The sequence below is a fragment of the Pleurodeles waltl genome, chromosome 8, assembly GCF_031143425.1.
Source record: "Pleurodeles waltl isolate 20211129_DDA chromosome 8, aPleWal1.hap1.20221129, whole genome shotgun sequence".
NCBI classification, from domain to species: domain Eukaryota; kingdom Metazoa; phylum Chordata; class Amphibia; order Caudata; family Salamandridae; genus Pleurodeles; species Pleurodeles waltl.
The window spans coordinates 993,178,877-993,323,055 of NC_090447.1; positions in this window are offsets into that span (position 1 = coordinate 993,178,877).

Genomic DNA, 144,179 nt, shown 5'->3' on the forward strand with positions numbered 1-144,179 from the left:
GGGATAGTGTGTGGCTAAATGTTGTCCTTCAATATTTGCAGGTGACTCTGGTTACCCCAACCTATCATGGCTGCTGACCCAAGTGAGGAATGCCAGGAAAAGGGCAGAAGAATGTTATAATGAGGCACATGGGTGAACCAGAAGGATAATTCAAAGGACCTTTGGCCTCCTGAAGGCCAGGTTCTGGTGCCTCCATCTAACAGGTGGATCGCTGTGCTACTCACCAAAGAAGGTCTTCCAGATAGTGATGACATGCTGCATGTTGCATAACCTGGCCCTCAGATGCCATGTCCCAATCCCTGCAGGAGGAGGCTGGAGATGCCAGTGTGCCAGCAGTGGATTCTGTGGACAGTGAGGATGAGGAGGCAGAGGATGAGGACAACAGAACATCTGTGATCCGACAATACTTCCAATGACAAAAAGGTAGGACAGTGTTACTTCATATTTCAATGACAGTTTTTTGAATTTGTGTGGCAATGGCCTGCTGATATTTCCCACTTCTATGCCCACTTACTGTTCCCTATGGCAATTCATTTTGCAGATGTTGGTGACCTCACATTTACTCCTGGTGTGATCACTGCATCCAGCTACAGGTCATTCATCTATGCTCATTTTCTGTGCAGTTTAGTTGCAATGCTTGTACCTGTTTCAATATATACATATTTGATATACATGACATACTCCAAAGGTGTTTATTGAGGTGCTAAAATATGGAAGGGCAAGTGTAATGGGATGGGGTGATGGTTGAGGAAAGTCCAGGGTATTGTTCCAGTCTGTTTGTGTCACAGTTGCATTGTCCAAGGGGACATAGGAAGGGGAGCAATGGCAGTTCAAGGTGGGCAGGGTGACAGGGTAGGACACAAGGGTGACAATCAGGAGAGTATCATTTCCTAGCTGGGGTCTTGGCAAGATCTCCCGCTTCTGTCTGGATCTCAGGGAACGTTTGCAGGGTGGTTGACCTTCTGCAGGGCAAGGGGTGCTGGTGGCCTGTGAGTCCTGTGGCGGAACCTCCTGGCCACTAGCAGCAGCAGAAGTGGAAGGCTGTTCAGATGTCTGGCTAGTGGCAGGGGCCCGCTGGTGGGAGACTGCCCCCCTCATAATATTGGCCATGTCTGCCAGCACCCCTGCTATGGAGATCAGGGTGTTGATAATGGCCTGCAAGTCCTCCCTGATCCCCAGGTACTGTCCCTCCTGCAGCCGCCTGTTCTCCTGCACATTGTCCAGGATCTGGCCCATCATGTCCTGGGAATGTTGGTAGGCTCCCAGGATCTCTGCAAGTGCCTCCTGGAGTGTTGGTTCCCTGGGTCTATCCTCCCCCTGGCGCACAGCACTCCTCCCAGTTTCCCTGTTGGCCTGTGCCTCTGTCCCCTGAACCGTGTGCCCACTGCCACTGACCCCAGGTTCCTGATTGTCTTGGGTAAGAGGTGTGGCCTAGGGTCCCTGTAGAGGTGGACACACTGCTGATTGATGTGTCCTGGGGACAGAGTTGTGGGTACGCTGGGTTGGTGCTGTGCTGGTGTTTCCTGATGGGGAGGCTCTGTGGTGGTGTGTGACTGGGCTTGGATAACCGGCTGTCCAGTGGTCCCTGATGGTCCAGGTAGGTCATCCAGATCCTGAAGACCAGAGTTGCTGTCATTACTGTGGGCCTCTTCAGTTGGGGGACTGGATAGTGCTGGCACCTCCTCTCCGCTGACATTGGCTGGGGTACCTGTGAGGATGTAAATGATATGTTATGGTTTCTGTGTCTGACATATTGTGCACCCGTGGCTTGCCCTCTTTAGTTGGATTTGCCCTGGCAACTTTCTCTGTTGTACGTTGGTGTATGGTGGAATAGTTAATTCTCTATAGTGTGCATGCTTTAGTGATGAGTGTCCCTGCAGGGCTGTGAGTAGTTTCCATGCATTGGTAGAGCATGCAGGGCTTGGCTTTGGGATGAGTGAGATGTGATGGTGTTTGTGTGGGAAGTGGTGGAGTGATGGGAGTGAGGGTGAGGGTGGTGGTATGTGATGGCATGCAGGTAGGGGGGTAGTAGTAGTAGAGAGTTGACTTACCAGTGTCCAGTCCTCCTTCGACTCCGGCCAGTCCTTCTGGATGCAATATTGCCAAGACTTGCTCCTCCCATGCTGTTAGTTGTTGGGGAGGAGGTGGGGGTACACTGCCAGCCCTCTGGATAGCAAGCTGGTGTCTTGCTGCAATGGAACGTACCTTCCCCCGTAGGTCGTTCCACGTCTTCCTGATGTCACCCCTAGTTTTTGGGTGCTGTCCCACGGAGTTGATGCTGTTCACGATTCCCCGCCATAGCTCCATCTTCCTAGCTATCGATATCTGCTGCACCTGTGCTCCAAATAGCTGTGGCTCTACCCTGATAATTTCCTCCACCATGACCCTTAGCTCCTCCTCTGTGAAACCGGGGTGTCTTTGTGGTGCCATGGGTGTTGTGTGAGGGTGTGTTGTGTAATGTGTTGGGGTGTGTGATGTAGGGTGCGTGAGTGTTGTATAGGTGTGAATAGTGTGTGGCTCTAGTTGTGTCACTGGTCTTGATGTCTCTCTGCTGGCAATGGTTTGAAATGGTAAAGGGTTGTGGGTAATGTGGGTGTGTGTTTTATAGTGGTGTGGGTGTATGGGTGTGGATGTGTCTGGGTCTCAGGTGTATGTTGTTTGAATTGTCCAATGTGGAGTTGTTTTGTTTGTGTGTATCCATTTTGAGCGCAAAGGTATGTACCACCAATGGTTTACTGCCGTTGAATGTCCGCCGTGGTGATTCATGGGTCATAATGTGATGGGCGTTGTTCTGTTGGCGTAATGGTGTGGGTTTTGATACTGCCACTTTATCACTGACCTTTGGTCTGGCAGGTTTGTGTATGTGGCAGAATACTGACAGATTGGTGTGTGTGTGTCATAATATGGTGAATGGATATCTGCTGCAGTGGCGGTAAGTTGGCGGCAGTCAGCATGGCGGTAAGTGGGATTTGCTGCCAATGTCATAATGAGGGCCTTAGTGTGGTCGATCTTCCGGGTATAAAACAATTCTGGTTAGAGTGCACAAGGTATGTCATATGTTTATACAATAGGCCCACCAGAACTTTGCTCAGGATCTTGTAATCAGACCCAAACATGGACAATGGGCAATAGGAGGAAAGCTCAATGAGGCCTTTCCCCAGCTTAGGCACTGAAACTAACAGGGATTTGCGTAAAGATTGTGGGAGGTGGCCTTCCGCGTGCGCTACTTGGTACTGCTCTAGGAGCTGAGGGGCTAGGTGGTGCTTATAGACTTTATAAAGTTCTATAGTGATCTGTCCAAACCTGTGTCTTATTGGTTACTGCGCCAAATATGGCCCACCTGATCTACTGCAGTGTGAGTGGTGGATTAAGCTCATCTCTCTCCAATGGCATAAGAATTGGGAGGCCCACTGATGGAAGAAAATCATTTATGTCACCCTGCCATTTCACAAAGTGGGGTTCGTAAGGGGTCTTGTAGTGCGTAGTGCCTGCCTGGTGTAGGGCAACAACTGCTGGAAAGACCCTAATCAATGTGATTGGTGTGGATGGGTCTGCGCTAAGCAACAGCCATGCCAATAAACATCCTGATTTACCCCCTCTGCATGCATTTTAGTTTGATACACCCGAAAGTCTAGACAGCGCAACTGTTCTATTAACTGTGAATGCCTGCCCCACGCTGCTGTCAGTACTTCATGTGTTGCATGGTTGGCTCCAGCCGCTGCTTTCAGCACCAGTAGGGATGCCTCGATGTGGGGTACCACTACCGTCACCCGGATACAGTTCCCGTAAGTACAACTTTCACTGCCTCCCAGTCTATAAGCTTGGATGTGGGTGTGCCCCAATTATCGAATAGACATTGTGACACTGTGTCCTCAGTTGCTCCTTGGAAGCCTGGTCCTCTAGCAAGGCGGGCTGCAACTGCCAGGTGGGGACTGGAGGCCCTGGTGCACCCTAATCTAGCTGGACCTGCAAGGGATTATGGTAGGAGAAGGTCTTCCCTAAGTATTCCACTCCTGTTGTTACTAGTCTTTTGGCTGGGTCACAGAGTATTCGGTCTAGCCTGATGTGCACATCATGTGGGGGAGAGTAGCAGGAGAACTCTGCAGCGTCCGGGTCAGAGATCACCAACAGTCTAGTAAGGATCAATGCCGTAGCCACTGTGAGAGGTGATCAGCAGCCAAAACCACCAAGGAGTTTGAAAGTGGCGGTACAACTGTGGGTCAATCACACAATTAAAGTAAATTATCCAAGGAATGTGGGGCCATTTAGATAACACAGTGAATAGACAGAAAAGAAAGCTGGTTGAGCTGCGCTAGGGTTGTAAATGCTGCCCTGTAAGCTGGCCTTCTACCAGTGTACATCAGCCCTTAGAGTCAATATCCATCACCAGGAGTTAGAAGGGAACTCCTGTCCTAATCAAGATTAGAGTCCCGCAGGTGAAGCCTGAATATGTGTTACATTAACATTGCCCTCTCCAATGCCTTTGCAGGCGGGTGTCCTCCTTGCCTGTGACATGCATCTCTTATAACAGAGCTATCTGTGTGCCCCTCTTTCTAAGGTATTATTGTACTGCAAGCCTCTTACACACAGTGCCCACACGCCAGACATTCCATGTTATTATTTTAAGTTTTGCTATCGCAGCATTAGAGTGGAAGCTAAGCCCTTGTAGCGCACTGCAACATTGCTGCCATACTACATTTGCACACACAAGCTTGATGCCATCCTTCCTGGAAAGAAATACATTAGTGCATCACATGACTTAACGAGCTGTAAAAACAAAACCACCAACTTCCTACCCAAGGCGATCCATGTACATGTACTCACCCAAACCAGTGAAAGACTGCCCCGTGGGCACCAATATCACACTGGAGTGAGGTGAGGGAGTAGTCAGCCTGGTTCACGGTTCACGGAGATGCAGGTGGCGACCTCCGTTACACCCATAATGTATCTGCTGTTGTCAGGGCCTGGGCCTGTTCCTCTCGGGCCTGCTCTGGCATGGGCGCTCCCTGAATCCCAGTGTCCCGGATCCTACGCACCTCATGCTGCATGTGACATGAATTCTGAACCTCTTGATGAAAACAATTTATCAATGGCGGTGCAGAGGTGTCATAGTGATTTTGCTCTGCCCAGTCCCAAGCATCCATTGGTTATGTGAAAAAGTAGCTTTTATTCCTAGCCATAACTTTGAGCTTCATCGGAAAGAGAAACGAGTCGCAAAGATCGACCTGTTGCAGCTTGCATTTTCCTCCTAGAAAGGAGGCCCTACAGTGCTTTACCAATATGGTATAGTCGGGTAAAATGAATACTCTGTGGTTATCATGATGTAGAGGTCTGGCCATCCTAGCTGCTTGTAGTAGGGTTTCTCTGTAGTTCATTACACAGGTCTAGGAGGGGCCCCCACTGTGCAGGAATGGAGTGGACCTGCTCTAGAAGAAAATGCTCAGACAGCTGGCCGAATGCTACTGTCTGCAATGGCCAAGTTTTAAAGAACTGTACAGGGTTAGCACCGTCCCCCCCTTCTGAGAAGCCCACTAAACAAAGGTTCTATCAGTGCTAGTGCCCTTCTGTGTCGTCTGCTCTGGCTTCTAGGTCCTGAACCTTGGTGGTAAGAGAACATATCTGTCCCTCTAGCTGTTTTACCAATGGACAGATCTCCTTACTCTCATGCTTGGTACACGTGACACGATCTGCCAATTTCCACTGGTCAGCATGCAGTAAGTCTAATTCAGTCGTTACAGCCTCAACTTAAGCACTCACATCTTGCTTTGTCTTAAAGTATTTTATCCAATTTGAGATCTGCGTTGGACTCTGACGCAGACAGAAGGCAGTCCTGCTCCTAACAATTCACAATGTCTCTGCTCTGCAGCGCCAGCAGCGCAGACGCTGCTTCACTTCTGAATCCCATTCTTAAAGACTTTACAAATTTACTGAGTCTTCCTATGGAGAGCCCACTTTTGCAGTTTGGGCAATTAAGTAGCAAGCAATGTTGCTGGAACCGCCAAGCCCCCAACTTCCATGCAGTCTGTGCAGTGGGGTGGCACTAGCAATCTTGTATTTGGGAGGGGTCTGTAGTTTAAGGAAGGCCCTGTCTCTGTGTAAGTCCCTGGTCCAGTGTACGTTGCTCAGAGTACCCTCCTGTCTGTCAGTAGGCACCACAGGACTCCCCTCACCCCAACTTCAGCACAGCAGGGGGGCACAAGCAGTCCCCAGGTTGCCTCTGTAGGTCGGAGCTTACCCCATGGGCCTGGAGGGAAGGGGTATACAATACTCACCCCTTGTCCAGTCCCTTGTCAGTGTTTTGAAACTGGGTCAGTGTGGGGAGGGGAGTCTCCCGTACCGGTTGGGCCAGTGGATGACAGCCTCAGCCTCACCCTCTCTCCACAACCACACTTTCCATCCGCTATGGTATTTATGGGGGCCAGTGCAGGCAGCCATATAGGGGAGATGAGGCCGCAAGTGCCCTTACTGGTGGACTTGCAAGATCTCCACTCTGCTTCCCCAGCGCTGGAAAGCCGCATGTCGCAGTCTGTGTCTCCCACTCTGGACTCTTTAATGGGCGCAGGCACTGTGAGGTGTAAGTTAACAGGCAGCCCTGCTGTGCAACAAGAGCGCCCCAGTTGCTTGGAGGTCTACTCTGGTCACCCCACAGGTGACCTCGCCAGGGATGGCTGAAGACTCCTCCCTGTGCCTCAGACCACGTGACACGCTACACAGGCCAGCAGAGGCCTAGGCCAGCTGGCGGCACCTCTGCTCCTCAAGACTCCACAATAAACAATTCCAAATGGAGCCACGTCAACTCGGCACACCAAGAGAGCCGTGGTGCGGGCTTTACAGGCGGTGATGATGGTGGGTTACAACAGATCTTGGGTCTCCAGGTGGAGCGATCCTAGAATCCAACCATCATCCTGCCCTGGATGGCCATGACCCCTCCTCACACCCCCTAACAGAAAACCATTGTTTGATTGTCTGAGGTGTTCCATCGAAATATTGTTTCAAAACATTTTGTTTCACACAAATATTATGTCAACAATATCATGGACAGAACATACAAGGTAAGAATATATTTTTGTGCGACTTTATATTGTTTTTTAATATATATATTTGTTTTAATTATTGTGTTTTACTATTTTTCGTTTTGTAATTTAATTTTAAGTGTGTATGTTTTTTGGTATAGTTTATCTTTTACTTGGCAATATATCTAAAGAATGTATTTTTACTTTATTTGAATATTTTTATATTTATCATTTTGGGTTTGCAGGGGGTTAGGGTTGGACTGTTTATATTTTTTTAAATGTTTACAAATCTTTTAGATTTTTTTGATTTGTTAATTCAGTTATAATTATGTGCATTATTTTAATTGTAAATTATTTTATGAATAATTTTAAATACAATTGCAATTTGTAATATTTTATCTTGTGCATCCTTTCAATATTAAATGTTACTACTTTTAGGTATTTATTTTTATGATTTGGGGGTATAGTAGGTTTCACTTTTCAATTCTACACCACTTTGCATACAGTAGCTTATTTGGAGTGGGGCTAGCAAATCTTACCTTTCTCTGCTCTTACTTACGATGGAGTTGGTATAGTAAATCTGACGCATCCAGAGTCCAACTCGTTCTCCCTGCTGTTGATCAAGTTTGATCATGAATATTAAATGTGACCCATCCAAAGTCCAACACTTTCCCTACAGTTTCTTAAATTGGAGTGTAATAGTACACTAGCAGGGCTTTGGCGATATGTAGTTTATTTTACTACCTCTAGCTGAATATTCCAGGCAACTCCATTAAAATGCCTATATTCTCCCACACCGTATAATGCAAGTCGGTATTATTCATTGAGACCTGGTAAAGTACAACACCTTGCTCTAGGTTCTGGAAAGCTCCAAGTTTGCAATTACCTAAAACTTTGCTTATATTTTACAATCACCAAATCAGTGCTCCATGTGTAAATAATAGATACTTGCCCTGACAGCTATGTACTCGTCTCAGTTGTTAGGCTGACCTTTCTCAGAACCTGAAGTATTCACAGTGGCAGTCCTTTCCGGGGAGACACAAATGAAATGTAAAGGAGAGGGAGGGGAAGGGAAATCATTTTCAGATGAGAGGTACACTCTTTGGACAAACAGCACAGGGATGCCATGGGAGGTACACATTTGGTGAATAAATCATCTGAGACCTAATTGAAGAGCTACAGCCAGTGCTAGGCTGATGCACATTATACAGCCAGGCAAACTCCACTTATGTCCAGGGCCTGTGTTCAGTACACCTGTTTGATTCTGGAAACGACCATTCCTCACTAATTGTGGCTGGTGGCGTCTCAAAAACTGCTTTATAAAGAGCTTTCAATGTGCAATTTTTCATGATTGCAAACTTTCCATATGTCATATGCTGCATAGGTGGCACACAAATGATGATTCTCCTCACCCAAGACCACATCTGCTTGAATGACTGATAATTTGCAAATAAATGATAATTTGTAAAGCACAAGATTACCCCAAGATGTTTCCTCTCATCGGTAAAGAACCTTGTATCAGTAGAACAATATCATGTGTGATGTATCACAGAGTTTTACCCATTCTGTGAGTGTGGAAAATGTGTTACTACATATAGTCCTAAATTCTGAAGAAAAAAAACTGAATTGGACTGTTTTGGATTTTGTAGCAGGGATGGGGAGCTATTAAGAGACAAGGGAAGTCAGCTATGTGCTTTTGGAGTGAGGTCATCAAATAATCTACTTCCCATCCTAGAATGTGTAATCCTTGGTACATAAAGCATAAGAGAGGAGGAGAGAGAAGAATTCTGGTAGGATGATACCAAACGAAAACCTTCTTGATAAATATGAGACTGGTTAGATATAGAATACAGTAGCAGAGGCAAAGAGATTTAAAAATGCAACACTTTTTAATGGAAAGAAAATGGATTGAAACCAAATGAGGAGAGATGAGAGAATGTTCCTTTTAACCCAGTATAGAGTAGGCAGCAGCATCTTGAATAATCTGTGGGGTATTTAGAAGGTGCTTGGCCAAACCTAGAAAAGATCTATTGTAGTCAAGGTGGGACACGATAACTACCTGGACTTCGGTTTTCTAAAATTCTAGGAAAGATTAAAAAAATTTTTTTTTTAAAGTAAGAGGTAGATACCAGTTTAGAAATATGATTTTAAAAGGATGGGTGGGATCAAAAATCATCCCCAGGTCACAGGCAGCAGAAAATGGTGTGGTGGTATGGTGTAACTCAACGAGCCACCAGTTGGAATTCCAAACAGGCAGCAAGGGGGTGATGAGAGCCTCAGTCTTGGATGATCTAAGGTGCATATTGATGGTGCTCATTGAAGGAATGGAATGTCTTTGTAAAGTCACAAAACAAAGTCTGAGTTAATATATAAGAGAGGCTAAAAGGAGCCACCTAAGAATTTAATAAAATGGCACTCGAAGACGAGCCCTGAAGATCACCGCTTGTATTGAACTGTACAAAAACCTACCACGAGGTTCTAAGTAGCACTCAGTGTGGTCAAGACACTCTTATAGGCATGGATGAGACGAGCACCACTAGTAAGACTTAAGAATAAATATGGTATAAGAGGACTGTGATGATTTAAAATTATTGAAGGTAGAAGAGAGACCTCCACCATTAAATATTTTAGAAGAATGTTGTCTGCCGAGTGGCTAATTTGTCATGTTGGATATAATCCTGTAAAAAGGAAGCAAACCATAATAATTTTCAGAGAGCCTTAGTAAATGGTAGGATATCTATTCTGTCAAATGCAGCCAGAAAATGCAATAATAATATCATTGTCTCCATCTGCTAACACATACAATCCAAAAAGGATCCTCCCTGACTTGTGGAAATGTGATCTCCGTATTATGCCTAAATTCAGACAAAATGAAGTAAAGACAGCAGTCAGTGTATATAGTACTGAGGTACATTGTCACTGTGTTTTCAGTAATAACACAATATGCCCAAATTGGTGAATGTTCTTTAAAAGAGCAATATTTGTATGTGAATTTCAAAACAAGTGAAATTTGCCAGATTTGTGGTTAATATGCTGTCGTGCATGGGGGGGGGGGCGCAAAGGCAAAAGCACTGTCAGTGTCTGGGCAATAAATTTAAGTAAATGCTAAATACAATAATGTAATCCCTGACAGCGCACTTTAAAACAATTTAGCCAGCAGGGAATGCTATGTGCTGTGTCTGTCTGCAGGGTTTCTCTGCCACTGTAGTGGACAGGTGCAACACACAAGCTTCCCTGCTAGGAATAGGGCCAGCCAGTGTAAATAACATAGGGCCAGATGTATCAAAAAACCAAATTGCATTTCCTAAATAGCGAATTTTAAGAAATCGCTATTTAAGAAATGCAAAATGGTATGTATGATATTTGAGATTCGGTAATAGCGATTTCTTAAAATTCGCATATGCTATTACCGAATCGCAAATAGAGAATCCAACTCCATTTGCACCTATGGGCCTGCTGTGAATGGTTTTGCATTTCCTAAATTGCGAATTCCAGTTAGGAATTTGCAATTTAGGAAATGCAAATCCCAGGGTGCTGGGGGCCTAAGGCCCCCTCTGCTGCACCCCAAAAATATTTTTACGGACATGTGAAGCACACACATGCCTCAGGGGCATGTGTGCGCTACATGTCAATTTTAAAAATGCATTTAAAATGCATTTTTAAAATTTGCACATGGTTACCACCAAACTTTTGTTGGTTGTAATTGCATTTCCTAAATGCCCAATTCGCATTTAGGAAATGCTTGATACATGTGCTTAAGAAATCGCAAATAAGGATTCCTTATTTGCGATTTCCTATTTAGAGAATCGTAATTTGCGATTCTCTAAATGGGGTCGCAATTTTAAGGAATCGCTATTTTAGCGATTCCTTAAAATTGCACTGCGAATGCCTTTCATACATTCTGAAAGGCATTTTTGCATTCGCAAACGGACGAATTTAGCAACTTGCACCGTTTGCGAATTCAAAATCGCTTGATACATCTGGCCCATAGTTACCAAGAAGGTGATATTGCATTGTCTGAGCCACTGACAATGCTGGACTGCACAAGAATTTGACGACATACGTTTGCTAATAAAATGTTAACGTAACATTATAGTTAAGTCTATTTAATCGTAATGTATTGAACTAAAGAAACACTGAATTTAAACAGTTATAGTTATTTTAAGTGACTATGCCTCGTGTCCCCACCAGGCACAGTGTTGTCATGAATAATATCAGTTCAGTTGTCATCAGTAATTTCATCAATGATGTCACAGAACATACCATGATTTCTGTAATAGGTGAGGTCATAATCAGTGTATGGAGAGGGTGCAAGTTATAGTCACTTGTCATAGCTATACAGGGAGTGCAGAATTATTAGGCAAGTTGTATTTTTGAGGATTAATTTTATTATTGAACAACAACCATGTTCTCAATGAACCCAAAAAACTCATTAATATCAAAGCTGAATATTTTTGGAAGTAGTTTTTAGTTTGTTTTTAGTTTTAGCTATGTTAGGGGGATATCTGTGTGTGCAGGTGACTATTACTGTGCATAATTATTAGGCAACTTAACAAAAAAATATATATACCCATTTCAATTATTTATTATTACCAGTGAAACCAATATAACATCTCAACATTCACAAATATACATTTCTGACATTCAAAAACAAAACAAAAACAAATCAGTGACCAATATAGCCACCTTTCTTTGCAAGGACACTCAAAAGCCTGCCATCCATGGATTCTGTCAGTGTTTTGATCTGTTCACCATCAACATTGCGTGCAGCAGCAACCACAGCCTCCCAGACACTGTTCAGAGAGGTGTACTGTTTTCCCTCCTTGTAAATCTCACATTTGATGATGGACCACAGGTTCTCAATGGGGTTCAGATCAGGTGAACAAGGAGGCCATGTCATTAGATTTCCTTCTTTTATACCCTTTCTTGCCAGCCACGCTGTGGAGTACTTGGACGCGTGTGATGGAGCATTGTCCTGCATGAAAACCATGTTTTTCTTGAAGGATGCAGACTTCTTCCTGTACCGCTGCTTGAAGAAGGTGTCTTCCAGGAACTGGCAGTAGGACTGGGAGTTGAGCTTGACTCCATCCTCAACCCGAAAAGGCCCCACAAGCTCATCTTTGATGATACCAGCCCAAACCAGTACTCCACCTCCACCTTGCTGGCGTCTGAGTCGGACTGGAGCTCTCTGCCTTTTACCAATCCAGCCACGGGCCCATCCATCTGGCCCATCAAGACTCACTCTCATTTCATCAGTCCATAAAACCTTAGAAAAATCAGTCTTGAGATATTTCTTGGCCCAGTCTTGACGTTTCAGCTTGTGTGTCTTGTTCAGTGGTGGTCGTCTTTCAGCCTTTCTTACCTTGGCCATGTCTCTGAGTATTGCACACCTTGTGCTTTTGGGCACTCCAGTGATGTTGCAGCTCTGAAATATGGCCAAACTGGTGGCAAGTGGCATCGTGGCAGCTGCACGCTTGACTTTTCTCAGTTCATGGGCAGTTATTTTGCGCCTTGGTTTTTCCACACGCTTCTTGCGACCCTGTTGACTATTTTGAATGAAACGCTTGATTGTTCGATGATCACGCTTCAGAAGCTTTGCAATTTTAAGAGTGCTGCATCCCTCTGCAAGATATCTCACTATTTTTGACTTTTCTGAGCCTGTCAAGTCCTTCTTTTGACCCATTTTGCCAAAGGAAAGGAAGTTGCCTAATAATTATGCACACCTGATATAGGGTGTTGATGTCATTAGACCACACCCCTTCTCATTACAGAGATGCACATCACCTAATATGCTTAATTGGTAGTAGGCTTTCGAGCCTATACAGCTTGGAGTAAGACAACATGCATAAACAGGATGATGTGGTCAAAATACTCATTTGCCTAATAATTCTGCACTCCCTGTAATTGTTGAACTCAGTGTTTGTTAGTTTAAATCATTAGGTGTAGACTGACATGTTTACCTATTTATAAAATTACTTTAGACTTTGCTTTATGAGTGAATTTCTGGGGTTATTTTAATGCAAAATAAGATATCATTACCAAACCTATCAATTTGTTGTGGTTTTTTTTTAACACAAAGCAATTTTTTCTTACCATATGTGAAGCCAACTCCCTGAAGGTAGCCAACCCCTCCATCGCGCATGGCCTTCACCTGCTCAGGGCAAACCACTAATGACACTGACGCCCGCACCTATTTTTTTGAAAAAAAATCCTGATCCTGTCAGAGGGCCTGATTATGATCTCAGCGGCATTGTCACCAAGACTGCCAATACAGAGGTGGTGATCCTTTCTTCAGCAGAGAAAAATATAAAAGTGTTTCACCCTCGTAGGTGCAGCTAGTGCTGGAAGTGTTCCAGGCATTTCTTTCTTTCTGAAAAGACCGGCATGGCTTCAGCTTCTCTAATTACAGGCACCTGATTAGTCTCTTTAAATACCAGTCTGCCCCAGTGGGCCTCTCAAGTGAGTAACAGTGCATGCTGGTTGTGGTGGTCCTGCAATTTTTTCATTTTGCCCCAAGTGGGTTGCTGGAGCCAAAACGAAATAATGAACCAAAGTGCAAAACCTTTGTAGGCGAATCCAAAGGAAAATTGTCAGATTTGCTGTGAATATCCCAACCTGATTGCTCTTATGTGACAATCCATTTTTAGTCACACAGACCTGCTACGATGTGCAGTGGTGCTGCTTTCCCGGCTGGACAGGCCGGTTAATTATCAAAAACGAAGTTGTCCTCATGTGAAAGCGCACTCCCAACAGGTTATATAAACGGGCACAAAAAAGCAAAGCCAGCAACTCACAGTGAATTCTTTAAACAGTTTCATTATTCCAGGCCTTAGGTGATAAAATCATCTCTGGACACGTGTTTCTAGGTCAATCCTTTCTTCAGCAGAGAAAAATATAAAAGTGTTTCACCCTCCTAGGTGCAGCTAGTGCTGGAAGTGTTCCAGGCATTTCTTTCTTTCTGAAAAGACCGGCATGGCTTCAGCTTCTCTAATTACAGGCACCTGATTAGTCTCTTTAAATACCAGTCTGCCCCAGTGGGCCTCTCAAGTGAGTAACAGTGCATGCTGGTTGTGGTGGTCCTGCAATTTTTTCATTTTGCCCCAAGTGGGTTGCTGGAGCCAAAACGAAATAATGAACCAAAGTGCAAAACCTTTGTAGGCGAATCCAAAGGAAAATTGTCAGATTTGCTGTGAATATCCCAACCTGATTGCTCTTATGTGACAATCCATTTTTAGTCACACAGACCTGCTACGATGTGCAGTGGTGCTGCTTTCCCGGCTGGACAGGCCGGTTAATTATCAAAAACGAAGTTGTCATCATGTGAAAGCGCACTCCCAACAGGTTATATAAACGGGCACAAAAAAGCAAAGCCAGCAACTCACAGTGAATTCTTTAAACAGTTTCATTATTCCAGGCCTTAGGTGATAAAATCATCTCTGGACATGTGTTTCTAGGTCAATCCTTTCTTCAGCAGAGAAAAATATAAAAGTGTTTCACCCTCGTAGGTGCAGCTAGTGCTGAAAGTGTTCCAGGCATTTCTTTCTTTCTGAAAAGATCGGCATGGCTTCAGCTTGTCTAATTACAGGCACCTGATTAGTCTCTTTAAATACCAGTCTGCCCCAGTGGGCCTTTCAAGTGAGTAACAGCGCATGCTGGTTGCGGTGGTCCTGCAATTTTTTCATTTTGCCCCAAGTGGGTTGCTGGAGCCAAAACGAAATAATGAACCAAAGTGCAAAACCTTTGTAGGCGAATCCAAAGGAAAATTGTCAGATTTGCTGTGAATATCCCAACCTGATTGCTCTTATGTGACAATCCATTTTTAGTCACACAGACCTGCTACGATGTGCAGTGGTGCTACTTTCCCGGCTGGACAGGCCGGTTAATTATCAAAAACGATGTTGTCCTCATGTGAAAGCGCACTCCCAACAGGTTATATAAACGGGCAAAAAAAGCAAAGCCAGCAATTCACAGTGAATTCTTTACACAGTTTCATTATTCCAGGCCTTAGGTGATAAAATCATCTCTGGACACGTGTTTCTAGGTCAATCCTTTCTTTAGCAGAGAAAAATATAACGTGGTTGGTTGGTACATTAAACAATTATGGGAAATAGTCATGTATTTGGGAATATGTAAAACTCATGTAGCACTCTTTTGCATGCTTCTACATGCCTTTGTGAATTTGAGCCCAAAACACCTAAAAGAGGAATGAGATGTTAATATTCATTGAATATTCATACACAATCGGTACAAACAAACAAAAAATTGCACCCTCTGTGCATGTTTACTAATAGAGAGTTGGGAATTTTGGGGCCTTCCCCAATCTATGGCCAGAAATATGTCATTTTACTTATGAACTAATGCACATACGCTTACCCGTGTTACTTTGTTACTCGAGTTGTTTATTGAAAGTTCCAATTCTTAACCCCACCTAGATAAGGCAAGTCACAAGGGCATAAGGCCCCTGCAGACCCCATGGTCTGGGGAGAGGGGTGGCACACACACCCATACTGGAGGGGGCCGCCTGAGCCCCTGCTGATGTGAGTGTGGGGGGCCATTTCAGCATACCTTGCACGGAGGCTCCCTCAAGATTTGTTACTTCAATGGCAGGACACTGTTCTCCTGAAGTGTCTGATCCTAATCAACGCATGCTACCTTTCAAGGACTCTCTGCTACTTGGTCAGTGTAAAAGCTGAGCCAGCATTCGCACAAAGCAGTGGAAGAATGTCTACCCTGTTGAGAAAGCAGCTAGGTTACTTCTGAAGCAGAGGGATGTTTGAGACATGTGAGTGGAGGACTGAAAATGCTGGGGGTTGAATGAAGAGTATAGAGGTTAATGGCAGACACGCTAGTTGTAATTCGATGAAGTAGACACACAGAGGGGGTCATTATGAAAACGGCAGTAAACACCGCCGTGTTCATGCTGGTGGTCTTTCCATAGACCGCCAGCCCCCTTGAGGCCCCGCCGGCCGCATTACGAACATTCTGCTGGACCGATGGGAGGGCGGCGGGCAGAAACATCCTGGCCGAGCAGAATGCAGGGCCGGGACATTGCAGACTGCTCCACATGGAGCCGTCGTCAATGCCTGAGTGCGGCGGGTGCTCCAGCAACCGTCGTGCAGATCGCTGCCCGTAAATTGGGCAGTGACCTGGGTGACAGGCACTGCACGGGGGCCCCTGCACCCCTTCCGCCAGCCTTTCCCTGGTGGGGAAACCCGCCAGGGATAGGCTGGGGGAAACAGGGTACATTATCCGGAGGGCAGCGCTGCTTGCAGCACTGCCCTGTTGAATAATGTAATCCGCCATTGTCAGGATGCCTGTTGGCGACAGCCTGGCGGTGGCGGAGGGCTGCCACAGTTTATTATGTGTTTATTATGTGTTTATTATATGGCGGTTCAGACCACTAAGACAGTGGTGGTCTATTCCGCCGCCACTGGCATGGCAGTCTGAACCGCCGGGTTGGTAATGAGCCCCAGAGTTTGCCGTCATGTCCCCCATAACAAGCCAAAAGGAATGTAGCAGTTTAAAAAAAATGATGCAGACACATTGTTAAGCTGCAATCCCACAACCAAAAGGCTAGGCATTCATCATTTCACACAAAAATGGCTCTGCATCTATTTTCGCTTGAGCAGATGATCTAGAAAACCCATTATGTGTCAGCTACAGTTAAGAAATACCCAGATTCATACAGCTGTCTCTTTCCTCAGGTAGCGACACTCTTCTTTCCTTGAAAATTAATCTACCTTTGCTCAGCTTGTGGGGCTGCCCAGTCTAATTTCTTTCACATTTTTTAAAATCATTTTATACTACGTACATCAAGAAAAATAAAACATACAACAGCCCATGCCATGGGAGGATGGAATTTGTGCCGTAATCAGAACATTATAGTGAAAGGACTATACATACAATGACACAATTATTGCAGAAAGTGGAGCATGTCAAGAACATTCTAATCCAAATAGAAACAACAGTGAGGCAAAAAAAGACATACACCTTCCCGGAACACACATTATGCCATGGAGCAGGAGGCTGCACAGGTGTTCTATGGTGCTAGGGTGGAGTGATTAAAGTTCTGATTTGTCAAGCTCTTGTTCACTTTGCTGAAAGTAGGTACGAAATGGTTACCAAAGTCCTTCAGGCTGGATGAGGGCAGCAACAGTGAAGCATAGATTTCACTAGTGTTATCACAGGAGGTGAGGCTCTCAAGCCACCCAGCTACAGTCGGGCATCACCTTAGTATAGAGCTATTTCACGCCTTGTAAGTAGTAGCGCTAGTGTTGTGAACCTGCGGAACCCCTTCCGGACGGCTTGCACATAATCTAACAGAGTGAGAAAAATGGGTCAGGTGTAAAAGTAATTCCTACCATTTAGGAGAGCTGAGAGAAAATAGCCATCCAATAATCCCCAATGTGGGTACATGTCCATGTAAGACATGCAAGATCAGAGTCACTGGCCTGGCATTTAGGGCATGCAGAGTACCTTGTTGTGTCTATCTTGGCTAAGGAACAGGGAGTGGTGTATGTTACCTGAGGAATTTAAAGTGTATCAGTTTGTGTCTGTGATTGGGTAGATGAGTTTGGTTTGGTGACAGCAACAATACCAGATTTTGACCGTAAAAGGGCGTTGTAATTCATTTTCCCAAAAGTCCTGGATACGACCATCCCTGGCTGGTAGCAGAGCCAGTTAAACATGAAAGAGTTTAAAAACAGGATATCCATCATCCGCATCCTTGATCAGTATGGTCAATGGAGTGAGCTCTTCAGGTGCGAGTGGGTAAGTGGGGATCTGAGCGCGCAATGGACTATGAACGCATTGCATTACAAAATTGTCCATTGGAGTCGTTGCAGGAAAGCACATGTCTTCAGAATGATAAAGAGCCTGACCATCCGGGAAAAGGTCCCTGAACTTATGTAATGCATGCTTCCCCAGTGTGTTTTTAACAAGGGTACAGGGGGTAACTATTACCTGAAAGAGGTAGTGATGGAGAATATAAATGGTCTCCACTCATTAGTTGAAGAAGTTTCTGCCAAGCCCATCAGGTGGTAGAGATAGTTCGAATATCTGTAGGATCCAAGGGAATTCTCTCGGGAAAAAGAGAGCACAAAGGGACCCTGCCAGCCTGGTCATGTTCGGCTCTGTCATATGGAAGGCATGCGTCCCTGTGATAAGAGTAATGCGCATATTGACATTGAGCTACTAGGTAATAAAGTCAGAGATGTGGTACCCCAAACTCACCATGCTCCTAGGGGAGGACTCTAGCGTCTGATCCTACTTGTGGTCTATGTCCTGCCCAGACTAACCTCAGGAGTAGGCTATGAAGCATGGTGAAAAAAAGCATTGTGAGAGGGATAGGGATATTTAGGAAGAGATATAGAAAATGGGGAGGACTGCCATTTTAATAATGGCTATATGGTCAGCTATGGTTCGCGGCATGTAAATCCACTCCTCAATCTGTGTTGTCAATCGGTCGATCCCCAGCCCATAGTTCAGCCGAAGGATCTGTTCTTCATCATGGTGTACGTGAATGCCCAAAGATTTGATCGCATCTTCGCACCATTTTTTTTTATAACAGACTTTCTTCGATTTTATCAACAAAAGAAAACAGAACCTTGCATGAATTTTCTTCACCCATCAATTCCATCTCTCAGAACAATCCTATAGCATTGCCACAACCAGTAGCCTGTGTTCTCCATGCGCAGCAAATTGCTCATCCCCACTTCCCCCAATGCACCCTAGAGAATCTGCCCCAGCCATTTCCCCCATACTTGATTATGTTTTCGGGGGCAACCCCTGGCCGTCCCCTCCTGCTGAGCACACCAGTCAACACTTCAATGCATTGTGTAATGGTAGGTGGAATGGATGCTTTTCAGTGAGCCGCAATGTCTCTCTCAGCAACTATGAGGGCCGTTCCCAAACATGTTTTATCAGCTCTTGTGCCTTCCGTAACCTCCAACACCCCCAACAGGATCACAATGAGGCAAAGGGGTACCTCCCATCCTAGAACCCCTTGTAAGTTCAGCCATCACAGTCGACCAGTACCTCTGAATTGAGATACAAGTCCACACCATGTGATAGAAGTCAGCCGGGGTCCGGCCACAGCTGGGGCAGTCAGGGGTCGAGCATAGACCAGCATGGTGAAGCCGCTGCAGGGAAAGGTATGTTGCATGGAGGTTGTAGAGCTGGATTAGTCACAGATGTGAAGAGGTTGTAAGTGTTCTTGGGGCAATCAAGGAATCTTGCAAGTCGTCTTCTTCGAGGGGTCCCACCCATTTTTCCCATTGAAGTCTAAGAACGATTAGGTCTCCCTGGGTGTTAAGGACAAGTGTTCTGCAAATTTAAGATATTTTCCCTTTCCCCGTGCCCCATTTGGAGCTTGACCTCGAGGGGATTAACTTTTGGTATTTGGGTGTTTCTGAGCACTTGGGTGCTGTGGGAGTGATGCAATTGCAGATATTTATAAAACTGCATGTTTTTGAATGCATATTCAAGCTGTATTTTCTGAAATGATTTCATGCATGTATCCGAACAGACATCTCCCAGCCGTGACATGCCAATGATATCCCATTGTGAAAAGCCTCACAGCTGTGGTGTATCATGGAGTCAGGTGCCATGCCAGAGAGGGGTTTGTTGTGTGAGTTTGTTCAACCATCGAGTGTGGTGCATAGCTACTTTCCAGGCCAGTAGTGGCAGCTTGGTGATAGGGGCAATATCTTGAGGCATCGGGGAGCCATAAAGCATAGATAGGATTCGAGGAAAGCCCATGAGGGACAATTCTAAAATGTAGGCAGGTCGTCCCATCCACCATTGAACCAGTCATGGATCACTAGGAGGTGGGATGCCAGGCAGACCTCCTTTGTATGCTGGCAAGTCTTAAGCGCCAGCCGGAGCGTGCCCCCTTCCAAAGGAAGAAGATCAAGTATCTATCTTGGAGACAACCAGCTCTGTGGTATGACGGTTGGTGTGTTCTGAAATACATAAAGAAACTGCAGCAAGACCATCATTTTAAACAGCGCCACCCGGCCCAGTATGTTTAAAGGTAAGGCTTGCCATTTAGCAAGGTCTTATTTGGTCTTCCTTACCAGGGGCTACAGATTAGGGTTCCATGTTAGTTCCAGAAGCACACACACTCATACATCCAGGTAATTTACGCTAAGCGACGGATAGGAATGTAGCTCTGCCAAGCAAAGCAGTCCTGTGAGGGGGCTAGTGGCACCAGCACTGACTTAGAAGGGTTCAGTATGAGCCCTGAGGCCTTCCCAAAACAGTGAATGAGATGCAGGTAACGGGGCCCAGTTAGAGCGGGTTAAGCCAAATAGAGGAGACCATCGTGCACTTATAAGGCAATACGATCTCTCCCGTCTCTCCAGTCAAAACCATGAATCAAAGGATTGGTACAAATCAGATATGCCAGGGGTTCGACCCATCTGATGGGAAAGGGGTCAGAGAGGACTCAATTAATCTTCATTATTGCTGTGAGGCAAGAATGAAGGACCCAAACTAATCCACAAAAACGGGGTCTTAGCCCAGCACAGACCAGCTTCGACCCAAGATAACCCCAATCCACTGTATCAAATGCCTTTTTGAAATCAAGAAATAGTAGTGCTAAATTAGCCGGAAGGCGGAGTCCATCGGCTAGGGTCACATGGAGGCATCAGATACAGTGGCTCATGCTTCACCGTGGACTAAAACGGAGAGGACATGCCTCAGTCTAGATGCCAATATGGTGGCAAATATTTTGATCTCGCAATTGAAAAGAGATATGGTCCAATAAGCCTCACACAACACAGAGGGAGGCTGAGTCTTCAGGAGCACCAGAATTGTCGCTTTGTCTAGGTCAGATGGAATGGTGCCTTTAAGCTCTACCTCTTTATAAAGAGCTAGCAATTCGGAGACTTAATTGTCCTGAAATGTGGCATAGTATTCTTTTAGCAGGCCATCTGGTCCAGGGGTTTTCCCGAAGCTACCTCAGCAAGAGCGTGGCAATTTTGTTATCTGTAATGGGCTCATCCAACAGTCGGGACTCGGAGAAAGAGACGCAGGGAAGGGACAGTTCCTCAACAAACCGCTGAGAGTGGTCTGGGTCATGGTGAGGTGCTGCAGTGTAGAGTTTACTGTAATAGTGAGAAAAGTTTGCACTATTTCAGTTAGTGAATGTACTTTGTTACCCGCATCATCTATGAGTTCCGGTATGATCCTTGATGCTTGGTGGTGGGAGACATACCAGTATAACAGTTTACCATTTTTGTCTCCCAAACCATATATGTTTGCTTGTGTAGCTCTCCATATGTGTTTGGCTGCCTCAAGAGAGAGCCAACATATCTCCTCCCGTATCAAACCCTATGCTCACTCCGTGCTCACCCCCTGGCCCCTCACAACAGTGGTCTACTTCCGAAGATCCCAGGCCTCCAACTGGGTAATTTGTAGCAAACTGGGTTTTTCCCGCTCTCGTAAATGGGCCCTAGCAAAGCCATGCAGCGTCGCCTGGCTCACTGCTCAAATAGTGCCCGCAGAGGAGGCCCCGCCCGCATTTTCCTTAAAATATTTTTTGAGCTCCCTATTCAGGGCATGGACATAGGGTTTATCTTGCAGATACCATACATTAAGGGCCAGATGTAGCAAAGGGTTTTTCCCATTCTATGTCAATGGGAAAATGTGTTCGTACATATGGCCCTAAGACACCACATTGGGTGAGTGCCATCTAGGAGATCTGAGATGGAGCAAGATAGGTGCATGATCCAAGATGCCTCTTCGTAAGATTTGGATTTGGGTAACGCAGCAGCAGTTGTGGTCAGGCATGGGTATCAAGTCCATATGCAAATGAGTATGATGGGCTACAGAAGTATGAGTGAATTGTCGTTGTGTAGGATGCCATATCTGCCAAACATCACTCAGGCCTAGTGAAGCGACTTAGTCCATCAAATGACAGGCGTTTGTACGTCTGGATGCAGAGGGAGGGCCTGAGGTATCAGGTTCGGGAATCAGAACTGTATTAAAGTCGCCCCCTATCAGTGTCAGCCCCTGTGGGAGGACAGATCTTGAAGAAAAGTATGAATCACCAATGGTGGGGCATACACACTAACTAGATTAAAGATGCAACCCTTATGTATGCCAGTAAGGGTCAGGAAGCGGCCCGAGGGTTGCCAACTTCACAAGAGACTACCATTGGGAAGGATCTATGGAGCACTATGGCTACGCCCCTCGAGCCTCTGGTGTAACCCGCATAATATACCCAAACAAAATCCTTACAGGCCAAAAAAGAACAGTGGCTGCCTAAAAGATGGGTCTCTTGTAGTAGTAGTACATCAGGGGAGTAACAGTAAGCAAAAGTGAAGACTGTTGTTCATTTTATTCTGTCTAGCAGACCATTAACATTCCATGAGAGGGTGTGTATAGGTGCCATGGTTTGGGATGAGCATGGCAATCGCAAAAGTGGAGAAGGGACAAGGTGGAACAAACAACACAGCAAACAGTAAAGCATTACGGATTCCCATCCCCCCAACTCCCACCCCTCCCCATACTTCCCTCTCAGAAGCATCTGTCGCCCCCCTCCACTAACAAAAACATCAAGAACAGAAATGGAGAGAGAAGATTTACAAACTCAACACGAGAAGAGTAGTGTGGCGGTGGCAGTGGTGAACCCCTCCTTCTAGAGGATAGTGATAGCCATCGGTATAACAGTATGTCTCTCCCCTATATGTACCATTGATCATGTGTTCCCCTTCAAGGGTTGCGACCAGTTAATGACATGGTGGGACTACGAGAGAGGTCAGAGTCATGAGGTGAGACATGGAAGTGTCACTGAAGGCTCTTCTTCTAATCCAGCAATCAGCTGTGGCATCGGTGTTGGCAAATGGTCTTCACACGCCTAGTGGGACCTGAAGCAAGAATCCGCTGCAGGTCTCCGGCGTCACAGCCTCAATCAGGTCCTACGGCACTGAGCCTTGGATCTTGCTCCTGCAGCAGAAAGGTTGGGGCCATCTGACAGTTGTGTGCGGCCATCCGATGGGCGCCGAAGGGGGCATTTCTCTGTGAGCCATTGCCACGCCACCTCTGCAGAGTCAAAGAAGTGTGTTTTATTTGCATAGAGCACTCGCAGCCTAGCCGGGAAAAGGAGGCAGCATTGAAGGCCCATAACCCTCAGTTTCTGTTTGACGTCAGCATATGAACTCTTTTTCTGCTGGACTTCACGTGCATAGTCTAGGAAGATAAACACCTTGGCGTCATTGTAGCGAAGGTCTGGGTGTGTTTGAGCCTCTCAGAGAACCGCATCTCTATCACGAAAGTTTAGGATAGGTGCTATTAGCTGTCTGGGAGGAGCGCCAGGTGGTGGTTTTGGCGTCAGAGCATGGTGGGAGCGCACAACAGTGAACGAGGAGGAAAGGAGGTCAGCTGGCATCCACTCCTTAATTCAGGTTTCTAGGAAGTCCGCTGTTTTTTGCAGTTCTATTCCTTCTGGCACACCCATCACTCATATGTTCTTGCGCGGGGACCTATTCTCTGCATCTTCAGCGCGGTGATAGAATTCTGTTGTGTGTGTGAGCAGCTTCGCCATTTGTGCCTTAAGGATCACCACCTCATCTTTCACCATGGAGAGCCTGGATTCTGCCTCAGTGATGCGTGCTGCAGCATTGCACAAATCTTGTCTAAGGAGGGCAACATCTTCGTGGACCACACTGATTTTTGTTCCTACTGCTGATTGAGATGTGTGAAAGGCTTAAAGAATAGTCTCTAGGTCATTAGTTTTAGTTTGTGTCTTCTCCACTACGGTTCCCCCCAAAGTGGCAGTGGTGGGGCCAGCAAATGTTTGGTCCATGAGGCCTTGTGCCGACGTGGAGCTCACCGATTTATCTTTCCTCATGGCGCTTGGTTTCTCCTACGAGGACTCGGCCCGCCCTCCACTACAGCACTACAGCACGAATAGTCGGCACGTTCAACATGTGGTGGAGTGATCTTTCAGGTCAACGGGTCCCTGGAGAACCGAAATGCTGCCTGTCCTCTAGGGCAAGGAAGACCACTGGTCAGGGGAAATTAAGGTTACCAGCACAAGCCCAACACCATATCTCTGGTGCCTAGCTCATGTGGCAACACAAGGCCATGCTCAGCCCCTGAGAGGCCGTTCCAAAGGAGAGTGTTTATTGCAGTGGCTCTTCTTGGTGTGTACAGTGTTGTGGTACAAGACCTCCAGAGGAGGTCTACACCCCAGGCCAGTCCCCCTCCCCCTGACTCTGGGCCAGGTGGCCCCATACCCTCACCAGTGGTGGGGGGGCCAAGGCAATGGTGTGGGCTCTATTCCTGCCGACACCATCCCCCACATCTGGGCAGAAGAAGCTCAAGAGAGGTGTGTGCTCTGAACAATCAAAGTATTCCTGGAGGGCCCAAGTGCCCACATCACATCTAGTCTCAAGGCGATGAGGCAGGGCCCCCATTGTCATACCAAGAGTTGTTCTTCGGGTTGATCGTCGACCCCAACACTTTGGTCCCAAGAAGCAATGAATGGAAAGGGCCTTGCAATCCACCCGAGACCCAGAAGGCCCTGCTGCAAAAGTTCCAGGGAGGCAGTGCAGGGAATGCCCAGGTCCCGCTGGGAAGTGGTGTCTACACTCAGATCACCCACAAGGCCAGGGCCGCCACAGATTGTCTTGAAGTGCTCTAGGCAAGTGGGACAGCACGCCAGTTCCAAGTCTCTCCCGGGAAGTCAGGGACGGCAATATCAGTTGTCCCCCGTAGGAGCTTGCCGGCGACTGCACTCGCCACCTCCCCACTCCCGATCTGACCAAGGGAGCAGGAGTTGCTGGCCACTCTTTTGTCCACTGGCTGCGGGCGGACGCCGATAGGGCCCCTCCTCCCCGCTCCTTCGGGGGCTCAGTCCTCCCCCAGATCACCGCTCTTCACCTCTGAGGTCCCCTGCAGCCCTGATGACCACAGTACATGAGGGCCGCCATACTGCTTCAGCCACTTGGTACTTTGCCTCTGCCCCACCTAAGTCCATTCTGATGTGGGCGGATAACAGGGAAGACTCCGGAGCTGGTTTGAGGGCACTGCACCAGAATCAATGGCATGGCTTTGGGATTGATGACGGAGGTATCCAGGAGCACTCTTACAGTGCGACCGCCATCTTGGCATTCCTGGTCACGCCACCTCCACACAGTTTTAAAGGATAGTCACACTCTACCGGTGTCGTAGCATCGGTTAGCGGAACAATTCAGATTCCTTCCAATTTAATTGAACACCAGAAAATCATCCAAATCCTAAAATCTCACTAACAATGAGGGCTAGGTTAACCGCAGGTTGATATACAAACAACAAAACGTTCTCTGCATATAAAGAGAGGAGCAGGGGGCCGGTTTTAAACTCTAAGCCTCGATGGAGGTGTTTTTTTTGGTAAATGATGAGCCAGTGGGTCCATGGCCATAATAAACAATACTGGAGACAGTGGGCATCTCTGTCTCGCCCTCCTTGCTATTGGTAAGGGAGCAGTGAGTGAACCATTGGCTTGAATTTGAGCCGTCGGTTGTGACTTAAGAACTATAATAAGAGAGCACCCTGGGCAAGCTTAATTTCTGATGTTTAGCTAGCAAAAAAGGCCACTCCACTGAATCACAGGCCTTCTGTGTGTCGAGAAGCATAACTGCCACAGGAATTTCAGGAGTAATTCTATTAGGGACTGCGAATAAAGTATGCACAATTAGCGATTTTGAATGGTGAGGAACGAATCTCGACTGCAAAGGCGAGATAATAGTTTCTAGCAAGAGGGAAAGCCAGGTTGCAAGTATTTTGGCTAGAATCTTCTTATCAAAATTTAACAATGAAAGTGGTCTATAGGTTTGACAGTGCAGTGGATCCTTACTGGGTTTCACTATGAGTGTGATCACTGCCTCATGGAGGGTGGGGGGTGAGCTACTGGTAACGCGTCCCTCTATGTCAATTTATACACATTAGGACTCGTTTTAGGCCGATGAATCTTTTGACCCAGTGGTGAGACTCCGTAGAACAAGATAACTGATCAATATGTCAAGCAATATATCGATAATATCATCAACATATAACACCTTAGACATTGATTAGACTGTCGGCGCAACCATGACCTTTTAGTCATGAATAACCACACCTTTTGAGAGTTTTGTGAATTTTATTCCCTATACATATGTTGGCGTCAGTCAAGGTGAACGCCTAATCTAACCACTAATTAGCATTAACATGTTGGGCTTCATGCAAAATAATTTAGAACACCAATTTAGAAACATCTAACTAAGGTCTTTATCCAAAAATACAACAATTGTTACCTAGAAAGGAAAAGCATGTAGACGAATTACAATAGCAATTGTCATAATTACCCTCCTCGGAATGAGTCAGCGTACAGGATCAGTCTTCGTCTTCAGGACATCAGTTAGATCGCCGTCAATCTATTTCGTCTAAGGGACAGGGGACACTTCCCTCATAAGGAGGAAAAGTGTAATGGGGCAGTCTATGGATGAGGATGGTTTTAAGTCTCAAATCACCAATCAGAGTGACAGAGTTTCTGGATGCAATCGATATCATTCCCTACCTAGTTCTCTCGAGTCTTCTGTGTCATGGGTTTTTATTCCTTTTTCGCAATACCTTCCCCCAAAATTCTATTGGATAGTCGCTACACCCCACTATCTTTAACCTATCAAATTATACATTAAGTAATGCAATTGTCACTCCACGATAATTTATAACACTTTGATTGGTCTTCCTAATTGATGTCTTCGTAGGTGGCACATCCGGGGTTACTTCATTTTCTGGCACGTTCTTCGGGTCAAAAGTTCTCTTTTCCATGGTCGAATGTCCTTGGATGTTTCAACTAATGTTGCAAAAACGTATAAAACTTATACTAAACAACTAGCATGCGAGTGAGAAAGATCCTCACTTGCAACATGAAACAAAGAAAAGAACACATGCTGGGTCATGGCCTTTTGCGAATCAGCACACTGGGGAAACAGAAAAATATGCTTTAATATGAGAGCTACACAGCTAAGTTTTCAGCTCATGCTAACTTAAGACTTATGGATTCTAATAAATGCAATCTTCGTAAAGGTTAACATATTCAATTAATCATAATGCAAGCAATTATTTCTTAAAGTCGACATTAGTATACGTGTACAATAATGACTTCACTCTTATAAGTATGTTTAGAATACATTCAAATGAATAATATTTTATGATTATTAATGCAGTATTGTTAAGTATAAGCATTTCACATCTAAAATAGATAATATTTAGATTACGCTCTCTCAATACCAACATCAAGTGACTCAGCCTACATGGCCAGTAGATGGGGCACGAGAAGATGTTTGTAGGCTTTGTAAAAAACACCCAAGAGACCATACAGCCTAAGATTCTTGGACCCGTGTAGGGAGTCAATGACATTAATCACCTCTTCTTCATAAATTGGCTCACTACAGAGCTGTTGTTGCCGCCCGGAGAGCCAGACCATAGCTATCTTCGATAGGTAAGCTGCCACTTCTTCAACCTCCCCCAAATGGCGAGTGGTATATAAACTAGTATAGTACAGTGAGAGTTCCGGAAGTACTACATAATTATCTGTTGCTCGTGTCCCGTTTTCAAGTAGGAGCTTGGGGCTATAGCCATTGCTCCTCTTTGGGCAGAGCAGTCGTGCCAGCATGCGCCCTGGACGTTCGCCCTCACAATAGCGCCTCTGGCATATTTCCCCAGATAGGTCACCTCTCGGTCAGCCAGGTCGCAAAATTCGTCCATCAGGGATGCACAGCGCAAGAGTTTTTTTTTTTTTTTTTAACTTTATTGGTATTTTCATGAAATCACATTATTCTGCCAGGAGCACGGTTTCTGGATGTATAGTACAAATACATGTGCATACACTGCAACTGGATTACAAACAGTATTATACAGTAATCGTTGTTCTGCCGGGTATGATGCTGGTAATTGCCCTATATACAGCATGTCTGCTTTTCATTGCGTGGTTTAGTAGCCTTTGCCCCTCTTCAGTCACTAGGAGTTTGCTGACGTCAATGCTCGTACCATTTATACTAGAAATGCACAGCGCAAGAGTTGTGGTCCATATAGTGCTGCGCATCTGCCTAATCAAGGTCTCACAGGGCTGCTTCAACCCACGAGAGAGCACTCCGTATGGTCTGCAGAATACTGGCATGTTTGGATATATATAGCCTTAAAGTCCTCGCATAGGATGGCCTGTATTTTCACCAATCCAACATTAAGGTCAAAGAATTCAGCTATGGCTGTAAGGAGCTCCTTGCGAAAGACCTCATGATGGAGAGTGTAATGATGTAACATGGCTCCATGCCAGAACACTGGGCATGGAAACAGCTTGTTCTGAGGTTCTGTCATGCAGGGTTCTCTGCATGACAGTTGATATGCTGGCTGTTGGTTGAGGCTGTAATAAATACCTCCTACCATATATCTTCATCTGGTGTGGATTCACTTTATTACACTGGCGACGCTTGGGTGGAGAAAGGAACACAGAGGAAGGGACAGCCTCAACAACAACAAAGAAGGAAGAGCTTGGATTATTTAAGAGAAAAACTGAGATAACTTACAGAGACGTGCTGGGAGAGGATCGAGCATCTTGCAGCATGTTCTAGCGGAGAAAAGAGTGAAATTGTGGTTGTAGGGGCTTTGTGGAACGCTGTTTGAGCATTTACTGAGGATCAAAGTGGTCTCTGTATGCTTCACGACGTCAGAAGGTCAGTGAGCAATTGGAAAAGGACTGAAAGCTGTGGGAATTGTTGGCGGCCATCTTGAGTGTGGTGGAAGGAGAAAAACAAGCCAGATTGACTGAAGAAAATAGACTGGATGTTTGGTTGCGGCCATTTTGAGTGAGGAAAACGATCCGAGATTGCTCAAAGAGAAAGCAAGCCCAACTGCCTGAAGAAAACGGACCAAATGTTTCGTGGCGGCCATCTTAGATGAGGAAGAAGGAATTTTTTATTTAAAAAAAAAATATATTTTTACAGCGCAATTGTTGGAGGACATCGAAGAAGAACATCGACGGTCTATTGGAAGTTGAAACTTAGACGGAGACTGGATAAGGTTCACTATATTGGTTTGTGGTCACGGGAATATACATTTCTTTGGAAACTTTATTGCACTTGTGGAATACAAGTATTGGGCGTTGTAAAATGAATTAAACTGAAAAGGTCGTCTCTGCGGTGACAAACACACCTGAAGACCCGTGTTTGATATAGCGGCATCGTGCTCGGACATACAGTGACTGGCACACCTTTTGGACTTTAAGTACTTTTAGCAACTAGTAGGGTTTGGAATATATTGTGGGGAAGAAGTGTTTTACACCTCTTGTGAGTATGCAGAATGTTACGGCGCCGCCGTTTTTCTTGTCAGATCCAGGAGAACCGGTTATTAAGTGGAAGAAATGGAAAAAGATTTTTGAGAATTATGCCAGGGTGTGTGGTACGAATTTGAGTGGTGAAAGGAAGCAGGCACTTTTGTTACATTGTTTAGGGGGTGAAGGACAGGAGGTGTTGGAAAATCTACCTCCATTGTCGCAAGCTGATCAGAGGGGGTTGAATGAATATGAAATATGTGCAAGACAACTAGATTTACATTACTTGCCAAAGATTAGTACTATTATGGAAAGGTACCATTTTGGTTTGCGGGAGCAAGGGAAAGAGGAGAGTGTTGAAGAATATATTACGGCTTTACGGAAGTTGGCTTCAAGTTGTAAATTTGGGGCGTTGGTAGAAGAAAGGATTAGAGATCAGTTTGTGCTGAGGTGTTGCAGTGATAAAGTGAGGGAAGAACTCTGGCTAAAGGACGAGCCACCGTTGGATGAGGTTGTTAGTATTGCAAAAAGGGTAGAGCATATGTTAAAGTGTGTTGGAGAACTAAGTAAAGCACATAAAGAAGACAAGGTCAGTGTAAAAGCACAAGAAGTGGAGTGTCAAGTCATACAAAAAGATGAGAAGAAAAAAAAGTATGAGGGTGTCCGTGAGAAAGGTGTTGTAATAGAAAATAGCGCAGGAAAGACACAGGGGAATAGAAGGTTTGCAACACCTTTTCAAGGAAATTGCTACAGATGTGGAAGATTTGGACACATGGCTAATGCAAGTGAGTGTCCTGCTAATAGGATTACTTGTAATGTTTGCGGAAAAAGAGGGTAGAAAGAACTACACAAAATCACGGGAAGACTCCTTTTGAACTGCTCAGGGGAAGGTCTCCAAATACTTGTTTGTGTCCTGGCTGGATGGTTGCTGGGAAGGGTTTGAAAAACAATGGTATTGGGGAATGGAGAGACAAAGAAGTGTCTCTGCAAAGCAAAAGGAAGATTTATGTTGATAAAAGGAATAATGCGAAAGTTACAAATTTTGAGGTTGGAGATAAAGTAAAGGTCAAAGCTCCTGTTGGGTGTCAAAATTGGTCAAAATATACCTCTCCAAAAACTATCATTAAGCTGTTTAAAAATGCTGTCAAGACGGATGATGGTCGCATCTGGAATCATAGTCATGTAGCACATTTTGGGGGGTGTGGTGTGGCCGACAGGAGAGAGGATACTTCTTATCGTTTTCCCTCTGACATTGATTTAAGGTCTGATAATACTTGTAGGAGTGTCAGAACACGCAGGTTTCCTTTACATTTGCGTGATTTTGTGTAGTTCTTTCTACCCTCTTTTTCTTTCTGTTCAAATGTGTTTTTTGTTCTCATGTTATTTCTGTTCTAATGTAAAGAGGAAGAAGTGTAATGATGTAACATGGCTCCATGCCAGAACACTGGGCATGGAACCAGCTTGTTCTGAGGTTCTGTCATGCAGGGTTCTCTGCATGACAGTTGATATGCTGGCTGTTGGTTGAGGCTGTAATAAATACCTCCTACCATATATCTTCATCTGGTGTGGATTCACTTTATTACAGAGAGCATTACAGGGGAATCGACAGCTTTGCTCCACGCCTCCCCCAAAGGGGATAACTAACACAACCTGAACCGGAGCATGATCTGAAACGGTGTGTGGAGGACAGGTCATGTTGCTCAGCCCGGGTAGGGCCGTCATTGATAGCAGCCAGTAATGCGTGCGGGACCAGGTATTGTGTAGTGCAGAGTAAAACGTGTGCCTAGGATTCTCCGTATGGCGATAGCACCTAGCATCTCAGAGAGAGTGGGTAGTGCAAATGTCCCGTACAATGCAAAGCGACCTTGGTTTGCTGCTGTGCACCACAGAAGTGGAGTCTAGAAGAGGGTTTACGTACATATTTAAGTTGCCACCTAGTATAATGTGATTTACATCAGCCCACTTAACCACTGATTGCAGTTCCTGGAAAAAATCTGCAGCATCAAAATTCGGGGTGTAAACATTAGGTAACAAAATGTTGTGCCCTGCAAAAAGTCCTGTGACTGCTGCATGCCTGACTCCCTTATCTGTGTAACTGACTCTAGGGGTAAAGTGAACTGACCGGTGTATCAATATGCAGGTCCCTGTGAATATGTGCTATAGGTGTAAAAGTACCGATGTGGGCCCCAGGATGAAGCAAATGTTTGTGGCGTACCTGGGGAAATGTGTCTCCTGCTAAAAAGCTATCTTATCGCCAGGCAAGATATTGCAATACCGCCTTCCCCTTTTGGGGGTTATCGCCCATGAGTGGGAGCTCGAACCGAGCATTATGTGGCATGTTTGCACTATTGCATCATGTGGCATGTTTGCACAGTGCAGCAATGTACTAATGATCATCAAACTGCCAGTATGGTAGGTTATTCCACCTATACAAACATACAACCATATTTAACCCCCCAAAATGTTCCCATCCTCCACCCTTCACCCACACCAGGCTCAGAGATACCCAGTGAATTCCCATAATTCAATGTAACAAAATTTCCCCGAGCTCTACTGAGAATGGAGCAGCACGGTGTTCACCATAGTGCTGCAGCATCTTGCCCTCTAATTGAACTGGAGAAAGACATTAAGAAATCAAGAATAAAGCCAGTCATTTCTGCGAACGTGTGGAACGATCAATAACATTGCAACCTAGTTGAAATAGTTTTTGCATTATTTCTGTCTAGTCATCGAGGACACCTGTGATTAGTAAGTTCTGTGAGATCTAAAAGCCAATCAGTCTGTTGGAAATAGATCTGAGCTGTTTGTAGTGAGCATGCCCAGCGGTGATGTATCTGGTGGGTTCAGCGAGCCGACGATTGATCTTTGGCTTATTGTTTGCAAAAGTAAGTGCATCCTTGTGAGTATCAAAGAATTGTGCCTTGCCATTGACCTCAACACGCAGGAGAGCCAGGTACAGCATACCATGCTTCAGACCAAGTCTCCTGAATGCTGCTTTAGCATTAGAGTATTTGCAGCACGCCTCTCGGACCATGAAGGTGAAATCAGGAAAAAAGGAAAGGTTGGAGCCCTGATATTGTACCAGGCTTCACAGACCCAGGAGCGATGAGCACGTTCCACCAAAAAGATAGTAGTAAAGTGTTCGCGGTTGAGCAACTCCATCAGGAGCCTTTACACACATTGGTCCATCCTGCCGATTGCTGTGGATTCTGCAATGGCAACTATGCACCTCGAAGTCTTCATTTTGTTGTTCTAGCTTGTCAAGCCATTTTGCCATCTTGACCCCGCTGCCTTCCAGTGTGGAAAGATGTGCCTCAGCACCATCTAGGTGGGTCTGATGCCAGTCCAGTCATTCTCCCATGTCATAAGGGCATGCCGAAAGGGCATCAAAACGCACATCCATGATGCGAAATCCAGATTGTATATCTGCCATGATGGCCTCAGTGGTGGCATGACACTCAGGAGCCAGTGGCCCCACTGCATTCTCCGTCATTTCCATAGGGATCTGAGATCTAGCTGGGTCCTTTGTGTGTTCAAATGGCAGTTTCTGCTGCTTTTGGTCTGTGCATCCCATGCTGTGCTGTGCAAGAAAGAGTGTGTGGTGGTGTAGACTGATGTGCAGCGGTGGTTTCGACGGTGACCGTGTAGACTAGCATTAGAAGAAGTTGTAGGCAGGGGTTATTGGTGGTGGGTTAGTGTAGAAGGCCAAGCAAGTAGGCAGTATGTGCAGGTTCAGTCCGGGCAAAGAGGGTTGACAGTCACTTGCAGTAGTGAGGGCAATCTGTTGAGACCCGCAGGGATAAGCAGTCTTAGTCAATCATGGGGTCTTTATGGATCTGCAAGCAGCGGGTGTATCCCAGTCACAGTGCCAACGTGAGTAGTGAATACTGGTAGTGGAGGTCCACACGAGAGGGGCAAAGCAAGAAGATTGGTGCATGTAAAAAAGTCAATCACCAGTACGTAACATGGCGACTCTAATGGAAGGTTCAAATGGCTGGCTGCGCCATCCCCTAGGACTCAGCAGAGGGACTGGCAGTAACACGGGCTGCCGACAGCACACCCAAGACAGGCCCTCCGCCCGATGCCCAGCCAAGGATAGCAGCTCCAGTCTGCGCCAGGTGAGGGGAAGATGGGTTGATGGATCCTGTCAGCAGCCCATCTCACCACACCCCAAGGCCAGCGCATTCTGAGAATCAAGGCCTGTGGCTCAAAACAGCCACCGACGTCACCAGCGCGGCCCACTAAACCCACATCAGCAGTGCCATCCCTCTGTGCCCCATGGGGCATCCTGCGCCCAGCCGATCCGCTTACCTGCATGGTCTAGTGGTGGGAAGGAGTAGCACAGGTCAGGGTTGCGTAGCCCGTGAACCCGGCAGGGCTTGGTATCCCGATGCCTCAGACTCATCTGGAGTCCCTGTCACAGCGGGGCCTCTGAGGCTTGGGCAACCCAGTCGCCATGTGAGGTAGGTCTATGTCCCCATTTCTGCTCCGGGCACCAGACTTGGCCAGATTATTCAGCCTGCTGCTATACGTGAGTCACTTTATCGCCGATGGCTACAGATGCATTATGTCTGCCATTTATTCAAAATGTTGGGGAATCGGAGGCCGGAGCTTCATCGCCAAGCAGCCATTTTGGACGCAGGCATGGCTACACCTCCTGCCAGATCTCATTTGATGTGATGTGATGTGATCAGTGAGCTTTTGCAGGTGAGTAGGGTTTGACTGTATTGTGAGGGTTTACTGCTGCACGCAGATTCACATGCAGATGCACAGTTCTGAATCAGAACTGTTCCCATTAAAAAGGGTGGTGCAATTAATCAGTCCGTCTCGCTGTCTTCTAAGAGTTATGGGTGGCCATTACTGGCCAATGACGAGCAGTATTAATGAATTTGGGATTTTGTAAATTTGAGAGAAAAGCAAACACTCTCTATTCAATATTATTTAGAGCTGAATTTATAAAGACAGAGGAAATCTCTATCACAAACAAAGTAATAGAATCCATCCCACATGGGCCTATTATCTAAAATATATTAAGGCCACACTGAGTCATGAAAGGGCAGAACACAAACACTTCCTCGTTCAGTTCAGAGAGGAAATATAAAACGTTTTCGTCGATTATCCACCACACACATCCTCTCCTATTTCAACATTACCGTTGAGAATAAGGGAACAAGTTGACTCTGTGTGCAGTAAACAAAATAGGTTGCGGCCACAATTTTGCAACTCTCCTCGAATCATCGTACAATAAACACAAGGCGTTTACTAAGTAAAACACTTCTCATTAAAAGTAAAACAAAGATTAGACACCAACGTTCAGAGAATAACTGAAAAGTATTTAAAAACCTCTTAATCGACACACGCTTTCTTGTTTCCCTCTGAGCTTATTAAGAAGTGCATAATTTATAAAATAATAACAATAATCATAATCATCATAATACATTCATTAATAAGTGTTGTACCCAACATTTTTTAAAGAAGGTCGCAGCCAACTTGCACCACAGCTGCAGACTACTTTTCACCAGAGACATTGCCTCCACCTCTATTGTCTACCCCTTCTTCGTTTTCTATCCCCTCTATCCAGGGCAGGCCTTAGGGCAGTGCGACTGGTGCGGCCACACTGGGCGGTGACCTGCAGGTGGGGCACTCACCTTAGAGGGGGCGCTATGTTGGTCCAGCTTTCAGACAGCAATAAAAATGGCAAGATAACTCTTGTGAGTAATGTTCCTGCTAGAGAGAGAGAGATGGGGTTTTGCTAGTGACAGTTTTGACTGCCATAAAGTAACACAGAGGGTTAGTATGCCTGCTGCCAATAACAGATCTGTATTCAATGTGATAGCTGAGTGGGTTAGTTAAACAAGCCTTTACCAGTACTTTAAAACTAAACTAAAAATTAAATGTATGTGAGAGAAAGGCTACGGTGAAACGAGGGGCATATGGTGGTATTGAGGGAATCCGAGGTGGAGTTCATGGGGGAGGGGGAGCCCACCAAAAAAAGAATGCTGAACCAGGTGCCACCAGAGCTAAAGCCATCCCTGTCTCTATCTTTACTGTACGGATTATCCTCTCTCCTCTCCCTGGTCTGCCACCTCTTTTCCCGACTTCTAATTTATCTACTATCCTGCATTTTTTATGCTTTAATAATGAATGCCTGTGTAAAAATTGATTCAAAATGGCCAAGAATTCTTTAGAAACTAGCTTTAAACATTTAAAAAAACACATGTACCTACATTTCTAAAACAAAAACATTCTTAGAGCTCTTAATGCACAGAGCTCCCTGCAATTATTGCCAAACCGTGAGCATGACCATACTGTTCACGGGGGTGGAATAATGCAACTTACCATGGCAAGTATTTCATCCAATAAAAGCGACAGCTTTAGCACCTGGCAATTTCAAGGGAGAGCAACACTTCCCCAGGTGTCCCACTCATTTAATATATAGACAAGTAAACCCTCTCAGAGATGAAGGCCCCGGTTTAGGCTCAATAATCTTAGATTTTGGTGCTGGGCTTGCAGATTTTTTAAGATGTCTCCTTACTGTTTTGGGTTGCCCTTGGCTAGACACACCACTGCAGCTCAATGAGTGGAGGGAAGCCGAATCTGACATTAATTCTGTGTTTCCTTTCTGTGTCGGCATGTTTGATGTGGCAATAGCAGCAGGACCTCAGGGAAAAGCGAGTGAGACCAGTCTCTGTATTCACGGGGCAATAGATTGAGAATGCCATGGGCTCAGGGTTTGTCTGACTTCCAAATCTTGTGTGACCTGCTGACACTTCCTGAGTCCCACCCATGCAGTTTGCCATGCTTGCTGTGCGCAGCCGGAGTGGCTGAGGCTGTGTCACTACTTTCTGCTATTGGTCTGTCTGAAACATGGCTCAGTTCCTACAGTAGCAGGGCCTGACTCCACTACTGCATCCATCGCCGCACTGCACCATCTCCAGTTTCTGGGCATTGCTCAGCCCGCAGCACAGCCACAGTACTAGGGGACCCTTCATTTGCAGGGAAAGCAAAAGGCACGGGAAGGGGACCCACAGGACAGACTGGCACAGTACTAACTGTGCAACCTAGGAAGGAGGACTGCTGACCAATGCCATTGGCATTGCACAGTGAAAATCACTGTGCGTGCAACCCTACTGAGCATGACCCAACTGCCTTTGCTAAGCAGCACCCTAATCTGTCAATCAATCAATCAATCAATCACTAGTTTTATAATTTGATAAAGCACATGGCCACCCCAATAGTGTTTCCCAGTGCTAAAGCTGAAACAATATGGTGAAAGCACTTAAAACAGTAGGGTCTTCAGCAGCCTACAAAACCCCAGGAAATACATATATTGTTGCAGCTTCAAAGGCAGAGAATTCCATAAAGTGGGGCCAGGTAAGGAGAAGGATCTACCATTTGACCTGAGATGTTTCACAAGTAGAATAAAAGCAAGATGACAACTACTGAAATGCATGGTGCAATTTGGTACTTTAGGGTGCAACAGTTAGCTCAAATATCTAGTGCCACACCCTCGTGCTTTAAACTGAATATGATTGACAATTGACAGCCAATGCAACATATGTAATGAACAGTGGCTGAAGTAAAGGTCGAGGCACGAAAGAGTAAGTGGGCAGCTGCATTTTGCACAATCCGAAGACTTTTTACTGACTTTTTAGTATCCCCAAAGTACAAGACATTACCATAGTCAAGCCTGGAGATGATCACTGTAAAATGATTCTTTGAGCAGAAACTGGAAGATGCCATTGAATGTTCTGTAAACATCTGAGGAAACTGAAACAGCCAGCAACAGATTTGTTGATGTGGTGGTCCATATTGAGCTCTGCATCATTCAGAAGCCAGGTTCTTAACCACATAGCATGGAGAAGGCACTGGTCCTAAATCTTTTGGCCGCCACAGCAGGCCCCATAGTTGAGGTTGACTGCCAACCTCCAATACCTCTGTTTTCCTACTTTTCAATTTGAGGTAGTTGTTTTTTAACCAAACTGCTTCCTCCACAAGACAGAGACTTAGATTAGTAAGCTTTGAAACGTCCGGCGTCTGTAGGGATTCAAAAATGTGACCATCATGGGCATAAGAGAAAAAGTTCAGGCCATGAGCCTTCACAATGCCAGCTAAAAGTTGAACATAGATATTGAACAACGGTGGGCTCAAGGGCGAGCCTGGAAGTAATAATCATGCAGGAAGGAACTAAACCAGACCCCTGCCCTCACCATGTCTTCAACAAAGCCAGCCAAATCATCGCTCCCCAGTTCCGGACCATCATCAACAGCTCCTTCGAGACCACCATCTTCCCAGAGAGCTGAAAACATGCCGAAGTCAACGCCCTGCTCAAAAAGCCCAAAGCCGACCCGAAGACCTCAAAAACTCCGACCTATCTCCCTACTCCCATTCCCTGCGAAGGTCATCGAGAAGATAGTCAACAACCAACTATCCCGCTTCTTGGAGGACAACAGCCTACTTGACGTCTCCCAGTCCTGATTCCGCAAGAACCACAGCACTGAGACCGTCCTTATCTCCTGCACCGACAACATCAGGAGCAGGCTCGACAGAGGGGAAACCTTTGCCCTCATCCTCCTTGACCTTTCCACAACCTCCGACACCGTCTGTCACCACACCCTTCGCACACACCTCTCCGACACCGGAATTCGCCACAGAGCCCTGGATTGGCTCACTTCCTTCCTCTCTGGAAGAACCCAGAGAGTCCGCCTCACCCCGTTCCTGTCCAAGGCCACCAAGACCATCTGTGGAGTTCCCCAGGGATCCTGACTCAGCCCCACCCTCTTCAATTTCTACATGGCTCCGCTCGCCAACATAGTCCGATCCCACGGCCTCAACATCGTCTCCTACGCAAACAACACTCAGCTCATCCTCTCTCTTACGAAGGACCCTGCAACCGCTAAGAACAACCTCCACACCGGACTTCACGCCATCACCAACTGGATGAAAAAAAGCCGCCTCAACCTGAACTCGGAGAAGACCAAGATCATCTTCAGCCCCAACAGATCAGCATTGGACGACTCCTGGTGGCCTGCACCCTGGGGTCGTCTCCAAAGCCCACCACCCACGCATGCAACCTCGGCTTCATACTGGACTCTTCAATCTCCATGACCCAGCAAGTCAACGCCATTACATCCTCATGCTACAACACCCTTCGCATGCCCCGCAAGATCTTCAGATGGATCCCCGTGGAAACCAGAAGAATGGTCACCCACGCTCTCGTCAGTAGCAGACTGGACTACGGCAATGCCCTCTAAGCAGGAACAATGGCCAAGCTCCAAAAGAAACTCCAGCACATCCACAACGCCTCAGCACGACTCATCCTCAACCTCCCTCACCACAAACACATCTCAGCCCACCTCAGAGACCTCCACTGGCTCCCCGTCAACAAAAGGATTGTCTTCAAGCTCCTGATCCACGCTCACAAAGCTCTCCACGATGCCGGACTGGCCTACCTCAACAAGCGTCTCAACTTCCACATCCCTACACGCCAGCTCCACTCTGCCAACCTCACCCTCACAATAGTCCCCCGCATTAACCGTACCACATCCGGTGGCAGATCCTTCTCCCACCTTGCCACCAAAACCTGGAACTCCCTCCCCGTCAACCTACTTCTGACCCAGGACCTCCTGATCTTCAGGAAGCACCTCAAGACCTGGCTCTTCGAAGCAGTAACACTCCCCCAGCAACCTCTGCAAGCGCCTTGAGACCCTTCCAGGTGAGTAGCGCGCTTAACAAATCACTGAATGATTGATTGATTACATGTACTAAATGTACTACAGCCCCCAGTAATGCTGTTTTGGAACTGAATCCAAAGAGAAAGCCTGACTGAGAATCATTTAGTAGACCATGTCCTCATGTCCTCCAAAAACACAGATAAGTGAATGTTAATATGTTTTTCTAAAATATTTGCAAAACTAGGCAGAAGGGATATGGGGCAATAATTGGCCTAATCTATGGTGTCCAAAACAGACTTTTTAAAACCAGGGACAGACCATGGCATTCCACACTATGGGGACTATGCCTACCAACAAAGAGGTATTTAGCAGATGAAACAAGTAAGGAGCAAGATATGAATCCATCTTACAGATGATGGTGGGTAAAGAGGATTACACTGAGAAACTGACAATGGATATAAGCAGATTCATTAGAAAAGATTTGTACACTTTGAGGCTGCCACATCAATGCCTCGGTATGACAGTCAAATGACATTTAAAGTTTTAAAGCAGAAGCACTGCAGTCCACAGGACTAGCAAAAAGAATACCAGTCCCCAAAACTGGAGTGTCATTTTATTTGGTACTCAGGTGACACAGTGTGCCAGCCCATATTTACAAGGCCACGCAAAGCCACCCTGTATGGCTTATCATTGCCTTGTAAATATGGACCCCATTCATGCATAACACTGTGTGAAAAAGTAATTCCCTGAGGTGTTGCTTGGGGTGTTCCCATGCAACACCCATTGAACCCAAAGGAATCTGAAACACACTGCCAGATTTACAAGTCTGGGAATGCATCAGATTCCTAAATCACCCCAGGGGTCGCGTAAGAATGCCTCAACAGAGAGAAATATCTTTATTTCTCCCTGTTTCTTTCCTCTTTCTATGTGTGCTGCATTCTGAGACACACATAGAAACTGGAAAACATCTCTTGTGATTGTTTTGTGCAGTAAGGTGTCCCTTTGTGCACAAAAGCAATTATCGCCACAACACAGGCACCCTTGCATTGCATTGGCGCATGGCATCAATATGTGTGCCAGCTCAGAGGAGGAGTACAGAAATTAGCCATATCTTGCAGATATGGTGCATTTCTACCCTTTCCCGGTTTCACAGGGCGGCACAGCAAGGCACCGTCCTGCGCCACGGGTTCGTAAATGTGGCCCTTAGTGCCTTTTGGGCCGATCAGTAACCACAGACATAAATTAAGCACTGTTTAAAAGTACCAGAACATCCATACGTACCGTTGATTAGCGCCAACGTTTTTCCTGCACTCTAGACAAATGCTGTCCAGTTTCTTATTATCATGTACATCTTTACAGGACTGGCATGGTTTTAAAATTAAATGCAATGGTAGATGTCACAAGCTTTAATACATCAACAACTGACGAGATTAAGCGTTCCTCTTTAACAGCAGATTGTTGTTCTTAGTGTTAATTCTACATTAATAGTAATGTATTTCAGAAAAATGCATCCCTTGGAAGTTCTACTCTTTTATGTGAGTAACATCTGCGCAGTGTCAAATATATTCCATATTGTGTTCCTTCATGAGTTGCAGGGCCGCCAATGACAAAAATGTTTCTATATTCAGTGCGAATCAGCAAAGGGTTACTGTGCTGCCACACTGTGTTGGTTTGGTCTTCACAGCAGGATGTCCTGTGTCCCCTCACAGAGCATCACTCGTAAGAATTAGTTGGCTGGACATTTAATTGAACTATTCATGAACCAGAACCTAATACTTTAGTCAGTATATCAAAACAAACTGCGAAGCCAGACAGCTTTCCGTTTCTTTATCACTGTTAAGTAGTGCGCCTTTACACATGGATGTCAATTCACCAAGATGCCAAGGGTAGCAGAAGAGACACCACACACCATTTGGCCTTTACTTTCGCTCAAACACACATTCTTACAAATACATATATATTCACACATACACGCTCTCTCTCACATAAACACACTCTCACCCACAGACATGCACACAGCATGCATTTAAAAGCATTTTTTACTTACCTAAGCTGCCATATCGAATCATATTCCAGCTAACTGTACTCCATTTTTCATTACAGTGATAGTGAATATTATCATAATATTCACTATTATTATAATAAAAAATACAGGAAACAAGGAAAGTGAGGCCCCAATCGACGTCCATAAGGAGGAGCTACCCCTGTGTTCCCAGAACTGATTATGCCACCTCTGAGGTCAGGGGTTGCAAAGGCAGTGCCAAGGGTCACAAGGTACAAGCCATGGTCGCAGCTCCATGCTTTTACAGTTACACATTTCACGTCACTGTTACATTCAGTAGCACTGCAGGGTCACATGCAGATTAACAATATTTTAAATTCAGTTTTAGTTGTTGGAAATGGAGCTTGCTATCTGCAGGATCATCCCAAACTTTTTGCCTTCTTCCTCCTCTTTCTTTGCTGAGTTCTTTTTTTTTGGCTTTAGGACTCTGAACACTTTACCACTGCTAACCAGTGCTAAAGTGCTTGTGCTCGCTCTTTAAATCATGATTAGATTAGCATATACCCTATTGGCTTATTTACTGTATGTATAAGTCGCTAGCGAAGTGCACTACATGTGCCCAAGGTTTGAAAAATTAAAAATCGACTAGTGAGCGTCGAGCGCTGATTGCGCCATCCACTTAACAGCCCTTTAAACATATCCTAGACTTGCGATTGCAGAGCCTCTGTGTGCAGTTTTGAACTACCATTTCAACCTGGCAAAGTAAACCTTTTGCCAGGTCCAAACCTTCCTTTTTTGTCTATATTTTTATTCTCATTATTATCTGAAATAGTACATACTGCACGTACCGGTTATAACAAGTCATGGCAATATTAGTGTGTTGGTCAGGTTGGTCCAATTTTCATATACATTAAGTTTCTCATTTTGTATTGGTATGATAGCATCCCACGTCAATATAAGCTACGGCATCATGCAGTTAAACAGATGAAAGAAAAATTACAATAGTAACTAATGATGTCACTAACCTTGCTTGTTCCCCCTCACCCACCTTACATCCCATTGTTTTCAGAAGAAATAAACACAAAAGCGGTCAAGCAGCAAATTACAGTACCACTTTGAGAACAACATCAAGGATCATGACAGGGGTTTGATAGAGCAGTCCGTACTAATAATTTTACCTGTTTTGGACGCTCTTTAGGCCGATGAATCTTTTGACTTAGTGGGAACTCTCTGCACTATTATATCGATCAGTCGCATCAAATCAATAATCAATAACGAACATAAGCAACACCTTGAACAACATAACACTTAACAATTAATCCAGAATACATTTCAGCGAACCCTGACCTTTCAGCCAGGAAGAACCACACCAGTTTATTGCAAAGTTAGTTAATTTATTTCCCTATATTAACAAAGCTAGCACAATATAAATGTGTCTCAACACCAAATGATAAACATATATGAACATTAATAGTTGTCCATAACGTCGAAACAAATGTAATCTATGTAGCATTTGAATCACAAGACATTCGATAATGGCAATGCAAAGCACTAATACGATAATCTGTAATGAACTAATGGCATACATTTAGTCAGCATAACAAGATCTCAAATTGCATCGTGCGACATATGGAATCCTCGTCTAACCTCAAATTAGCATCGACATGTGGGACTTCATGCAAAACAATTTAGCAACATTAATTTAGAAAACTCCTAGCTAGGGCTCTTACCAAAATCAGCAGTTGGTTACCTAAAAGAAACACAATGCAATTTTACAATTTCCTTCCATATTTACCAATTATGATCAGCATACAAGGAAGTCTTCGTCTCACAGGTACCGTTCTTCGGTCATCATGGGTACCGTTTCGACCGGCATGGGATTGGGCAAAGGGGCAAGGGTGAACGGGGCAATTGCCTCAAGGCGGCAAGGTAAGACTAATACTTCATGCAAAGGGATCAAATCAAAGTTACAGTCTCTAGGGCAAGAATCATTTAAAGTCTCTTTCTCTCGATTAGAGAAAGAATCAAAATCTCTTTCAAAATGGCGTCGCAGCAAAGTGGGCCATAATAGCTACGAAGTCAAAATGGCGTAGTGTCCGATGATAGAGAGCAAAGATCTCTATGGCAATCATAGCGCATAATGGCTACCTTCTTCTCGTCTAACCTCATTTTTATAGACAACAGTTCAAGTCCAGTAGGGTCTCCATTGGTGGGTTCATAGGTTAGCTTCAAATTGACCAATCAAACACGACAGTTCTCAAGCTTTTACTTAAGCATACATTATCCTTGGAGATGGGTACGCAAGTTGCAACATTGTTGTCCAATTAGCTTACTCTCAGAGCCTCCATTGTCCGCACCTGCAAGTCGGCCTTGAATTTAAGAGAAAATATGCCAGGCTGGCACGAAACTTTAAGATAAGCATGTGAACAGGTTCTGTGGAAAAGTACAGCTTCAAGCAAAAATACACGTTTAATAGCACAGTGGAAAAATACGAGCATCTAAACCGTGAGACCAGGCAACTAGGCCAAAGCCTCTGCTAAAGTAATGCTAAGCTAAAACATTTCAAACAAGCAAATCGTAGCACACGTTTATGATTATGTTGGATTAGTGCAATTCTAATTCACCACGTTATATAAAGCACGCGTATAAATGATGGCCAACTACTCTGAGGGCACATTTTGTCCCCGTACAATCTTTATTAATTCGGTTAAAGTCACACATGATTATTTCAGCACTACGTTTAAGCGTTAATAAATCAAAACCTTCATTTTCCGCTTCATCAATCCCTCCTCTGATGACTACTAGTCATCACACCAAACCATGCCCACAAATTTTATTCCATTAAAATTCTGTCAGTTCCCTCTTCCTTTTAATTCCCCTAGTTTGCGCTTTGTATTCTTCTGCCATTCTTTTCATAATTTTCTCTTCTTTTCTTCTTTTGATTCTTTCCATTATCATTATTATTCCCCTTTTTATTCCCCAAATTCCAAATACACAAATTATTACTATTAATATTCCTTCTATTATTTTCAATAATATTCCATTCCAAATTCCCCCAATCCAATGTCCCACTGAAGCTATTCCCTTTCCGACCTTCTCCCACACTCCAGGTTCTTTCAGTTCTTTCAAATCTGCACTCTCTTTTGTTAGGTTAGCAAGCATAGTTTTAATCTTCACACTATTATCAGGTATATAGGTACAGCAGTGACGTGCACCAATCATTTTGCAAACGCCTCCATCCTTTGCTAAAAGAATGTCTAAAGCAAGCCTATTTTGAAGAGTCATAGCTCTTTCCGCTGCAAGCTCAGCATCTATCAGGATTATAGCACCTGAAAACTTTGTCAGCATGTTATCCACTATAGTAGACAACTTCCGTATCTTGATGGAATTCAACACAACTCCCAATGAAGGAATCATGGCTCCAAATATATCACCTACCACAGCAGCTGCGGTCTCTCTTTTCTGGATATTATGAGATCCAGATGTCTTTTGAATCATCGATACGTCATCCAGCTGATAAACCTTTGGGAACACTATACCCAAATAACATCTCCCCCACCATCCCTTGGGAAGACGATAATAAGCATTATGCCCACAAATGTAATATACACCTGGAATGACAGGGTCAAGTCCGTTCATCATGAATGTCCATTTGGCCTTAAAAATAAACGTATGTCTACACTCACTCGCTCCTACAAAAATATTGTCATAATATGATTCACCTCGATATATACAAAATTTCCCTACATGCCAAGCGTCTAAAGCTATTTTCCCTTGTGTCTTTATAGCAGAAAAATCATAATTATCTACTGAAGTCCTCTTATGCAGTTCCTTTTCTAATTTCGCCTTCATTTGAGCCCTCCTATCATCTGTGCGATCTAAAAAACTTATTTCTACAGCAGAGACTGAGCAAGTAAGGTTTTCCCTATGAGCATGAGCCGTTTCAAAAGGTTGCATTGGCTCGAAAAAGTCCCTCATAATTTTGTAATCCCAATATCTTGCAGTTTCGCTTAGCTGCGCTATTATAGGAACATAAGCAAAGGTAACATCATAATTCGAGTAAAAATACTGTATGTTAGTTTGACCATAAAATCTAGACATTACTATACTACACGTGATCCCATATGTAAGAGGCATGTGGTGATAAGTCACCCCTTCCTTTACTGATGTCGGTATCTGTGTACACACATAACAATCCTTCGCATCCATAGTCTCAACATACTCTGTTAGCAAGCGATAGAAAACGTTATACAAAAGCTCTTTCTTATCATGCAAGAGTCTCTCATCCATTGCTAGTCTTTTCAATGGGGTTAGTTCAGTGACAGTAACAGGAGCAATAGTAGAAGCAGTAATAGTCTCATTCTCACCCTTTCCATGCATCCCAAATACAATTGCCATTATTATTATCACACATGTAATTACCAAGCCTATACACACATATTTACAAAATTTCTTTCTATTGTTTGGCGTCATGATCTGTATAGAATCAGAGAGCTAGAAGCACCTACAAATGAAACTATTTAGCAATTCAGTTACAAAGCTGAACAAGCGCAATGTTCACACCGTCTTCTTCAAAAGGCCAGTCACTTATCGGTTAGCAGCATTTGTCTCAATTCGGCAATAACTCAGTCTTTATCAATTTAGCAAGTCTCATCCGGTTTAACAATGTCTCAGCTGGTTGTTTCTTTCACGTTATATTGTAGCAAGCAATATCATTTACTCTTTCAATCGACAGAGTCTATGAAACTTTTCTTTTCTATTGGTATCTCTTCTTCTTCTTCGTTCTCAATGCTTAGAGATACAAATTCGTCAGTCCAATCATCATTGACTGCATATGCCCATTCAGGACCGGAATACCTCCTGTTCGGTATCCTTTTCCTTTTCAATTTAGCTTCCCTCTTCGATTCTGCTTCGCTGGTACTTTCCTCTTTTGTCAAGTCTTTTTCTTCACTTGACGATTGATCCACAGCAGTCACTTCTTTTCTTTTCTCTTTCACTTTCGGCCTTCCTCCTTCGTTCAAACCTTCTTTACCCTTTTCTTTTACTGGTGAGATACTTAATCTCCTTTTTGCACCGTGTCCGTTTGATGGACCTGCTGTCTTTTCTGTGGAAGCTTGGACTTTTTCGTTCTGTCCTGCCTCGTTCCCTCCTTCTGGGGAATCAATCACGTTCTCTTTTTCTTTTTCTGTATCGTCTGCTTCTGGGAAAGCCCTCCTCTGATCAGGCTCTCCTGCTTTTTCACCTTTTTCGAGCCCTTCGTCACCGTTACTTTCTTCAGGCTCTGTATCACTTTCAGCTGCTTCAGGTTCTTTGTCACCTTCAGCTGCTTCAGGCTTTTTGCTACCCTCAGCTGCTTCAGGCTCTTTGTCACCTGCAGCTTCTTCGTCGCTGTCTGAACTTTCTCCTTGGTCTTCCCCAAGTGAGTCAGACTCTTCGCCCTCCAATAATATTTCCTTCTCTCCTACTTCTGCTTGTTCGCTTTCAGTTCGCTTCTGTTCTTTCTCAGCACTCAGCACTGTTTTATCAGGCACTGGTACTTTCAGCGCTTCAACTTCCTCATCTGTGGGACACAACACCTTCTTTGTGTGACTGGCGTGAATCCAGTTGGGAACCCCCGCACATTTCACAGCGGTAGTTGTCGTCAGGATCACTTGGAAAGGGCCTTTCCAACGGGGTTCCAGACACGATTTTCTCACGTGCTTCTTTACCACGACCCAGTCACCTGCTTTCAGTGCGTGTCCTGGACTTTGGATCGGTGGCAAGGTGGTCGCTTCCACCTGGTGAGAGAAAGAGCGAACCACGTCAGCCAGTCCTTTGCAGTAGTCTAACACCATATCATCTGTAATATTCAAAAGCATGTTTGCGGGAACTGCAGGAAGTCTCATAGCCCTGCCCATGAGAATTTCATGCGGAGACAATCCAGTTTTTCTATCAGGAGTGTTTCTCATTGACATTAGCACTAAGGGCAATGCGTCAGGCCATTTCAAATTTGTCGATGCACATATTTTTGCCATTCTCGATTTCAGCGTACCATTCATCTGCTCCACCAGTCCTTATGCTTCAGGGCGATAGCTACAGTGCAGCTTTTGCTCAATGTTCAGCGCTTCGCAAAGTAACTTCATTACCTCGTTATTGAAGTCACTTCCCCTATCTGATTCTAAAGAGATCGGGAATCCGAAACGTGGTATTAACTCCCTCAACAATAGCTTGGCAACTGTAAGGCTGTCATTTCTCCGTGTAGGGTATGCCTCAATCCAGTGACTAAAAATGCACACAATCACCAACACATATTTCAGACCCCCATGCACAGGCATCTCAATGAAGTCCATCTGCATTCGGCTAAAAGGACCGCTTGCCCTACCAATGTGACTCGCGCTCACAACTGTTCCCTTTCCTGGGTTCATCTGCTGGCAAGTGACACATCGATGGCAAACTGCTTCTGCAGCTTGGCGAAATCTGGGGTTAAACCAATCAGTTTTGAACAATCTTATCATGGCATCTCTCCCTAGGTGAGCCTGCCCATGATAGAACCGCGCAAGCTGTGATAAGAGACTATTTGGCAAAACAATTTTTCCCTCATGTGAAACCCATAACTCGTCTTGTCTCTTTATACACTGTGATTTGACCCATGAATCTCTTTCATCCTCCCCGACATTATTCTGTAGTGCTTTCAGTTCCTCTATTGTATCTACAACCTTCAAGGCAAATGCTTCAGCTGGTTCGAGTTCTGGTTCATTTATCGTATTCCAATCATCCCTTAGTAATATACAGTTCAAGGCACAAAATCTTGCGACTTGATCTGCATATGCATTTCCCAGAGACACATAGTCCTGTCCTTTCGTGTGAGCACTGCACTTTACCACTGCAACTTCAGCTGGCACTTGAATGGCATGTAACAATTCCCTTATTCTCTCCCCGTTCTTTACTGGAGATCCTGAAGAGGTCAGGAAACCTCTCTGTGACCATAGTTGTCCAAAGTCATGCACAATCCCAAATCCGTATTGACTATCAGTGTAAATGGTGACCTTCATCAATGCAGATAGTTGACATGCTCTGGTAAGGGCTACAAGTTCAGCTACTTGTGCAGAATAGACTCCTTGAAGCCATCCCGCTTCCAAGACACCTGTCACAGTACATACAGCATATCCTGCTTTCAAAATCCCCATCCCATCTCTTAGACATGAACCATCAACAAAAAGAATTTGGTCATTTACATCAAGCTTGGTATCCTTGATGTCCGGTCGGGGTTTTGTGCAAAATTCAGTCACCTGAAGGCAGTCATGCTCGACGTCTTCAGCGTTCTCAATTTCAGCATTTTCTCCAGGAAGCAAGGTAGCTGGATTCAACGTAGTGCACCTTTTCAGCTGCACATTCGGTGAGCCCAGAATTATCGTTTCATACCTTGTGAGTCTTGCTCCAGTCATGTGTTGTGTTCGGGAGCGGGTCAAAAGTATCTCGACTGAGTGAGGGACCATGACTGTTACTGGGTGTCCCATCACTATTCCTTCACTCTGAGTGAGGCTGATACCAACTGCTGCTACGGCGCGCAAACACCCTGGGAGTGCTGCTGCAACCGGATCCAAAGTAGCTGAAAAATAAGCTACTGGTCTGTTTACGCCACCATGGGCTTGAGTCAAGACAGACAAAGAACATGCATCACGTTCATGACAAAAAAGTGTGAAAGGCTTCGTGTAGTCAGGCATACCTAAAGCTGGAGCCCTGCACATGCATTCCTTCAGTTCAACAAAAGCATCCATCTCGTCTCCTTTCAGCTCAATTTCATCCAAGGCATCCTTTTGGGTCAATTTCAGTAGGGGCTTCGCTAGAGACGAAAAGTTGGGGATCCACTGGCGACAATATCCCACCATTCCCAAAAACTTCCTCACCTCCTTCCTTGTCTTTGGTGGACTCATCTGAAGTATGCTTGTGACTCTTTCCTTCATTATTCTCCGTGACCCTTTCTCTATATGGTGACCCAAATATTTCACTTTCTTCTGACAGAACTGTAATTTGGAAGGAGACACCTTATGTCCATTCCTTCCCAAATGGTTCAACAGAGCAATGGTATCGGCTGTGCAGCCACTTTCTGTCTTTGATGCAATCAGTAAGTCATCAATGTACTGTACTAGAGTTGACTCGAATGGCAGTTCTAATGCTTCCAGATCTTTCTTTAGAATCTGATTGAAGATTGACGGTGACTCAGAAAACCCTTGAGGAATTCGACACCAACTGTACACCCTGTCTAAGAATTTGAAACAAAAGAGGAATTGGCTGTCCTCATGAAGAGGCACAGAAAAGAATGCTTGTGACAAATCGATGACTGAGAACCATTCAGCATCGCAAGGGACTTGAAACATTATCACGGCTGGATTCGGTACTACTAGCAGCACTTTATTATGATGTCATTTATTTTCCTCAAATCCTGCACGAGTCGGACTTTCCCACTTGGCTTTATTAGTCCCATTATTGGTGAATTACATGGACTGCTTAGCACTTCTTTCAGTACCCCCTGCTTTACGAATTCGTCAATGAGTTGGGCAACTTTCATGAGGGTGCCTTGTGGCATGTGGTATTGTGGGGTCTGGGGAAAGATCGCATTGGGCTTTACCATCACTTTTACTGGTTCCACTCCTTTCATCAATCCCACCTCTTTCCCTGTCATGTCCCACACTTCCTTTCCGACTGTTTCCCGTAATTCTGCTGGGATATCTTCTTCAGTTATCATCGGGAAGAGACAAATCAGAGGATACTCTTCGTCGACTGTCTCCATTTTATCCCCCTCTACACTGTCCTCTTCTTCCCCATCATTGCTCGTTTCAATTGTTATTCCTTCATTTGAACACATTATCGAACAACCCAATTTACACAATAGGTCTCTCCCTAACAGTGCTATCGGGCTTGAGTCACACACCACAAACTGATGTACCCCTTGGTAGTTACCGATGCTGACTGGAACCGGATCTGTTATCGGGTTCGTCAGATGCCTGTTTGCTACTCCCACCACTTGAACTGTCCTCCCTGAGAGAGGCAAATTTGGAACTTCACTGCTCTTAACTGTTGAACGTGTGGCTCCCGTGTCAACCAAGAATGAGACACGATGACCCATTACTCTTCCCTCTACGTACGGACCCCTTTGATCGACTTCCAAGGATGCCGCAAGCACACAATCTCCTTCTTCTCCCGAACTCTCACTTTCCCATACGTTGTTTATTCCACTCTCACTGTGTAAGGGGAACTGTTGTACTGTGCCATTTGTACTCATTACCTGACCCGTTACCTGTGGAGGAACCATCACTTGCTGCTGACTCATTGGTGCCAAGGGTATTTGCATTTGCTGATTAGGTACCATAGGTAACTGCTGTTGCATCGGCTGCATCTGCGTCATCTGCACACGGGGCATCTGCATCTGCTGCGGCTGCGTAGGTTGTAATCCCTGCAATTGATTTATGGTCTGAAAATGTGGGTTTGGACCTCTCATTTTCGGTCCCCTCATTGTCTGAAATGCATTGACATCATTGTTTTGCTGACCAACACCTGCACCTGCACCTGCACCTTCCTGTACCACCATCGGGCACTCGCGTTTCCAATGACCGACGATCCCGCACACGTGACACGGCATCACCTTCTTCATTGCCTGCACACCCGTCACAACAGTGTTCAAATCCGGACCAATATTCACAAAACCTCCTCTGCCTCTGCCTCTGGCCTGTGGCTGAAACGCCATGTTTCCCTGCAACTGCAACTGCGGTTGTGGTACCTGCTGCGGGAACCCTTGCATCCCTTGCAATCCTTGCAGACCTTGCAACCCTTGGAGACCTGTTTGAGCTGCCTTAAGCTGCATCATCATCACCTTCTCTTTCAGCCTTTTCTGTTTTACCTCAATTTCGTCGCTACAGTACTTCGCATAAGTCAATACTTCATCAATCGGTTTCGACTGCCAACAAATCAAATGCGACTTTATCATTTGGCTTATCTCTGGCCTCAGCCCTTCCACAAATCTGAAAACAAAATGGAGCATGTCCTTAGCCTCTATTGTTTCCGTGCCACTGTAGTTCTTGAACGCCTTCAACAACCTCTCATAGTAATTATGAATCGATTCTTTAGTCTCTTGGGCAGTTCGGTCAATCTTCTGCCAATCCACATTCTTCGCGGGTACCTTCGTTTTCAAATGCTCAATCACCTTATAGTACAAGCTCATCACCATAGGTGATGGTGCGCCCGTTTCCCTGTGTCTCTCCGGTTCACTGGTCGGCCAACCTACAGCTCTTTTGCAATCCTCCCACAAATCTGCCGGGACCACAATCTCAAACAGAGTGTTCAGGTCTTCCCAGAGACATTTTGCAAGCTTCACAAACCTATCAGTCTGTTGGTACCATTCAATTGGTTTCTCTCTCAGTTTGGGAAAATCGTCCGTAAAGGACTGAATGTCGCTTCTGTGCCATGGTACATGTACTAATTTTCCTCCAGCTGTTTCCCTCATTGGTAACATTGTTACTGTATCACCACTCTGCGGTCTTTTCTCATTGTGCTCTGTAGCACTGTCCCTCCTCTTGTCCTTCCTCTTTACCCATCTGCTTTCCCATTTGTCTAGGCACCTCCACACTTGTGCACTCTGTAGCAATTCTCTAAGGTGGGTCTTCATGCCTGCTGACCTCATGTGTTCAAAATCTGTGGTCCCAAAATCTAACCTGTAGCTCCTGCTCAAGTGTTTCGTCTTGTCTATGTCAACCCCGTTTCTGTCAGCTGCTTCCTGCAAGCTCTTATGTACCTTGTTCACTTCCTTCGTAATCCTGGGACATAGATACCTCAGCTCTTCTTCCGTGTAGGACTCTAACCTGTTCACACCCATTGTCCCTTCCACCAATTCTTGTGCTTCCATGTTCAACCTGACCCTATTCATGTAGTCTTCTCCTTTTCCATTAGCTGGACTTTGTGTGGAATTCAGACTGTTGAACCACTGGGTCAACTGTTGCGCATTCACCCCCATCAAGGTGGCGTTTACATCAACTGCCATCGATGGCTGTGGCAGCTTTTCAGTGTTCGACGTGAGAGGTATTATCAGTGGGGGGCTCGACCTCACCAGTGTTGACTGAGCACATACGGGACTAAACTCCATCAAGGACCCAGACCCAGTTGGCTGAGCCGGTATCGGAGTTATCCCTGGAATGTTGTCCCATTCTGCAGCATTGATCCCTGACTGTTCAGACCTGAATTAGGCTGACTATACAGAGGTACCACTGGACCTACAGTAATCGGTAACGATATCGCATCTGGGTTCTGTCCATTCCCCATGTTCTGAGGCATGTTCATTCCCACACCATGGGACATCATTGCCGGCATGCCCACCTGGCTTCCTGCCATTTGAACGTGTGCGTTTCCTCCCTGCATCTGCTTTTGAGGCATCAAAAACTGAGTTGATTCAGCTTGTGTCATTGTTGGGTTGTAACCATTCTGTACTCCTCTTACTGTTGGATCTAGAATCATTCCTGCACTGTTGTCACTGTTGTAGTACCCTGGCATCTGCGGCTGATAATTTTCTGCTGGTTTCAACACGGGCACATCTGGATATATTCTCCTAACTTGCGGTATCTGCGGGGTGAGCAATAAACTCGGGTCCTTAGATCCCGATGACGCTCCTGGACTCTGTGTTTCACTGTTCTGTACCGGTGCCGGAGGGGCAGAACTGGTACTTGGACCTTGTCCATTCTCTGCATAAGGCGGTGGACGGTCGTTCAGCAATTGCATTATTAACTCCTCATCCTCTAACTCCTCTTCTCTTCTCAACTTTTCCTCGTCCTCTCTATCCTTAGAACACTTTCTGTCTGTCTTACAGGTAGCTTTCTTACCTGTCTCTTCTCCTTCCTTAGTAATTGCGGGGAACAATTTTATCCCCTGCAATACATCTGACCTCCACACCTTCTGTGCATTATCCCACCTAGCATCCGCTAGTGTCTTTTCTACCTTCCTCATTCTGGTCTCGAACTTCTTTTGCTGTTGCTGTCTGGCCATCAGTTCCCAAATTGCAAGAGCCTCAAACTGTGCTGGCCTTGGAGGCACCTTCATGTCGTACATCGTGAATCTCAGATTCTCTAAAATCTTTATATTGAATGTCCCGTATATCGGAAACGCTACGCTCCCATGTTTCTCTGTCAACTTGTGCCATTGCTTTAGCCAAAGGCACGGAGCTACCCCCTTTTCTTCCATTACAATGTAAGCTGGTGTACCCTCAGGCGGCGTCTCCTCTCCTACGTTCGCTTTAATGTAAGATTCCCCCTTCATTGCGCTCCTAAATGCTTTAAAGAATTTCATTTTTCTCGTCTTCTATTTAACCAAGTTTATAACCAATATTTGACTTCAATTCCACAAAACTTTAATCAATAGGTAACTTTAATTGAATCAATAGGTGACTTTTATTCCCGGAATACTCTTCACCTGCCTTTCCCCTTCCAATTGAGTCCCACGGACTGCGTCCAATCCGTGCGCGACCCTTCTCTTCAACCAACCTATCCCAGCGCGGCTCTTAGTGACGTCACACTCACACACACTGCGGCTGACAAAGCCTCGCGGCTAGTCCTCCTTCACTCACCTCTCTTCGTAACAACTTCTTGCATAAATTGCGAGCTACCAAAAAAAAAAAAAAAACAGATCTGTCGGTTTACTACAGGAAGGGTAACACAGTTGCTTTAGGACCTTAGGGACTTTTCACCAACCGTGGCCACTATTCGATCTCTTTCACCAGCCTCGGCCGCTATTCGGTCTTTCTCGGTCCCCACATTCGCAAGCAAATCTGACCCGCAGACCTACTCTCAACTTGTCAATGATCTGTTCTAGTGCACTTAGAATCTTGTCAAAGCCCGAAGTCGAAGTTTCTTTCACTCCTTAACACACGTACCCGACTTGTTGACCACGCCCGATCAACCTACTAAACCGCCCAGACCACAACATGGATCAACATACTCCGGAGTTTCTTGACCTCGCAGGGCCCGTCTCAACAACAACAACCACGTGGACCTTTTTATGCACAAAGCGCCAGACGCACATGAAGTTCGACGACTTCCCTACTCTCACACTCGGAGCCGCACCTCCGATATCTCTATGAAGTTCGACGACTTCTCTACTTCTACACTCGGAGTCACACCTCCGCTACCCTTAAAAAGAAAACCCTTGCAACCTTTTCACACACCCTGCGGCAATAAGCTGTGCAAGCGCAAAACCCTAACTTCACTCATACCATCACTAGTACCGCCAACGCTGTTTCCACACCTCCGTTCTCTCCATCCGCAAGCTCCGAGATCCCGGGAAAGTCGCGGTGGACCTAGCCCATCATCATCTTGTCAATCCGTTCTACCCAAGAAAATCTAATTCAACTTTTCAAATGGGGTCTCAAAATGCGTAACCGTTAATTCGACACCATGTACTTTAATAGTACAGGGTCCCAAAAGACGAAACCGTCCTCTGCTACCATCTACTGATAGAGCAGTCCGTACTAATAATTTTACCTGTTTTGGACGCTCTTTAGGCCGATGAATCTTTTGACTTAGTGGGAACTCTCTGCACTATTATATCGATCAGTCGCATCAAATCAATAATCAATAACGAACATAAGCAACACCTTGAACAACATAACACTTAACAATTAATCCAGAATACATTTCAGCGAACCCTGACCTTTCAGCCAGGAAGAACCACACCAGTTTATTGCAAAGTTAGTTAATTTATTTCCCTATATTAACAAAGCTAGCACAATATAAATGTGTCTCAACACCAAATGATAAACATATATGAACATTAATAGTTGTCCATAACGTCGAAACAAATGTAATCTATGTAGCATTTGAATCACAAGACATTCGATAATGGCAATGCAAAGCACTAATACGATAATCTGTAATGAACTAATGGCATACATTTAGTCAGCATAACAAGATCTCAAATTGCATCGTGCGACATATGGAATCCTCGTCTAACCTCAAATTAGCATCGACATGTGGGACTTCATGCAAAACAATTTAGCAACATTAATTTAGAAAACTCCTAGCTAGGGCTCTTACCAAAATCAGCAGTTGGTTACCTAAAAGAAACACAATGCAATTTTACAATTTCCTTCCATATTTACCAATTATGATCAGCATACAAGGAAGTCTTCGTCTCACAGGTACCGTTCTTCGGTCATCATGGGTACCGTTTCGACCGGCATGGGATTGGGCAAAGGGGCAAGGGTGAACGGGGCAATTGCCTCAAGGCGGCAAGGTAAGACTAATACTTCATGCAAAGGGATCAAATCAAAGTTACAGTCTCTAGGGCAAGAATCATTTAAAGTCTCTTTCTCTCGATTAGAGAAAGAATCAAAATCTCTTTCAAAATGGCGTCGCAGCAAAGTGGGCCATAATAGCTACGAAGTCAAAATGGCGTAGTGTCCGATGATAGAGAGCAAAGATCTCTATGGCAATCATAGCGCATAATGGCTACCTTCTTCTCGTCTAACCTCATTTTTATAGACAACAGTTCAAGTCCAGTAGGGTCTCCATTGGTGGGTTCATAGGTTAGCTTCAAATTGACCAATCAAACACGACAGTTCTCAAGCTTTTACTTAAGCATACATTATCCTTGGAGATGGGTACGCAAGTTGCAACATTGTTGTCCAATTAGCTTACTCTCAGAGCCTCCATTGTCCGCACCTGCAAGTCGGCCTTGAATTTAAGAGAAAATATGCCAGGCTGGCACGAAACTTTAAGATAAGCATGTGAACAGGTTCTGTGGAAAAGTACAGCTTCAAGCAAAAATACACGTTTAATAGCACAGTGGAAAAATACGAGCATCTAAACCGTGAGACCAGGCAACTAGGCCAAAGCCTCTGCTAAAGTAATGCTAAGCTAAAACATTTCAAACAAGCAAATCGTAGCACACGTTTATGATTATGTCGGATTAGTGCAATTCTAATTCACCACGTTATATAAAGCACGCGTATAAATGATGGCAAACTACTCTGAGGGCACATTTTGTCCCCGTACAATCTTTATTAATTCGGTTAAAGTCACACATGATTATTTCAGCACTACGTTTAAGCGTTAATAAATCAAAACCTTCATTTTCCGCTTCATCAGGTTCAATATGTGCAGAAGGGGTAACTATCACATTCAGTTTTATTAGGTAGTCATTCCACTATTCCATAAGACTACATTTACTATCTATCCCTGGCACAAGGGTCGGCCCGCACTGCCAGCTCTGCAGACGCCCAACAGATTACGTCTTTCTGCCAGGTAGCAATCAAGGGCACATGTGCCAATTTCCATGACATAGCAATACGTTGTTGTGCCAGTACAAGTGCTAGTCCTTGAAACCCCATAAGATTTTTTGTTTTTTTGTCACAACCCCAGAGTGAAGAAGACTTAACATAGGGTCATGTGGCAAAATGGAGGCAGTGATATCAGATATGCAAGATGTTACATGCTGCCAAAACTCCTATAATACTGGGCAAAACCATGCCATGTGAAGGTAGGCTGCATCTGCCTGTTGACATCGGGGGCATGATGTTTTGGCTTCCGGGTAAAGTTTGGCAAGCCTGCCTCTAGAGAGGTATGTGTGGTGTAAGTAGTTAAACAGTATAAGCCGGAATCGGGTGTTTCGTGTAGCAGTTCTGATAGAACCCAGACATCTCCACCACACATCGTCTTGTGTATCTGCTGATAGTTTTGTTTCCCACCACCCTTTGAGAATCTGAAATCCAGATCCTACAGAATCATCTCGTTAGGCTCCATAGCTAAGTGAAATAGGCCTCATTGGCCCTGTCAGTGCTATTAACAACTCCAAAGGGGCAGCTACCTTCACCGGTTCCTGATCCAGATTCCATAGCATCCCTGCTACCACATGGAGCTCAGACTGTAGCAGAAACTGACCTATATCCAATAAACCCCATTCCGTCAGATCCTCAAAGGTACAGAGCCCACTACTATGTCCTCCCAGATCTTATATCCGCCATAGTTCGGGTATCCACTTGATAAATCTCTCTCAATTGTCTACTTTGTGGTGGTGCCCAAATGGGAATCTTGGGACCATATGGTATTGTTCCCCTACCATGAGGTATATATTTCCGCCAACACCATGTTTCTATCCTCAATAAAGCACTGTGGATAGTACGATGAGGGGATAGTCCAAGAGCCACTGCAATAGTGAAATAACCTATAAATCAACCCTGAACAGCTGTCTCTCAGGAGCTAAAGGGTCTCTGTGCCATCTGAGGGGTCATTGAAGATGAACTGCAGAGTACTACTATTCAAAATTAGGAGCACCTAATCCCCCATTCTCTAAAGTGGCATATAGGAGGTCCACTTTCACCCTGTGTCTCTTGGCAGCCCAAACCAGTAATGCAAGCATGCGCTGTAAGTGTATAACAAAATTACTTCTTTATTATTACCGGCAGTGCCTTAAAAAAATATAAATTTTCGAATTATAAACATCTTAGCAATGAATACTCTCCCCACAGGAGCTAGGGGGAGTTTTGTTCGAAAAGGAAGTGAGTGGCAAATTGCTGTCAGGGCTTTTCCCAAATTCTCTTCTATCAGGTCCTGTTTGGAGTGGTATATCTGGATTCCCAGGTATTTAAAGGTGTCATATTTCCACTGTAAAGGGATGTTCTCATGTGGATGATGGATGGGAGTCGGCATCTGTATTAAAGGAAAGAGACAAGATTTTTTCCAATTAATCCAAAGCCCAGATACGCGACTAAAAGCGTCTAACTCTAACATAACTTCCAGCAAAATTGCAGGATCAGCCCGCAGATAGATTAGGGTGTCATCGGCATACATCAAAGCATTGGGATGGTCCCACATGGGGTTACTCCAATCACCTATTTTCTCCCATAAAATGCAGGCCAGTGGCTCTACGGCCAGGGTGAACATCAAGGGCCAAAAAGGGCAACCCTGCCTAATTCCCCGTTGACAAAGCTGTCTGAAATTATATTACCGGTTCACACTCTAGCCACTGGGCACTTGTAAAGGACTCAAACCCATCTACAAAATTCGGGGTCTATACCCAGTTTCACTAACACTGCGTGTAGATATCTCCATCCCTGCGTGTCAAAATCTGATGAGGCCACCCATGCCTGCTGCTTCGTATGAAGTGCCCATTTCATGACTCTAAATAACTGGTGAATGTTTAGAAACGTTTCCCTACCCAGAATGAATCCATTCTGATCCGAATAGATAACTGAATGAATCATTGGGGTCAGCCTGTGTGCCAATATCTTACTCAGCACCTTACAATTAAGGTTAAGCAGCAAAAGGGGCGGTAGGAGGATACCTGCCGGGCTTTGAGAGAACTGTTATTAGGGCTTCCCGCATGCTGTCTGGTAACTTGCCCCACATCTTGGCTTTGTTGTATATGTCCAACAGTCGTTGAGCAAGTGGGACCTGGAATGAGGAATAAAACTCTATAGGGAGTCCATCATTACTGGGAGCTTTTCCCCTTAGCTCTCTGTGTGATCACTAATTTGACCTCCTCGAGTGTCAGGGGAGTGTCCAAGTCTTACTGTAATAATGGAGTAAGAGGGGGCATAATAGGAGACTCTAGGGGCTCCTGATAAAGAGTCCTGCAATAGATTTCGAGTTCCCTGTTAATGGCCAGTTGAGGGCTTACTATGGTCCTTGTAGGTATGCAAATTGCACCAATGATATTCTGAGGGTGATCTGACTGCAACAGCCAGGCCAGTAAGCTACTGGCCTTGTCTCACAGATCATGTTGCCGTTTAGTGTATTATTTATAATCAAATATGGCTAAATGACGGAAGACTGCCCTGCGTTGGGACCGAATATTTTCCAAATTCCTGAGCCGAGCCCGTTCCCTTACCCAATCATGTTCAGCAGAACCCAGTTGAGTCTCTTTGTCAAGTAATTCCAGTTGAAGGGTTTGCCTAATGCCATACAGGTTCCTCGCACCACTACTTTGGATGCCTCCCATTGAATCCCTTGTTTTGTGTCAGCACTTGCATTCTCTGCAAAATATCTGTCAATTTGTTCACCCGCATGAGTTTGGAAAGCAGAGTCAGTCAGGGACAGTGGTTGAAGCCGCCAAGCAGGGATTGCTGGGTCTGGTATACTCCATTGAAAGGTCACTAATAATGGGCGGTGGTGGATAATGTCCTGGCTAAATACTCCACCCTCTTACAATTGGACAGTAGTGTGCCACTGCCATATAGAAGGTCTATTCTCATGTGGAGGGCATGTATGAGAGACTAATAGGAGTATTCCTGCTCTAGCAGGTATTGGATGTGTCAAACCTCAGTGACCTGCATATTTAAAGTCCATTGGGGTAATTGTTCACTGTTAACGAGGGATAATCCTCCTGTGAGTAGGGATGAGGGCCTATCTAATGCCAGATCTGGGACACAATTAAAGTCCCCACCACAGAAGGAGTGGGAGAGCGGGGACTGAAGTAGAGCTAGTGTCAGCGAACTAAAGACTAGAGGTTGTCCCACATTTGGCCCATATCACACCACAAAAGTAGGGGTTCCCCATCTAGTGTGCCTTCTTCTATAATATATAGGCCCGCTAGATCCACTAACGTATGCTCAAGAACAAAGGGCACCCCTGGGGCCACCCATAGCAAAGCCTCTCTAGCATAAGCTGAATAGATGGTGCCTATCACTGTGCCATACCAGGGCTCGCTTAACCTAGCGAGTTCACCCGCTGTTAAATGTGTCTCCTGGAGACATGCAAACTGGACGTGGTGTCTCCATAAGTATGAGTGGATTCTATGCTGTTTGCTATAACTTCCCATACCCCTTACATTCCACGTCATTATAGTATATTCCTTGAAGCCATATGGATTGTATGTGGTGTATAACACCCACTGCTAGAAGGAGTATGGGGATGGTATACATCTTTTAAACAAGTAAAAGAATAAAACATTATTAAGAAACCCCAACAAACTCCACATCCAGGCTGTACCCTTGATCTGTCACAGCCAGATAATGCCATTAACGATTTAGCAACTTCTACAAAGTCTATCCGGTATAAGGGGTGTTCCAAGTGGACACTAGCAACTCCCGCAGTTCAGAGTCCCCCGTCACCATATCAGTGCAAGAATCAAACCTCATAGTGAAAATATAATCCGTAAACATCTACCCCTACTCCCCACGACCCCCAGATCGTCAAGCAGACATAATAAAATAGGGAACAGATAGAGGAGGACCGTCTATAGTACTCAAGTTGACTAAAAAAAGTCTGCAGTCATGGAAGTGATCTCCGGGCCACCCCTTAGTTCATCCGGGAGTAGAACAATCACTGTGTTATCTCTCTGAGGCCCACCATCATTGTCAGAACCATTACCCTCCAGGCTCAATAGTGACGATTGTTCCACTGCTGCCAGAACCTTTGCCCTACCAAGCGCCACTTCTGCTTTTGTAGGTATGCTGCAGGGGCCCCCAGTGTTTTTGGTGGGGCACTGACAGACTCACTGAGTCTCCCGCCCTCTGTCATTTGATGATGGTGGTAGTCATTGATTGTCCACTTTCCTTTCCAGCCAGGACCATGCTTCTTTAGGTGTTGCAAAGAACAGCGTCTGATTGCCAACAATAAATCTTAATTGTGCTTGGAATAACAGAGCATATTTGATATCCAGAGAGCAAAGGTGCTGTTTCACTGCCCTAGGCTGCCCCAAGGGCAGGTGGCAATGTATTTAAAAGTTGGCCATGTACAGTTTTGCATGTCCTGGTGGAGAAAAGCTCTTAGATTCATTTTTTACCACTGCAAGGCCTATCCCCCCCATAACATTGGAATTGCCTCATTACACTTAATAAGCGTTATTTCCAAATGGGGAGAAATAACCCCTCTACATTTGGTGTCTCTGGAATCACTCCTAACTTATGGTGAGGTTCGATTTTAAATCGCAATAAAAAAAAAAAAACACTTTTAGAAAGTTGCCATTTTCATACTTCAGCCATTTGTTGCCTTCTGCCAGTCTCCATTAACATGGCTGGGATGGTTTACTGGTGGGCTTTGTGTATTCGCCCTAGACAGCCAGACACAATGGGTGCTTAGGTGTGACACGATGGGCCATTCTGGCAGCATGGGACAGAGCCTCACTCACACTAGAATAGGTTGTGCCCTGTCCACACAGAAAGGGGTGCATACCCCACTGTGTTGAATGTGAAGCCAGGGCAGGAAGGGCAGGACATCTGTGCACTTTAAAGACATGTCATTAAAGTTTCCTCTACATCAAAGGCACCACTGGGCATAAGAACTGGACCTCAGACGCCACTGCTTCAGTAAACTTCTGGACCTGAGGTTATTCTGCCAGGAAGAAGGACAGCTGTGCTGCTGAAGGACTGCCACTCTGCCGTACCACACTCTGCTCGACTCGTGCTGTGCTGACCTGTTGCCTGCTGCCTTCTTGCCTGGGTGTGAGAAGGACTGGACCTGCATCTCTTCTACCTAGAGCCCAGAGTGACTCAGGGACATAAAAGACGTCCAATCACCCTGCTTCTGCACTTGAACTCTGCCCTCTGTGAGTCTACCCTGCCAAGTGGTGCCACCCCAATCCTGGAGCCTTGGAAGCAGACCTAAGGTGCTTCAAAGCAGACCCAATGCATTTTCTCTGATAAGTGTCACATCCCTAAGCAGAACCAATGCATCTCCTTGATTGAATGGTGCATCCTTGATCAGAACTGATTCATCAAAGCAGCTACGTGGATTAGACTCAGGGCAAACAACATTCATCGCCACTTCATCCCACATCTTGGGTTCAATGCATCACCTTCAGAACTGCCGCTGTGTGATGCCTCCCCAGAGCAGGTCCTTGCCTCCCTCATCAAAGGCAGCTTCAACAACGATTTGAAAGCTCCACATCACAACTTCACTGCTCATTGGGCCCAATGCATCACCTCAGCTGCGCAACGCATCCCGAACACTGGACTTCATATCGTCGAAGTGGCCTTTGACATCGACACAACAGGACTTTGTACCGCAACGTCACTGCATCTGGGAACCAACTCATCGCATCGGCTGCGCGACACATCTTTGCATTGAATCCATGCAACCAGGATTAAGGTACTTTGTTCAGCAGGCCTAACTAGGTTCCTGTAGCCAGCATTTGAGAACGAGAGTAGTGAAATATAAAAGCAATAGCAAGGATGCCTTGGGACAAAGTGCAAGCAAGAAAAATTGCCTTTTTGATTGATGTTAGGATAGTAAAGTACAGTGTTAGAAATGGGGTCTTTGGCTGGCTGTCAAGTTGCCCCCTGTCCAAGCAAGGACCCTCACTCTAGTCAGGGTAAAGGAGAATCACCCTCAGCTATCCCCCGCTCACCCTCTTGGTAGCTTGGCATGAGCAGGCAGGCTTAACTTCAGAGTGCTAGGTGTAAAGTATTTGTACCAACACACACAGTAACTCAATGAAAACAATACAAAATGACACAACCATAGGTTTAGAAAAATGGAAAATATTTACTTAAAAACCAAAAAGAGTCTTCATGTAATTTTAAACACAACGCTAACACTGTTAGCTTGGAAATGTACATGGGTGCGTCAAAAGTAACCCCGCACGGGCGACTGTGCATCAAAAAGGGCTTGCGATGCATTGATATCAATCACGAGCGAGACAATGCTTCATTTCTCCTTCAGCAGGGTTGGCATGGGTCGTTTCTTCTCTCCACAGAAGAGCAATGAGTCAATCCGAACAGCACTCTTGGGTCCGGGCAGGCCTTGCATTGTTTTTAAACGCCCAGCGATGTTTGTTTTGGAAATTCTGCTGCACGATGTTCCGAAAACCACGCAGCGCAGGTTGCGATCTCACCAGCCTCCGTCAGTGATGCTGCACGTCGTTTCTCCAGCCGGTGCGTTGATCTTGCAGCTGCGCTGCAGGTGAGCGTCGATTTGAGGCGTGAAGCCGGTGGTGCATCAATTTTTCAGCCGAGTCTCGGAGTTGTGTCGATCTTTTCCCCACACGGCGGTCTGTGCGTAGATTTCTCACCTCTTGTTTCTGCCAGCTTCTGCTTTCATGGTCCCAGGAACTGGATGGGCACCACTTGGCAGGGTAGGAGTCTCAGCAGAGGCTCCAGGTACTGGCAGAGAGAAGTCTTTGTTGTCCCTGAGACTTCAACAACAGGAGGCAAGCTCTAATTCAAGCCTTTGGAGAGTTCTTCACAAGAAGGAAGGCAACACAAAGTCCAGTCTTTGTCCTCTTACACTGGAAGAAGCAGCAACTGCAGGATAGCTCCAGAAAGCACAGTCACAGGCAGGGCAGATCCTCTTCCTCAGCTCTTCAGCTCTTCTCCAGGCAGACGTCTGTGGTTTTGGGTGCCCTTCTTATACCCATTTTGCCCTTTAAAGTAGGCTTACTTCAAAGGAAAGTCTCTCTTGTGAAATCCTGCCTTGCCCAGGCCAGGCCCCAGACACACACCAGGGGGCTGGAGGCTGCATTGAGTAAGGGCAGGGGCAGCCCTTTCAGGTGTGAGTGACCACTCCTTCCCTCCCTCCTAGCATAGATGGGTCATCAGGATATGCAGGCTACACCCCAGCTCCCTATGTGTCACTGTCTAGTGAGAGATGCAACCAGCCCAACTGTCAAACTGATCCAGACAGGGAATCCACAAACAGGCAGAGTCACAGAATGGTTTAAGCAAGAAAATGCTCACTTTCTAAAAATAGCATTTTCAAACACACAATCTCAAAATCAACTTCACTAAAAGATGTATTTTTAAATTGTGAGTGAAGAGACTCCAAACTCCACATGTCTATCCGCTCCCAAAGGGAATTTACACTTTAATCATATTTAACGGTAGCCCACATGTTAACCTATGAGAGGGACAGGCCTTGCAACAGTGAAAAATGAATTTAGCAGTATTTCACTGTCAGGACATAGTAAACACATTACTGTATGTCCTAACTTAACCATACACTGCCCCCTGCCCTTGGGGCTGCCTAGGGCCTACCTTAGGGGTGTCTTACATGTAAGAAAAGGGAAGGTTTAGGCCTGGCAAGTGGGTACACTTGCCAGGTCGAATTTACAGTTTAAAACTGCATACACAGACACTGCAGTGGCAGGTCAGAACCATGTTTACAGAGCTACTAATGTTGGTGGCACAACCAGTGCTGCAGGCCCACTAGTAGCATTTGATTTGTAGGCCCTGGGCACCTCTAGCGCATTGTACTAGGGACTTACCAGTAAATCAAATATGCCAATCATGGATGAACCAATTACATACACATTTTGTATAGGAACACTTGCACTTTAGCACTGGTTAGCAGTGGTAAAGTGCCCATGGTAACAAAAACAGCAAAAACAGAGTCCAGCACACATTAACAACCTGGGAAAAAGAGGCAAAAAGTTAAGGGATACCACGCCAAGGATTAAAAGTCTAACATACAGAAATTACCAGCATTCAATCGACTCCCTCAGGGCTCTGGGTCCTGGTGCCACTGCAACTGCTGCACCAGTTGTAGCTATGTCCTGAATGAAAGAAACTTTGAAATACTTAAGATGCGTGAACAGCGCAGGGAAATAATGGAGGGATCTAGTAGTGGCATCATGTCTGGGTTTTTATGTAAAACCTGTGAATGGCAGTTAGGGACCTCATGGTTTCTTATTACTGCTTGGCCTGGATCGTGGATTTTAGGTCCGCAGTGCTTGTACAGCAGCCTCAGTGCCGCAATGGGAGCTGTGCTCTGCCTGTCAAGATCTGCCTCATGGAAGGTAGTGTGAATGATGGAATTAGGTACAGTCTAACAGATATCAGTGGGAGAAACATTTAGGTAAAATGTGAAACACAGAATCCACCGGTGGAAAAATGTTGCTTCCAAAAACAAATTAAAGAACATCTCTGCAAATTTTTTATGCTGGGTGGAATTTCCTTATTTTGACAGAATTTGGAGGTTTGTGAAATTTCTGAGTTTTTTCACCCATACTCCCCCCATCACTAACCTGTACCACAATTGGGCATGGAAACACAATAGTTGTTGTCCTTTACCCAACACTGAAAATGCATTATGTTGGTGAAGAGGATATTAATCTGCTGGCCAAAACAGTATCAACTGTGAAATACTAGAATGGAATAGAGGCAGTGCAGGGAGACCAGTGGAGACAAACTACCATCTGTTGGACCAGTGAGGATTACAAACACATTAGGCAGCAGCAGAGGGAGACAAGGGTGCTGGTAGAGCCAGATAAGCTGAGGTTGGATGATTAGAGAACTTCTAGCAGGTACTATCTATCTAGCAGATACTATCAAAACTGATGAAACAGCACTTGAGAGGCCAAAAGTACGTAGGGAGCAATATGGATTTGACTAGAATGGGAGTGGCCCTGAAGAGGAGTTTTCACAGGGTAAGAACATACAATGCCCCATTTGAGCTTCCCTGTGAAATTGCCTCTGGAGCTAATGCATTGGTAGCCATGACCTTAGATGCGAACATAACAAAATATTGAATTCCAGCAAACAACATCGCCAATTTCTGGAAAGTCACAATGGGCAGTGGACAGAATAAAGACCTGTTTACCTTGCAACGGTATCCAGGTCGCAAGCTGAATGCCAAATACTATCCACTTTTCACTAATAGAGACGTAAGCGAAGTGAAAACTCCACAGGTATCGTCATCAGGAGCCCAGCACTCTGGTCAGATCCCTGGTAGCCGGACTCATGTCGGTCCGTTCCAACTGCTGCAGAATCAGTAAAGAACCAAGCAGTTCTGTTTGATACCACTCTCAAATTCAATCTGCAGGTAAATCAGACCTCAAACACCTGCTTTTATATTATTAAATCCCTCTAATAAATTGTCCCTTTCATTCCTGAGGAACTTTGCAAAACATTGGCTATTGCGTTAATCACCTTGCGATTAGACTACTGTAATGCTATCTATTCTAATATAAACAGCTATTCTCTAAATAAACTTCAGTTGGTGAAAAATGCGGCTGTACGACTGATCCTTAACACCGAAAAAACATCTCTCTGTGACAGAAGGTCTTCGAGATCTCCACTGGCTTACAGCCCCCCTAGCTTTGCACTGCAAGGGCTCACTGGTCATCAGTCATCCTTTCGTATGTTTAAGACAACTAGGGGCATATTTATAGTCTGTTTCCACCGGATTCGCGTTGTTTTTTTTACTCAAATCTGGCACAAGCATAACTCCATATTTATATTTTGGCGCTAGACATGTCTAGCGCCAAAATATTAGAGTTAAAGTCATTTTTTGCCTGCGGAAAACTACCTTGCATCAATGAGTTGAAAGGTAGACGTTCCCCGGCAAAAAATAACTCTAATGCCCTAGCGCCTGATTTATCCTCCTGTGCAAAAATCACGCATGGGGGGAGGAGGGGCCAAAAAAGGGTTCAAAGCTTGCTTTCACCATTTTTTAACACCTGGGTCAGGGTAGGCGTTAGGGGACCTGTGGGCCTATTTCCATGGTGGAACACCACGGAATAAGGCCATAGGTGCCCTCCCCAGGTCCCAGGGACACCCCCACCCACACCAGAGGGACAGGGAGGATGGGGGACCCCATCCCAGGTAAGTATAGGTAAGTATTTTTTATTTCTTTTTTAAAGTGCCAGTGGGGGCCCTGAAATGCCCCCTCCCCCCCCTACATGGCACTGGGTAAAATGGCCATGCCCAGGGAACCCTGGTCCCCTGTGCTGACTATTTGGGTGGTGGGCACGACTCTTGTCTTTTGTAAGACAGGAGTCATGTGGTATGGATGTTTTTTTCATCAGAAAATTACTCTAGGCAGGATAGAGTCATTTTTTTTAACTCTAAATAGCCTAACGTCATTTTTTGGTGCAAAACCCCCTTCTTTCAAACCGTCAGCCCCACCTGGCTAACGTAATTTTTTTTTTACGCTAGCCTACCCTTTGCACTGGCTTGCCCAATGCCATAAATATCGTGCTCGGCTGGTGCACAGAAATGTTGCAAGCCGGTGCTAAACTTTCTGGTGCAAAACTGTGTTGGTGCAGTTTTGCACCAAAAAGTATAATTCAGGGCCCTAGTTTTTTAAAATGGGAAGTTACTGTGCCACAATTCTGAAAGGCAAGATGAGGCGCACACTACTTCCCAGTTGAAGCTGTCAAGTTATGGAATACCTTGCCAAACGCGTTGCAAAAATCGATTATTTTGCTTCATTTCGAAAACAATTAAAAACTTGGCTTTTGTATCTTAGGTTTGTCTCCCTGGAGGGAGTTTAGGTATTCTGGAACACAGAGCCTTGATACCTGCGGGTTTAGAGCGCTATATAAGTCTCTTTTTTCACTTCATTTTTCATTTCACTCGCAATCTTAACTCCTTTTTCCATTACCTTCATAGTACCCCATTCACATTAGGTACACCATCGCTGATCTTAGTATGTCATCCAGTTCCCTGTAAGTTTTGAACCCATCAGAGTTTCTTGGAGGTACAGGAACCTATTGCCACAGCCTTGAGGGAAGGGCACATATAAAAACAAAGCATAAAACGTACTGTACATAACTATTGCAACGTTGTGAACTACATTATTCGCTCCATTCTGGGTTTTTTTTTTTCATAACTTTCCTATCGGAGAGTAAAGACAGCCCTATACTATGTTGAGTGTGTTTTAGGTGAAGCACTATATCAAAAATGTAAATAATATTAGCAATGAATTAATATTATACAGATGTTACTAGAATACTTAACGCTGTTACTTTTAGTGAAAATTGGTGATTTTGTAGGCTATCCAGAGTTCAATGTTTTACCATAATATACTATATTGTAACACAACAATGATTAAGGGCAGATGAATAGGACAATGTTACTTTCAGGACAGACTTTCTAAAGGTTAGAGATATACAAGAATCGTTGTTCATCTCTTTCACAAAACCTGCTGTTCTGGTGCTTTACAGAATAAGCTGTACATTTAGGGGCAGATTTAAGGAAAGTGGCACTGCACCCAGTGCAGCGCCACTTTCCTTGCAGTGCACTTCCGTGCAGTGCTTCTTAGCACCCCACATCTGCCAACATGTGTGCGCAGTATCTAAAATACAGTGCACCATGGTGCAGGGTAGAGGGCAACGGCATCATTTGTTTTGGTGCTCTTGATGTACTCTGCAGGAGTAGTGCCAAAATGTTGATGCTACTCCTGCAGTGTACATAGGGGCCCATTGTACATAATGATATGCCCCCTTTTAACGCCTGCTTTGAGCAGCGTTAAAAGTGCCAAAAAATGGCGCAAGGAAATCTTTTCGATTTCCTTGTGCCATTTTGTCGGGCTGCCTAACGGGGAATGCCCCCTTGCATACATTATGCCTGGAGCAGGTATAATGTGGCACAAGGGTTTACAAAGGTGCTGTTAGACCTCACAGCCTTAGGATGGTCATCACCCAACTTTTTGCCTACTTCCCTCCATTTTTCTGACACTGTTTTTGTTGGTTTTAAGACTCTGCACACTTCACCACTGCTAACCAGTGGTGAAGTGTACAGTATATGCTCTCTCCCTACAAACATGGTAACATTTGTTCATACCCAATTGGCATATTTGATTTACTTGCAAGTCCCTCGTAAAATGCATTACATGTGCCCAGGGCCTGTAAATTGAATGCTTCTAGTGGGCCTGTAGCACTGGTTGTGCCACCCACTTAAGTAGCTCCTTAACTATATCTCAGGCCTGCCATTGCAAGGCCTGTGTGTGCCGTTTCACTGCCACTTCGACTTTGCATTTAAAAGTACTTGCCAAGCCCTTAACTCCCCTTTTTCTACACATAAGTCACCCCTAAGGTAGGCCCTAGGTAATCCATAGGGCAGTGTGCCATGTAGTTTAAAGGCAGGGCATGTACATGGGTGGTTTGTATGTCCTGGTAGTGGAAAACTCCTAAATTGGTTTTCGACTGCTGTGATGCCTGCTCCTTTCATAGGATAGCACTAGGGCTACCCTCATATACTGTTTGATGTGGTAAATTCTGATCAGAAAGGGGTCACCAGGTCATATTTAGTATGGCCAGAATGGTAATACAAAATCCTGTTTATTGGTGAGGTTGGATTTTATATTACTATTTTAGAAATGCCACTTTTAGATAGTGAGCATTTCTCTGCACTTAAAATCCATCTGTGCCTTACAGCCTGTCTCCAATCCACATCTGGGCTTGGCCGGTTGACAGCTCCCGTGTGCATTTCACCCAGACAACCCGAAACACAGGCTACTCAGTCGCACCTGGACTCATCTGCATACTGAATGGGTAGTCCTGGGCTGGGAGGGTGGAGGGCCTGATGCTCACATTTCAAAGGCTAGTGGTCTGCCCTCACAAAGGACTGCCATACCCCCTACTGGGACCCTGGCAAACATACCTGTACTGAAAGTGGACCTTGTGCACTTCAAAACCACTCTTTGAAGTATCCCCCACTTCAAAGCATTTTTGGGGGTATATAAACTGGGTCCCTGACCCCACCAGATCAGACACTTCTGGACCTGAACCTGCAACCTGTCAAGAAGAACTGCTTGGCTGCCCATAGAACTCATCTGGACTGTTTTGATGTGAAGGACTGCTGCCCTGCTGCTGCCCTGCTGCCCTCTGACTTTGCTGAGAACTGCTCTCCAAGGGCTTGGCTTGAGCTTGCCTCCTGTTTTCTGAAGTCTCAGGGACAAAAATACTTTATCTCTTCAAGGAAACCCCTTGTTTGCCATAATTCGATGCACAGCCTGCCAGAAACGACGCACAGCCTGCCCTGTGATGAGAAAATCAACACACTGCTGAAGCGGAACGATGCAGCCTGACTTCCTGAGTGAAGTTCGACGCAGGCCTGTGTTGCGACCAGAAATTTTTCGCATGGCCCTTCCGGATCGACGCACAGCTGAGCCAAAACACACAGCCTGACTTCCTGAGTGAAGAATCGCCACAGAGCCTACCGTGCGACAGAAAATATGACCTACCGGATCGGCGCATCACCTACCGGATCGATGCAATGCCTGTAACTTCTTCCCGCACGCCCAGGATTTTTTCTGCATCATCCCTGTGCGTCAAAGATCCCCACATCGCAGAGAGGGACCAAGACTGCGCGCCACAAAGCCCCTTGCAGCGTGGAAAGAAATTATGCATCGACTGTGCCACGTCAGAAAATCTGACGCACACCTTACTTTTCCATGCATCTCCTCCTCTGTGGTCTCCATGCGTGATAATTTTGACGCAAACCAGGTAGTTTGTGTAAACAAGAGACAACTGTTGATTTCTTAGATTTAAGACTCTTTTTAATCTTGCAAAAGTGATATCTCAACTTGTGCTTATTGAATCTTATCATTTTGACCTTAATTTAACCAGATAAATATCATATATTTTTCTAAAATTGTGTGGTGTATTTTTGTGGTGTTTTCATTGTGTTACTGTATTATTTATTGTACCAATTCTTTACACATTGCCTTCTAAGTTAAGCCTTGCTGCTCAGTGCCAAGCTACCAAAGGGTGGGCACAGGATAATTTGATTGTGTGTGACTTACCCTGATTAGGATTGTGGTCCCTATTTGGACAAAGGTGAATACCTCTGCCAACTAGAGACCCCATTTCTAACAGTGGTGCAATGCATTGATGCTATGGCAGCGCTAAGGTAGTGCTAGGAGCTCTTAAATATGCACCATAGCATTTCAAAGTAGAAAAATCAAGTCAAGTCTGATGTAGAAAGGAATGAAACAATAGTACCTTGAAGTGTGCACTCAAAGTGGTGAATGCTATTTGCTATCCACCATAAAAAGTGTTTGCCCTGGAAAGAAGAACTAGTCATTGTGCAAAAAATAGCTATGCGCCACATAGCTTTGCTTTGCATTGGGGGCGGGTGGTCTCTGGGGCTCATCAGAGCAAACATGATACAATTGATCACAAAGCCTAATCTACTTGATTTACCTGACCAGGTTCTCTGACAAAAACTGCTGACTTGATGCTGGTCAAATACAGGGAAAATTTTTCATTTCTAAAAAAATCACATTGCATGTGCCCTGCAAAGCGCAGTACACATCCAATGCATGGGAACCATCTGAGTTTGTCTATGCATGGAAATGTGTACTGGAAATATGTGCCTTTGGTACAAATCCTATGTTAGGCAGCGCTCACTGAATTGTGTGAGGCTGTGTGAAGTTCAAAGCACCCTATTTGTGTCCCTACACATGGGAAGACACCTCTCAGCAGGCCAATCTTTGAGGATTTGGCACTGAGCAGTGTGTTCTCTCTTGAAAAAGACAGAGCACGAAATGGGAATGCTGTGCTGCGTGAAAAAATATAGATAATAAAGCTGAGCCACAATACATTTCATATATATATATATATGTATTTATATAACCAGTAGGTAATTATAGTTAGGACCTAGTTTCATAGGAACAGCATTTTGTGTTTTGCCATATAACTTGATGAATCTTCACAAAACAGTTGGCTCGGCTGTTGTCTTGAAAGATTTAGGGTGATCCGTCAAGCAGGGGCTGAGAAAAAGGGGGAGGCCCAAAACACATTTTCCCCATGTATTTTTCCATAGGGATTTTGAACACGACTACAGCTCTAACAGCTGTATGGAATTACACCAATTTTAGCAGAAAGGTAGCTTTTGGTCCAAAAAGCATGCTTTTTGTGATTTGGTGTAAATCCGTTTTGTAGTTTAAGAGATGTAAAAGGAAATATAGATATCTAGGGATGAGGAGGCTCTGCGGATCCAACAATCCCCGTGCTGATATCTGATTGGCTGCCAACTCTTCAACCAGGAAGTGTTGGCAGGCATATTTGGACTTGGCTTCCTCCGAGTCCCATAAAAAAAATGTAAAAAAAAGAAAACAGGGTGCTGTAGGAATACCCTGACCCCCTAACCATTGTGCTGGGTCCCCCTGGGGCCCTGCCAGGTCAAAAGAGTATTTTTTAAAACAAATGTCAGCGAAATTCACAAAGAATCCAAGATTCTACTGAAAAAAAACAAGCACGGTCTCCTGCGCTTGTTCTCGATGGAACCCCCAGGTGGACGAGGTCCCGGGGCATGAAGGGGGTGCATGGGGCTCCCCTCCAAGGACTTTCTTATACCTTGGAGACCACCACCTCCCCAGGGCTAAATTACACATTAAGCAGGGGGACTGCATGGCCCCTCTCCCGGGCCATCTACAGCCCTGGAGACTACTACCTCCCGGAGGCCAGCCGGAGCAAAAGAAAGGAGGGAGGCCCCCTCCTTGAGCAATGAATGGCCCTGGGGATCACCACCCCCTACGGCCGGCTCCTGCTATCTCCCGAGGTGCCCACCCTCGGGAGATAGCTGTTTGCTTTTGCTTGGCGGGAGAGAGGAAACTAAGTCCACTCCCAGCAAGCAGGAGCTGTCAAACTGCTTCTGCTTGCTGAGAGCGGTGTGTTCATCTGTTTCCCTGCCCGCTGTCATACAGGTAGGGAAACAGATGACTGATTGCTCCTGTAAGCACAGAGGCTGCATATTTAGCAGCTCCCTGTTTGCAGGATCAATGCTGGTTCTTGCAGGGGGTGGGAACAGGCTGGGACTATGGGGGCCTTGAGGTCCCCGTGCACATGGACAAGGGAAAGCAAGTGTGCTTTCTCTGTAGTGCCACCTTGAAAGGTTATCTGCCATTCTTAATGGAGGTGTTTGCATCCTTGAGGTTTCCAGTACAATATCTTATGTAGTGATACTACAAGCATGTAAAATGGCCTAGAAGCCCTATTCCATATACATTAGTGGTCTGCAACATATTCCCGCCCTTTTCCTAGGGTGATGGAAAGCTTACTAAAAGTCCCCTTGAGCGCTTTTCCTGCCGATTTTGGAGACATGTTTTTAATGCAGAGAAAAATGAACACATCTCCACCAAAGAAAGAAACACTTCTGTAAAGTAAATATCATCCTAACTACTTGCGCATGGCCAAGGCAAAGCAAGTGTGTTTTCTCTGCAGTTCCATTTTAAAAAGTTATCTGTATCCTCGATGGAGGTTTGTGCATCCTTTCAAGCACAATATCTTATGTACTGATACAATGAGCATGTAAAATGGCCTAGAAGCCCGTCCATTTGGCCCCACCCAATATACATTAGTGTATGCAAGGTCTTCCGGCCTTTTTCCAGGATGATGGACAGCTTACGAAATGGCCCCCCGAACATCTACACCCAATGTGATAATATTCTTGCACATGGGCCAGGCAAAGAAAGTGTACCTTCTGTGCAGTTCCACCTTTAAAAGTTATCTGTGGCGTGGGATTGGGTTCTTACAGGGATGCAGCCAGGCCCTGTGCCCAACCCCTGCTGTGCACAGTCGAAGGCCATGTATGGCATGGGGTTTGATGGTTATAGGGGGTGGGCTGCAGGGCCTGGCTGCAGGCTGAGGCCAATCCCTGCTGTGCAAGGTCATGCACGAGGCTGGTTTTGGTGCTTTTAGGGGATTGCCTTTAGTACTTGGCCGTTTGCGGCAGTGGTTGGATTAACGTAAAGTAATTAACATTTCTTAACATTAAAAAAATCATAGCAATTCACTGAGAAAACCAAAGGTTACAAGAATTATATAGTTAGGAAATACAATTTAAAAAACACTGAGAAAATTCACATAAAAAAAAGGATTACAAGCATGTTATACTTAGTCTAAAATTTCAAACAGACAAAACCATAGAAGTTCAGCGGTTGGAGTTATCTCAATAAACTAGAACTCATGCTATACGGTAACTATAACTCCCGCCCTCGCCATGCACTGCTACTGACCCCACATATTAAATCAGAAATGGCATCTTCTCTTCTATGACATCATTGATAATATCACAACATTTGCAATAAAATTATTGATGAGAAAACTGTGTGGCAGGGGTGCGAATTCTAGTTACCTTAGAGCACGAGTTATAGTGTGTTTTGAGATCACTCTAACTGTAACTGCTGTATTTCTATGATTCTGTACATTTGAAATGAGAGACTAACTTTAACGTCCCTGTAACCTTAGGTTTTTTAAGTGAATTTCTATGATGATTATTTTAATTTTATTTCCTAATAATAATGTCCCTGTAACATTTACAAAGCCATCACGACCAGCATTCCAGATACTTTGAGGACAAGCTCACCATCTCTGGTGCATCTTGGCACATCTCTAGCCAGCACACCATCAGATTGCAGTGTACAAAAAAGCAAGGCAACATATCTTTTTCAGCTATGCACCCAAGATCTAAAACAACAAATGATGATCCATCAGGCCCTCCCCAACTCTGCTCCGAATTAGGAAAGAGTTGAAGATTGATCTCCTTAAAGAACACTTCATCACAATGCATTAATCGTTCACAACTCAGTTTCCTCTCCTATTACTAACTTTTCTTTGATCATGTACAGTACCCCGCTGCCTTTTGGCAAGGTTTGCACTATAGAAATACCATATACATGTATACATACAAGCTAAGCTTGGCATTTGTGATTGCCATGGTAAAAGAAGAAAAACAAACTAGAATTTCTTCTTTACATTTCAGCATGTTGGCCATCTTACGTGAAGGGTATACGCCCTCATCCAATTGTAATAGAGAATGGTTGAACATTTTACCCTTCAAAGCCACTGCATAGTTTGAACACAACTGACATGCTAGGTGGAGTGCAACAAGCCCTCTTGCAGGACAAGCACCAAACGTTTGCCCTATCAGATTATATACACTCAGATGAACCAAGATCTGGGTCAAGCCAGGGCCCTTTTCACTAGAGCTTCTTATAGCTATTTTTTCTGGTGATCACATAAGGTATGGCAACAACTGCACTATCAAGTCAGGCCTAAAAAGTGCTAAAGACCAAAGCCCACAGCATAACTCCAAAATATTTTACAATTATTTATTCTGCAGAGTTTATGTCGGTGTACAACAAGATAGTAGATCTTTCTAGATGTGTATTTATATGTGCTTAACAGAACATGCATTGACAAAGCAGACTTGTATTTTAAATATTTTATTGTTATGGTTATGGCTTTTTCCCTGTGCCCTAATACAGCCCACTGATCAAGGATTCTTAGGACACCTAGTTAAGGAGCCCCAGACTTTTCCCGGGAAATCTTATTATTTGTTTAAAAGTGTTTTCTACTGCTACCCATGCCTGTTTATTGTAGTCTCTCTGAGTTTCAGGCAGCATGGCCTTTTTAAAGTGCTGTTTTTTAGCCATGACTGTTTGAAATTTCCCTCCTAGTTTGTTACAAAAGACTGCATAAGCCCCCCCTTCTTTTTTTAAGTAAAAAGGCTTATACACCTCAGTCGCTAACCAGAGTGTGTTTAGGAGACTTCTTAATCTGTTTCTGTGATTTAAATTGTGTCTGCATCACCTGTTTTTGCCTCGAAAAAGCCAAATTTCTGAGTGCGCGACAAGCAGTATTTCAGTGTTTTCTACAATATCCCCCTTATCTGGAAAGTAGACTCTACTAGCTTGAAAGTGTGGGTTCAGCCTGTCTGTATCCAAGGAGATTCTGAATAGAGCAGCAGCTCCCTCCTCCCTTCCCACAGGGGCTGGGGCTTCAGTTAACTTGGCCCTCATATAGGTTTCTATTGTTGTTGCAAATGGTGTTGTGGTAGGTTGTTGGGGTTGGTCTTTCTATTGGCTTAGGGGTTAGGGTTGGGTTTGTGATTGGTACTAGGGTTGAGATTCCTAGTGGTTCCTGGTTTTTAGGGTTGGGCTTGTGATTGGTACTAGGGTTGGGATTCCTATTGGTTCCTGGTTTTTAGGGTTGGGGTTGTGATTGGTACTAGGGTTGAGATTCCTATTGGTTCCTGGTTTTTAGGGTTGGGGTTGTGATTGTTTGTCAGGATTAGGGGTATGATTGGTGAATAGGGCTGGGTCTGCCCTTGGTTGTCAGATTTAGGGTTCAAACCTGGTTGTTTAGGGTTAGGACTAGGTTTCATTTGGCCAGTAGGGCTATTTAAGCCCAGGACTCAGGGTGTTTCAGCCTGGGCGTTGAGGCAAAGGGCAGAGAGGACATGGACCTTTGCCTGTTTGGACTTGTTTGGGAATGATCGGGCCTAGGGCCAGAAATGCTGCCCAATACTCCATTTACCAGACAAGACCTTACTCCCTACACATCCATCAACATGCAAACACATTATCAGCAAAGACATCCAACTCTTGCATCACAAACTTACCTCATACAGATTGCAATGTATCATCAACCAACGCACAATCCCATATACCACACCTATACACATATCCACCAGAACTACAACAGTAAAACACCTTCATTCTCACAGCAAACAGTACTCTGTCCATTCCCTCTAACACAACCTGCCATCACCCACACAACACAAAACCAGATTACACATTACTTTCAGCCATCCAAATACACACTCCCTGTTCATACAAACCAACAGCACTATCCTCTACTTGCTCCCGCCAGACCCCCTTTTATCATGACAATACCTAAACCAAGCCTTCCAACACACCATCTACAAACACTCTTACCCTCTCTTCACCAATTACACACATATTACCTCTTCCAGTCATCACAACTAACACAAACACCCCTTACACAAATCCATCCCCTCTTACACCACTCAGACGCTCATCTCCAAAACACATCAACACCCCCTGTAATACTCTAATACCACTCACCAGCACTAACCCTCATACAAATCCTTCACAGAAAACCACTACATCAATATCCCCTCTCAGTATTCCACAAAACCAATGCAGACCACACACATTAGCACATCAAAATAACACAAACTTTCACTATGCTTTCCGTCACACCCACTCCCACCCTTATGACTACACAAAGAATACAAATCCTGACCAATCATTTCCCCTACATTCTCACTCTTCACAAACATTTACCACAAGCACCCCAACACAGCAACATTCGTTCACCCGCCTCTCATCTAAGAGCCTTACATTATGATCCACATGCTCCTCCACCACCCCTAACCCATAATTCCACACTAAACAGATGGAAAAAACAAATGCCACTCTTAACAACTTTGCATCCCCTTGTCTATTACATAATAAGGCTACCCTACAAAAAAAGTACACTCTTCATGTCTCTCTCAGCCACCAAGTCCACCACAGACACACACAGATCCAACAAAATGCCTCCTAAGCCTGCTGGAAGAGGAACACCATTTTGAAAAACAGGACTATTGTGACCCTCCCACAGTTATCACAACTAACAACACACCTGCTACAAGCTTAAAATATACTTCTCACCCTTCTCCTAAACACTGCAACACGCCACTAACACACTTTTTCTAAACTGCCTGTTCATATATGCTTGATCACTCTCAAAAAACAAGCACCACGTCTATTACCTGCTCATAGACACACAACCTGAGTTACTATTCATCACAGAATCATGGTTGAGAGATGACATGGCCCCAATGTTGCATGAAGCCATTCCTCCGGGCTATCTAACCATCACATAAAACCGTATAGGCAAGAGAGGAGGTGGACTAGCTATTATATTCAAGCAAGCAATAAATCTCAGTACAACAGACGACATTTCCATACAAGGTTGTGAAGCCCTCCTCACCAGATGACACCCTACTCTAAATTCCTCCTGTAACGTTCTCCTCCTCTAAAGACCTCCACCTAACAACTCCACGTTCCCAGACGCTTTTCTAGATACAGTCTCAAACCTTATTACATTATACTCAAACCTATGCATTCTCGGAGAACTAAATATTTGGTTTGATAATATGCCCCGTCCAAAAGCTATCACCACTGGCCTAGTTGCATTGTACCTACATCAGACTGTGCACAATCCCACACACATCACTGGACACATACTAGATGTCAATTTTGCTAAGCCTGAACTAGTTACCGTTCATAGCATCATGCCAATCACATGCTCAGACCACCATTTGATAACTCTCCGACATAAAACACCACAAATCAACACACACTAAAACTACTCACATACATGCACATATTGACCATGGAGAAAAATCAGTTTTGAAGGCTTAGAAACACAACATACAGCCAAAACAGATCTAAATACAATTAATTCTGTTACAAAACTTTATGAGTGGCTATAGGAGGCTTTTGATATCCTAATACCACTCAGAAAAACTAAACAGGACAAAAGAAAAACATCACCTCGAGAAACACAGAACGTAAAAAGATAAAGCAACAAGTCAGATGGTTGCAGAGGACCTGGCTCAAAGCAAACATTCAAGACAAACTGCAGCTACACAAACTTAACAGAGTATACAAATCATCAATAAAAAAAAGCTAAAAAATGTACTACTCAGACAGAATTCAAAATGCTAAATCTGCAACCAAAGAATTTTATAACATTTTTGAAAAGCTGAATGCAAGGAAGGAAGTCATCCTACTACTCAAGATTTCACAAACAAACTGGCAACTCATTACACAACCAAGGCAGACACATTGGACTTCTATTTTAAACAGAAGAAAACCATTAGCACCATCCCCTTTCCTAAAATCCCCTCTAAGAATGAACCAACCCAGCCTCTACAGACCTTCAAACAAATATCACAAGGTCAATTTATGGATTTGGTCAAAGCAAGCAGGCCTTCTGGTTGCTCTTCTGACCCTTGTCCACCACACATCTTCAAAAACATTATTTTATCTACTTCTGCTGCCACACCTGTAAGAAGAATCATCAACAACTCTTTAACTACAGGAACTTTTCCTGAAGACCTGAAAAAGGCATGCATGCGTCCGTTATTGAAGAAAACAAACCTAGACCCACAGGACCCCAACAACTACAGACCAATCACAAATGGACCTCTCCTGGGCAAAATGATAGAAAGAGCAGTATTTGCCCAGATGTCACAATTCATTGAAGACAATTCCATACTTTCAGACAACCAAACTGGATTCTGCCCAGGAAGTGGCACTGAATCAGCACTCATAGCAATCTGGGAAGATCTTAAAAACACAGTTGACTGCAATGGAGTTGCTGCACTACTTCTCTTGGACCTCTCGGCTGCCTTTGATATGGTTGACCGTGACACCCTAGTTCAAAGACTCCACGAAGCCGGCATAGGAGGGACTGCTCTCGACTGGATTACATCCTACCTTCCAAACAGAACTAATATTATCTTTTCTCTCCTCTTCTCGTCCAAACCGTATCTCACAAAAGCAGGGGTCCGCCAAGGATCAATCATCTCACCTTTGCTTTTCAACATCACATGATTTCATTACCAGAAATGATCAATAATTTTCAACTCACAGGCTACAACTATGCAGATGACACACAAATACTACTTAAATCGGAATGCCCCAAAGACATTGAAAAATCACAAATCTTCAGTTGCCTCAGAGCCATGGATCAGTAAATGACTTGGAGCCATCTCAAACTAAATGCTTTAAAAACTGAAATACTCACATGTGGTGAGTGGAAAAATTATGACCCACTGTGCGCCTGGCCTGACAATCCGAGATCACCGCCTCAATTATCCGAGGAACTTAAAAACCTTGGATTTACCATGAACTCCAAGTTAACAATGAATGCCCAAGTGGACAAATTAGCATGAACAAGCTTCATCATCTTGAAGGCTCTGCGACGCATTTTCCCCCACATCGGATTTCCACACAAGGTACAGGCTACTATCTCTATTGTACTATCCAAACTTGATTATGACAATGGCCTCTACCATGGATCATCTCTATCTATTATGAAAAAACTACAACGTATTCAAAACTCCGCTACCTTGCTACTATTACATGTAAAGTCACAAGCCTACATCTTCCCTGCCTTGAGAACACTACACTGGTTACCCTTTGCCAGAAGATCCACCTTCAAGCTGCTTTGTATCACCCACAAAGTTATACATGAAACAGGACCGCTTTTTATCAGAAACAAAATAGCCAAATACATTCAACAAAGAAACCTCCGCTCAAGATTGGCACCCTGCCTAAGAACACCACCATACAAGAAAAAGACTATAGGTGGTACATCCTTCTCAGTTCAAGCAGCCAAACTATGGAATTTATTACCCCCAAATATAAGATCCACGGATAACTATCTTGTCTTCAGAAGACTACTCAAGAGGTGGCTCTTTCCTTCATAACCACCATATTCAAACTGCAATGGACTGCATATGCCTGTGTTGATAAATATGTTTAATCTGATTACATGTATATTCTAGATATGTATAGTTGTTTAGGAAATATGTATCACTACTATGTCACAACAATAAATTACACACACACAGTCTTTAAACAAATGTATACTTACTCAGGGTTAAATATATGTATGTGTGTGTGTATGCTTGTGGGAATGTGTATATGTATGTGTATATACATATATGTGTATGTTATTCTATGCTTAACATGTTCATAAGTCATTGCATAGCTCCTAGATAAGTTGTTATATTAGATACTTATGAATCCCTGCTCTAGTTTTTATGTCACACTGATCCTAGGAATGTTTTATTATTATAAGCATTTCACCATTCAACAATTGAGGAAAGAGAAATGTTAGAAAAGTACACTTATTAATTAACTTTAAATATTACAAATCTTGGAAGTCTGTGTTTATACAATGCTACTTTTCTTCTCATATTGTTATAACCATTATTACATTCCTTGAACATATATTCCCTTACTCTGTATTTACATAGCTATTTATTTATTACTTTAGTCCTACTGTACTACAGAAAAATTACATAAAAATAAATAAAATAAAATTCAAATTATAAAGTAGTAAATTGAAGTAAACAAAATAATAGTAATGAATAAATAAATTAAATAAACATAAAAATAATGATCACAAAAATATATATATAAAAATAACATTATAAATAAACAAAAATAATATAAATGTACTCTCTTGTAAGCTTTACTTTGTCTACCCATCACCATATGTCATGTCTCCATCAATCTATCCTCCATCCCCACTTTGACTCATCCCAAACCGATTCTACTACTTTCATATCCAAAATAACCCTGCCTATGCTCTTCCCTCCTCTTCCACATCTAGCTCACTCAAACCTCAGTTTATTACCATAATCTCCCAAACAACCCTACTAACTTCTCCCTCATTTATCTTACCTTTGAGTCATCCAAAACCCATCCTGCTACTATGTCCTCCCTAACACTTTGCACAGACTCTTACCTCCTCCATCTCTCCTTTACTCATCCCAAGCTACCTCATCCTATTACTACAAACTCCCAATTAACACTTCTGGATTCTTCCCTCCTCTATCCCTCCATTACTATAATCAATCCAACTAACAAACTCACATATCCTCTGCTCAAATTAATTCATAATAATACTAAAACTGTAGTCATATTTCCCTATACTAATCCTCCACTAATTCTTCTTGGGTTCCCCGAGCAGCGTGCTACTCACCGAAAAGCGCTTCAACTCCTTGTCAGGGGTAGTAAGAGCTATATAAATTACAATTACAATTACAATATTGATCTAAGGTAACGTTCTTCCACTATGTTGAGCAGATGCTTGCATTAGAAAAGAGAAGTAGTCCTTTCTCTTCCTACTCGATAAATAGGACTTTGTCAAATAACATGTTGCTGATTATTATTATAATTGTATTTTCAAGATAGACCAATCAATAAACTGGTCTTAACCCTTACATGTATACTTGTGTTGTGTCTATTAAAGGATGATTGCACACTGTTGCCTCTTGAGAGAACTAATTGTAACCTGAGAACGCTGTTTAATTGAAAAGCATGTGACTTTTTTGTGCATTATGCATGAGTGGATGATTCTTACAGAATGTCATTTTTGTGGTTCCCTTAAAATAATCAATTTCCTAAGCTGACTAAAAAACAAAGGCCGTCAAACAGAAAGATGTAAAATAAGACAGCCATGAGGCCAGTTTCTAGGCTTGGATTAAAAATAGTTCTAAACACTGAAAAAAATGGGAAAGCAGAAAAAGTATAAAATATTAAACAAACATTCACAAAGTTAAGTGAATGTGATATGTATGTTTGTGGTGTTTGAGAGGGTAGGTGATTGGCCCAGTGAGATTATGTGTGAGTGGTTGGGCTGATGAATAAAAGAGCTCGGAGGTTAGTGGGAAAATGAGTCACGTGAGTGAGCAAGTGGGTTAGGATAGATGCATGGATGGATTGATTGACAGATGAATGAATGGAAAGGCAAACAGAAGGGTGGAAATGTTTGCGATGACTAGGTGTGTAGATTGATTGGTAAGCAGGTGAGTGAAGTACAGAGATGATTTGGTGAATTTGTGTGTGGGTTAGATAAATATCAGGAAGAGAGGACCACTCGGTGGTTTCACCATACACAAATATCCTCCAGAAAAAACACACACAGACAAACACACAGACACACAGAGACAGACAGACAGACACACACAAGGAGGCACAAGCACACAGATGCAAGTTGTATGACAGCAACACACCATGCCTTCTTACTATAGAATATGTAAGCATTGACAGAGGCAGTTCAAAATATCTACATGCACAGAACTGGTAAAACAAAGAGAGCAGGTGTGCAGCTCTCTACCACATTCAAATGATCCACATGCTCATGCAAAGGGAATTTCCACTCCCTCTCATTAGTAATGTTTGACTCTGCTAATAGTGATCACCAGGTTCTAGGTGGAGGCTGAAGTGTTTTGGTTCAGGAGAGGCCATGCTAAGGTTTATGATTTTAACCTGAAGGTGAGGAAGCAGACACATCGGGCATTGGCAAATGAGGCTCAACCAGGGGGCTTGTCAGGTGCTTAAGGAGGAGACTGGGAAGGTCAGGGAGAGATCTAGAAACTACAGTTCTAAGTATCAGTAATGTGGACTCTGAGCAGAGGGTGCGATTTCCAGAGAACACAATGCAGTTGTGTGAGTACTGGGTATGGGAAAGCTGATATCAAGATAAATGAATATGGTTGGTGGGTCCATGCTATTAGTAAGGACAAGAGATGAACAAACTTGGATTTGGTGGGATCCGAAGAAATGCAATTGGTATGATGGAAGCATGGGTTCATGCAGAAATGATAAATGAAACTGGATGGCGTGTAGGTGGCTCCCCAGGTCAACCATGAAGTCAGTCTCTGCCACCTCCTTATGCATGAAAGCACTCCACAAACTGGTGCACACACCACAACTTCACACACACATGGATGAACACAGGCACATGTTCAAAGGCAGATTCATGAATATGTCATCACACACAGGCATACAATACAAAAGGGAGCACACAAACCTACATCGGGTGGAAAGAGATGTGGGGGAAAAGACATCATGCTTAAAAGAGTAACTGAGATGGGGCTCAATTTTGAACACAAGTTTAAACCTCACTGTGAGGACTGGATTCATCCTTGTAGTGGTGGTATACCCTGACAAAAAATTAGACAAACATCCTCCATGTCAGGACCAGCACACTACGGTGACCGGTCCCCATAGTGTGTTTAGGCACATTCAAGTGAGTATATAAAAAAAATAAACATTCAGTTATATTTACTTCAATCTAGTGTGTGTGTGTTTGTGTGTGCATGTAAGTGAGTGCTCGCACACATGCACCCACACACATTTCGCCTCTTACACAGAACGGGTTGCACACCAATGGCATCGTAACATTCATTTACTGACAGAACCTGTACAACATGGGTAGCTGAGGAGCAAGCACCACATAAATCAGATAGCACAGTCTGAAGTAAAGTCCCTAGGCCCGACTCCATCAGAGCCTACAGACATCATCATTTTCTCTGTTTTTGCAGAATCACTGTTGTGTCTACATGATAACACTATTGACACCAGACCTTTTATTTCCTAAGAAACACTATATCATCCTCTTCTTTGATCAGTGACAGATAGAAACTATAAGGTGACATTTGTCTGAGTCAGACGTTGATTCCTCCTCATATCAGAGATACATAACTAATAATATATAGATATTTGATCAAAGGAGTGGAGTCTGAATTGACGTCCCTTTCCTTTATCGGTCCAGAACATCAACATCATAAACGTACACCTTGATGTCCATATTTTATCACGCACATCCCAATCTCCGATAAAGATTTAGGATATACAGACTGTCATTTGCCTGCTAGTTAGAGAGGCGTTTCACTCAGATTATCACCCAAGATTCTGACAGAGACCATGTCATCTACCTCCAGTGCACTTCACGGATGACACATTTCGCCTGAAGCCTGCAGCTGATATACACCAGTCCCGGAGGAAGACCATTTGACTGCAACTACAGTGGGTCTTTGCCCTTTCTGGGGAACACTGTCTTCTTGCCTCCTCAGATAACAACAGTCTTTGCTGTCAACAATGACTTATCATTCACACTCAGTACTTGTGTATTGAACTGAGTTCACTAGTATCATCAATGGGTAGTAGGAGCAGCTCCGCCTGTCCTTGAGGGCGGAAGGGCCAGGCCCCCCACATTTTGCCCCTCATGAAGAGTACCGGTCAGGCTAAGCAAAGGTCGTCCTGACTGATACTATTCATGTTCTGATCAGGGAACCAGGAGTGAGATATGCGCGATTTGCGCAGACTCCTGGCTGCCTGAGCTGAACTTTGGTGGGGTGAAGAGGTCACCGCTCCTATGGGCATGACCTCCCCGGCTCAGCAAAGGTGCCTTGAGGCCCTTCCCCTTAGTCACGAGGGGAAGCATCACTGATTGACTCTGACCTGGGCACTTCAGGTTTAAGCCCTGAAGCGCCCAGGACGAGTGTCAATCAGTGACACCTCATCACAGAGTGGGGTGGGGTCAGAAGTCTCACTGACCCCATCCCACTCTGTGATGAGGCTGGGGCTGCTGCCTTCCCTCACTGGCTGACCTAAGGGAAGCCAGTAAAGGAAGGCAGCAGTCGCAACCCTCCTGGGACCTCCGATCTGAAGGTAAGTGTGTGTGTGTTTTTTAAATGAATATTTGGTGTGTGCGTGTATGTTTGAATGTTGATGAGTGTTGTGAATTGATGTGCGTGAATGTGTGAATGAATGAGTGTGAGTATGCTTCCCGCCCCCTCCCTCCTAAAATTACCGGCCGCCACTGAGGAGGGGCTCCCTTGTAGAGTTATGCCAAAGTCGTAACTTACACAGTAGGTCTGGTAATGTTTTGAACTTTTTCCTACTGCTCACAGCAGTGAAGATTGAGGCTGTGATGTTTGGAATGGGAAGTGGCCATGCTACAGTTCCTATATGTGTTCTAATGGTCACAGAGACTCAGTATAGAGAGGCTGAAGATGGTGTAGATGACTGACAAAGTAAGGAGAGGTGGCAGGGATGTGAATACTGGTTTCTAGGAGTTTGGATGGCAGAGGTGGAATAGGGGCAGATGTGAGAGTCGTGGGGATCAGACGCAGGATTACCAGCTCTAGTATTACAGTGAAGGGTGAAAATGCTTAGAAGTTGGATGGCAAGATAAGTGCTATGTCCGGTGGCCCATGGGTTGAGTGTCCTAGGAATAGGTGAAGAGGAGACTTTGCTTGAGAGCCTTGAACATTAACGGAATGCCTTGGGAATAGGAGAGAAAGATAGTTAATGAGAAGAACTGGGAAGGCAGAAGGTAAGTCAAGGTGTCTGAACAGATGATTGTAATAGGAAGGACTTTATGTAACCATGCTAGTTTGACCTATCCACTCCTCTGTTGCAACTCATATCCCCTACCGCAACTCACCTCTTTGGAACCTTTAAATAAAGGCATAAAGCATCTTTCTATACACAGAGTTGTTCTACTATGACAATTTTTCCCACAAATGTTTCTCTCAAGGATGTTGCCTTCCATTTATCTATTGAGTCTAGATGTATTTGAGGAATGGCTAAATCTTGGGTTGAGGCTTACGGTGCTTCCAATCAAGACATATACAGGGCTGCAACTTGGGCTGGTCTATTTCCATTTTCTCATTATAATCTTGGATGTGGGAGATCAACAAAATTAAGAGATCAGTTTTAGAGTACTAGTGGCTGTTTTTCCTAAGTAAATGTTTTCTCCTGTAAATGCATTTAAATTCATTTTTGAAACATTAGCTGTTTCATTGTTTTAAGTATTATTGTTGCTATTTTTGTTCACGTAAACACTCACATAGTAAGGACTGGGATGAAAAAGGGGTTGAGGAGGTTATTTACTAATTACTTACTGGTATTCTTCATTACACTTTCTCAACCCAAGGCAATCCTCCATCTTTCACCTTCTTAAGGACTTTATTCCCACCTGCATGGAAATGACACTACGTATTGAGGACCTTCCTAACCCTTTGTTTCTCAGTAAGAGGTGGGGCTGAGGAAAAGGCATGGAGAAGGCAGGGAAGTGGTCTTTCTATTTCATATCATGTGATGCGAGAATCGGAGAGGTGGAACTCTTATTGTAAGTACTGGGACGAGAAAGGGAGATCAAAGTGAAGAAGATTACTGGTTAGTAATCAGTACATCGCCTCAAGAGTTCACCAAGAACAACTTATCAACAAACCTTTGAGTCAGACCTACTTTAGGTCTTTTTTTGGCAAATGCAAAGAAAAACATAGGGCTCATTTCCAAGCCCCTTGTGCTGCCGTCACGTCATTTTTTTAATGCTGCGGCAGCGGAGAACAGTCCTCCTCCTCACCCTATATTTGCAAACTGGCTCAATGGGACCATTGCACCAGCTTGTAAACCATTGCGTCACATTATACCTGCGCCAGGTATAATGTATGCCTGGGAAGTATTCCTGCTCTAGGAGGCCCGCTAGGCGCAGTGGAACCTACCAGATTTCACTGCATCATTTGAGATTCATTTATTAGTGCCTGCTCAGGGCAGGAGTTAAAGTGACACTGAATAGACCATCTTGGTATAACAAATTTTGATGGTTCCATTTTAGGACAAGAGCACTCGCACTAAATAACAGTGTCACAAAGCACAGTCATAATGTAGTTAAAAACACAATCCAGAAAAAAGGTGAACTACTCAGGATGACTACATGGAAAAGGCGACTTTTTTACAGTCACCTTCTGGTGGCCTATTTTTTCTGCCTCTCCGAGTAGCGTCCTTGGAATTACTAATGTTCCGTAACGGCAGAGCCCTTCCACCACAGATTGTACTTCAACTTGTATTGAATTTCAACTTTCATTTATATCAGAACATACACTAATCTGGAATGGTGGCAGCAGATGTCAAACGCACTATGCATGGAACACAATTAACATTGAAATGACATTTCTGGATTTTAATTTCTTTTTTCAAAACTACTTTCCAAAGTGGAGTCCTGCTAAAATAAAAAGACGTCACGTGTTTTCAACTGCATCAAAAAGCAGTCATTGTTGTCTGGCAAAAAAGCCTGTCAAAGGATTGTTTTGAGTTCCAGTACCGTCCCTCGCCACAATACCCATTTGTTCGCCTGGATCAAAGATAATAATGTCTGCAACAAGAGTAAAGAAAGGATAGCGTGTGCTAACTATGGAAATATGGCTCCTTCTTCTGGAAGGCGGAGAATATTTCAAACAACACAACAGAGTGCCATGTTACGCATAGAGTTAAATAATAGCAGAGGTGACTGGAACTGACGCACGATATGTTTATTAGAATTGATATGAGTGAAAAAAGTGTCGAAAAAATACTTACAGTCATTGCCTCAGTGCTGGTTTCCTTAGCCTGACAGCCTTAAATGGGATCTCTTTTTATCACCTCGTCATTTGACCTGTATTGATGGGTTTCAGGAAAGCGTCCAATTATTAATACAACGGGACACGAATGGTACGGAGCAGCTACAGTCAAATGGAGCACTCATCCCATCCTGAAGAACTCAGGAGCCATTGAGCCAAAATGCCTCAGACTTTACAATTGAAGTGCTTAAGTGTACTGCAACAGGAGGAATTACCTGTTATATACATTTGGTCAAGTTGATGGGGGTTAGACAAAGAGATAACCCCCTTTTAGCTTGAGAGAAAACCTCTCAATCGTTGTTGTAGCTTGACAAAACAATCACAAATGAGAACTGAATGGGAATCATGGTTCTTTCCTGTGAATATTTTAACATTCACACTGCGCTTTCAAATATGGGCAGCGCGAATGCTGGCGAAAGATGCAATTGGCTAGGATGAAGGCTTGAACTTTTCACCAATCCGATTGCCATTATAGTGCCAAACAGATTGCTATCTATATCGTGAAAATAACTTGTGTCATGGTTGCCAGAGCTGTGAAAAAGAGCAATCTGGCGCATCCCCCGTCCAGTAGAATACTCCGTTCTGGTACATCCCCACGGCCAGTAGAATACTCTGTTCTGGTATATCCCCACGGCCAGTAGAATACTCTGTTCTGGCACATCCCCCAGCCAGCGAGATACTCTGGGGCTTATTTACAAGGAGTTTGCCCCGCTGTTGTGTCATATTGTTTTTGACACAGAGGCGGCAATGTGCTAGCTCCATATTTATAATGTGACACATTTGGCCCAGCGCCTCACTTTTCCTGGCCCTGTGTAAAACAAAAAACCTGTGCAAGATCCAGATGTGTCATGGTAAATTTATTGAATGTGGGTGGATGTGAGTGGGTGTTTTGTTGGAAAAAAGTTACTTGGAACTGATGCAGTAGTATTTACATCATTTTCCTCATTTGACGCTTCTTCAAGATGCATCATGTATAGCTTGCAATGCATCAGAATTCCTACCCCACCAGAACCCAGGCATAAGGACTGACACTGTGGCCATAACACAGGTATCTGGCCATTTGAAGTCACCTCACACCCTGGGAGATGTCTGTTTTTCACCTCACCACTAGTTGGAATAGGTCTACACATGTGCGAATCATACTGTAGGACCCCTTGGACAACCTGAGATCATGGCACCTATGGTTCCATCATACACTGCAGCAAGGCTATGTGACATTGTGTAGTTTTTGTAATGGACAGCCAGGATTGTCTCTTCTCCATGGAGGAAGAGGTCCCCATGTCTAGGTCTGTGTACTCCAAAGGACAACAGGTAAGTACACATATATGGTAGGTAATACATGTATTGCCACTTCACATTCAACATATACTTGTATTCACTTAAATTTCACTGTCTCTCGCTATGTCACACATACTCAGGTCTCTACATACACATAAGTAAACTATGCCCCCTGTAATGTGACACATAGTCATATTGCATACATTACCTGTTACATACAGGGCAAATGTAAAAGTGTAGACGGTGATATTCCACCATTTTACAGTCTTTTACATTGGTTCTCACACATTTGTCCGCATGCGTCAATCTGTACTGACTCATCACCTCAATTTTTGAGGCATTGCTGAAGTTGCATCTGTTCTGACACCAACTTCAGCAATGCGTCACTTTTTGAGTGGATGCATTGAGGCATCAATCTCTCAGATGCGTCAATATTTCTGACACATCCTGGGACCCTTCGCAATGGATTGCCATATTGTAAATATGATGCATCCATGGCAACGTAAACATTTTTTTGACTAAGCGCAACTTTTATTGATGCATCATTGCCACAATGTAGAGATGGGTCAGTTCTTCTAAATGTGTGTTTTTTTAGAGGTCCAAGCTTGCCTTGCTGTTTGGTGTTCAGGTATTTGGAAGTGCCCACTTAAAGCATTGCAGACAGATGCATAGTCCTTTAGACCGAGAGGGAACAGACATGTCATTAAAGAAAATTATTGGAACCGCAATTAAAGTTATACTTGAAGCGTATATGCCACATTTCAGGGTTATACTCAGCAATCTCAGGTGGAACTGAACCTTGCCACATTATCATAGAAACAGAATATGGTAAAACTCAAACATGCCAAAGCAGACCTTTCCACAGGGTTGTGCTTTCATTAAGGATGATTTCCATAAGCCTCCCAAGTATTATGCCGTATTCAGTAAATAAAACAATTGATACAGATCAGTTTTCCTTATACATCCGCCAAACCTGCTACTTCCGCTGCAAGTAGTTTGCAGCTGTTATTGCTCCATTGCTGGAGCAGATATTTGGGTTTTGTACAGTTTGAATTGTTCGGCGACTTTCAACATCAGCACAGCCTAAAAAGATTGAGGCTCTCTGAAGTGCATCAATGAAATTGAAACGTTATGATAACGGGAAACAATCTAATTGAAAAAGAAAATATATATACAATAAAAATAATATACAAAAGGCATAAGCTAGACATTTACAACGGATAATACAAGGTGTTTATATGTGTCTGTGTTTATGTATATATCTATCTATCTATCTATCTGTCTATCTAAATCCATATAAATATTACAGAGATGCTCCTGCGTTCTCCGATCGCTTCCCCCTAGAGTCGGTGCCGGGTAAGCAGGTGCAGGACCCGCTGTTAATCAAAAAATAATTCCTTCATGTTTAACTCCAGAAAACGTCTGCACTCCAAGATGTTGCTTAGAAAAGTTTATTTAATGCTCACACGCATCGACCAACAAGGTCTTTGTCAGAGCACAAGAAGAGTGGAACGAAACACCATCACTTTTAAAGACACACCAACATTTTTTGACAAGGTAAACATAAAGACAATTTTTGAAAACTTGCTACGTTGCCCTTGAATGAATTAATGCTAACAAAAACTGTCAACAAAGTATCACCACCAGATTATTTGCGGGCATTTTCTGGAGTCAAACACGAATTAATTTGCTGAGAGAGATAGAAATAATACCACGGCATGGTTATATGATGCTAAGGTGCTGCTATTGGAGGTGGAAGAGAATCTACTGAACTGAAGATATATATATACATAAAACCTACTGCTGTTCGCTAGTTATAGTTATAACCATTTTTTTCCATAGACATTGACTGTTTTTTTTCTTTGCCAATAACTTGGGCACCGCGTGACAAATCTTCACAATGTTTTCAAAACGTATACTTTTGTCAGATGTGTTGAAAGTTTTGGGCTGATCTGTCAAGTAAAGGCAGAGAAAAGGGGGTGCCCCCGAAAAAAACATTTTCCCCATTCTACGTCAATAATATTTTTTACATTTTTGAACATGACTACAGCCCAAACCCCTGAATGAAATTACAAAAAATTTGGCAGAAAGCTAGCTCCTGGTCCAGAAAGTGTGCTTTTTGTGATCTGTGTAAATCTCTTTAGTAGGTCTGGAGAAATTAGAGTCTAAAAAAATAGGTATTTAGAGATGCAGATTCTCTGTGGATCCAACTGTCCCTGTGCTGATATCTGAATGGCTGCCAACACTTCAACCAGGAAGTGTTGGCAGGCATGCTGGGACTTGGCTTTTGCTGAGTACCACAAAAAAGTGAAAAGAAGAAAAGGGGTCAGGGTAGGGACACCCTGAGCCCCTAGCTTTGGTATAGGGGTCCCTCCGGGATCCCACCAAGGCTAAAAACCTTTTTTATAACTGTTAGGAAAATCCATGGATCTGGATCCACAGATTTCTCTGACATTTAAAAAAAAAGTGATCTCCTGCCCCTGCTTTTGAATTAGTTCTTGGGTAGGCCAGGTCCCAAGGGGGCTGTAGAAAGCATGGGGTGCATGGGTTCCCCCTCCTAGTGATTGTATAAGCCCCAGGTACTGCTACTTCCCTGGGGCAAGAATTCAATAGTGTGCAGGAGGCTGCGCCCCCGCAGCCCCAGGACAAATATTCAATTGTGTGTGGGGAAGGCATGTGGACCCCCTGCAGCCCTGGGGACCCGCCACCTCCGCTGGGCTCTAAACAAAATGAGTGCGAGAGGGGCATGCTCCCCCCCCTACACCCCAGTGGACTGTTACCTTCCTGGGGCTTTAATCATAAATGAATGGGTTAGCCATGTGGCTCCCCAGAGCCTCAGGGATGCCACCTCCCAGTGGCAAATATACAATTGTGTGCAGGGGCCTCGTCGCCCCTTGCAGTCCCAGGAACTGCCACTTCCCTGGGGATAAATAGTTTAAGAATTGGGGAGGCCACGCAGCCCCCCCCCCCCCACAGCCCCAGGGACCACCACCTCCCCAGGGCTACAATAAAAAAATGAAGGGGTCTGTTGCGGACCCCTGAGCCACAGGGACCACCACCTTCCTGGGACTATTTTTCATTGGAGGGGGGTACACAGCCCCCTCGAAGAGCCATAGATGGCCCTGGGGACCACCATGCCTCAAGGCCAGCTCCTACTATGTCCTGGGGTGCCCACTGCCCAGGACAGAGCTGTTTGCTCTCATTTGGCTGGAGCTTTGACAATTTCCTCATAGTTTGAGCAAACACACCACTTTCTACAAGTGAGAGCTGTCAAACAGTTCTCACTTGTAGAAACCAAAGTTTTCATCTGCTTCCATGTACGCATATATTGCTGCAGGGAAACAGATAAAAACATTGTCCTCACAAGCAGGGAGCTGGTATTTAAAGCAGCTTCCTGCTTGTAAGAGCAATGCCAGCTCCCGCAGGATGTGGGGAGCCAGTTAGGACAGCGGAGGCCTTGAGGCTCCCCCCACGGTCCTGTCACTCTCTGCCATCCAATAATGGAATGGAAGAGAGAGAGAGAGAGAGAGGTAGAGAAAGAGAGAGAGTGAGAGAGAGAGAAAGCGATTGTTATTCTAATGGTCACTCCATGCAATTACTTCAAAGCATCACTCTAGCAAAATGTTTTGCTACAATGACATACTTACATAATGACTTGAGGCACAGCAGAACAGGGTCACTTTTGGCCTAATGGTGAAGGTCTTGGACAGTCAGTAGGCTAATTGTTCAAATCATTGTATCTCATTGCAGAGTGTCTGGATTTTTTTCCAGTGTTTTGAATATTAAACATTCCTGGTGATGTAACATTGAAGTATTTTTCCACTCAAAATGTTTGGGTTTAATGGCTTAGCTAAGTCTGGCAACCACATGATAAAGAGTCACTTTTGGCTTAGTGGTTAAGGTCTCAGACCTCTTCACTGAAGGTTGAGGGTTCAGCTGTATGTGTGTCTGTGGTCATTTCCCTGGACCGAAATCAGCTAGGGTAGGGGGGCTACGTGGCACCTCTACCCCCCAAAAAAATATTTAAAGGCTGGACCCCAGAGGATGGGGTCCCCAGGGGATGAAATCAGCCAGGGTAGGGGGGCTACGCAGACCTGAGGCCAACTCCCACTGCGCTTGACCAAATGCCATGTGCAGCGTGGTGTTGGGTGGTTAGAGGTTAGAGGGGTTGGCTGCAGGATCTGGCCACAAGCATGCCCTGCGCCCAACCCCACCATGCACGGCCAAAGGCCATGCACAGCACAAAGTTGGGTGGTTGTAAAGGCTGCGGCCAGCCACCTCCACGCACAGCCAAAGGCCATGCACGGCAATAGTTGGATTAACATATAGTAATAAAAATAACTTTACATTAAAAAAACATAGAAATTCACTGAAAACAACAAAGGTTGCAGGGACATTGTAATTAGGAAATAGAACTTAAAAACCATAGAAATTCACTTAAAAACCCAGAGGTTACAGGGACTTTATTGTTACCCATACAAAGCGGTAGATATTGAGCCATTATAGTTGAAGTTATATCAAGTATCTCTAACTCTAAATATTACAGCACTCATTACGTCTTTCATAACGTTATTGATAATAACACTGTAAAAAAAATTGTAAAATTATTATTAGAAACGTGTGAATGGAGGGGTGCGAGTTATAGTTACCATAGGGCTTGATTTATAGTTACTTGAAATAACTATCACTGCAGAATTTTTAATGTTTTGTACAAGTAATTTCAGAACCTAACTATAACGTCCCAGTAACCTTTGTTTTTTAGGTGAATATGTATATATATATATATACATATATATATATATATACACAAATATATACATATAATAAATATATATATATACACACACACACACACACACACACACAAACGCACTGCATCTCCGTTGATGGGCGATTGGGAGGCTACCAACCCTTTCAGGGCGGCCTTGACATGCGGGAAAGGAAATCCGCTATGTAAATCTCCACTTTCCTTACAGAAGACAAAAACGTGGTATGCCTGATTCCGGTAGAAAATTAAAATTCTTTATTGTCAGTTCATGGTGAATGACAAGCTGCGACGGACCTACATGTTCGGCTGTAAAAGACGAGCCTTGTTCACGACCCGTGAAGTGTCTTTAAAGAATATGCACCTCTCAAATTAATTGGCTAAATTCTCAGGCAGGATGCTCTTCATGGCCTTCAAAATGAATCGCAGGAAAATAAGGAAATAAAGCTCATGGGAGGGAACAAGAGGGATATTTTTTACCCAGGTGTTATGAGTTGCTTCAGATAGACATTCGGGCCTGTATTTATACTTTTTTAGTGCTGCATTTATGCTGCATTTATGCCGCAAAAGCGTTACAAACTTACAAAATACAATTATATTTTGTAAGTTTGCGACACTTTTGCGTCAAAAAATTACGCAAATGCAGTGCTAAAAAAAGTATAAATATGGGCCTCAGTGTGAAGTTTGAGTTGCCTATCATATCACTCGGAGTCTAAGGTGAAAAGCAACCCCGGTATCCACTACTTATCCATCTATAATTTTATGTTATGTTTAGAAGAATAATGGGGGAGCCTTACATAGCATGCCCTCCGCTATTAAGATCAAAGGAAATCTGGTCTCTTGCCACCCTTCCCTGCCACCCTATGTGCCTTCCCTTCACCCCAAAGCCTGAGACTAGGTCCTCTGTCTCCATCAAGCAGAAAGTCAGCGCTGTGCTGACAGTCACAATGAAAGCACTGTCAGCACAGCCTCAAAATCCTTCATGACATAGCAACAGCGGAAAACAACACCTTTTGTTTCCCACTTGTACTACATCATAGCAGTAGATAATCTGGTTTAGAATCTAGTTGTTCCCGCTAATGGCTTCAGATGGATGCCATGCATAACAAGTTTATATCAAGCATGATGGTGGCTGGAAGAGATCTCTATTTTCCGAGCTGACACTCGTGGAACATGTAATGATGTGTAGCCACACTAAACCCATTTAACATTTCACCCATTTCTAAATGACATGTCATTTAGCAAAATCAGTCGTTTATGTCGCCTACCCGTTTTCCTTTTTACTCAGCAAGAAATAAAACAAGTAGGATTTTCACAGAAAAGTGAGTCACAACTTTGGTACTAGCGTTTACTTTAATTGGCAGGAAATCTTTGTGCATGTTTGGGAAAGTAGTGTTACAGTATCAGACTACAGAGGATATGCGATTGGAAGACAAAGAAATGCTCACTTAATGAAATAAGCATAAGAATAGATGTTGTTTCAACATCCATTACATAGATACCTCCACGTGAAATCAGCAGCATCTTAAATTCCCTAGAAAAAATAAAACGCCTACATCTCTTCGATCATGCAGCTTGTACATCTGTACTGACGCACTCTCACTCACATCCACTCTTCCTACATCATTAGCCCTTTTCACTTTTAAATCAAACTAGTCTTACAGCTGGTGAGAAAATTTAGGAAATATGTATTGGTGACAGAACTTATGCATGGAAAAGGGAAGTGCAATGCTGCTTAATAACATCGTTCAGTGACGAAAGGGGCAGTGGCACGTAAGAGACGAAGCCCAAGTGGATCATTATGCCCCTCCTTTCCATTTGCAACTGTAATAGTGTATTACAATCAAGGAATCGGCATGTATCGCTATGCCATGCCCCTTTGCTTATGTGTAGAAGTTATAAACAAATGTATTTATCTAGATATGGAAAGCTACGAGTTAAATTTAGGTACAGAAATAGGAGCATACTTGCTCCGCCCCTGACTACTAGTAAAGTTGTTTCCTTGGGTGAAATGTCATCTGTGAGGTAGAAAGAGCTATTTTCTCATGTCACTAATTCTGCGTTGTGGTAATAAGATGGAATTTGTTGCATCAATATAGTAAAACATACTTCTTTGGCTGCAAGTATTTTCACTGGCATGGTCTCGTAGATTACTTTCAAGAATCCCTTCAGACAAGGACACAACTGAGGAAATACTGAAAAAGGTTCAGTTATTGTGCTTGTATCTCACTCCATACATATAATTCTTTGGGGAAGATTTACAAGCCCATAGAGACTCCTTGCGAATCAGTAGCGTCGTTTTTTTTTTTACACTGTGACGCTAGAAAGGCATTTTTGCCACGCCCGATTTACAAAGGGGTGCAATGCATGCATTGCATCACTTTGCACCCACTTGCGCCTCATTATGCCTGCGCCAGGCATAATGCATGCGAGCTGGGGCGTACCGGTGATAGGAGGCCCGCAAAAATGGCACAGTGAAATCTACAAGATTTCACCGCACCATTTTGGCGTCATTTTTAATGCCTGCTCAGGGCAGACAAATACAATGACATACCCATAGAAACCTATGGGCCACCTTGCACTTTGCTGCACTGGCATCAAACTTTTTGATGCTAGTGCAGCAAGGCGCCACAAAAGCGTCGAACATTTTGATGCTATTGGCCTAACGACTGCAATGGTGTGCCGAATTGTAAATAGGGCGCACCCATGGGGTCGTTAGGAGGGGCAGGGGTGACACAAGAAAACTGGCGAATCAGCACTGATGCACCAGTTTCTTGTAAATATGCCTCTTGGTTTTCTGACTGTCGCTATATACCTTTGTTTCTAACTACTTCACACATACTGCATGGTATAAACCATATATACATAGCCACTGAGTGCAATATGCTATTTATTACCATGGTTAAAGGAAAGGAGTAGTGTCATTACCAACAGAGATGCATACTCCACCCATTTTTGCTAGTTCTATTTACAGAGCTACGGCTATTGCTCCTTTTGTTTAATCATATATAATATTCTATTTGCCTTTATTTCTTGTTTGTATTCATGTTCGTAATAATGTCTTTATTTAGAAACATAAATGAGTCATGCACATAGCTGTGGAACGTATGCAAGGTTGCCCGGCAGTAAAATTTCATAGGTTACAGTTTGTTCCCACATTGGCAACAATAGTCATAGTGGGAGGCTTTAAGCTCACATTCTGTACTGCTCTTAAAAAAGTTAATTACGTGTTGTGACTGGCGTTGACAGTCTTTTTTCTTGCACAAATCTTTCATGTAATTCCCTGCGTCTAGAGAGTTGCCGTGTCTTTCAAACTGTCTTATGGATCTTTTTCGTTCATTTCCATGCTGGAGCGTTATGTGATGCAGGACAAATTTTAAGTTCTCTAACCAGCTTTCCGGGATCTGCCACAGTGTGTGCAGGGGTCATGCTTCTTATTGCATGGTGCAAGATTACCATGCATGCTTTTCCTGTTGTGAACGTGGATAGGCAGTTTAGAGTAGCAATGCGGTTATATATTTGCAAAAAGGTAAGATTTTGAATATTTAGTAGTCTGCATGCCAGGGGAAACTAGTCATGTTCCTAATGTAAAGTCGAAGAATACCTGCTTTTGGGTCTTCTTTCAATGACTTATGCCCAAATAATCGCACCACTACAATTGTGAAACCTTTTGCCATAGTTAGTTGATTGCTTTCCTAGGTAGGCACAGTTGGTTGAAATGTATTTCTGACAAAATGTTGAAAGAAATAAGCAGAATCTTGGCTTTAGTATCAGCCCTTGTGGCGCTCTCAGTTAGACTGGCGTGGATGAGTATTGCTGCCCTTTGAGATATACTCCAGCTGTGGTATTTAATGATCAGCTCAAAAGGTGAGGGACTAGGAGTGAGGTGGTGGACGCCATTGACCTGGGTGTCTTATTTAAGACCCCCTAAGAAAACGTGGGAAGGAATTAGAGATAAACGGTAATGGAAAATCTTCCAGTTTGCGGAGGAAGTACTAGATCATCTGTTGCAGGAATATTCTCTTGTGGAGAATCCGTCAGGAAAATTTGATGTCCCATCATATTGCTGAGTTAATTCTGCTAAACGCTTCACCAGTGGAGGAGAGTCCTTCAATGGAGGATTGCACACTTTCTCATCAAATCTGAGGCTTTTACCTTACCACCCACCTCAAAATCAGACCCAAGAGTTGGGCTTAAATCTTCAAGGTAGAAATGCCACTGCTCTTTTTGAAAACGAATAGTTAATAGTTGAAAGCTATTTGTATGATATATACCTTGCCATATACTCCTTCTGGAATTGATACTTGCAATTTGGCTTCTAAAACATGGTTAGCTCTACAGGAGTCTTATTGCAAAAAGTGACAAATTGCCCAAGTGAGCAATGGGAATGTCTGCTTGCTTTTTGTGCCCAAAGTGTACTCTAGTTTTATAGATCTGGGCATACCTGCCTCACTTAGAGCAGCAAACGCAAAAACAACAAGATGATGAATAGAAGGCTTGAATTAATTTGAGCCTCTGGCAATCACTCAGGTCACATCCAAATCCCCAGGAGGATTTTTTCTGGTCCAGGGAGGACCTGGTCTGGAAGTTAAGGCTGTACTGTTCCCATGAGGAGAAGGGTTGAGACCAATTTCCGTATGGCTGGATCCAAACTGGAAAGGCATGGTGAGCAAAATAAACAATGGATTTTGAGCCAGATCTGTGACTGGGGGTGAATGTTTGATTTGTTCAGCATTATGTCCATTATCCGTTCTTTTGGCATTTTATGGATGTGGCCACAAAGGCAAAGAGGCTGTTAGGAGCTGCACTGACTTGGTGCTACAAAGAAGTGGCTCACAATTAGGGCACCCTCCAAGGGTGTCCTCTGAAAGGAGAGAAAGAGGGTCCCATAGATAATCCAAGCCATTGTCGAAGTGGGTACAGTCACCTGCTGCATTCGGTTGCAAGGAGGATCTCTCCCTCTTTCGAAGTGCAGGCTCGGTGCTTCGAAAACCATTTCACCTTTCACTAATATGCTGACCTCAGTGCAGCCGCACACTTGCAGCAGCCCAGTGGGTTGCACCTTTCATGTAATTGGGAATACTTTCCTGTTTGCGCCAGGCATACCTCATTGAGGGTGCACCAAGGTGCAAACATGGACAGTGCACCCTAACTATAATATGGCCCTAGTGAGAATATCTTATTAATGTGTTAGACGTGTGTCTTGGTTGCTCCATCAGTTCTGATGAACTCAATGCTAGTCGAGCCATGGTAATGGAAGTTGAAATTGTGCTTTTCGATCTAGTGCAATGCTGGACGTGGCCTTTCACAAGCCAAGTAAGCCATAATATCAGCCCTCACATTATGAGGTACTTATAAATACAAAACACTAACAGGATTAGTAAAGATTCAGGCTTCACGTAATAGGATGAAAAGTGAAGGAGATAAGGAAAATGGATATCAAAAACGGCAATTACAGACCAATATTTTCAGAGCAATCTTGTTAACTAAAAATTGATGTTTGACCTGACATTAACCTCCCTGCTGTTCCGGTCATTAGAAGATGATGAGGAATATAGCATGGTTCAAGGCTCGATGACATGGCAATATAAGCATATTTATTTGGTTTCAGTTTTATATAACGAAACCATTGTGTAGGATATAATATTCCGAGATAAACTAATGGTACTGTGTGGTCTGCATTCTCACTGACAACATGCTGGTGTTCGCACAAAGAATAGGTATGGAGCCCTGGTACCTTGGAAGACTATGGGCCATATTTATACTTTTTGACGCAAAACTGCGCTAACGCAGTTTTGCACCAAACAATTTAGCGCCGGCTAACGCCATTCTGAAGCGCAATGCGGGCGCCGTATTTATTCAATGACATTAGCCGGCGTTAGCCGCCGGCGCTGTCTGGTGTGCGTTAAAAAAAACGACGTACACCAGGCAGCGCCGGCGTAGGGGGAAAATGGCGTATGGGCGTCCACAAATGGTGCAAGTCAGGCTGAGGCAAAAAAATCGCCACAACCCGATTTGCGCCATTTTTTTACGACGCCCATCCCCCATTGAAATGACTCCTGTCTTAGCAAAGACAGGAGTCATGCCCCCTTGCCCAATGGCCATGCCCAGGGGACTTCTGTCCCCTGGGCATGGTCATTGGGCATAGTGGCATGTAGGGGGGCACAAATCAGGCCCCCCTATGCCACAAAAAAAATTAAAAAAAATACTTACCTGGACTTACCTTAATGTCCCTGGGGTGGGTCCCTCCATCCTTGGGTGTCCTCCTGGGGTGGGCAAGGGTGGAAGGGGGTGTCCCTGGGGGCAGGGGAGGGCACCTCTGGGCTCATTCTGAGCCCACAGGTCCCTTAACGCCTGCCCTGACCCAGGCGCTAAAATCCGGCGCTAATGCGGGTTTTTTAGACCCACCCACTCCCGGGCGTCATTTTTGCCCGGGAGTATAAATACGACGCATATGCATCGGAGTCATTTTTTAAGACGGGAACGCCTACCTTGCATATCATTAACGCAAGGAAGGTGTTCACGCAAAAAAATGACGCTAACTCCATGAACTTTGGCGCTAGACGCGTCTAACGCCAAAGTATAAATATGGAGTTAGTTTTGTGTCGGATTTGCGTTGAAAAAAACGACGCAAATTCGGCGCAAACGGAGTATAAATATGCCCCTAAGTTATTGTTGGCTTAGCAATGTCATCATTGACGTAACTGGTGATCTGAAATTGAAAATAATATGTTTATTTGAAAATAAATGCTGTCCCTCTTGGTTGTCTAGGGCTCGATAAAGTGATAGATTAAGTAGTTTCTGATGACGTGTATTTTTGGAGAATAAAAACTGGTTCATCTACACACAATAGCCGCACTAAATCTTTTTATTTGAATTGTTGTGCTGTGGTTATACCACTGCAGCGCCACGTTCAATATACATAACTGTTTGCAATGAATACAGAGAGGAACAAGGCTTTTTTTTTTAAACTAGAAACACATTAACGTGGACAAGACTATTCATGAGTGACTTCAGTGATGTCAGCAATGATGTGAATCATAGGGCAATATGTGAAGTCATCAGTAATTTGATCATGGATATTTGTGATACCATCAGTGACATCATGCATGAGGGTGTGAGCAGTGGACTGGAGGAGTTATGGCTGCCTAGCTCACCACATTTGTGGTATTTTATTTGTTTTTGAATCATACTTGCAGTGTACTTTCAGTTTTGTAGAGGAATTTGATCACTTTTATAATGTTGTCTGGTTTCTGAGGTTAGTGGGGAACCATATTTCCGTGACTATCTTACTCCATTTTAAAGCCACTTTACAAACTCAAGTTGATATATCCATGGAACCAGCTGATACAAGCAGAACGCAAGGATTTATTGCCCACTGCAACAGCTTAATTGGAAATCTACAATAAAAGTGTGGCCCTGCACTGCGATGGCCAACGATTGTTATTTACGCAGAGCTAGCACTTCATATGCTATGGGGAATATTTATCAAATAGTCATCTAGCACAGCAAGCCACCCTGCTAGGTGCTGTGTGACAGGGAAGGATTGGCAATACGCTGTAGTTAACATTATAGGGCACATTCCTGTCTTTTCCCAGCGCTGCCGCACAATGTGCTACGTAGGCATGGTGCATTGGTACATGTGTTGTAAACTGGATTGTTTTTGTGCAGGAAGGGGCACCTTCCTGTAGAAAAACAACCCCCTGAGGCATTTCCTCTTTCTATGTGTCATGGAGGATGCAGCACACGTAGAAAGAGGAACAGACCAGGAGAAATAAACATATTTCTCCTCATTACGCCACACCAGGGGCTTAGCAGTTTTGACATATTCCCAGGTCTATCCCTTATGGTAAATTTAGGAATGCATCAAAATCCCTGGGTGTTGGCTCCCTGGGGCAGAATAACATAATGAAGTGATTTGAGAGTTGTTGCGTTACTCCAGATTTATCAAACCATTCAGGGCCAAGCAAGATGGCCTTGTATGGCTTGATAAGTTGCACTTGGTAGATGCATTGCATTTGCACCCCATTGCGTGGTGCTAGTGCAACACAGAGCTACATGATAAATATGGCCCTAAAGTCTTTAGCCTTCTTTCAGAAAATCCTAGAATGAGAAAGCACCCTCAAATGAAATTCCAGCTAGAAATTATTAAACTGCCAATTCTCCACATGAAAAAACCCAAAACTGGTATAGAAAGCCTATGAATGCCTTATTTCCACTGTGGGCAAATGTTATCCTCCCGCTATTTCATCTTTCGCCAATTTTTAATTTCCAACAGCACCTACTTAATGGACTGAAATGAACGTGGATATTAAACATTCTAGCCTTTCTTGGATATGCTTGCTCTTCTTTGAGCTAGAGGATGCAAAATCAGAATAATGTCAAGTCATGTGACTGTCAAGTGAGAGGACTCAGGTCAGAGAGAGAGAATTATACTGTTGGAGAGTGCTAATTAGGTGACAGGTCTCCCCTTTCAACCATATCTAAGATTTATTTGCCTTTCAAGCCAAGCTGTAGCTCATAACCTAGTTTTTTCATTGTATGCTGACTACGCACAGGCCACACAGAAACTTCATTAATGTTCCACATTGACATGGGGATAATAGCCACATTCAGATCAAAATGTACAATATACAAATCTGTCCTAATGACAGCCAGACAGGACAGGTCTCATTCATGGTGCATAGCTGCAATGGCAGGGGCTGCTGCCCAACGAAATTACAATACAGTGGCCGTGTTTTTCCCCGGTGTGGTAATACTAGCTATTATGTGTTCCATGGGCCACAATTGGGCATAATGTGGCAGTACTGCATGGTTTTTATCATCGTTTTTACCAGCACAAATTACGCTATGTAGTATCTGGTGAAAGTTTTTCAGGCAAAAAATGCTAAGTCAGCCAAAATATATAGACACCTTGTCATGTCAATTAAGGTGTATTACTGGACCAGTCACCAATGGCCTAAGGGCCTGATTCAAAGTTTAGTGGTCGGACTGCCAGAACAACATGTTAGCGGTCACAAAAAGACCGCTGCACTGGCCGTCCCTAGCTGATGGTCCCTAGCTCACCGTATTCTGATGTATACAGGCAGAACTGCCACCTAACAAGCAAAAAATGCAGACCGCCAGCAGCACAGCGATCTGCTATGTAGGGGGCTTGACCTCCAGTGCCGTCAGTGCTGTGGCCAACCGCAGAGCCTATTATGAACACACAGCTGCCATGGAGGTCCCCCCTGCGGCAGCAAGGCAACTCCGGGCCGACCACCGTGGTCCTTGCATAGCAATGTAACACACAAATGCCTACTGGCTAAAGTACACTATATACCACACCCCTCACAGAACACAAGCCTTTGCATTTCCCCTGCATTCTGAAGAACACTGACCACCATTTCCTCATTTTACAATAGATCAGGTATCCTTTTATTTTTTCACCACCCCACTTAAGACCCTGCACACACTTTTGTCTAACCACTCCATATTGCACATCCCCTGTTAATCAAATCCTTGTCACCCACTTTAGTTGTCAACCATGTCATGTCCCAAAAATCCCCAGTTTTTAGAAGATCTGTTGAGAGTCATGGTGAATTAAATCATGAGTAGAGCCATAATTGTTTAAAGCCCAAGTCCACCATACTCCTCTCTGTTGTAAAATTGAACTGTGGCAAAGGATAGTCGACAGAGTGAATGCTGTAGGCACCACCCTGCACACAAAGGAGGACATTAGGAAGAGGTAGACCAACCTGAGGGCAAAGGTCCACTTCCTGGCCTCCAGGCAGCAGCTGCAGTCCAACAAGACTGGGAGTGGCCCTCCCAGTGCCCCATTAAGACTCTTTCCCTGGGAGGAGAAGGTCTTGACCACCCTGCATCCTGAGGGCTTGCCAGGAATACCTGGGGGAGTGTAGTCTGGTAATTTACAACACAATAATGGTAATTAAACTGCAATGTCATGTATGCACACAGCTCAGCTTTTGCCACTGTCGTCTTCATGTATTTAACCAACATTCATTACCAGAGTATCTGAGTTTTAGCACTGTCAATGTGTTTTGTGGGGTCCAACAACACAGCTACCAAGGTCTATCACATGCCATACATCGAAGTGGTGTCTGTAAATCTCAATATAAAAAAAAAAACAGGATTCATGGTATGTCTCAACAAGTAAATGGATGTTCAAACCTGAATGCAGTCTGCATACATATATGTAATACCCAAAGTTTGGCTAGTGTGTGTGTAGTAGGTGGGGTGTTCTGACTGCTAATGTCAGGAGACCCTGTTTCTGTAACTCCAACCACCAGCCCACTGTTCACTTGCCTAATTACCCCTGTGTCTTAACTCTCAATTGAGGTGTACTCACCTGGGAGATTACCATTTGTATAGTGTGTGTAGTAGAAGGAGTGACCTGACTGCAACTCCCAGGAGGCCCTGTTTCTGCAACTCCAACCACCAGCCCAGTGTTCACCTGCCCAGTTACCTCTGTATATAATATTAACTCTCAATTGAAGTCTACCCACCTGTCAGTGAGCAATATTCAGATCAGGCTCAACTCAGAGATGTGTCTCTCTAACTAGCTCCATTGTGAACTGATTCCAAAGAATACACTACGGAGGACAGGAATGACACCTTACAAGGTGTGTAAACCAAGTGTTCCTAAGGCCTTAAGTTGATTCACCAGATTGGTAGTCACAGCAACAAATTGCCCCAGCACTGCACACATGATGGCTGCAGTCACATATACAACACAGTTCTGAGTTTGCCTGTATATCACTCAACTAGGCCTTCAAATGTTCAAAGGCACATTTGTATTCTACACTGATGGGCTTCACTGTTGGTAAGATGTCATGTATAGTCCATCATCCAAAGTGCAACTGATCTGCACATCTCATGAACTGCTTGAGTCTAATAGTTTAGGCAAGCTTTGTACATGTCATGTCAAATTCTCCAATACCATGATAACATGGCACAAAATGCTAACCTACAACCTACTAATGTCCAATGTCTCTGATTACTGTAACACAAAAGCTGTGGTGGTTGATGTCACACTTCAACCAGTAACAATGTACAACAGGTTGAGGTGCCACTGGGCACACCGAGGCTACACAAAAGACTCCCACTGCCCTCCTGGATGAAGTCCTCAGTGGTGACGACACCCCTGGACTTATGGATGTGGAGGATGGTCCTGGCCCATCCAGGTAACCTGGTCAGACAGCAACAGTGAGTCTCACTGTGCCCACAACATCACCTCCCAGCCCTGTTGCATTGACATCCCAAACAACGATGCACCTCCTAACATGTGTACCTAGCACAGTTTCTACCATCTTTTTTCCCCCAGTCCTGGATCCTGGGTTTGAACTTGACACTTCTGACATTGGGAGCCCAGGATCCAGTTAGAGAGGGCACCCTGTGCAAAGGGCACAGGCTTAGTGGAGTAGGGTGCATGGGAGATATGTTGTGGGTCAGCGAAGTGAGGCCACTGGGGCTGCTGTCAACCAAGACACCATCAGACACATTTAGGGGTCTATCAGGAGTCCCAAGACATGATAGGCCAGGTGTTTACTGAACTCCAGGACATCAAGCAACTGCAGAGGGTCATGATGGACAAAATGGATGCCCACAATGACAACATACTCATCCTAACCGGGGTGTTGAGGGAAATCAACAACACCCTGAGCAGGGCTTTCCTTCCACCATCTTCCCTTTCCTGTGTGGCAACTACATCACAGCCAAGTACATCTGTGACACCCACAGGGTAGGAGGTCCTGCCAGAGGCACAACCAGCCTCAGACACCTCGGTCTCTGCAGCAGCTGATCCTTCCCTCGCAAACGGGGACAACCAGCTAAGAATCCACGAGATGCGGATGGCAAGACACTGATCACTGCCATCAATAATCCTCTTCTATAATGTCCTCCTTTGTGTGCCAAAGATTCACTCAGTTGACTGATCCCGAGCCACTTTCCATTTCCAATGGGAGGAGTACTCCGGACTTTGGACTTCCAATGGTGTGGCATCTATTCCAGTGATTTCATCCACAATGCCTGGCCCCTTCACTTCACTTTGATTTTCATTTATGTCACAATTTTAAGTCATGTTTGTGCACTGAAATAAATATGCCTGTCACAAACTCATTCTTTGCTTTCTTTTATTTCACTTTTAGCCATGTAGATATGTCAGACCATGTGAACCATACGATGATGATCCAAGGTACTTGTGCAAGCAGGAATATGTTGCATGCACAAAGTCTAAGTCCAGCAGAGTCTTCTAAACTTCCATCCTATCACTGTGCAACCTGTCATGGCAGAGGTTTTCTACACCCAAAGTCTGTGACCTACATTCCCTGGAACAATCTATGTCCACTTTGTATGTCTGAACAGCATCACACACCTGCTGATGTCACAAGTCTGAAATACCCACTTGAAGATGTCATGGTAAAGACACCTGAACAAGGAACAAAAAAAGGAGTATAGGTGTGAAACCATACATATGCCACAAGTCACATAGCAAGCAGTTGGAGAACAAATTACATTGCAATACATCTGACACAAACAAAGCAACATCATCAAGATGTGGATGTGTCAAAAGCTACCTTATCAAACACCCTTTGACTAATTTTGCCTGAGTATCAGCTCCCTATTTCCAACAATTTATTACACACTTAATCACAACTACAGTTGATTGTACAGTCAAAGTGATGACATCACATGACATACTTACATTCATAAGAAGAAGCGAGTGATGATATCTTGTCGCAAGTCAGCTCCTTCCTCTTCACCACTATCATCTTCATTTGGCATTTCAGAATTCTCACTTTGTGGCACAGTATACTCCCTCTCCTATGAGATGTAAGGGATATTCCTCTGCAGGGCAATGTTATGGAGCATGCAGCATGCCATGGTGGTCTGACACACCTCCCCGGGTGAGTACTGGAAGGCTTCCCCAGAACACAAAATCTGGCCTTGAGGAGCCAAAAAGCCCACTCCACTGCCCCCTGTGTTCTTCCATGGGCCTCATTGAAGTGGACTTCCCCTGTTGGAGTTGGATTTTTCAGTGGTGTTAACAACCAAGAACGTTTTGGGTATGCCAAGTCTTCCGTTTTGGAATGAGACATGGGTGCCACAATCAGCCACTCACTTCATGATTGTAGCACACAAATTCTGGACAAATTTGACTTACCAACCAGCAAGGCCCTCCCCGGTTGCAGTTGTGACATCAGCTGGGGTTTGGTGATGTTTTGCATTACAAAGGAATCATGGGCTGATCTAGGGAACTGGCTTGCAGTGGCACCAAGGTAACATGTGTCCCATCAAAGGCTCCTACCACATGGGGGAGGCAAGCATAACCATAGAACTCAGCCTTCACATTGGCCAAATCCTCACATCTGGGAAACCTGATATAGTTATCAATGTTTTTCAGCAGTGCTGATAGCATGTCTCTTAACACAAGACTGAACATAGGTTGGGTCATGCCACCGGAAATGACCACTGTATGTTGGAAGGACCCTGTGCCAGGAAGTGTAATACTGCCATGAGTCTCACAATGGTTGGTATGCATGTTGAATTAGTGTTTTCAGGCATTATGTCAGGCTCCAACTAATGACATGAATCCACAATAGTTTGCCGATTCAGACAGAACAGTTTCATTATGTGTTGTTCTTCTGTGGTTTGAAAGTCTGGCAGTGGATGGTACACTGGAGCTTGTTGCCCCCACCCTCTCCCAGGGTACCTATTTGTAACATCAGATGAGTTGGAGCATTAGTAAATGTGTAACATCATTCTCATTACACATCCAAACTGTGTACTACTCAAGGCCCAAATGGGACCCCCAAGGCTATCTTTACATTTGTGCAGAACATGGATTTGGACATCACCCAACTATCTGCTCCTCATGTGCCCCACTAAATTTGTTGTCTGTCCCGACCGCCAAAAATGCTGTCACTGCGGTGGAACCGGGAGCTGCTATTTTATGCCATCTGTGACCAGCAACACACTACACTGTTGATTGTGTAGTAGAAAACAAAACCTCAAGGCTGCTTTGGGATGTTGGTGATGATCATCCATGTATATTTTTGTTGTGATGCATTTTACAGGGCCCACAGCTGTCTTTCAACTGCCAAAATGTCAGATGCCTGACCTACCACACTGGACATTAGGAACCGCCCACGGCCGCTGGTGGAAGTCGTACACACAGTGGGCAGTTTCAACAGCAGCACACAATCAATCAATCAATCAATCAGTCAATTTATAAAGCGCGCTATGTACCCGTTAGGGTTTCAAGGTGCTGGGGGGGGGGTCGCTGCTATCCGTCAAAGAACCATGTCTTGAGGAGTCTCCTGAAGGTGAGGAGGTCCTGGGTCTGGCGCAGGGAGGTGGGGAGTGAGTTCCAGGTCTTGGTGGCGAGGTAGGAGAAGGATCTGCCGCCGGCGGTCTTGCACTGGATTCGGGGAATGATGGCGAGGGAAAGGTTGGCAGAGCGAAGTTGGCGTGAGGGGACGTAGAAGTTGAGTCTGTTGTTCAGGTAGGCGGGTCCGGCGTTGTGTAGAGCTTTGTGCGCGTGTGTGAGAAGTTTAAAGGCGATCCTCTTGTCCACGGGGAGCCAGTGGAGGTTCTTCAGGTGGTGGGAGATGTGGCATCGGCGGGGTATGTCGAGGATCAAGCGGGCAGATGCGTTCTGGATGCGTTGGAGTCGTTGGATGTCTTTTGTTGGGATGCCTGTGTAGAGTGCGTTGCTGTACTCAAGTCTGCTACTGACGAGGGCTTGGTCGTTTTTCTGGTTTCCGTTGGGATCCACTTGCAGATTCTGCGGAGCATGCGGAGGGTGTTGAAGCAGGAGGAGACGACTGCGTTGACCTGTTTGGACTAGGTGAGCGCGGAGTCGAGGATGAAGCCGAGGTTTCGTGCGTGGTTGGCTGGTGTAGGAGGGGGGCCTTGTGCGGTGGGCCACCAGGAGTCGTTCCAGGCCGAGGGGGAGCGGCCGAGGATGAGGACTTCCGTCTTGTCGGAGTTTAGTTTCAGGCGGCTGTTTCTCATCCATTCGGCGATGGATTTCAGTCCCTCGTGGAGGTTGGCTTTGGCAGTGTGTAGATCTTTAGTAAGGGAGAGGATGAGCTGTGTGTCGTCGGCGTAGGAGAGGATGCTGAGGTTATGCTGACGGGCCAGTTGTGCGAGGGGTGCCATGTATACGTTGAACAGCGTTGGGCTTAGCGAGGAGCCTTGGCGAACGCCGCAGATGAGGTTGGTGGCTTCGGAGCGGAAGGGTGAGAGTCGGACTCTTTGGGTTCTACCGGAGAGAAAAGGAGGCTTTGTCTTGAATTCCGGCTTCGTGGAGGCGAATGAGTAGGGTGCAGTGGCAGACCGTATCGAAGGCGGCGGATAGATCTAAAAGGATGAGGGCTGAGGTTTCGCCGTTGTCCATTTGTTGTCTGATGTGGTCCATTTGTTGTCTGATGTCGGACACACAGCTATAGGATAATGTTATTCCCTGTGGCAGTCGCAGTCCAATGACTGTGACCATCGGCGGTGATGATCGCATATGTGGCGTACATGTAGGCTGCATTTTGCAAATTCACTCACTTGACTTCTGACACTGCTGCCATCAACACCTCGACCACTTCAGCTGCTGTGTGCCGCCTCTGGGAGCAATCATGCCATGGCCAGCAGGTGAAAGGGCCCCTACCTTCTCTCCAGAGGAGCTGGAGAAGCTCATGGATGAGGTCCTTCCTCTGTATGGTCATCTCTATGGCTCACTAGAAGAGCAGGTAAGAACCTCATAGGTGCATTTGACTCTGTTCAGCACCATCCATTCCTGCCTCACAGGCTACAATGTGCCCCTGTGTGCCAGTTAGACTTCTTGTGTGCCTGGTATCACACTTTGTATGGCATCAATGGGATGTACAAGGTGCAGGTAGTAGAGAATATTACTCTATGTTTTGCACATTCACATGTGTTGTGTGATGTGTTTTGAGGCCTTGATCATCCTTGTGTTGCATTCGTATATATAGGCAAGGAGACTTTATAGACATACAAGGACAAATCAATTGATATGATAGTTGTAAATGTCAAATGACATGTATATGCCTGACACCATGAGCTGCATATGCATCTAATTTGAGTAATATGAGGATACTGTAAGCAATGTGTATAGTGCCACGGATCATTCATCCCACATCTGGCCTTGTCAAACTGTTGTATGAGAGGCATATAATGACTCACTGTGCCCATCAGAGTGCCACACAAATCACATTGATGATGACTACATGATGTACTGTCATGCTTAGAAGTGATGGAAATGTGAGTGTCATGTAGGTTCTGTATGCTCAGCCTGCAGAGACCAGGGATTATCAAATGTATCTCCCAGTATGGACATAGTTCAGGCTGGGGCAGAGATAATGTGGCTATGTAACTGTGGCACTGTGCCCACTCCCTGTAGACCTGCAGATCCTGGCATGTGGCCAATATAAGGCCCTAATGGCAAAACTTGGCCTGAATGCCTCAGTCCATGGACTAGATTGGGTATGGGTACTAAGGTAAATCTCTGAACTAGTACATGTGTGCACTTTGCAACATTATCATTTGTGTAATTGACCTATGACAGGTCCCTTACTCCCTCAGCACTGTTGTCACCTTCACATAAGTCATATTTGTCCAGTACAGGCATATTGCACAATTGACAAACCCACAGTGCAGATAGTGTGTAGATTTCAGGGAGGCCATGACGTGTTACTCTGTAGCTTGGTTGCATGACAGAAATTAAACCAAATGTAACTTTGTAGGTTGGATGCCATCGCTGTGGATTTGCCACATATGGTCAAAAGTGTATTATGTGGTACAGGTACATACTACAGAAACCCAGCCTGAAGTGGCACAAGTCTACATTGGGTAGACCACAAGTACACACATGCACAGGGAATGGACTTTCTGTGCCCACCATGGCAGCCCTTTCATTGTCACTCAAGTCTTAGGGTAAAATCTGTACTATGGTAGTTGCTTGTATGGACTGTTCACAGTGAGGCACTGTTGCCTAGTGTAAATGTGTCTGTTCAGTCAGGCCCGAAGAGTTTATCCTTCAGAAGGCCACAATGGTGTGTAGTGTTTCATTGTGGCTCGCATCACAGTACTACCTGATGTCAGTAGGCTTGCTTAGTCAGTGTAGGGCATGAGCAGGGTAATGGGTTAGTCTGCAGATAACTCCAAAAGTGTGTAGTCATTTCCCTACACTTATCAGCATGTATGCTTTATACTTGTGATGTGCTGACAAGTTGAAATGTTGTGCTTGGTGTTTCTGACATGTGTGTGAAACATCCATTTGGGCAAAATGTTTGTTTGTACCCTTTTGATTTGTCTCTTGCATTCATGCAAGTCAGCGGCCATCAGAAGAAGGGAATTTCTGAAGCCAGCACCTGGAAGGTGCAGAATTGGGTGTTCATAGCCCACGGAGCACCCACTGTTGCAAGAGGTGGGAAGACCTGAGATGCTGGTACCGGAAGATCACTGATGTCCAGCTGGGGTTGTCCTCCCAGTGTGGGTGGGATGTACATCGGATCCCAGCAGCTACTAGGGGTAAATCTGGGGCATATTCCTGACTGTAACATTGCCAAGTTGATGTGTTTGGTTCTGCATCTGCCCCTGAAGAATGGGGATAGACCATGTGTGATGTGCTTTGCCTATTAGCCCAGTGACCTAGGACACACCCAAGTACAATCCACAACCAATTTACTCTCCAGGGCCAACAAATGTCTACGTACAGTGATCATTCAGGTCATGTTGTTTGATGTTGTGGGTGTAATTTGTACACAACAGTACACTACTCTTCAATGTGACAGCCCAAACAACATGAAATAATAGATCACTGTCCTCAGACATCTCAGCCATGTGTCTGCTCAAGTGATTATTTTAGGCAGCTGTTACCCAGAAGCCACTTGTCTTCAGTGTGTCACAAGTGTGGATGCCTCACTACTGTCTGTTATGTGAAGGTGGCCATAATACATGTGGAAAAGCATACAGTGGTCTTTGGGTGCAGTCACAGAGCAATACTTTCCCTTGTTAAGTGGGGAATGTCCATTCACATGATTCTTGTGACATCACTGCTTCCATCATTCCTTGTTTCTACAGGTTATCATGTGTTCCTTTCAATTTTCCAAATCATTTTTACTGCTCTTTCGTGCATGGTCTACCTGTCTTCATGGGATGAAGTCTGAATGCCCTCACCTTTGTGTGCACGTCAACATGTGTTTGAAACTGGACATATGTCATGGGGCTACATTTCATATGGTGCCACAGACAGGAGTGTCTCACCATTGGTTGGTGGCTCACACATACTCTTACCCATTATTGCATGATTTTTGACATGTAGAACTGCAGTAGCAATAAAGGAGTTTTTACACACAATGTGCATTATGATGCTGTTGATATGGAATCATGCAGCAAAGAGCTTTGCACATGTGAAATGGGGAATGTTTGTTACCTAAGTGTTGGAAAGCATCATGGAGTGACTTGCAGTTATGTGGGAATCACATGTGGTTGTGTACAACCATTCATCAAAGGCAATCTGTGTTTGCCTGACGAAAATGGAGACATTGATATGGCTTCCCATTAGGCAACATGATGAGGACATTCTAAAAGTACTTGAGAATCACCAGGCCTCTCCAACATTCAAAAGACTATTTGTTCTACTGATGTAATCAGAGTATGTTATTGTCAGGAGTACAAGTCAAGAGGGGTGTAACCACTAGAGCTAGCTGAGTCTTTGTGTTGTGTATTTTGTAGACATATCTCCCTGACATGTTGCACAATTTGTTTCCAGTGTAAGATGTGTTATCTATCTGAGCAACCTTAGTACAACCTTAATGACTCCATAAGACAATTTACACATAGTAAATGCCCCAGGCACCTCACCCCCACCCCTTTTGCCCTGCTGCCCTGAGTGAGGAGGCTACTGACATCCTGAGGAGTGTGTCTGGGGGTCAGACTGCCATTCTGAATACCATCCAGTTGCAAGGCAGCTAACTCCAGCAGATGATAGCGTACCTGTAAGGCATTCATAGTGCCATGTCTGGCCTACAGAGATCTTTTCATGGTCTGACCTCCTCACTGACAGCAGCCATCTTCCTCCCACAATCCTCTCCCCACCGCCTACCTCTTCCCAATCCAAATTCTCTATTGCCCTACCTGTCCCAAGCACACAGACACATCCACACGCACCAACCTCAACACATACAAGCAGCATACATAAACACAAGCACCACAAGACACATCGGCATGCAAGCACTCAACAGCCCCCACAGAAACCACAACAACCACCATTCCCACAGACACCCAGCTACCCCCACTGACCCACACACCACAACCACCCCACAGACACCACCACAACACCCAGTGAAACATCTACCACACCCACCATGCACCCAGACAACACCTCACACCTCACAGACCCACACACCTCAAACACCATAACCCCAGACACCAACCCAACACACACAGACTCAGCCACCACGTCACCCGTACCCCCAGACACGACCCCAACACCCCCAAACACAGCCACCACACCCCCAGATGCCACCCCAACACCCACACATACACACACATTCACCACTCCCACAGCACCCAACACCTCCACCTGACAGCTCCCCAAGACATGCAATTGACCACACTCACACACACAACAGACACCACCCAAACCCAAGCATACCTCACACACTCACATACCAAAAGCATCAACACTCACAGGCAAGACCACCACTCCTCAACCTCCCAAAACCCAATCCCTACTGATGACTCTATCTGTTTTCCCAAAGAAAGTTTTCTTTTTGACCTTGCTCTTTCCCCTGTGACCTCCACCCCCCTCCCAAACCCAAAAGGACCCCACCCACATCCCAACCCATCCCTTCCATACCCAATTCCTCCCCTGTCACACCTGCCCCTCCTACAAGCATGCATACCCCTCCCACTCCACAGAAGAAGCCCACCCCTCCTAGGAAAAATGCCCACCCATTCCAAATCCAACCCCTTTTCACCCAAGCATCATCTCTGAGGGGCCTGCATGCCCACTTGATGCCCCTTCCTGTGGAGGTTCTCTGGCAGTGATTTGAGTCTAGCTGGAGCACAATACTGTGCATGGACTAACATTTGAACAAGCCAATGGCCTATTTTCATCACCATTGACTAATAATAAACCCAAGGTGTTGTTTTTATGTGTACACATTTGTCCCGCCATTACTTTTCTACCGTTTTATTGTTCCTGAGTAATTTATGTTGTATGCTTACAGTTGTGTGTGTTTCACCCTGATTGCTGAACGTTTGCTGTGATTGGCAAGATCTGATTTTGTGAGTAGTGCTAGTGTCACACAGGACAAGGGTAGGTGTTCACTGTGTGGATATGTGGATGGTAATACAGTTGGGGTATCAGTATATTGTGTTTTGTTTGATATGGTAATTTTTTCTTTTCTTTTCTTTTTTTCTTGGGTTGGCTAATGTCAGCATGTATTGTGTTTGATTTGTCCCCCTGGTGTGGACTGGACATTTGACTCATACATGGAAGCTAGAGTTTTGTTTGTCCACACATGGAGGGTGTTCAATTGTGCTACCTTCCTTTACATGTGACTGACGATGCGTCCATTTTGATGTGTGTACCTTCCAGCTACTTCATCTAAATGTTTGGCCCATGGTGTTGCTATTGTATTTGCTTTCTTGACTTGCACTTACACATTTGGCAGATAGGCATGCCATTTGGCTCTACTATTGGTTATCCCTGAGATACATGAAGGGCCAGTTCCTGTGCAAATGGTGTTTTAAGGGCAGGTGCAAAGTGAAATGTGTCCCATGGCAGTATGCTTCCAAGAGTGCTCCTAATGCCCATATCCCTATTGATATGCGTGGGTCCATTACAGGGATGTTGCATGGAAGAGGTGTTTGTGTTAAATGACACATCCATGCATATGCGTCTTCAATCTCACGAAAGTCCATAGCATGTGAGCAATGTGACGGTGTCTGTTTTATTATGTGTGATGTTGATGTGGTGTTGCTGTTGTGTGACACAATGTTCTGTACACTTCACTGCCCCTAAAACTGTGATGAGCAGAAGTGTCTTTTTGTGGAGTGTGGCGGTGAAGTGCCAGTGACCTGGCCAAAGGGGGCCTCATGTGGCTGTGAATGGCTCATTCACTGTGAACGACTCTGACTCGGAACACAATGACAAGTGTACTTGGTCAACGTAGAGTGACCTACATACCAGGTGGATAGCTGAGCCTCAATGTGTTGGAGAGTATTGGTACACGGGTAGGTGTGTGTTCTTACCGTTGGTTACATCCATGGCGGTGTGGAGTTTGTGATCCATCTATGAGCAGCAGCAGCGGATGAATGAGTATGATCAGCTTGATGGTGGCACAGGACGTGTGAGGCTGTCTGTAAGTATGTTCCTTCCTTTAATTTCACAGTTTTAACCAGCTGGGTCGTGGTGGTTGAACTGCCACAGTCACGTTGGCAGAACGCAACATCATAATGTGTCTGGTGGAAATACTGGTTCCAAAGGCCTCATTGACCTATCTCACCTGCGCTGCCTAGCGGTGCTGACGGGACCACAGTGGTCTTTCCTCTATGGAACCTCATGCATTGTAATACAATGGTCCGACCGCCAACCTGATGGTAGTCAGACTGCCGCCATCGCCATGGTGGTCCACAGACTTCCAAACTCATAATCATGCCCTAAGTCTTCATCAAGGTATGGTGCATGCCAAGTTACTTTCTTTGCAGTGACTGACAAATGTGGGTCTGCTCTTACTTTTATTGTGATTTTAGCCCATAAACTGCATGAATATTTCCAATGTTAACCATTTCCACTCTAAATACAAGGCAACAGGAAAGCCATTTTATTTTCACCTACAATGTCATACATTTCTACCTTTGCTTGAAAACCACTCCAGGGATCTTAGGCCCAAATTTACTAGATAGTCACACAATACAGTGCAACATTGAAGAATGCTGTACTGCATGTCAGGGAGGCAGCAGGAAAGTGCCATATCTACAGACAAATGACTCTCTCCTTCCCTCTTCCTAGAGCTGATTTTAGCTGCCGTGCACCATACACAACATCTTTGCACCATAGTGCTATGGTGTGTGTGTGAGTCCAGCATAGGTTTTGTACTGGGAGTGCCTTGCAGCCCTTCCAGTACAAAGTACTATGCTTAGACACACTTTAAAACCTTTCCTGCATTGTATGTGTGCTGCACAGTGCAACACACATGCAAAGCTAGAAGAGGAAGGAGAAATTAAAACATTTCTCCTTTTAACGCCTGATTTTAAAAGGGGTTAACTTTTGGCAAAAAACCCTGTCTTCTATTGTTTGTTGAAAGGGTTTCATGTCAAAAGGCATGGGTGGTTGCATGGAAGCGCTCATGTACCACCCATGTAATGCCCCCTTGGTGCTAAGTGACGCAAACCAGTGATTTGCGCTGCTTTGTGTTTCTTTTAGGGGACTTTCTAATGCAAAACTAATTTTGCAATGAAAATTAAATTAGTAAAAAACATTTTGTGCTAACCCAGCACAATATGTTTGTATATCTCCTCCTTAGTTCATTGGTATGGTATTGCTGTGCCCTGTATCTCCTGCTCGCGATCTTACAACTATCTTCATTATTTGTTAATCAGGGTAACTTTAAAACTTCCCAGATAATACAATGGGCATGCAAGACTATTGTTTGTGCTCATATGCCACTTTTGTAAGAGGGTTAACATCAAAGCAAGATCAGTAGCATAACAAAGGCCCCTGCAGCCCCGCCGCACCGGGGACTGAGTTCCAGAGGGCCCCCTTAGCACAGTACCCGGGTCTGACAGCTCCTGAAAAGGTCTGGAGGGGGACCCCTCCATATACTTTGCAGGGGGGCTCCTCTAGTTTCGTCACACCACTGCACAAGGTGTGTCAGTCCGATCACAAAGAGATGTTCACTTATTTGCATGGGGCTTAGGCCAATGCTAATGAGTTATTACTTTGCCATTAAGCCCCAGTTGTATTACAAACATGGTGCAATAGGAAAGACGCTGTCAGGAGGCACTTATGAAGTAAAACACAGTCAGTACGTCTCCAGTGGGTGCTCCTTGAGAGGAAGGAACATTGGGCCAGATGTACCAAAGGTTTTTACCCATTCTGTGTCTATGGGAAAAAGTGTTTGCACATATGGCCCATAGGTCCCAGGATTCCTAGTCACACACTGCACCCTTCTGCGTGGGTGTCCCCGCTACTCTTTGACTCTGAGACCAGGTCTCTGCCTGCAATTAACTGAGCTATTAACCTAGCACTTGAAAACTCAGTATAAACTACCAGTGCTCTCGCATGAAGCTATTTTCCATCTGCTACAAATCTCTGCCTACAAAGCGACGATCAGTCTTTCACTAATGCGATAGTAACAGTGCAGGCATGAGTTCGAACCTGCCCTTTGAACAGAACATTCATTTTAATAGGGACCACTGTGTTGGTCTGTGCCCGTGCACCCAGCTAACGATTCGGTGTGCCACTGATGGGACAGTGTGCCCTCTCTGTAATGTGTTCTCAGGTCAGCATAAGATCACACTCACTTGTCCCATCTGGCTTTTACACACTCACGTAGTAGATCATTGCACTCAACAATGTCCTGCCTCCTTGTCAAGACAAGGCAAAAAACGCACCTAATGAAAGTAAAGGTCTTCGCATCTCTTGCAGTGGATTTAAGCTACTGAACAACCAAACATTTGAGAACTCAATTGTAAACTACCACTGCTTCAGCATGAAGCTAGGTTCTACCTGTTACAAAGCTCAAACTTCATTCACATATCTCTAGTCACTCTGATACTACCTTTTCTTAATATCTAAACCATTAAAATAAATCTACCCTGGAATCCCTGAAGCAGCCTTTGGGTGGGACGATGGCTCTGGTCTAGTGGTTAATCACGCTGTAGTAACTACATTTCTGTATCTACATCCCCATTTCCCATGTCCTGACACTAGTATTGCTCTTGTCTTTTTTCCCGTTGATGTGTCCATGACTTCAGATATGACACATTATGATCCCTGACAGCCATCTTCCTGGACCACAGATCCATTGGGGGTAGTTGACTTGGGTGGGTTCATGACCTATTATTGGTGTAGAGTTTAGTGGAGGAAAGACAAATTGTATGTGGAGATTGCTCCTTCGTTGGCTTCTGGAGCATATTCTGGCATCTGTGAGAGACATTGATACCACGAGATGTGTCTCACTATGACACACTTAAATGTGTAAGCGGTGTACTGATTAAATATTCCTGAATGCCTCACTCCGAGCCAGTGGATGAGGTCAATACATGGGTTACTTGATGTATCCGGTTCCCCCAGTACCTCCTACCGCATTTTACCATTTAGCAACTACGGATTCTATTATGATTTTGTTTTTGCAACGATCTCTTCATTTCATGCTCAATTGACAATGAATGCTGCTGTATGTAAATATTCATTTTTTTCTGTTGGAAGCATACGAATTGTAAATGTACACGTTTGCTCTGTTTAAGAGACCATTACAGTTCAGACATCAAAAGCAGTGCTTCGTTCCTAGCCTTCATGCCTTTCTCTGAATAATCAAAGCAGGGACGCGTGCAAACTTTCCCAGAGAATAAAGGAAATAACTCACCCGTTCCGATCATTCCAGGAATGAAAATTGAACTGGAGCATTTCCATGGGCCTCTTCACACAGTACCACATGCTGATGCTATTCATATTACATGAGTTTTCCCCCATTTCTGAGGTGCTGACAAGCTATAAAGTTATCCTCTTCATGAATTTTATAAAAAAAACGTAAATAAAAGAGCCTGATGATTGGTACACTGCACAGTGCAGAAATATCACTGCACACCTCCACCCTGAGACACATGTTCGGATTTGCTTAGCTAAACTAGTTCAGTAAATAATTTACATACCAACATAATGTTCTAGTGCTTTGACTCGTGTAAAAAAAACTTTATAAAAATGCAGATTTAAACTAATAAATGTTGTCTACAATATGCATAATCTGCATGTAGAGTATGTTCTGATGAACATGTAAAATGTATTACGAAAATGGCCTGAATGCTCCCTGTTAGAAATGGGGTTTCAGGTTGGCTAGGGTATGCACCTCAACCTGGCAGGACTTACCCACTCTAGTCAGGGCAAGGGAGTTACACATCCAAGATAACCCCTGCTCACCCCCTTGGTAGCTTGGCACGAGCAGTCAGGCTTAACCCAGAGGCAATGTGTAAAGCGTTTGCACAAGACACACAACGCACGTGACGCAATATCCCCACCACAAAGGAAACACAACACCAGATTATATGAAAATATACTGTATTGTACACAAGGCAATTATCAGACCAAACATCACATATCAGTACTATCCTGCTACCTTAGCAGTTGTCAGAACGTTACACATTAGTTACTCTGCAACCTAGCAGTAGTCACACATAACACACAGGTTACTCAGTATTCTGCAACATAAGCAGTAGTCAGGAAAACACGTTCTTACAGCACTTGTCATAAGAATATCATAAAATGCCCATAGTAGGAACATTAGAAAACATATGGCAAGTTAGAAAAACATATTAGCAAGCATGTCCATAAAAGGAACATTTGCATACACATATGTAAAAACATCAAATGCAGGTAAGTAATATATGAATCAAACAAAAGTCTGAGAAAGAACTTTGGATTGCAACTATATTGGTCATTTAAACAGTACCTTGTTGGATGAAGGCACCTCCAGTACCTAGAAGGCGAACAATGGGCCCCCCGGCACTCCTATGCGCAAAACGGGGGCCTCCCTTATACTCTGGGGTCAGAGGAGGGCGACATGCACCTCCTCTCATTTATAGACAGCCCCCTCTGGGGACCGTGATTACTGGGGGCCCCCCAGTGGCTCAACCGGCCCTCGCAAGGGGGGGCCAAAGCCAGCAAAAACAACTTAGGGCAGGAGGGGGGCACCACGCACGCCCTCTGGTTTAATGACAGGCCCCTCCCGGGACCCACGATCTCTGGGGGTCCCCCCGGATCTCCACTGGCACTTCCACCAAGGGGGTGGGGCACAATACTGCCCGTTTTACCTAACAGCAGAAAAGGAGCGTCCTGCTCCTAACGCAGAGGCCAGGGGGAAGGGGGCACTCCCAGCACCTTCCCCTGGTCCTGCCGTGAAGCAACAAGAAGATCAGACCCCTCCTGGGGCCCGAGCAGACACTCGCCTGCACCCGATGCGGTGCGCAAGTGTTCTTCCAGCTTCCTGGCCTGCTGCAGTGATCTTATTTAAAGGGACACAATGCAGCAAGGAGCCTACGAGCTCTCAAGGCTCCATAAGCGCGCTGCAATCAGCACTATGGCAGCCGCAACCACGGAGAAGCACTCCTCGTGAAGAAATGGATGCAGGGGTCAGGGGCCACAGCACCCTGCCCCTGGGGAGCAGAATCTTAAGACAAGGTCCTCAGGTGGAGGGCCCAGCTACAGGCCAGCACAAGGGAAAGGCAGCAAGTGGCAAGTCCTTCACAGTGATCAGGCAGGTCACAGGTCAGCACAGCAGCAGCAGTCCATGGCGGTTCCTGGTGAGTCCTTTCAGCCTTTGGAGTCCAGTTCCAAGATGATTCCAAGAGTTTCCAAATTGTGGGGAAAATTCCCCTGTACTTATAGTCAGTTCTTACAGTGTTTTACAATGGTAGGGAGAGGAGGTTCCAGCCAGTTACAACTGGTTCTGGGAGTGCCCCCTCTCTCCTTTCAGCACAGGCTCCAAACATCAGTGGGGGGTTAACAACCCTATTGTGTGAGGCCAGGGCACAGTCTTTACAAATGCAGGTGTGCCCCGCCTCTCCCTTCTCTCAGCCCAGGAAGACTATTCAGTATGCAGATGTACCTCTGTGACACCTCCACCCTCCCTGTGTACAGGCTGTTTGAAAAGTATGCACAAAGCCCCAACTGTCACTCTGCCCAGACGTGGATTGGAGTCAAGCTGCAAAACACCAGAGAAATAAGTATAGATAAATGCGCACTTTCTAGAAGTGGCATTTCTGTGATAGTAATAAAAAATACACCGACACCAGTAAACAGTATTTATTATCACCATCACAACCATACCAAACACGCCTACGCTACCACTCATAAATCAGACAATACCCCTTACACATAAGGCAGGGCATTTCTAATGCAATCCTATGAGAAGGCAGCACTCACAGCAGTGAGACACCAAGTTAGGCTGTTTGTCACTACCAGGACAGGCCATGCAATATGGCATATGTCCTGCCTTTCTCAATACATGGCACCCTGCCCATAAAGCTAGCTAAGGCGTACCTTAGGGGTGACTTAGATGTAGTAAAAGGGGAGTCCTGGGCCTGGCAAGTAAGTTTAGATGCCAGGTCCCTGTGGCAGAAAACTGTGCACACAGTCCCTGCGCTAGCAGGTCTGAGACAGGTTTGAAAGTCTACTTCTGTGGGTGGCGCAAGCAACGCTGCAGGCCCACTAGTAGTATTTAATTTACAGGCCCTGGGTATAGAGATACCAATGTACAAGGGACTTATAGGTAAATTAAATATGCCAATTAGGTATAAGCCAATCATACCAACTTTAAATGGGAGAGCACCTGCACTTTAGCACTGGTCTGCAGTGATAAAGTGCTCAGAGTCCTAGAGCCAACAGCGAGAGGTCAGAAAAACCAGGAGGAAGGAGGCAAAAAGACTGGGGATGACCCTGCGTAAGGCAAAAAGTCCAACACAACCCCCTACCAGCCAAAAGCCAGGGGAGAACAATCAATACCTTGATGTACTTCCCTGACAGGGGCAAGTTCCAGTTCTACGCCTTCCTGACTCCACTTGGATCTCTCTGTCAATGCTTCCCAGGCAGCCTAGACCAACCCATGGGGATTCTCTAGCTGCAAATGGCCAGAACCAGGCCCCAGGCCATCTAGGAGCCTCTGGTCTCTGAAACCATAACGAGTGGGGGGCGGTAGCCCCAGGTGCAAAGCAACCTGTCTCCACTCCACTTCACAATCAGTTCAGGGGCTCTACCTGCCACTGATCCAGCAACCTAGGGTCCGCACCGATAGGCTCTGCAGGGGCTAGAGGCGAGACTCTCCTCCCTCTACCCCTCCATCTAGGATCCCGCCCTCCTCTCCTAGGAGGGGTATCACCAGAATCCACACTTGCCAGGGTGCTGGGTACAGCAGCCCTGCACAACTCTCTCGCCAGCCCAGGATCACTACCTGGCGACTGACCCCCCAACCTAGGGACAACACCCTTGGGTTGCACAGGGGTCCGGGGTGGGCTTCCCCCTCCCTGAACCCCACTTCCAGAGTCCTGCGTCTCCGCCACCTCGGGAGAAGCCACCAGAAGTTTCACATGGGGGGTGAGCACACTAACCGCCCCCCAACCAGGTCAGGGTTTACCCCCTGAACCTGTCTATCTAGTCCAGGGACGACACCCTTAGACTGGACCATTGCCCAGCGAACCAGGACTTCCTTGGGAGCACACTTACCCCCTACCAGATCAGAGCTTACCCCCTGAATCTGGCAATCCAACCCAGAGTCACTACCCTGTGGTTGAATCATTGCCTGGTGCACCAAGACTTCCTGGGGAGCACACCTACTCCCCATCAGGTCAGAGTTTACCCCCTGAACCTGATCATCCAACCCAGAGTCACCACCCTGCGGTTGAACCATTGCCTGGCGCACCAGGACTTCCTGTGGGGCACAACTACCCCCGCCAGGGAAACATCTTCCCCAAGGGCCACACAAGAGTCTGGCTGGTGCAGGTCTCCTGACCTCTGCCCATCTGACAGAGTCTGGATTCCCCCCAGCCCAGAAATGGTCTCACCAAGGTCATTCCTGGGGGGCTCTGCTCTCAGAGCTGACCCCTGACCCTCCAGGTTCTCCACTGGGCACCTCAGCCCCCTCTCAACCCTATGCCTGGATTTCCGCCTCCTCCGCTGTAGAGCGAGACTACCAGACACCAGGACCGGCGGAACGCTATCACCAGCCACCCACCCAAGTCCTAATGACAAAATGGGATCCTTCTGAACAGCTGGCCCTACGGCACAGGCTAGGCTCACCTCCTGGCGTTCACTCATGGAACCCTCCAGGACCTGGGACTGGAGTTCGGGTACCCTGGGCCTCAGCCCAACCCCATTCCCTCTCCCCTGAGACTGGACATGGGGTGCCTTACCCGCCCCAATACACTGGGACACAAGCCTTTCCCACCACACCTGGTTGGGAAACACCTAGACCACTCTCATTAGGAACACCCACTAATGCCACACCAGACCCTCTGGTACGCAACCAGAAGTCTGCCTCCTTTGCAAGCTCCCTGGGGTCAGAGAGCTCACACACTGACAAGTGTTGGCGTAACTCTGAAAAACAACAACGAAGCAGGTGCTCTCTGACAATCAGATTAAACAGCCCTTCAAAATTGTTTACTGTGCTACCCTTCACCCATCCATCTAGTGCAATGCATCAATCCTCCACAAACTCCTCCCAAGACTGGTGGGACAGTTTCTTACCACCCCAAAACCTTTTTCTGTATTCCTCAGGGGAAAAACCATACTTCACAATCAGTGCATTTTTTACAGTGGAGTACCCCTCCCTGTTACTCTCTTCTAGAGTCAGTAGGGCATCCTTCCCCTCCTCAGGAATAAAGCTCCCTAGGCCAGTTCCCCAATCCTTCTCAGGGATCCTGCGCTCTACCAGAGCCCTCTCATATTCCTTTAACCACTGACGTATGTCACCCCCCTCTTGGAACATAGGTACCAGATCTATGGGTATGTGAGGAACATCTTTGCTACAGCACTTTACATTGCTGCCACCACTGGACTCCACCTGCAGCGCTGGTGAGTCCAGAACCTTCAGACTGCGCTCTAGAGTGAGTCTTTCTCTGGCAAAGGCCCTCTCTGCTTCTGCCATTCTCTCCTGTACTAAGACCTTCTTTACCTCAGCCCTTCTCTCTTCAACAGCTAGGCGCGCTAACTGCAACTTCAGGTCCCTCTCTTCCCGCCTATCTCTTAGCTCATCAGGCATCAAGGAATGAGAGGTATCCCTGCTTCTTACACTGGACCCAGCAAGGGACTCCCTATCACTGGGGCCTTCCTTGTCAACTGGCGTCCCCACCCAGTCATTCTCACCCTCCTGATCAGTCTCTCTACCACTCTCTAGGGATGAGGTCTGGGAGCCCTCCCATTGGGAACCCTCAATACACTCAGGATCCTCTGGGTACCCCCTAAGCACACTCCCTCTCTGGGTATCTGTTACAAACATTTCAAAGAAATTCAGAGATCTCCTGAGGTCCCCTTCTACAGGCAGCCCTCTCTCTCTACAGAACACCTCTAATTCCTCCTGTGTGTAAAACGGCTGGTCCCCTAAATCAAAGGTAAGCCCCACCTTGAAAAGGTACAAATAACTCAAATGTGACAACCACAATATCCAAGCATGAGAACTGAAAACAGGAAAAATGACCAAAGAGAGAAAGTTAAGAGAAGCCAAACTTGTGATGGTCTAAACGCAATCCTTGTAGTGAAATAATGATTCACAATGGTATTGTGCAAGCGCATGTCCTCTCCTCACCGCTGACGACCAATGTTAGAAATGGGGCTTCTGGTTGGCTAGGGTATGCACCTCAGCCAGGCAGAACTTAACCACTGTAGTCAGGGCAAGGAAGTTACACGTCCAAGTTAATCCCTGCTCACCCCCTTGGTAGCTTGGCACGAGCAGTCAGGCTTAACCCAGAGGCAATGTGTAAAGCGTTTGCACAACACACACATGATGCAATATCCCCACCACAAAGGAAACACAGCACCAGATTATATGAAAATATACTGTATTGTACACAAGGCAATTATCAGACCAAACATCACATACTAGTAGTATCCTGCTACCTTAGCAGTTGTCAGAACGTTACACATTAGTTACTCTGCAACCTAGCAGTAGTCACACATAACACACAGGTTACTCAGTATTCTGCAACATAAGCAGTAGTCAGAAAAACACATTATTACAGCACTTGTCATAAGAATATCATAAAATGCCCATAGTAGGAACATTAGAAAACATATGGCAAGTTAGAAAAACATATTAGCAAGCATGTCCATAAAAGGAACATTTGCATACACATATGTAAAAACATCAAACACAGGTAAGTAATATATGAATCAAACAAAAGTCTGCAGAAAGAACTTTGGATTGCAACTATATTGGTCCTTTAAACAGTACCTGGTTGGATGAAGGCACCTCCAGTGCGCAAAACGGGGGCCTCCCTTGTACTCTGGGGTCAGAGGAGGGCGACATGCACCTCCTCTCTTTTATAGACAGGCCCCTCTGGGGACCGTGATTACTGGGGGCCCCCCAGGGCCTCAACCGGCTCTCACAAGGTGGGCCAAAGCCAACAAAAACAATTTAGGGCAGGAGGGGGGCACCACGCACCCCTCTGGTTTAATGACAGACCCCTCCCGGGACCCGTGATCTCTGGGGGCCCCCCCGGGCCTCCACTGGCCCTTCCACCAAAGGGGGGGGGGGTACAATAATGCCCGTTTTACCTAACAGCAGAAAAGGAGCGTCCTGCTCCTAATGCAGAGGCCAGGGGGAAGGGGGCACTCCCCGCGCCTTCCCCTGGTCCTCCGTGAAGCCACAAGAAGATCAGACCCCTCCTGGGACCCGAGCAGACACTCGCCTGCACCCGATGCGGTGCGCGAGTGCTCTTCCAGCTTCCCGGCCCGCTGTGGTGATCTTATTTAAATGGGCACAATGCAGCAAGGAGCCTACGAGCTCTTAAGGCTCCATAAGCGCGCTGCAATCAGCGCTATGGCAGCCGCAACCACGGAGAAGCACCCCTCGTGAAGAAATGGATGTAGGGGTCAGGGGCCACAGCACCCTGCCCCTGGGGAGCAGAATCTTAAGACAAGGTCCTCAGGTGGAGGGCCCAGCTACAGGGCAGCACACGGGAAAGGCAGCAAGTGGCAAGTCCTTCACAGTGACCAGGCAGGTCACAGGTCAGCACAGCAGCAGCAGTCCATGGCGGTTCCTGGTGAGTCCTTTCAGCCTTTGGTGTCCAGTTCCAAGATGATTCCAAGAGTCTCCAAATTGTGGGGAAAATTCCCCTGTACTTATAGTCAGTTCTTATAGTGTTTTACAATGGTAGGGAGAGGAGGTTCCAGCCAGTTACAACTGGTTCTGGGAGTGCCCCCTCTCTCCTTTCAGCACAGGCTCCAAACATCAGTGGGGGGTTAACGACCCTATTGTGTGAGGCCAGGGCACAGTCTTTACAAATGCAGGTGTGCCCGCCTCTCCCTTCTCTCAGCCCAGGAAGACTATTCAGTATGCAGATGCACCTCTGTGACACCTCCACCCTCCCTGTGTACAGGCTGTTTGAAAAGTATGCACAAAGCCCCAACTGTCACTCTGCCCAGAAGTGGATTGGAGTCAAGCTGCAAAACACCAGAGAAATAAGTACAGAGAAATGCGCACTTTCTAGAAGTGGCATTTCTGTGATAGTAATAAAAAATACACCCACACCAGTAAGCAGTATTTATTATCACCATCACAACCACACCAAACACGCCTACGCTACCCCTCATAAATCAGACAATACCCCTTACACATAAGGCAGGGCATTTCTAATGCAATCCTATGAGAAGGCAGCACTCACAGCAGTGAGACACCAAGTTAGGCTGTTTGTCACTACCAGGACAAGCCATGCAATATGGCACATGTCCTGCCTTTCTACATACATGGCACCCTGCCCATAAGGCCAGCTAAGGCGTACCTTAGGGGCGACTTACATGTAGTAAAAGGGGAGTCCTGGGCCTGGCAAGTAAGTTTAGATGGCAGGTCCCTGTGGCAGAAAACTGCGCACACAACCCCTGCGCTAGCAGGCCTGAGACAGGTTTGAAAGTCTACTTCAGTGGTGGCGCAAGCAGCGCTGCAGGCCCACTAGTAGCAATTAATTTACAGGCCCTGGGTATGGAGATACCAATGTACAAGGGACTTATAGGTAAAACATATATGCCAATTAGGTATAAGCCAATCATACCAACTTTAGATGGGAGAGCACCTGCACTTTAGCACTTGTCAGCAGTGATAAAGTGCTCAGAGTCCTAGAGCCAACAGCGAGAAGTCAGAAAAACCAGGAGGAAGGAGGCAAAAAGACTGGGGATGACCCTGCGTAAGGCAAAAAGTCCAACACTCCCCTATTCTTCATAAATCCTTTTGGGTATATTCATGAATGATAACTCACCAAATGTCAGATGGAAGTGACATCATGCTTCATGCACTCTGCGACATTTTGGTTCTACTGACTTCTAAGCACTGTACAGTACTATGGCCCTCATTACACCGCCAGGGATGTTTTGGAGTTTGTACCGCCAACAGGCTGGCGGTACAAACTCGGGCATTACGACTGCGGTGGAAGTGCCGTGGTTGCACCGCCGGGACCAGCGATTTCCCGCCACTTTTGTCCCGGCGGTTGTAATCCCCCAGGGCAGCGCTGCTTGCAGCGCTGCCCAGGGGATTACGAGTCACCCTCCCGCCAGCCTTTTCATGGCAGTATGAACCGCCATGAAAAGGCTGGTGGAAAGGGGAGTCACGGGCCCCTGCCACTGCCCCATGGAGCTTTTCACTGTCTGCATAGCAGACAGTGAAAAGCACGACGGGTGCACCCGTCGCACCGCCGCAACACAGCCGGCTCCATTTGGAGCTGGCTCCCGTGTTGCGGCCGAGATCCCCGCTGGGGCAGCGGGTGGAAACCAGGTTTCCGCCCGCTGGCCCAGCGGGGATCTTTAAATTGACCCCACGGGAGAGTGGCTGCACTGGCGGCTGCCCGGCGGTTTCAACTTGGCGGGCGGCGGATGCCTATATTCTTTAAAAATTTATATTTTTAGTTCTACTCATTAAATGTTTATAATTTTGGTCATGTGTTACTCAGCCAAATATTCTCTATTTTTCTAATCTGGTGCAGAGTCGTTTGTGGTGTTTTCACTGTGTTACTGCAATTTAAGTGTTGCACAATTACTATACACATTCCCTCTTAAGCTAACCTTGACAGCTTTGTGCCAAGCTACACGTTAATTTAGGCTTTGTATCTGACTTACCCAGGCTAGGTTTGTGGTTCCCACTTGGAGAGGGTGCATACCTGTGCCATCTAGAGACCACAAAACTGCATTGTTAAGTTTGAAAATAATACAATATTGTAAAATGTACAAAACAGGATGAAATACTGTAAACATTCACAAGTTCTAGCCAAATTTCCATATAAAAATATGTATGATACACAATATGCTCCTTATTTAAAAAAGCATTTAAAAAACTAAGCTGCTCTTATAGCAACATTTGCCGATTCCATTTTAAAAGGGACCAAAATCTTTTTTCCAAAACTTGCTTTATAAGTGGTTTCAAAAACGTATTTCATTTATGTATTACATTTGGATGTGTAAGGAGTAAATAAGAAATGCATTTGAAAAGGTATATTGTTTTAGTTAAATATTTTTATTTTTACTTAAAACAGAACAAGGTGCAGTATACATCAGTAGCCAAGTAATGCAATAAAATGATTATATTAGCACCATTTCAATTATCTTGTTATGGGAAAATATCTTTTATAAAATATAAGCTAGAGAAGACAGAACGAAGAAAGAAGAGGGAAAGAAAAAGAAGAAAATATATTGCAGTCTTATGACAGTGAAATTATATATCTAATTAACGAAAATAATATCCAACAGTTTTAACAGTAATATAAAATATATCATGAACCATAAATAATTATCAAAGCATTAATAATTTCTATAAGTAATATATACAAGTTTAAAGGTTAAAATGAAGCCATGGGATATCTATGTTAGGTAATTAGTAGCAGGAGAGTATAGTCTGTCAAATGTGATTGCTAATGAGGTTGTATTAATCACATTAAATTCCATCATTGTTGAAGTGGCATATCATCCTTTGTTTTTAAATTAGGCACAATGATCTGTACAACACTAGCTATCAGCAAGTCTATCAATTTATCAAAAAAAAGATTATGAGATCAAACATCGAAAACCCTCCCAGTAATAACTTTTGAAATGGAAATGTGGAAGACACTTTTGTAATATCATAGTTTTTTTTAACAAACTGACTTTCAGAAGTCTAATACTTTAGAACAATGAAAAACTTGTGCATATATGAACCTCCCAAACTATTACATCTCCAGCATATCTGTTAACCCGCAGTTATAAACTTAGATAAAGTAGATTAAGGTGTTCAGTATAATCTACAATAAAAGAAAATCATAGATTAATGTAGGCTGAATGTGCAGTGGACTGGAGTTTCAACCATATCTTAGCCCACAATTTAACAGACCATTTGCAAACTAATTCAGATTGTCAAGGAGTTTCAAATTTAATTTTAGTTCTAATAAAATGTGAGGAACCAAGCAATTTGTATATGATAGATGATTTATTATTAATTGAACAACCTATTGAACTTTTTCTATTGCTGTACGGGTCCCAGGGAAGTTGAGAAAAATCTGCAAGTAGTGCATTGATTTTAGCATGTAGTAATTGAAACATTTTGAGCTGTGAGTTCGGTAGGTTAAACTTAAAAGAAAAAAATCAAAGGCTTTAAGTAGACTATCAGTATGCATCAACTGTGAACCCGTCATTATTTCCTTATCAATCCTACCCGTCCAATGAAGTGCATGGCCCTTATGTGGAAGATTTTAATTGTACCACATGAGACTAGAAATGAATTGACCCAAGACCGGAGTGTTATATACTATATGGTCTCAACAATATCCAAGTGTGTGATATAACAGAATACATCCAAGACTTAGAAGGAGAAAACATGTATAAAATATGTAAATATGTGAATGGAGGATTAAGTGCATGTTCCAAATCAGACTATTACGTATTTGGGGTGGAGGTAGGAGATAGTAAACATCTTTGAATTTGTTAAATACCAAATGCTTCATGATCACAATACAAATCAGACGAATTAACTCCACCAATCCATCCTGAGGAGTTTAAATTGAGCAAGGGAAATACACACTTTTTCCCATTCCATAGAAATATTTTAAGTATAGTGTTAATCAGTGAAATAACGTTTTGTTGAACACTAATTGAGAGCACCATAATGAAAAATTCTGTCTGACTGCCAAGGATTGTTATCTGACGGTCGGACCACCCGGAATGCAGCGGTTCAACCGCTACCGTGAGTTTGGCAGTCCTAGGACCGCCAAACTTGTAATGAGGACTTACATTTTTTTGGCATTTTATTCATGTGAAATTTGTGTTTTACCTTCTAATTGTGTGTGAAAGTTCCACAGATTCTCTTTCTATCTTTTCCTTATAGAAATGTACTGAAGGCAATACATTCATGAGCAAACTGTTGGCACTGTGCTAAAAAACCTGGGTCACTTAATAATGTGTGGTTAAACCTCCCGCCTGAAGATTTTGAGTTAGTGTGTAGCAGGTCAAATTCTGACCAAACGTGGGCATGGTCTGAAATGACTATGGAATGTATCTCTGGATTATGTGAGGCCTGAGTCACACTTTTATCATGAAAAGGTAGTTTATCCTTGATTAAGACTGATGTTATGCAGAATGGAAAGTATACCCTCTGAGATCTGTGTTAACTAATGTCCACGCATCAATTAGACCTCTATTGGAAATTTCCCTCTGAAAAGATTCACGTGTGGTATTGAGAATGAATTTATCCATTGAATGTCTGTCTAAGAAGGGATCAACTATCTGACTGCAATCACCCCCCAAAAAAATAAAAATTATCAGTAGGGCATTTTAGAAGCATCTGTCATAAGGTGGACCCAGATTGGGGGGTCGGAATTATTGGGTCCATACACGTTGGCAATACAGATTTCAGTATCATTGACATTAAGATGAACCAACACCCACCTTCCAACAGAATGTTTTTCTTCTGAAAATGACTGTACATTTAAATAGTTATGGCATAAGATTGCGACTTCAGCCTTGTTATCTTGTAGAAGCTGAATTTCAAGAAACCCAGACAAAGTCATGTTTCATAAGCAGCATTTATATGTGAATCAGAGGGCCACGAGTCTTACAACAACATGACCAATGAGAGGAACCTTCATCAGGTCTTTCATAATGGAAAACCACAAAGGCGTGAAAACAAATCATCCACTCATGATATAGAAAAAGGAGATTTCTTCATTGTTATGGGTGAATACATGGCATGATGTTGAAGATAAGAGGATTACACAAACATTAAGTAAATAGCCAATAATAGTCAAATAACTGTTTGTGTTATAAGCATGCTAGCATCATGATCCAAGATAGTAATGAGTGTGATGTCTACATTCCCAACTGCTGGGACTTTCCAATATATCAACAGTATAATTTCTTCCCAAACCCTTCCTAATCAAAAGCAGGTCTTCAGACTAAACTATGTGTTGGACCTGGCCTTTTTGACAGTGTCATCCCCAAACCTTTTGCCTCCTTCCTCCTATTTTATCTGACCTGCTGTTGTTGGCTTTTGAACTCTGGGCACTTTACCACTGCTCACCAGTGCTAACGTGCATTTGCTCTCTGTGTAAATTGTACTGTTGATTGGTTTATCCATGATTGGGTATTTAATTTACTTGTAAGACCCTAGTAGAGTGCACTATATGTGCCCAGGGCCTGTAGATTAAATGCTACTAGTGGGCCTGCAGCACTGGTTGTGCCATCCACTTAAGTAGCCCCTTAACCTTGTCTCAGGCCTGCCATTGCAAGGACTGTGTGTGCAGTTTCACTGCCACTTCGACTTGACATTTAAAAGTACTTGCCAAGCCTAAAACTCCCCTTTTTCTACATATAAGTCACCCCTAATGTGTGCCCTAGGTAACCCCTAGAGCAGGGTGCTGTGTGGGTAAAAGGCAGGACATGTACCTGTGTAGTTTATATGTCCTGGTAGTGTAAAACTCCTAAATTTGTTTTTACACTACTGTGAGGCCTGCTCCCTTCATAGGCTAACATTGGGGCTGCCCTCATACCTGGTTGAAGTGGTAGCTGCTGATCTGAAAGGAGTAGGATGGTCACATTTAGTATGGCCAGAATAGTAATACAAAACCCTGCTGACTGGTGAAGTTGGATTTAATATTACTATTTTAGAAATGCCACTTTTAGAAAGTGAGCATTTCTCTGTACTTAAATCTTTCTGTGCCTAACAATCCACGTCTGGCTAGGTTTAGTTGACAGCTCCTTGTGCATTCACTCAGACACACCCCAAACACAGGGTACTCGCCTCACTTGCATACATCTGCATTTTGAATGGGTCTTCCTCGGCTGGGAGGGTGGAGGGCCTACCCTCACACAAAGGACTGCCACACCCCCTACTGGGACCCTGGCAGACAGGATTGAACTGAAAGGGGACCTGGTGCATTTCTTAGCCACTCTTTGAAGTCACCCCCACTTCAAAGGCACATTTTAGTATAAAACAGGGCCTCTGCCCTACCACCTCAGACACTTGCTGGAGAAGAAACCAGAACCTGCATCCTGCCAAGAAGAACTGCCTGGCTGCTCAAAGGACTCACCTAACTGCTTTCTACAAAGGACTGCTGCCTTGCTGAACTCTTGTCTGGCTGCAAAAGTGCTCTCCAAGGGCTTGATAGAGCTTGCCTCCTGTTCCCTGAAGTCTCAGGACCAAAAAGACTTCTCTTTTTCAACTGGACTCCTTGTGTGGCGAAAAATTAGCCGCACAGCTCGCTCCGCGGTGAAAAATTCACTGCACGCTGATCCAGAAAGACGCCGCTCGACGCGACGCTTGCGGTGTGACCGGAACTTCGATGCACGGCCTCGCATGGACAACGCCGCTCGACTTCCTGAGAGGAAATCGACGCGACGCCTGCCGTGAGAAAGAAAATTCCATGCACAGCTCCCCGGAACGACGCGCAGCCGGATAACATGCCGAGGAATCCACGCACAGACCCTGGGACATCTGGTATTCCCGCGATCCACAGAAGGAGACGGTCCGCGTGCCAAAAAACGACGCATATCTTCCCGAGTAAAAAATAGCGACGCAAGTCCACGTGTGAAGGGGCGAAACCGACGCACACACCATTTTTCTTCCCATAGAACGACGCACGTCTCCACGCGTGAAAAATAACGACGCAAGTCTGTGTGTGAAGGGACGTAACCAACGCACACACCATTTTTCCACGCATCTCCTCTTCTGCGGCCCTCTGCGGAGATTTTCTACTCCAAACCAGGTACTTTGTGCTTGAAAGAGACTTTTCTTACTTTTTAAAGACACTTCATATCACTTTTCAGTGATATCTTTTCAAATTCATATTGCATCTTTGATCGTTTTGACCTGCAAATACCCAGATAAATATTATATATTTTTCTAAACACTGTGTGGTGTATTTTTGTGGTGCTATATTGTGTTATTGTATGATTTATTGCACAAATACTTTACACATTGCCTTCTAAGTTAAGCCTGACTGCTCGTGCCAAGCTACCAGAGGGTGGGCACAGGATAATTTGGATTGTGTGTGACTTGCCCTGACTAGAGTGAGGGTTCTTGCTTGGACAGAGGGTAACCTGACTGCCAACAAAAAAAAACATTTCTAACACTATGTATGGTTATTTGATTTGTCTGGCTGTTGATGAGCAAATGAAGCAATGCAAGTCATGTGAGGTGTTCTTGAGCAAGCATTGTATTACAAGCTTTTCATCTGGTTATATTAGTTTATCTGATGTCATCCTACTTCTGCACATAATTTTCAGGCCTTGTCATCATGAAACATCACAAAACGTAAACAAGACAAGATGGATTTCACATAAAATATAACTCACTTCCACAACCTGAAGGAGGAGAATAGAGAACATTCCCAACCCACTGTCAGAAGTTTACAAATGTCAGTCTCCGATAAATAGGTTTAGTGTCTCAAAACCAATTGCCCCTTCATCCTTGAAACAAACACCTGATGTGAAATTAACAACATTAAACAACTGATATCTATTGAACAAATTTACTTGACAACATATCACAACTATAACCAAGGAGATTAAGAAACAAAACTGAAAGAGAAGAAATATAAATAATTTCTAAAAAAAATAATTAAGATGGGAAGGCTAAAAGGATAAAAACCAATATGTTAATACATTCAACAGCAACCAATTGTGCGAGCACCAATATATATATATATATATATATATATATATATATATATATCTCTTGCCTGGTGTCATTGTAGGAAGTCCTTTAAAACAGCAGGGTCAGTATAAGTGCTGGTCTCTGTAAGTAATCTTGAAAAAGCAAGGAATTACCAGCCCAAATCTCACAATCATAGCCCGAAGTTGTGGTCTTAAATTAATGATTTGCTTCCACCAAATAGCAGTTTCGTTGGAGACATTCTGAGACAAAAAAAATGGTATTACCTAATCATTGAAGATATTTTTGCAGTTTTGCAGCTTTGACAATCTCCATCAGATCATTGTATTGAAAAATAATAATAATACATCTAGGTTTAGCTCTTGAATTTGATGTAAGCTTTGGACCCAAGCATGAGCTCTCTGTATGCTTAAAGGGTGTTTGAGATTGAAACAAACAATCTGTTGTAATATTGACAGGAGAAAAGCAATAGTGTCTGTGCCCTCTGCTCCCTCTGGAATGCCATAGAATCTGATATTGTTTTTCCTGTTTCTCTTCTCCATGTCTTCGATGACTCTTTTAAGTATATCAGTGTAGTTGGAAATTTGTAAGATTTTGGTCACTGAGTCCTCCGCATCACTGATACGCTGCTCCATAGTAGAGATCCTGTTATTGACTATTAACCACCTCTCCTCCAGCCGTTGCAGAGTAGCAGTAGTGTCAATGGCAAACGGCCGCAAGGACTTTAGCTCTTCCATCAAGTCATTCAAGGTTAATGCGTTTAGAGATTTAGGAGGTGAGTCAACATCTTTTTCGCACCTCTTCACCGAATCTGAAACATTGACATTCCTAGTGGTGGCTGTAGAACTCTGAGTAGGAGATGCAGCTTCTTGTCTAGAGAAGGAAAATATGTGCCCTTCAGCATATCAGCTCTAGACTTGGTGAGAGACTGAAAATATATACTTTTTGAAATGGGTGACTCCTGGGATTGTGGATTTGTTTTACTTCTGCCCATAAACCAGTTTAATATGTGACAAAATCAAATGCAAACTCATAGAAGGAACACATGTGATTACTGTGGCAGCGTATGAAATAGCAGAATGTTCGATAAACTATTTGTGAAGTAAAGTAGATTATATCAAGACAAGTTAATGAACAATTCCTCTCAGTACTAGAAGTAAACCTGAGAATGGGAAATCACTGAGGGAGAGTGTGGAAGGTCACATCTTCCATGTTCATTTAAAATGGTGTCCGGGGCATCCCAATTCTATAAATTGTTATTATATGCCACCAAAACTGTTGGGTATAATTTAAAAAACAACAAGAAATGTTTTGTAGCAAAGTGGCAAAGTTAAAGTCAGCAGGAGCACACCACTACCCACAAAGAATATAAAAGTAATGCAAACTTCCCATCATGTGTGGAAACAAAATGGCTGTAGGGGCATTTCTTGGGATTGACAAATGAGAAAGCAGCTGTTTCCCCAAAGTAAAATGCCCCAAAATGATTCCAAAGCCAGTCACTAACTTGACTGCTCATAAAGTCACCCAACTACATTCACCATGATGCTTGTTTGCAGTGTTATAACTCCAGTAAGCTGGAAATGCTGCAGAGCTTCAGCGGGATGTGGCCATCTTTCCTGTCACTGAAGCCACACCTGTGAAAGTTCATCTTGACATGCCATGTTACCAGCTAGATTTAAACATGTCAACTGGTGTGTTGTATTGTATACTTTAATTTAAACAAAATATTATTCTTATTAAAAAATAAATGTATCCTAAGTTCTGGACAAGTTACCTCATTTAAACATTTTCTTTTTTTCATCCACCACTTCCCAAAAACATTTCTAAACTGTAATCCTTTGTACTTTGATTTTATTGAAATACCTGTAACTTTTAGGGTGGTTTTCCAAAGTACCTTATTTGAATTCTGTAGGTGTTGATGGATTGTTTTGTCTACAATATCTGCCCAAAGCTTCAAATTGTCTTTGTAAGCCTATGTGTTTGACTAAACAACTGGCTGTATAAAGCAAAAACTTTTAGGGGCTGATTTAATAGCCCCTAGCACCTCCTTGCACTACAATAGTGTTATTTTGTTTATGCTAATTTAGCCCAATGAGGCCAAAATTGGCACACTAAATTTACAAAATGGCCTGATGCTTGCATTGCGCCACTTTGTAGCCCTATGTGCTATGTTAGGCCTACGCTAGGCATAATGTATGCAAAGGGGGTGTTCCCCACTAGGGGGGCTGAAAAAATGGCACAAAGAAATCTAAAAGATTTCTTTGCGTCATTTATTTTGACACTTTTAATGCCTAGAATTAAAAGAAGGCATGCTATTGTTTTCAATGGGCTTTGCAATATTAGCGTAAACATTTTTTACTCTAATCCTGCAAAGCTCTGAACTAGCATAAACATTTTTGACACTAGTTCCCCTAACTACCGCCATGGTGTGCCATATCTTAGATATAGTGCACACATGATGCCTTAAGTGGGGCGCTAAGGGGTGCAACAAATGTGGCGTTGCACACAGTGCAGCGCCACTAATCTTAAATCAGGGCTTTACTTTTTTGCTCATTGATTTGTGGTAATAGATACTTTTCTTTTTTAATATTTGCAGTAGATAATGCAAAAAAAGAACAATAGCTGGGCAAGAATGCACCCTTGCCTGAGGCCATTAAGGAGACAAATTTTTCAGTTACCTAGGTATTACTATGTAGAGCAATAATTATTGGAATATTTCCATCTACCATAATAAGGTCTGCTAGTTTTTTCTATAGTAATGGACAGTCCACAGTATCAAAAGTTGGATTAAAATCATCATAACAAATCAAGAGTGGACCATGAATGGAGGATTCTTACAATATATTTGATGCAAAATTTATTATATTGCATGCAGATTCTTTTCTGAAAGCCGCTTGTTTGAGCTGTATCAATATATATGCCTTTGACCACATATTAGGAAGACCCTGGAAGTTGGATCTTCCAGGTTCCCTTATTATATGAACGCGTAATAAATATTGAGTCAAGCCATGTTGTGGGAGTCCTTGGCAAACACTAATATCCTACATATAATAACTGAGGATGCCCACAAAAACTAATATTTCCTTCTAACATCATATATTATTGCTGTAGCATTATAAGCCTAAATCCAATTTCAGATAATGTTATAAAGTATACTATTTCGAGTCCACCTGTATAGAATTCTTTTCACATAAATATTCCATCCATATTATAATAAAAACATACAACAAACTTCACTGAAATGGAATGGATTACACTATTCAAAAACCCACAATGCTATGTTGTTAAGGTGATTCTTTGTTTTCTTATCCTTAATAAAAGAAAAATACACAATTCAGCCTTTGCCAAAACATCTTGTGCATTTAAATCTAGAACTTCTTCAGGTCAGCACACCGTCTGTACAATATAATATGAATATATTAAATTAAAACAATATTCCAGTGCATAGGGGGTCATTACAACCCTGGCGGAAGGCGGAGAACCGGCGGTAAGACCGCCAACAGGCTGGAGATCTTACTCTGTGGAATTATGACCATGGCGGTTACCTCCATGGTCATCCGACGGTTCTCCGTTCCGCCCGCCAGGGCGGAGACGACCGCTGGGCTGAAGACCTGGGTCTCCAGCCCGGCAGCTGTCACTATACCGCTGGCGGTATTTGGACCCGGCTTACCGCCGTGGATTTCCAGCGGTTTGAACCGCCATGAAATCCATGGAGGTAAGCACTATCAGTGCCAGGGAATTACTTCCCTGGCACTGATAGGGGTCTCCCCCACCCCCCACCCCAACTCCCTCCCCAACACCCCCCACCACCCCTGCCACCCCCCAAAGGTGGCATGGCCCCCCTCCCCACCCCGAGCCCCATCACTTCCCCCATACCCACACGACACGCATGCAGGCACCACCTACATACTTACATGCACACACGCCGACATACATGCCTACATCCACACACACAATCATACACGCACACCCACATACAAACATACACGCACTCATCCATACAGACATACCCACAGACATACATGCACTCATTCCCAAAACACGCAACACCCCGCAAGCATACATGCACTCACACACCCCCTCTACATACACACACGCACACCCCCATGCACCCACACAACACACAACACCCACCACCCCTCTCCCCTCACGGACGATCGACTTACCTGGTCCGTCGATCCTCCGGGAGGGGACGGGAGCCATGGCGGCAGCTCCACCGACACCACACCACCAACAGAACACCGCCACGGCGAATCACAGGACGTGATTCACTCGGCAGTGTTCTGTTGGCGTGGCGGTGGAGCAACCTCGACTTCCCCGCCTCCCACCAGTATGGCTGTTGGCGGCTCTCCGTCCAAAAAAGGACGGAGAGCTGCCAACGGTCATAATAGGACGAGCGGCAAACCGCCAACAATGGGGGTCTTCCGCACGGCGGTCTCTCGGCGGTCTTCACAAAAGACCGCTGAGGTCAAAATGACCCCCATAGTCTCAAAGGGGCTTATTTCTTCACAAATAATGACTTTTAAATATTTGTAATTATATAAATGGAACATGTGTGGGACTACTTTTTGTATGCATTGTATTGACTGTGTAATAGGAAATAAGAAATGGACTTTGATTGCAATAATTATTGGCTGTGTTCCAATATGGAGGCATTATTTTTACAGAAGCAATGGTTGTGAAGGGCTAACATTTGTTTCGGGCTGTGCATGCTTTTATTACTTTTGATACAGAACGCCACAGATATCATATGGCATTATTCAGCAATTCAATAGCTTTTACGGTTTTCAACAGGAAAGATACCTGGCCCAGATTCCAACACTGTGATGCAAATATTGTCTGTATCCTAAACATGTTGCCCATATAACAACATCAGTGAATCCGCTTAAAATGTTTCCTTTGAATAAACTTAACAATAAGCTAAGCCTCTATTATTCATCACTCTGTTACAACAGTTGTACAAACAGCATCATCAAATGAGTAAAAGGGGAAACTAGGTAGGATTTCAAGAAAAGGTAAGGGAATGTTATCTCTATAAAGCATGTCTATAAGTCTCTAAAAGGTGAATATCTCAACAAATTGGTTCAACATTTAACATTCATTCTGTCAGAAATGGACACCTATACTTCAACATAAATATGCAGTTGGCCATTAACTTTGTATATGAATATTTCATACGGAGCCATCTCTGCAGGAGTCACCATCAGCTTTGGGTAGGTATGATAGTGGATTTCCATTTACCCAAGATGCAGAGTTTGGCTACTGCCAGGACAATACTGAGCCATTTGTCCTATGATTAGTCATGCCTGGTATCTTCTCAGCATCATGAAGTAGTTCCCGGTCTGGCTATGGAGTGATTTGAAGATTGCTGTTTGTGGTCAAGTGTCCCAGCTTTTGGTCCAGTAGGTTTACAATGCTGTGCAATCCCATAGGAAGTGGACAATATCTCCCTCTAGCTGGCAGCATCACCAGTAGTGTGGTGACCTCATCTTCTCTGTGGATTTTATATGGTGACCAGTGTCATTCTTGCCTTATTTTTCAAAAACAATTGAATTTAAGATGTGTCTCCCTGATACCTCTGTCATTCATTGTCAACAGATTTGCCCAACACTCTTCTGTATACTCTCACTGTAGTTTAATTTACCATTTGCATTTTAGAATGTGCTGAGTGGGTTTGGAATAACGTACGTTTATCATTAGTTCAGAAAGGCCAGATAAGTACTCATTTATGGTGGGCGTTTGTAAGGTCAGCGCAGGCAGTTATTTAGAGTGCATCAAACGTTGTCTTAGTTTTAAGTATCTCCAATTGAAAGTCTGACACCAGCTCTGTAAAAGATTTTAGGCACATCAGTTAGAAGGACCTGATTGGGAGTGTTGACGCCCTTGATTTCTACTCTCTCCAATAAAATACTTTATCTAGCAGCAGAGTGGAGTATAAGCAAGCAGAAATCCTTTTTTTCTACCAAGGGCTTTGTGTACTGAAAGAGGGTTAAGTATATTGTGGAATGCTCATAGACGTTCCCTGAGTGGAATGCTGGGTGAAAGAGAGGGTACAGCCTCTGAGAGTTGCTAACTGGTAGTTGCTGCTGGGCAGGGAGACTGACTGTTGAATAAATGGATGTTCTCAACTTACCTGGCAGACTGTCGTCTTTTCAGTGATGAGGAACCAGTAACCATCAACAAGTAATGCATCTAACTGTTGGCAGGGCAATTGATTGGTCCACTTCAAGAAGCCTAAGGTGCATGATTTACGTCAGTGCTGAGCTTTTTGTGCTTATCATCCATGTGATGGCGGTGGTAAAAAAGTTAAAACACAACACAAGAAAAATCTCACACTAATTGAGAAACATGAAGTAACATATAATCATTTATTTGAAACCAAAACAACAAAAACGAATTACTAGAACCAGACATACATACTCTTTAAGCTTTAAGTAAAAAGTAGTGCTTAAAATCAGAAAGCACCAACTGTAGTTATCTGATCCCATCGGGCTGGGACAAAGTCACAAGTTCAGCCTGATCACGACGGAGCACAGGCCTGATACAGGGACCAAGTTAGGCCAGATGAAGATAGTATAGGTTGTGGTGCATTGGGATCCCCACATTTGAGGGTGAATCACTCATCGGCAGTTCTGCACAGCTGTGGGCTGCAATGCAAAGTCCAGTTTCGAGGATGTGTCACGTAGCAGCAATTCTGTGGCAATTCAGGGGAGCTGCAGTGCTGCGATGCAAGGGCCTGTTTCAAGGGTGATCTGCACAGTGGTTATTCTGAGGAGTTGCAGGGCTGCAATCGAGGTGTTACATAGCTGCGGGTCCAAAGAGTTGTGGGGTCCTGTGCCAGGGATGCATTGTGCAGCTGTAGTTCCAATGCAGAGCTTCGCGGAGATACGTTTCTCTGCATTGGTTCTGCCCAGAAGACAACAGCTAGGCTGGCAGAGCACCTTCAAACCCATTTCTCGTGGTCCAGGACTGGGATGGCACCACTGTGGGGGGTCAGGACCCACAGCCAGCACGCAGAGTTCAGGTGCAGGGTTCAAGAGAGTAGGAGCTGTTTCTGTGCCTGAGGCTCGAACAGAAGGACTGCCAAATAGCCCTTTCAGTCACTCTGGTAGTCCTGGATTCAAGGTGCCGGATCAGTTCCGCACACGTAGGCAGCAGAACAACAGAGTAACAGTCCTTCTTGCAGCACAACAGTCCTTCTTAGTCTTCCACGGGTCCAGAGGTGTACTGAAGAGTTGGGTCTGGGGTCCATTATTTATCTTCTGTGCCAGCTTTTAGGAGTAGTTTGCAGAGGGTTCCACTCCCTGGGGTGCTAGGATGTTCCTTCCTTCATGCCCTGGCCCCAGATTGTCTGGGGGCACACCGCATAGTGTGAAACTCTTTGTGACTGTGCTGAGGCAGAGTCTTTGTGATGTGCAAGTCTGGTAGGTGACCTGCATCAAATCAGATTTGGCCCATCATGTCAACACCTATTCCCCTTTGCCTCACTGTTTGAGATCAATACAAAAAGACCAACTGCCAGCTACACATTGTCATGTGACCCAGGATACAGGCTGCAGGAAGGAATGGTTGAGACAAGAAAATGCCAACTTTCTAAAAGTTGCATTTTCAGCATTGTGACTTAAAATTAAAATTTACGATTAAAGAGGGTTTTAAATTGCAATATAATTATTCAAAAACCCCGGCATTAATAAGATCACCAGGACGCCAAATACTAAATCATAAAGTGGCTCTGGAAGATAACAAACTACTTTTAATTCCTAGTTATAATTCAAAGGGGTCTTTTGATTTTTTAACAGACATACTCATAAACACAATTCAGTCTCTGGCCCACATCTCCATGACTGAACTGAAAGCTGTGGATTTTATTCCCCTGCCAAATAACAGGGACAAAGAGACAACTCAAACCTCTTGGGCCTCGTCTGCCATTGTTGACCATATTCTGGTACATCAAGACATCTTTAGCTTATGGGGCATTGAGTTACAAAGACTAGAACCACTTGATACCCCAGTCCCTTGCTCTCAGAAAAAGAGAAGGGGGGCTCAGTGTTAAAAGGAGAGGTTGGAGTTGATATCTCGCCAAGCATGCGGGAAAACCTAACTATAGTAAAGTGCCAAAGTATGCTCTGTCAGGACATGATCCAACAAGTATTTGTTGGCAGGCCGCCGATATGCAAACAGACAGAAAGGCAATCTTTAAACGACTATTGTAGCAATCAATCCTGGCGAAAAACCAAGATGGCAAACACCAGCAAATGCTCCTGGAACTCCCATGGTCTGAAACATATGGTAACCGACGTGGATGCGTTGATGTTCCTACAGCAGTTTGATTTTATCATGTTCCAGGACACCTGGCGTATGGAGTCATTTCAAATCTCAGGATACATTGGGACAAATGTTATTGTCATAAAGCCTCAAAGATTCGGTCAGCCTAAAGGGGGCCTTACAACGTTCTGATCAACTAAATTCAACTGGGTCATTATAAAAATGCTGCAGAGGAAGTACAAGGATGCCATCTTTATTGTGCCTGGTGCCTTTAATGTTGATTTGAGGAAATGCTGCCCAAAATGGGGTTCAAATTACCATGGAATGTTTCTGAATGAAACGTTTGAAAATCTTGGCCTTTATCATTTGTCGACCTTTCCAGGGGACGTTTCTTCTGCACCAGCAACTTTTTCAAGTGGCACAAAAAAATCAACAATTGACTTCAAGTTAATAAGTGAAACTGCACTGCCATCAGATTCTGCCTACAATATCCATGTACACCCAGAGAGCGGCCACTCTTCACAATCAATAAAGATACGGCATGAATGGAAGTGGTTACCACCTGCAAATACTATTATCTCTGCCCTTGTGACTTATAATACTAAAATGTTGACATGGCGGGGGCCGGGTATCGAGAAAGTGATGGAAGAAGTGTATCACTGTGCAGGGTCTAAAGAAGAGCTCAAGGAAAAAATTAGAAAGCAGGAAGAAGCTTAATTGAAACCAGGAGAAAGGGTGAAGGCATGGAAGCTTTTATGTGGCTCATTTTTTAACAAATTTCTGATAGAAAAAAATGTTCCAATCATTGCAATTGAGGCACATAAAAAATTTAAGGGTGGTACTGAAGAGCATCTATGTTATAACAGAACAGTGTGTAAATCAAAAAAACATGTCTCAAGAGGAACAATAACAGTGGTAAAGGATATACAATGGGGTAAGAACCCCAATAAAACTAGGCTTCTTGAACTGAGAGCTCAAAATAAGAAAGATTGCTGGATGGAAAAACTGAGATATTAGGAAGACCTCTCTCTGGACTGAGCTCCTTATATCAAACAAACAAAAAAATAATAAAAAGTTTTGGCAATTGGTAAATGGGTTAGACCAGGGAAAAAAAAAACATTCTAATGCAGGTACTGATGCTACCACTTGGAAGTCAATGAACGAGCAATGTATTTGTCCCCAGACCAACAACGAAAGGTGGAGGACTCTGTCTGTAATAATTCAAGCCTGACCAACTTTGGCTTTACAGTAAAGCTAAAATCTGATTCCTCCCCACTTGATCAAGAGCTCGCTCTAATGGACATAGACATTGAACAGCTGACAGGCCTTATAAAGAAGTTAAAATTTGAAAGGGCTGCCGGTCAGAGTGGAATTCCAAACACCCTTTTCAGAGGAGATACAACATATTGGGCTTATTATCTGGTGCTGCTCTTTAATGATCTCCAGGGTACAAAACAGCTGCTAGACGCATGGAAAGGAAGCATCTTTCATCCGATTTATAAGTCTGGCAATCCCGCACCCCCCTTAAACCACAGACTAAAAGCCTTGATTGATTGAAGCAAAGGTCTGTGCATCCTGTTTGTTGCATAGCATGTTCATAGCATGGGGGCTTCAACCAATCTGGCAGCACTGGCTCTGTTAGGTATTGTTAGAAATGGGGTCTCTAGTTGGCAGTAGGTTTGCACCCTGTCCAAGTAAGGACCCTCACTCTAGTCAGGATAAGGGAGATACACACTCAGATAACCCAGGCTCACCCCCTTGTTAGCTTGGCACGAGCAGTCAGGCTTATCTCAGAAGAAATGTGTAAAGCATTTGCACATAACACACAGTAATAAGTGAAGACACTACAAACGGACACCACACCAGTTTTAGAAAAATAAGCAATATTTATCTATTTAAAACAAGGCCAAATACGATAAAAATCCAATATACAGTAATAAAAAAATTAATTCTGCAAGATTTACTCAAAAATACAGTTCCTTGAAGTCGATAGCTCCACCTGGGCTATCACGGCGTTGTGATCAACAAAACCAACAGTTCAGGCCGGCAGCGGAGTTGTGGGCCACCTATGATGTCGGGAAGATCCACAAACAGTACCTTGGATTTGCAGGGCATCGTGATCCTCGCGGTGAGCTCCAGAGAGCCGCGTTGCTGACGTCGCAGTTTCGGTCCGGAGTCGGTGCAGGAGTCGTCGGGCCCTTGAGGTCACACGAGTTGAACTCCAGGCTGATGAAGTCAGGTGCACTGGCGTGGATGGCGTCAGGGCTGCGGTGCGAAGTGGGACAATGCAACGCGCAGTGCCCACAGGTCACGGTGCAGGCAGCGGTTTGGTGACGGCATCGGTGAGACCAGGGCTGCGGTGTGAAGCGGGGCGTTGTGACGTGCGGTGTCACACATGTCATGGTGC